The sequence below is a fragment of the Xyrauchen texanus genome, chromosome 6 (genome assembly GCF_025860055.1).
Source record: "Xyrauchen texanus isolate HMW12.3.18 chromosome 6, RBS_HiC_50CHRs, whole genome shotgun sequence".
Taxonomy (NCBI): domain Eukaryota; kingdom Metazoa; phylum Chordata; class Actinopteri; order Cypriniformes; family Catostomidae; genus Xyrauchen; species Xyrauchen texanus.
The window spans coordinates 44,081,477-44,225,198 of record NC_068281.1 but is presented as its reverse complement, the minus strand read 5'-3'; the positions used below and the strand labels follow the sequence as shown (position 1 = coordinate 44,225,198).

Genomic DNA, 143,722 nt, shown 5'->3' with positions numbered 1-143,722 from the left:
TCATTAGCGCAAGAGGTAAAGCATCAATTCAGTTGAGTTTAGTACTTTCACATATTTTGTTAAGTTTGGCCTTGAGGGTACCATTTACCCTTTCCACCATCCCTTGGGATTGTAGGTGATAAACACAGCCTAACCTATGTTTTATTCTTAGTTGCTGTAATACTTGCTTTACAGTTTTTTGAATAAATGCTGACCCATTATCTGAATTTATTTCTGATGGTATTCCAAATCTAGGGATTACTTCCCTTATTAGAAATGTAATAACTGTTCCTGCCCCCTCATCTGCTGATGGTATTGCTTCTACCATCTGCTAAATCTGTCTATTACCACAAGCATGTATCTTTTGCCTTGCACTCGCTTTATCATGTCCACATAATCCATTACTAGGTGCTTGAATTGTCCTTCTGGTATTGGTATGTGGCCTATTTGCATGGATGTTCCTTTCCTAACATTGTTTTTTGCACAAATTTCACATGTGGACAGAAATTCGTCTACCATTGCATGTAAGTATGGTGACCAATATCCTTGCTGCTTAATTTTTCTTACTACTTCCCCCCTTGCGCAATGGTCAAATCCATGCTTATCTGTAATAAGTATGTTTAATAGTGTAGTTGGTGCTACTATCTGTCCTTCATGTGAACGCCAAATATCTTGTGTGTCTTTCTTGGCTCCTCTTTGATGCCACATTGTCTGTTCATATGGACTTGCTTGTTGTTGAATTCTGATCATATCCTCTATTTGAGGTTGTGTTACTATTAAAATTGCTGGACCTAATACTGCCACCTTACATCCTGATGCTTTTTTAGCTTCTAAATCAGCTTTTTTGTTACCCTTAATGATATAATTGTTTCCTTTTTTATGAGCCTGACATTTGATAACAGCTAATCGCTTTGGTAACATCATAGCAGAAATGAACTGACCTATCTGTTGAGTGTGTTGGATGGGAGTTCCATCACTCTTTTTGAAACCTCTTTGTTTCCACACAGCCCCAAATAGATGACATACACCATGAGCATAAGCTGAATCAGTAAAAATATTTGCTATTTGTCCTTTTGCTAATTGGCATGCAATTGTTAGAGCTTTTAATTCTGCTAATTGAGCAGAACATGGCTGTACACAATGTTGAGATATTACTGGTATAAATTCATCCTTGTCTTTCTTTATGACTGAATAGCCTGTATGAGTTCCTATATAATCTCTGAAACTTGAACCATCAACAAAGTAAATTACTTCTGCTTCAGAGATCGGTGTTGACTCAAGATCTGGTCGCAACCTAGTGAAGGCCAATGAATTAGCCACACAATCATGTGGCTCACCTTCATAAGCCAGAGGAATCAATTCAGCTGGATTGATTGTATTACATAGTTTAATTGTAATATCTGGATACGTCAGTAGTGATGAGTATGCAAAAATACGGGCTTGCATTAAAAAAATGTTTCCTTGTTCTAGTAACTCTACAATTTTGTGGTGTGTGTAAATGATTACTGGGTACCCCATAGTCAACGTGGATGTCTTCTCATAAGCAAGCTGGGCAGTGGTGGCTCAGTGGTTGAGGCTCAGGGTTACTGACCAGAAGGTTGGGGGTTCAAGTCCCAGCACCACCAAGACGCCACTGTTGGGCCCTTGAGCAAGGCGCTTAACTCCAGGTTGCTCTGGGGGGATTGTCCCTGTAATAAGTGCACTGTAAGTTGCTTTGGATAAAAGCGTCTGCCAAATGCATAAATGTAAATGTAAGCAAAATATACTGCTGCAAGGCCTTGTTGGTAACATGGTGGGTAACCTACATTGTCCAACTTAGTGTTATAGTACGCTATGGGTTGTTTTTTCCTGCCACTACTTGTCTCTTGCATCAATACAGCTGATGCACAGCCATCAGTTCTGTTTACCACATACAGGTGAAATGGTATAGTGTAGTCGGGATTACACAGGGCTTTTTTTATAGATTCAAACAATATCATTGCATCTGAATTTTGCAATCCTGCTTGTTTCATGATCTCTGTTAGTGGAGCTGTTTTTACTGCATATCCCTCTATCCAATCAGAACTGAAGGCTGTCATTCCTAAGAAGGTCATCATCTGCCCTACTCTTTGCGGCAATGGTGTTTTACTTATGCCTTCTAAATGATATGGAGCTATAGCTTTTGTGCCATATGAGATCAGTCGTCCTAAGTATTCCACTTGTGGCTGGCAATACTGTAATTTTGTTTTGGATGCTTTATGTCCTCCTTGTGCTAACTTAGTAAGTACTTTAATATAATCCCTATGACACTGTTCCAATGATGTGGAGCAGATCATTAAATCATCTACATACTGCAGCATAACGCTGTCTATCATTAGTTCTTCTAAGTCAGCTTTGAGAACTTGATTAAATATATGTGGTGAGTGTTTAAATCCTTGTGGCATTCGTTTGTAAGTATACTGTTTTCCAGCATATGTGAATGCAAATAAGTATCTACTTTCCTTTGCCACCGGAACACTGAAAAATGCAGAACATAAATCAATCACGGTAAAGTACTTGGCATTAGGTGGGACATTTGTCAGCAGCGTGTGTGGGTTTGGAACATCAGCTGGCCAATCCTCTACTATATAATTTATTGCTCGTAATTCATGTACTAGTCGCCACTTAGATTTGTTTGCTTTGATTACAGGAAAAATTGGAGTATTACAATAACTGTTTGTTTCCACTAATACTCCTGCTTTTACTAGACCATCTATAGTGTCTTTTATGCCTGTTTCAGCCTCAGGCCGCAAAGGGTACTGTGATTTTCTTGGCAGACGTGCACCTGGCTTAAGTCGTGAATTTACTGAATTTACTGGTACTGAATTTACCAGTCCTACATCTGTGTCATGCTGAGACCATATCTCATTTGGTACTTGACACTCCAATTCTTTAAATAGTTCAGCATCAATAGTCTCTACCAATTTGTGTGTTGTCATCATTTGCGTTTTTATTTTTTCATTGATGACTACTTCCTGTGGAGTACCCATTAATGACGTCCCACACAGAATATTTATTTAATTTTTGTCAGTAGAATGGAAAATCAATGGATTGATTGTCGTTTCCCATTGGCACTGTTTAGCTTTTATCATCATTGGCCCCAAATCTTTTGCACTTGAATTTTTACCTAAATATAAGGATACATGTGGAGCGGAATCTACTATATTAAACCAATTTTTTACAAATTCATTCTCTGTTATATTCAAAGCTGCTCCCTGTTTACCTATTATGATGTATTGTGAGGTCATTTCGATTTTTTGATCTTTAGTTCCTTCCTGCCATTTCTTTTCTATTTCTGCATCTCTCTCAGTGAAATTCTGATTTTGGCACCTGTGCTTCTGGAATCTGTGCTTCAATGAATTTTCCCAATTCATTTATTATTTGTCTCACGTCATTTTCTATCTGTCCTATCCAGTACACATTTGCTTTTTTCAAATACAGCTCTGGAGTAGAAACCTATATATGAAATTGAGCTCATAGAAAACTACCAGCAATCGTCAGCGATGTGGGTTCGAATCCAGCTCTGGAGTGTAAACCTATATATGAAATTATCAGTTGGAGAAATCATCATGTGAATTTAATCTGGTGATGTTTCGTGCCTGACGGTACACAATTCAGAATTATCTTTTTATTGTTTGTGTTGCTATTAAAACGATTTGAAATGATCAATAATGACAAATAATGATACATGGAATGGTATAAATGGTGTAACAATTCTTCTGTTGTGTCATAAATATTGGAAAATGTTGTTTTTTATCAGTACCAGTCAATTGATGTATGATATCAATTGTGTAATTTGATATATCAATAATACTGGAGAATGCTATTTTTAATCTGTACTGTAATATGTGCTTTTATGTTTTAATATGTCTAAGAGCAAACATGTGATTCTTGATTTTATTGTAAAAGTTTATTAAAAATTATTTCTCAAATATTATTATTATTGGATAAAAACTGTAAGCATATTGCAAATGTAAGTAATCTTTTTAACAATAATTTGAGTGGTCAGAGAATGTGTTTTTGTCGGTCCCAAGCTGGCCTCTTTGACCCAAGTTCAAGCAACTGTGAGTTTGAAGGGCAAGGTGAGTAGTGCCTCCAAGAGAGAAAAAACATCTTCCTTTGAGCCGGAATAGAACAAGAAACCTAAGGATGGCCACTACATCACCTTCAGTCCTCCGCTCTACCAACTGAGCTATCGAAGGGATGGTTCTGTGGTGTGAGTGTTCCTAATTTGCAGAGCTTCTGTTCCAGGTGAACACAGAATTGAAATGCCATGATAGTCATGGAGTTAAAAATAGAGACCTAAAACGACCCAGCCAGGAGTCAAACCTGGAATCTTCTGATCCGTAGTCAGACACGTTTTCCATTGCACAACTGGCCCATTGCCCTTCTGTTCCAGGAAAAAGTTGCCAGAAGTTGTCACAACAGAGAGGGTCATGTGACCTGTGAGCATGATGGCAGCATAGTGTTGTGACTCCGCCAGCCCTACTCAATTTTCATTTATATACTTAAGCTTTTTCGCTAGTTGCTCGACATTTTGTTTTTTGTTTGAATATTGGGCATCGACAGCATGTCTTCTCACCAAGGAAAATCGTCCAGCAAGAAACCGCAGCATGATCAAACGCACGAGATGGATAAGATAGAGGACTCTCTCGCCGCCATGATTGCATCTGCTATGGAGAAACAGCAGCAGTTTATTGAAGCACAGTTTAAAACTTTGCAAGATAGACTAGATACGATTCAGTCGGAGCTTCTAATGGGGTGAGAGAACTGCGTGATCGATATTCCAGTCTGAACAGCCGGGTCGGTAAAGTGGAGAAAAATCATGACAAATCTGCCGTCAGATTGATGAGCTTTGAGGAAAAGATCGCTGATTTGGAAGACCGAAGCCGAAGGGATAATGTTCGTGTCATGAATCTCCCGGAAGGCGTGGAAGCCACAAACCTCACGGCATACGTCTCTGGAGCTTTACCTGTATGGTTCCCTTCGTTGGCCGATGCTAAACCGGAGATAATGAGAGTGCATCGCATCGGCCCGCCCAACAACTCTGGCAGGCCTCGCGCAGTCATGATGAAGATGCTACGCTACACGGATCGTGATTTAATTCTCCGAACTTCCAGAAAATCTCCAATCAAGGTGGATGGGAAAGATATCCGATTTGCTGCGGACTATAGCGCTTTCACTATTAACCAGTGGCGTTCCTTTTTGGAGGCTACTAATAAATCGCAGAAAATGGGCTTTCAAAACTTTTTGATGTACCCTGCACAGCTGAAGTTAACGCGAGCACATTTTCAAGTCTCCTTTGGAGGTTGAAGATTTTCTCAATGGTTTGGTTACACAGGAGAATGAGGAAGGATAAACTGACATTAATTATAAGTCCTAGAAGTTTTTCTCCCTTTCTTCATTGGTTCATTCTTGTATATTAATTGTATAACACAAACGAAATGTCACAATTTACATTTGAGTGTATGTAAGCTTCTCTGTTCATCTTGTTCATTGCCAAGTTTGGTTAGCAACATATTAATCATGAGTGGGGAGCAGTAACATTGTGTCTGCCGCCCTTCTCGGGGTCACGTTTTCCATAAGGTGGTGAATGGTTCACCCGATTGCTTTTTTTTTCTTTTGTTATATTTAATTTTTTTATTATTTTCCTTTGTTAGCGGATGCCTTGTTAGAGGTTTTTTGTGTGTGTGGGTAATTGGGTGTTCTCTTGGGTTGTGGCGACCAGGGTGGGTGGGTATTTCTCCCATTGTAGAGTGTATATTTTTTTGGTGCATTCTGTTTATTGTTTTATTCCCAGTTCATTGTTTTCCTGATCTTTTTATACTATTTTATTGCTAATTCATGGCTACAGAAATGCTGCATATAGTTAGCTGGAATACAAATGGGCTGAATGGTCCCATTAAACGTACAGCCTGTCTGGATTACTTACATAGGCAACAGGTTGATTTGGCATTTATCCAAGAATCACATTTAAGAAAATCGGATGTTCAAAGGTTTTCTAACAAGTTTTATTATGTAGCAGCCTCATCCTCAATAGATAGTAAATCAAGGGGTACTTTGGTCGTGTTAAAACGGAAGCTTTCGTTTAGCATTTTAGAAAGATATAGTTGTGTGGAAGGCAGAGTATCATACATTAAAACAGTTTTTGCGGGTAAGAATTTTGCATTTATTTCAATTTATGCCCCTTCTCATTTTGATCCAAATTTTCTTCCTACTCTCACTACAACTTTATTGCGCATACAAGATTGTTTTCTTATCATTGGTGCAGATATGAATGCGGTAGTTCATGTTTCTTTTGATCGTTCTTGCATGCAAAATTATCCAACACTATCTTTATTATCTACTGAATTACGTAAGTTTATGTCTGATCTTAGTCTAATTGATGTATATCGCATTTTTCATCCTACAAAGAGACAGTACACCTTCTACTCTGCCAGACATAAAAGTTATTCTAGGTTGGATTATATACTTATATCTCATGCTGCATACTCAGAATTACACAGTGTTGATATAAAGACTTGTCCTTTATCTGATCATAGTGTGGTCTCAGCTAAAATCTCTCTTGTGTCTGCACCTTCTAGAGCATCACGTTGGTGTTTTAATACCACACTGTTACAAAATAAAGATTTCTGCGCAATGCTCAAAAAAGAATTGAGTTGGTTTATAGAGATAAATGCTGGTTCGGTGGACGATCCCCGCTTTCTCTGGGATGCTATTAAGGGTTGCATTCGGTCTTCTTCCATTTCTTTTGCATCACAATTAAGTAAGTCTAGATTGAAGGAAATAAGCACTCTCGAGACAAAATTAAACAGGCTGGAGAATTGTCAGCAAATTTGTCACTCTGAAGATGTTCAGAAAGAAATAAAGGTGATGCGTACAGAACTTAATTCATTATTACGACATAGAGCTGAGTTTTTAATGCACAAAGTTAGAAGAACTTATTACTTCAATGGTTCTAAACCAAGTCACCTTTTAGCACTTAGATTAAGGAATGGTGAAAAGAATTAAAATATTATGGCAATTCAATCTCCTAATAGCTTGATAAGTGAACCTAAACCATAAATAGAGAGTTTAAAGATTTTTATTAGAATTTATATAGGCCGGATTTAGTTTTCAGTAAAACTTTATGCGACATATTTTTTCAAGATTTGACTCTTACATGTCTCTCCGAAGCAGAGGGTACATCTTTAAATGTTCCTATTTCATTAGACGAGTTAAGGGATGCTCTTGTACGTATGAAGAGGGGTAGGTCTCCGGGATGGGATGGAATCCCACCTGAACTATACCTTTCTATCTGGGATGAGCTGGGACAGCCTCTGTTGAATATGATTCATTATTCTATTTCGGTGGGTGTTTTTAATAATAGTACTAATATGGCAATTATTACTCTTCTACCTAAGCCTAATAAAGACTCGACCCAGTGCGGCAATTATACACCACTATCTCTGTTAAACAGTGATGTGAAACTGTTCGCCACAGTTTTAGCCTCCCGTTTAGATGCATTCATGACTAAATTGGTGCATAACGATCAGACTGGTTTCATTAAATCTCGTCTTGCGGCCGATAATGTTCGCCGGTTATTGCACATCATACACGTGACTAGTGGAATGGACATACCGTGTGACACTCTGTCTTTAGATGCTGAGAAAGCCTTTGAACGGCTTGAATGGCATTACGTTTGGTCAATATTGGAACATCTTGGTTTAGGCAGAGATTATATTAATATGGTAAAGGTATTATACGCCAATCCCTCTGCTGTGGTCATGACAGGGGGCAACACCTCTTCAAAATTTTCTATATTACGTGGGACTCGTCAGGGATGCCCTCTCTCACCACTCTTGTTTGCACTCTCTCTTGAGCCTCTTGCACAGAAAATTCGTCAACATTCTTTGGTTAGTCCTATCACATTTAGTAACACTTCTCATAGAATCTCGTTATATGCAGATGACATTCTCTTATATGTTAGTAATACTGCTGTGTCTATTCATCATATTTTGTCAGTATTTGACTCTTTTAGCCAATTCTCTGGGTATAAGATGAATTGGAACAAATCCTCATTAATGCACTTAAATACTTCATCCTCTAAGTCGGTTTTACCATCTTTTATACCGATAGTAGCCAGCTTTAGATATTTGGGTGTGGATATATTTCCGTCTCTACACACATTAGCTCTGAAAAATGTCCAGGGTATATATAATCGTGTAGCGATAGACTTGACTCGCTGGTCAACACTACCTTTTTCTTTACAAGCTCGGATTTCTGTCATCAAAATGGATATTTTACCTTGTGTTAATTTTTTCTCTGCTATGATACCTCTGTCTCCACCTTTAGATTTCTGGTCCAAATTGCAAAAATTGGTTTCCAAATTCATATGGAATGGCAAGTCCCCTCGTATAAAGTATTCAACATTAAATTGTTGCAAGGATGCTGGTGGACTTGCGCTTCCAGACTTTAGGCTTTATCATTGGGCTTTTACATTACAACCTCTCACTGTATGGTTAAAGCCTTGCTCTGCTGTATCTTGGCAACCAGTTGAATTTAATATGGTTTTACCTTATAGATTACAGGCTTTAATTTATTGTAATACTCCGTTGAAGAGCATAAAACAGCATTTTGGCCCAATAATAACATATCTCCTTTCTACCTGGCGGGCGGCTTCAAAGTATTCCAATGATGACTATAAATGGCATTCTCATTCTCCATTATTCCGTAATCATGGTCTTCTTTCAGATAATAAGCCTCTTGTTTTCTCAGACTGGAGTGATAGAGGGATTCATGTTTTGGCTGATGTTTGGGGGGGACAATGGTTTACGAATGTTTAATGATTTACGTGCTGAATATAATTTACCAGGCACTTCATTTTTCTTTTATCTGCGCCTAAGATCTGCCATGCATGCATATGGGGTTCCTTGGGGCTCTAGTATTCCCTGTCTGACTTTGCATACATTGCTTACTTCATGTGGAAATACAAGGGGTATAGTTTCATCCCTATACATGTTGTTTCTGGAGGCTTCTTACAAAAAGTTACCAGTTGTAGATGTTTGGAGCAGAGATATTTATGGGATTGGCTCAGATGAAAGTACTGACATATGTTGGGACTCAATATGGGCTAACCTCAAACATGTCTCTAAAAACCCTAATCATCAATTGATCCATTTCAAGATGATTCATAGGATGTATCGCACTCCCAGGAAGCGTCATTTAATGAAGCTTTCCACTTCTCCTGCATGTAACTTTTGCTCAAGTGGGTGTATAGGCACATACATGCACATGTTTTGGGACTGCCCTGAAGTCAAAGAATTTTGGAGACATGTCTCCACGACGTTGAAGGACATTTTGGAGTTTGAGGTACCATGCTGTCCGAGACTTTTGCTTCTAAGTGATGATTCCTCTTACACTCTCTCTTTAATGCAGAAAAAGTTGTTTTTCTGTGGACTTACTGCTGCTAAGAAAATGCTTGCCTTACGTTGGAAACCTCCACACTCTCTAGCGTGGACTCACTGGATGCATTCTTTCTTGGACATTGTGAACATGGAGCTCTCAGTGGCAAGGTTACATGGTGCCTCTCAGAGGACTATCTCAGCATGGCTAGATGCAATTTCAGAAATTAAGGAGCGGTTGTAAGATATATGTCTCATATTTCTACTTTTATATCTTTATTTATTGTATTTAGATTTTGATTTACACTCATCTAAGGCTATTTATTTATGCTTTGTATGTACTTCTGGGAGATGAGGATGGGGGTATGGTCGCCTTGGGGAAGTGGGAGGGTAATTTAAGGGGGGGGGGGGTGTTCAGAACTATGGTTATTTTATTTTTACTTTTGATCTTTGTATATTTACATTCTGTAACCTACTAAATATTTGATCACAAAGAAGAAGTTGTCACAACATTTGTAGCCAATCACTGTGCGAGATTCTTTAAAACTTCTTAACATTTACAACATTTGAACGATAAGAGTACATGGAATGTTGGAGGGCACATTGCCGCTTTTCACTGCTGGGGGCAGTCTGTGTCAATTCAGTTTCCAATCTGAGCTGAAAGTTTACAACATTTGACAATGACACACTCACACTCTTGGAAAGTGTCAATGACCCTCATGGAGAGTGTCAGAGGGCAATAGAGTTCACAACTTACTGTACAACAAGCAACAATTTATTTGCTGTCAGACTCAGCGAAGTAAAAGTTTGTTCATCAAGTTATTACACTACTACAAGAGGTAATTACGCATATTTTTTATCAGATAGTTGAACATCATCACCGCTATTTTTAAACACTATTAAAATGTATGTAGTTTTGTTTAAGTTTTTAATCTAGGACATCCAAAAAAAAGTCTTCCAATCCTAAAAAGACACACAAAGCCATGTTTGGGACGGATTGGATATCGCGTCTAAAATAATTTTCCAGCACAGTAGTTTGGCCAATGTGGAATATTTTTATCAAGTTAAGTATATATTAATGAAGTGTAATCATACGTAAATATAGCCATGTATATCTACTTTAAATATATAAATTGTTTCTGTTGGTCATATGTGTTTTTTGTGTATGTGAGTGGCTCAGCAAAAAGTCTGGGAATGGAATGTTGGAGGTACATGGACACTCACACATAAATGGCTTGCAGATGTTTCCTGTTTACTTCTGTTGAAGCTAAAGAAGATATATCATGAGGCCCCCTCTTAGTAAAGTGTTTTTACATAGTGTGAAAATTGCTCACAGGATGTAACTGAAGCCTTCTGGTTTAAAGATAAAGAAGATTGTTTGGGGCCCCAAAGATCTTTTTCTGCTGAAAACATGTTACAAACAGGATAAGGGTTATTTTAGCCACGGCTTGTGAGACCTATGTAAGCGGGTGCAAACTCAAGACATGTTAGTTGTTCTGGAGGCAACTCGGCTTTATGGTCTGACAATAAAGTCTATTCTTCTGAAATCAAAAACTAAGAATTTAAGAGTGATTCTTGATGGAACGAGAGAAACCACAACAAATGGCGACCCCAGCAGGACGGAACAGGGCAGAGTGACCACAGCAGCATGTTGACTGGCCAGGCAACACAATAAACGATGGCCACCGAAAAAGGTAAGCAATTTGCTTATTAATTTTGTGTTGCTTGCCAGTTTACCTGTGGTGGTAAGAACACTCTAAAAGCTCTTCCAAATTTAAATAAGGAAAATAAAATAAATAGAGAGTTTTGATTCCACAAGAAATAATTGCATGCAATAATCTGTTTTCTACTGTTAAGTGGGCCTTGATGGATAACAGTTAAAAAAAAAAAATAAATAAATATATATATATATATATATATATATATATATATATATATATATATATTTTTTTTTTATTTATTTATATATTATATATATATATATTCCACATAGGTTGCGTTATTGAAAAGTGTGTATAAATCCTGTAGGAATGGGTCACTCAAGAGGAGTGTATGTGTATAAATCCTGTAGGAACAGGTCACTCAAGAGGAGTGTATGTGTATAAATCCTGTAGGAACGGGTCACTCAAGAGGAGTGTATGTGTATAAATCCTGTAGGAACGGGTTACTCAAGAAGAGTGTATGTGTATAAATCCTGCAGGTGCAGGTCACTCAAGAGGAGTGGTAGAATAGTTGCATTCTAGAATTATTTTGTGTTATTGTGAGCTCTGTGTTTATAAAGGCATTTTGTGTGTATTAAGTGTGATATTTCTGTGGTTGTGAGTGTATTTGAGTCTATGTTTGAAAGTGTGTATGGAAGTGTATGACTGAGTACAAATATAAACCCAGTACAGGGATTGAGATGTCTGATGAATCCTTAAACAATATAAGGAACACAGAGTGGATGTTATATGAGCCCTAAAAAATAAAAGGGTAAACAGGATAAATGGAGTACATGTTGTCTAATAAATAAGATTTGTCTGTTATATGTTGAATGGATGTTGGGAATGAAAGCCTGTCTCGTGACACTTTGGAAAGGAATTTCCTTGGTTAACAGAAATCTTGGCTTTGTTGGTTATTTGACAAATTTTCAAAGTTGCAACATTTGTAATCCAGATAGAAAAACTCAGTCTTTAACACAAAACTAATGAAGAGAATATATACAAATTATAGCAAATAAAATTTATTTAGACCTATTTTCAATCTTCCATCAATAATTTTGAACCGAGAAGCAAAAGAGTAATACAGTGTAAATTAACCATAAAAACAATAAAATAATAAAAACTGTAAGACAACATGGCTGTAAAAATGTGCATGGAAGAGAAAAATTAACTGTTGGCTGGCAGAACAAGATTTAGTCATGGGTTGTTCTTTTCAGGCAACACAGGAAGCCTGGTGTAACTGAGAAAAAGTTGCTGTTGACTGGTCATAACTCCTAACTAGACTGAAGCAAAGACAAGTATTTAACTTCATACAAGAGAAGATATACAATTAAGTGATATAACTGTGCTTATAAGTTCATTTCATAGCAACAAGTAAGAATACTAAAATAATATAAAAAAACTTATAAAGTACTTATATTTCATTTGGGAAATCACATTATCTGGGGAAAAAACTTTGACTCCAGTGTTTTGCAATAAACTAAATTCAACTAAGTAATTGGATTTTAAACAAAGGTTGTATTAAAGATAAGTGTTGTCATAATACATAAGGTATAATTATGGCAGCCACTCCTGTGGACATATTAGGATTAAAATATCCATTGTGTAAAGAACTTATAGATAAACTCTCAAACAAATGGCAAAAAAGAACCAAAGACTTGATGACAAAATGGCCAAAGGAAGGGACATTTGATGTATCCTTGTGTGAGGAAATGGAAACATTGATAAAAAACTACAAAACAAAAAAATAAAAAGAGAGAAGAGTAAAAAAAATAAAAAGAGAGAAGCAAAAAGAGAAAGGGAGAAAGAAGTGCTAGCATTGTTCAAAACAGAAGGAGAAAATTATCTGAAAAATATAAGACAGGTTAGCCATATTGAAGGATGCCGAAAAAGAGATAAGTAAAAAAGGAGATGAGGTACTTGTCAAACCACCACCATATGTGCCCTCAGAAGGTCAGTTCTCAATGCTCAAGGGAACTGTAGAGGTTCTAGGAGAAATGCGGATGGAGGGACATGTGGAGATAGAAAAAGAAAGCCAAACAAGACTGGGAGTCAGACCGAAGGAAAAAAGAGAGTTCAGAAAAAGTGAGAAAAGCTTGCCATTAGATTGTTATGAACAAGCACGGGCCGCTTTAGAGAAGATCAAATTGAAATATGATAAAGATACTGTATGTGAAAAAGAACCATTGGGGCAAGTGAGAACAGAAGAAGAGGAGGTTGAAGCAGAAGTGCAAGTAATAGAAGCACAAATACATAAAAGAATGAAAGAAACAGAAAAAATAATATGAGACACAGATAAATTGGTGAGAAATAGAAGTAGACTATTAGATAGTGGGGATATAGAAAGTGAAGATGAGACATCATTTGATGAAGGAAGGTGGGTTCAGGGGAGAGAACGAGGAATGCTTAGACCGCTAGCACAGCAACTCCACATTTTAATTAAAGGTACACAGGGACATTATGTGCCTTGGGCTACACAGGACCTTGAGGGGCTGGTCACTCGACTCCCTAACATCCACGAGGGGGCTGGGAAATGGATTAGAGTGTTTGAAGAACAAACAATGGGCAAACTGTTATCTGTGGGGGACATTAAAGCACTCCTGGCAAAAATTGTAGGAGGAGCAGATATGGGGAAAATCCTTCAAGCTTCTGGTTTGGCGAGAGCTGTGGACTCTTATTACATGGATGGGACTGTTTTTGATGCATACCGTCCAGCAGTGTGTTAGGCAATGCGTGCTGAGTATCCAACCAGAGTGGACCCTAAAGCATTAAAAGGGGGACAGCTGGGGGAAACAGAAAACCCAATCACATATGTTCAGAAACAACTAAATAAATGGAAGCAAGAGACTGAAGGGAATCCAGAAGGAGACTCATTACTGGCTACATTGTTTAGAAATGCTGTGATAAATGCTATGCCAAAAGCTGTAAAGAGCAAGCTGGAAGACATGGTCGGCTTAACCTCCAAAACACACAAGGAATTTTGTGATCATGTGACTCATGCAGTAGAGCAATACAGAAAAAATGAACAAAAGTTAAAAACCCAAGAGAAAGAGCTGCAGAAGAAACTAACTCAGTTACAGCTTGAAGAACTGACACATAAGCATAAGAAAAAGATTCAAGCTACAGTAAAAAAAGAAGAATCAGAGCAAATGAAAATAATGGCTCCTGTAAATGCTCCAACACCAAACATGCAGATAAATCCACTTACAGCAACCCCTACAAGTACACACCAGGTCCCTGTGCCCATCATCAATGTTTATGCTCAACAACCAGATATGATGGGATGGAAAAGAAAACCATCAGAAGGGGAACAGAGAGAAAGAGGCAGACCTAAAAGATTTCCTCCAAGAGTGTGCTGGGGATGTGAACAGAGTGGACATAACAGAGATGAATGCCCCATAAATCCATGGCAAGCACTACCTGGGGTTGGAGGGGGGGAGAGGCAGCAGCCTTTTCGAGGTCCATCTCAAGGTCTAGTAAACCCTTGGGGAGATCCAAATCAAGGCTATTAGGGATGCCCAGAGAATCCTACTGGGGAGAGTCAGCTTCCAATTTTAACAACCAACGCTGATCAAGAACCTATGCTACAGGTTAAAATAGAGAGAAAAACCATACCCATGCTAGTAGAGACAGGAGCAGTTTACACATGTGTAAATTCAAATTATGCCTCACATCTCCCCTTGTCTGGAAAATTTGCAAAGACAATAGGATTCTCGGGACAAATGCAACTAATTCCAATGACTGCTCCAGTTTGTCTACAAACTAAAAACAAAACTGCAACCATACATATCCTGGTATCAAATCAGACACCAGTTAATTTGTTAGGAAGAGATGCATTGTGTAAATTGGAGCTTCAAATTTGGTGTTCTCCAGAGGGAGTGTATATAGACTTACAGGGAATAAAAACTCAAATGATGATTTCTGAACCAAGAGCAAATGTGTACTGGATAGGACAAATAGAAAATGACGTGACACAAATAATAAATAAATGGGGAAAATTTATTGAAGCACAGATTTCTGAAGCACAGTTGCCAAAATCAGATTTTCACTGTACAATGATATATGATCCTGAAAGAGATGCAGAAATAGAAAAGAAATGGCAGGAAGGAACTAAAAGACAAAAAAATCAAACTTACCTCACAATACATCATAATAGGTAAACAGGGAGCAGCGTTAAGTATAACTGAGAGTGGATTTGTAAAAAATTGGTTCAATGTAGTAGATTCGGCTCCACATGTATCCTTTTATGTAGGGGAAAATTGGGAAGCAAAAGATTTGGGGCCAATGATGAAAAAAGCTAAACAGAGCCAATGGGAAACAACATTAAATCCATTGATTTTCCATTCTGCTGACAAAAAATACATAACATTTTTGTGTGGGACTTCATTGATTGGTACTCCTCAGGAAGTAGTCATCAATAAAAAAATACAAATGCAAATGACACCAACAAACAAATTGATAGAGACCATTGATGCTGAACTACTTAAAGAAGTGGAGCGTCAGGTACCAAATGAGTTATGGTCTCAGCATGACACAGATGTAGGACTGGTAAATTCAGCCAGTCCAATAAGAATACAGCTTAAACCAGGTGCACGTCTGCCAAGAAAATCGCAGTACCCTTTGCGGCCTGAGGCTGAAACAGGCATAAAAGACACTATACAGGTGAAACTCGGAAAATTAGAATATCGTGCAAAAGTTCATTAATTTCAGTAATTCAACTTAAAAGGTGAAACTAATATATTATATAGACTCATTACAAGCAAAGTAAGATATTTCAAGCCTTTATTTTATATAATTTTGATGATTATGGCTTACAGCTTATGAAAACCCCAAATTCAGAATCTCAGAAAATTAGAATATTACATGAAATCAATAAAAAAAAAGGATTTTAAATACAGAAATCTCGGCCCTCTGAAAAGCATAATCATGCATATGTACTCAGTACTTGGTTTGGGCCCCTTTTGCATTAATTACTGCCTCAATGCGGCGTGGCATGGATGCTATCAGCCTGTGGCACTGCTGAGGTGTTATGGAAGACCAAGATGCTTCAATAGCGGCCTTCAGCTCTTCTGCATTGTTTGGTCTCATGCCTCTCATCTTTCTCTTAGCAATGCCCCATAGATTCTCTATGGGGTTCAGGTCAGGCGAGTTTGCTGGCCAATCAAGCACAGTAATACCATGGTCATTGAACCAGGTTTTGGTACTTTTGGCAGTGTGGGCAGGTGCCAAGTCCTGCTGGAAAATGAAGTCAGCATCTCCATAAAGCTTGTCTGCTGAAGGAAGCATGAAGTGCTCTAAAATGTCCCGGTAGACGGCTGCGTTGACTCTGGACTTAATAAAGCACAGTGGACCAACACCAGCCGATGACATGGCTCCCCAAACCAACACAGACTGTGGAAACTTCACACTGGACTTCAAGCATCTTGGATTGTGTGCCTCTCCATTCTTCCTCCAGACTCTGGGACCTTGGTTTCCAAATGAGATGCAAAATTTGCTCTCATCAGAAAAGAGGACTTTGGACCACTGAGCAACAGACCAGTTCTTTTTTTCTTTAGCCCAGGTAAGACGTTTGACATTTGAAGCCCATGTCCAGGACCCGTCTGTGTGTGGTGGCTCTTGATGCAGTAACTCCAGCCTCAGTCAACTCCTTGTGAAGCTCACCCACACATCTGAATGGCCTTTTCCTGACAATCCTCTCCAGGCTACGGTCATCCCTGCTGCTTGTGCACCTTTTTCTTCCACACTTTTCCCTTCCACTTAACTTTCTATTAATGTGCTTTGATACAGCACTTTGAGAACATCCAACTTCTTTTGAAATTACCTTTTGAGGCTTTCCCTCCTTGTGGAGGGTGTCAATGATGGTTTTCTGCACAACTGTCAGGTCAGCAGTCTTCCCCATGATTGTGAATTCAACTGAACCAGACTGAGAGACCATTTAAAGGCTCAGGAACCCTTTGCAGGTGTTTAGCTGATTAGAGTGTGACACTTTGAGCCTACAATACTGAACCTTTTCACAATATTCTAATTTTCTGAGATTCTGAATTTGGGGTTTTCATAAGCTGTAAGCCATAATCATCAAAATTATATCAAATAAAGGCTTGAAATATCTTACTTTGCTTGTAATGAGTCTATATAATATATTAGTTTCACCTTTTAAGTTGAATTACTGAAATTAATGAACTTTTGCACGATATTCTAATTTTTCGAGTTTCACCTGTAGATGGTCTAGTAAAAGCAGGAGTATTAGTGGAAACAAACAGTTACTGTAATACTCCAATTTTTCCAGTGATCAAAGCAAACAAATCTAAGTGGCGCCTGGTCCATGACTTACGCGCAATAAATGATATAGTAGAGGATTGGCCAGCTGATGTTCCAAACCCTCACACACTGCTGACGAATGTCCCTCCTGATGCCAAATACTTTACTGTGATTGATTTATGTTCTGCCTTTTTCAGTGTTCCGGTGGCAAGGGAAAGTAGGTACTTGTTTGCATTCACATATGCTGATAAACAGTATACCTACACCAAAATGCCACAAGGATTTAAACACTCACCACATATATTCAATCAAGTTCTCAAAGCTGATTTAGAAGACCTAATGATAGATAGTACTCTGCTGCAGTATGTAGATGATTTAATGATCTGCTCCACATCATTGGAACAGTGTCATAGAGATTATATTAAAGTACTTACTAGGTTAGCTCAAGGAGGACACAAGGCATCCAAAACAAAACTACAGTATTGCACCAGCCCTCTGTAATCCTGACTACACTATACTATTTCACCTGTATGTGGCAAACAGAACTGATGGCTATGCATCAGCTGTATTGATGCAAGAGACATGTAGTAGCAGGAAAAAACAACCTATAGCTTACTATAGCACCAAATTGGACAATGTAGCACAAGGTTACCCACCATGTTACCAACAAGGCCTTGCAGCAGTATATTACGCATATAAAAAAGCATCTACATTAACCATGGGATACCCAGTAACCATTCATACACATCACAAAATTGTGGAGCTAATAGAACAAGGAAAATTTGTTCTGACTCAAGCCCGCATTCTAGCATATTCATCACTATTTACATATCCAGATGTTACAATAAAGCGATGCAATACAGTCAGTCCAGCTGAATTGATTCCATTGGCTTATGAAGGTGAGCCACATGACTGTGTGGCTAATTCATTGGCATTTACTAGACTGCGACCAGATCTTGAATCTACACCAATCTGTGATGCAGAATCACTTACTTTGTGGATGGTTCTAGTTTTAGAGACTATATGGGAACTCATACAAGATATTCAGTAATAAAGAAAAACATGGATGAATTTGTACCTGTAATCTCCCAGCATTGTGTACAACCTGCTCAATTAGCAGAATTGAAAGCTCTCACAACTGCATGTCAATTAGCAAAGGGACAAACAGCAAATATTTTCACTGATTCCGCATATGCTCATGGTGTATGTCATCTGTTTGGAGCGGTATGGAAACAGAGAGGTTTCAAAAAGAGTGATGGAACTCCCATCCAACATACTGAACAAATAGGTCAATTAATTTCTGCTATGATGCTACCAAAACGATTGGCTGTTATCAAATGTCAAGCTCATAAAAAAGGAAATGACTTTGTCATTAAAGGTAACAACAAAGCAGATTTTGAAGCTAAGAAAGCATCAGGTTGTCAAGTAGCAATATTCGCTCCAGTAGTTTTGATAGAACCACAACCACAATTGGATGATGTTATTCGAATTCAACAACAAGCAGATCCATATGAACAGTCCATGTGGAACCAAAGAGGAGCTAAGAAAGACACAAAAAATATTTGGCGTTCACATGAAGGACAGATCGTCGCACAAACCACACTTTTAAATGTCCTTATTCCAGATTTGCATGGTTTTGACCATTGCGCCAGGGGAGAAGTGATAAGGAAAATTAAACAGCAAGGATATTGGTCTCCATACTTACATGCAATGGTAGACAAATTTCTGTCCACATGTGAAGTCTGTGCCAAAAACATTTACATTTATGCATTTGGCAGACGCTTTTATCCAAAGCGACTTACAGTGCACTTATTACAGGGACAATCCCCCTGGGGCAACCTAGGAGTTAAGTGCCTTGCTCAAAGGCCAAACAGTGGCATTTTGGTGGTACTGGGGCTTGAACCCCCAACCTTCTGGTCAGTAACCCTGAGCCTCAACCACCAAAAACAATGTTAGGAAAGGAACAGCAACACCAATAGGCCACATACCAATACCAGAAGGACCATTCAAGCACCTGGTGATGGATTATGTGGACATGATAAAGCGAGTACAAGGGAAAAGGTATATGCTTGTGGTAATAGACAGATTTAGAAGATGGGTAGAAGCAATACCATCAGCAGATGAGGGAGCAGGAACAGTAATACAATTTCTAACAAGAGAAGTAATCCCTAGATTTGGAATACCATCAGAAATAAGCTCAGATAATGGATCAGCATTCATTCAAAAAACTGTAAAACAAGTATTGCAACAATTGAGACTAAAACAGAGGCTAGGGTGTGTTTACCACCCACAATCTCAGGGGCTGGTTGAAAGGGTAAATGGTACCCTCAAGGCCAAACTTAACAAAATATGTGAAAGTACTAAACTTGACTGGATTGATGCTTTACCTCTTGCGTTAATGAGCTATCGCATGCAAACTAACAGAAGCACGCACTTAACACCGCATGAGATGCTTACGGGTCGACCCATGCCTGTGCCATATTATAGAGGTCCCTACAAAGGACCCCCTCTGGAGCAATTGCAAATGGAACTCAGATCTTATATGAAGAAACTAACTGCAATACATAAAGCTATCTATTTACAGGAAAACAGAAAAGAGCCTGAAGAAGAGACAGAGATATCTTGTCCAGTTGTTCCAGGTGACAAAGTCTATTTGAGAGTATTCAGAAGAAAGTGGAATGAGCCCAGGAGAGAGGGACCTTATAAAGTGGTGACAGCTACTCCAACAGCAGTCCAAGTGGAAGGAAGTACCACCTGGTACCATCTAAACCAATGTACAAGGGTACCCAGAGTAAGTAAGGAAGGAGAAGAAGAGAAACTTGAACCAGACGATACGAAAGAAAGTGTGGTGAGACCAGAGATGCAAAATGAAGAAGTACAGAATGTCAAAAGCCCCGAAAGAGATGCACAGGGAGTGGAGCAAAGCAGAGAATATCAAGAAGGTGGTAGGAATGAGTCCAATAGCATGTGTGATGATCATCACATACCTATTGCATCTGGCAATGCAAGCTCAAGCTATAGCCAACACCACTACTCAGGAAGTCAACCAGACTTCCCTACAATTGATTTTTCAGCCCTCAGTCAGACCCAGTAGCAACTCAGATAATAACTCAAACAGATCAAGAATCAAATAAAAAACAAAAGATATCAAAACAACGTAGAAACATTGAAAATAATCTCAATAGTAATAAAAAAATTAGGAAATTAGATAGGTTATGGGAAACAGCACGAAATAATGAATGGTATGAATGGGCAACTTTTACAGCAAAACAGATAGGTATGGAAAATTGCCTTTTGTGCTCCAAATCACCTTTAAATATGGTAACAGTAATTCCAAATCAACATGACTATCAAAAATGTGCCAACTTTATTAAAAACCTTTGTCTTTTAAAAAAGCATCTTAGACCATACTGCCCGGCTGAATGTTTGGCGTTTTAGGGAAATTCCATTCTTAAGGACCAATTCAATAAACCACATTGGGGAGATTGGTGTAGATATGGGGACATAAAAGAGAACATTAAAATAAAAAAAGGAAAGGTAGAAATCCCAAAATGGTATGACATAAATTATAGCCAAGAGTATGAGTGTTATAGTAAACCTGAAGGAATTCATGATTTGGGAGAATTTACGGGAAGATGTGCTACTACTTGGAACTTAGACAAAACAAATGCTTGGCACTCAGATGTACCTGTAAGAGCCCCAGTACTTCAAGCACAAGGATTGAGAAAGGGAATAAAAATATATCAAGACAAGTGTAAAAATCAAACCATAGCATTACCGTCAATAGAGTTATATGAAGATCAAACAATGGTGGTGGCAGATTTTTTTTGGGTCTGTGGAAAAGAACAACTTATGGCCTCCTTACCACTAGGATGGAAAGGGATATGTGTTAGAGTACGATTGATTCAGGAAATTACAATGGCACAGTGGGAAGCAGGACAATTCATAAAGGAAGATAGGAATAGAACGAAAAGAGCATATAAAACATACCCTAATGTGTTTTTAGACTCAATTGGTCAACCTAGAGGTATACCTAATGAATTTAAGGCTAGAGATGAAGTCAAAGCAGGGTTAGAATCAATATTCATTTGGATTACACAAAATAAAAACACAGAATGGATCAATTATATTTACTATAATCAACAGAGATTTTTTAATTACACTGATGATGCTTTATCTGCTTTAGGAGAACAAGTACATGAAACAAGTAGAATGACATGGCAAAACAGACAGGCTCTTAATTGGTTACTGGCAAACAAAGGGGGTGTGTGTGTTATGTTTGGAGATCAATGTTGTACTTTTATACCAAATAATACCGCTCCGGGAGGAACATTTAGTGAAGTCATGATTAAATTAAAAACCTTAAGAACAGAAATTAAATCAAATGCTGGAAGAGGTAATCAAATGTGGGATTGGTTTGATTTAAAGTTAGGAGCATGGGGAGCATGGTTTGTTAAATTGGGAATGTTTTTGGGAATTGCAATAGTGATAGGAGTGTTAGTATTCTGTTGTATGCTTCCTTTATTAAGGTCACTAGTCATCAAAGCCACGGTTAGACAAATGGAAATGCTAAGATATCAAGATAATGGGAAAGTGAATTTGGAGGGTAACAAAGTATATATTACCAGGATTGGCTTCATAAACTAAATGAGGATTCACAAACATTGGATGAGGATTCAAGTATCTCAAATGAGGATGAAGAAGATGAATAAAGATGAACCACACCCTGGGTGTAAGTGCTAGCCTAACCTCTCCCCAAAGGGTGACCCTCTACGATGCGCAAAGTATCTGGGTTGAAGATGTCTACACTCAAACAAGAACTCTTGATATTATAATGAATATTTGGTTTTATATTTGATATATTCTATATAACTGTGATATCCACATGCAAGGCTGAACCAATTGCACACTCATGCTTAAAACAATTTTGTATGTTTTATTTCTTGGATGAATATTGGGACAGAATCTTTTACTCTATTCTTAATCAAAGTTGAGTAGAGATGTTTGGTTCTGTGATCTCCAACGGAGTGCGGTGGCATAATCTGGTCATTGGTAGCAAAGCTGTGTGACTCAATTTAGTCATTAGATAGCACAACTAAGGCGACTGTATTGTGAAACTGCCCTCTGAGGAAAGAAAGTGGAAATGTGACTTCTAAGTCACAAAGGGGGGAATGTGGAATATTTTTATCAAGCTAAATATATATTAATGAAGTGTAATCATACGTAAATATAGCCATGTATATCTACTTTAAATATCTAAATTGTTTCTGTTGGTCATATGTGTTTTTCTGTATGTGAGTGGCTCAGCAAAAAGTCTGGGTATGGAATGTTGGAGGTACATGGACACTCACACATAAATGGCTTGCAGATGTTTCCTGTTTACTTCTGTTGAAGCTAAAGAAGATATATCATGAGGCCCCCTCTTAGTAAAGTGTTTTTACATAGTGTGAAAATTGCTCTCAGGATGTAACTGAAGCCTTCTGGTTTAAAGATAAAGAAGATTGGTTGGGGCCCCAAAGATCTTTTTCTGCTGAAAACATGTTACAAACAGGATAAGGGTTATTTTAGCAACGCCTTGTGAGACCTATGTAAGCGGGTGCAAACTCAAGACATGTTAGTTGTTCTGGAGGCAACTCGGCTTTATGGTCTGACAATAAAGTCTATTCTTCTGAAATCAAAAAGTAAGAATTTAAGAGTGATTCTTGAGGGAACGAGAGAAACCACAAAACCATCAATTAAGGTTAACAGGCCATCTCCTTGACAGCAGAAGTGGCATGAACATGAAGCTTCCTGTTCGACGAGATTTGCAAGGCATCCTTGGCTGCTCTGAAAGGCAGGCGTGTACCTTGCCCTCCCTGGTGGTCTTGTGGTTAGGAGTTGGTGCTCTCACTGTTACAGCCTGGGTTCGATTACTGGTCAGAGAATGTATTTTTGTCGGAGTTTGAAGGGCAAGGCGAGTAGTGCCTCCATGAGACAAAAAAATCAACTTCCTTCAAGCCGGAATTGAACCAGCGACCTAAGGATGGCCACTATATCACCTACAGTCCACCGCTCTACCAACTGAGCTATTGAAGGGATGTTTCTGTGGTGTGAGTGTTCCTAATTTGCAGAGCTACTGTTCCAGGTGAACACAGAATTGAAATGCCATGAGAGTCATGGAGTTAAAAAAAGAGAAATTATACGAACCAGCAAGGAGTCGAACCTGGAATCTTTTGATCCGTAGTCGGACGTGTTATCCATTGCGCCACTGGCCCTTTGCCTTTTGGTTCCAGAGGCCTGTTAACTAGCAGCTTCCTCAGCGGCAGCATTCAAATTGATGTGGTATGCTAGAAAAGTTCTAGTTTCCTAGTAATCATAAATAAGTAATTAAATAAAACACAAACAACACAGCGTGGAAAGAATGATAACTCCTTCCCTTTTCAGTGCTCAGGGTCTCAAGCAAAAGTGCAACCAGTGCATTTACTTGGAAAGTAGCAAATGTGACAGCACAATAGTGGTCACAAAGTTCCAGTAAGATCACAAAGGAAAAAGTCAATCACTGTGTGAATTTCTTTAAAACTTCTTAACATTTACAACATTTGAACGATCAGAGTACAGGGAATGTCGGAGGGCACATTGTCGCTTTTCACCGCTGGGGGCAGTCTGTGTCAATTCAGTTTCCAATCTGAACTGAAAGTTTACAACATTTGACGATGACACACTCACACTCTTGGAAAGTGTCAGTGACCCTCAGGGAGAGTGTCAGAGGGCAATAGAGTTCACAACTTACTGTACGACAAGCAACAGCTTATTTGCTGTCAGACTCAGCGAAGTAAAAGTTTGTTCATCAAGTTATTACACTACTACAAGATGTAATTACACATATTTTTATCAGATAGTTGAACATCATCACCGCTATTTTTAAACACTATTAAAATGTATGTAGTTTTCTGTAAGAGTTTAATCTAGGACATCCAAAAAAAGTCTTCCAATCCTAAAAAGACACACAAAGCCATGTTTGGGACGGATTGGATATCACGTCTAAAATAGTTTTCCAGCACAGGAGTTTGGCCATCAAGTGAGGTTAACAGGCCAACTCCTTGACAGCAGAAGTGGCATGAACATGAAGCTTCCTGTTCGACGAGATTTGCAAGGCGTCCTTGGTTTCTCTGAAAGGCAGGCATGTACCTTGCCCTCCCTGGTGGTCTTGTGGTTAGGAGTTGGTGCTCTCACTGTTACAGCCTGATTGATTGATTGCTTTATTATTATCCCCATAGGGACATTTTTGTTGCTTGTGTTTCAACATGCATACATATAAGACCAACAATATACATGTAACAAATATGCAGATTTATATATAAAATAAATAAAAACAAATTCTAATCTTCACTGAGACCCGCTCAGTGAACACCCACACTACCTATCATTTAATAATTTTACTGCCTGTGGCAAGAAGGAATTTTTCCCCCTGTTTTTAAAAATTGCTGGCATCCTGAATCTTCTACCTGAGGGTAATATCTCAAATTTATCAAACAGAGGATGTCTATTGTCTGATATAATTTGTCTTACTTTACTAAGGCATCTAGTTTTATAAATTTGTTCAAGACCTCTTAAAGGGATACCAATTAATTTACCCGCAGTAATCAAGACCTTTCTAAGCGAACTTTTTTGCTTCACTGTGACATTTCCAAACCAACAGGTGATGCAAAATGTAAAAACACTTTCAATAAAAGAATCATAAAATACTCTTAGGATTGAAACATTTACATTAAATGTCAGCATCTTCCTAAGGAAGTATAGCCTTTGCTGTCCTTTTTTGTGCACAGCTTCAGTCCATTTATACCACCTTAGTTTGTGATCAAAGACTACCCCAAGATATTTATACTCATTAACACTGTATTGGTACCCCTTTAATAGTGGTCACACTCACTGAAGACTCCTTCCTAAAATCAATACTCATCTCCTTTGTTTTTGAAATATTTTACTTAAGGTTTGACATGTCGCACCAAGTAATAAATTCATTTAAAACAGGTCCATGACTGTCCTCATCCCCCTGGAGGAGACTAACTAATGCAGTATCATCTGCAAATTTGATTAAATATCTCCTTGGATGGGTACTTATGCAGGTATTTGTGTACAATATAAACAGTAGTGGTGAGAGGACACAGCCTTGTGGGGATCCAACATTAGTAATTTGTTTCTCCGATAGTGATCCACCCATTCTCACTCGCTGAACTCTGTTCCTTAGAAAATCCCGCAACCACAGAATAAGTCCTCCATCCAGGTTAAACTCTATGGCTAATCTTTCAACCAACACAGTAGGCAGTATGGTATTAAACGCACGACGAAAAGTCAGCAAATAGGATTTTCACGTGATTTTTGGGAACTTCAAGATGCTGAGTAAACAATATGCAACAATGTTAATATTGCATCGTCCACTCCCTTGTTTGACTGATATGCAAATTGCAATGGTTCCAATAAATGTTGCGTTTTTAACACCACATACCTTTTAACAAGCCTTTCAAAGCTTTTAAACACCAAAGAGGTCAGTGCAATTGGCCGATAGTCACTAAGCTCTACTGGTTTATTGTTTTTAGGAAATGGTATAATAGTTGAAGTTTTCCATATAGTTGGTACTAAGCGTTGGTCTAAAGATCTTCGGAATAACAAAGTAAAAACTGTGGATAGTTGCTCAGCACATTTTTTTAACACTCGTCCACAGATGCTGTCAGGCCCCGGGCTCTTATGTGTATTGCAACTCTGAAACATTTTCTTTACATCAGCCTCTTTGATGGCAAAGTCATTAGTTGATGCCAAGAAAGTTTCTTCATCACTGTTAGTAACCTTACTATCCCCTCGAAAGGTGAAAAAAATGTATTTAACCCATTCGCTAGTTCCAGATCCCTGCTTTTCCCTTCAGTAATTGTCATGTTTGTATTATACTTTCCTTGACTTTTATGTGGTGCACTAATCATCGTCCTGATACCTTCCCATGCCTGTTTAGAAGTTCCCTGTGACATTTTAGCTTCAATTTTTGTTTATATAGGGCCTTATCAACCTTAATTTGTCTTTTAATTTCTCTTTGAATGTCCCTTTTCTCTAAAACATCATTATTATAATATGCTACCTTCTTCTTATTTAATAGTTGTTTAAGTTTCTTTGATACCCATGGCTTATTATTTGGAAACACTTTATACGTTTTCGTGCGTATAACTGACTCCACACAAAAATGTATTTAATCAGAGACCACATTTGTGTGAGTATCTAGATCAGGAGATTCAAATGTTTCCCACAGAGTACACTCAAAACATCCTGGGAGACACATAATACTCTCTTCATTCCAAATCTTTACTGTCTTTACCTGAGGTTTTTCTCTTTCAAGGAGTCTTTGATATTTGGGTCGAAGATTTACAATGCTATGATCAGATCTACCCAACGGCGGTAGCGTCGAGGCAGAAAAGGCATCTTTAACGTTGCCATAACACTTGTCCAGTATCTTATTTTTCCTGGTGCAACAGTTCACATACTGATAGTAAGTCCTCAAACAGTTTTTCAATGAACAGTTGTTAAAATCTCCTAAGATAAATTTTGGAGCATCAGGAGACAGCGTATCAAGTCTTTGTGAAAGTTGATATAACACATCAGAGACTTTAGCTGAATTTGCTAGCGGATGTATATAAACAACAGTAAAAAACAACTGTGGGAACTCACGAGGGAGATAGAATGGTCTAAGAGATACACTCAATAGTTCGATATCAGGAGTACAGAGATATTCTCTTAGCACCACTTGCCTGCACCAGTTGTCCGTAATAAGAAAACAAACTCCACCACCGCGTGACTTTGCCGTGATGTCCGAGTCTCGATCCGTTCGATACACCGTGAAGCCAGCTGGTTCAACCTCACTTGATGGAGTGCTCTCGTTCAGCCATGTTTCTGTGATTGCCAGCACACATGCATTTCTGTATTCATGCAGGTAGCGTAGATTTGCTGTTAATTCATCCGTTTTACCCCTCAGGGACTGGGCATTCATTAATAAAATCGTGGGCAAGGGTAGCAAATAGGATTTTCACGTGATTTTTGGGAACTTCAAGATGCGAGTAAACAATATGCAACAATGTTAATATTGCATCGTCCACTCCCTTGTTTGACTGATATGCAAATTGCAATGGTTCCAATAAATGTTGCGTTTTTAACACCACATACCTTTTAACAAGCCTTTCAAAGCTTTTAAACACCAAAGAGGTCAGTGCAATTGGCCGATAGTCACTAAGCTCTACTGGTTTATTGTTTTTAGGAAATGGTATAATAGTTGAAGTTTTCCATATAGTTGGTATTAAGCGTTGGCCTAAAGATCTTCGGAATAACAAAGTAAAAACTGTGGATAGTTGCTCAGCACATTTTTTTAACACTCGTCCACAGATGCTGTCAGGCCCCGGGCTCTTAGGTGTATTGCAACTCTGAAACATTTTCTTTACATCAGCCTCTTTGATGGCAAAGTCATTAGTTGATGCCAAGAAAGTTTCTTCATCACTGTTAGTAACCTTACTATCCCCCTCGAAACGTGAAAAAAAATTATTTAACCCATTCGCTAGTTCCAGATCCCTGCTTTTCCCCTCAGTAATTGTCATGTTTGTATTATACTTTCCTTGACTTTTATGTGGTGCACTAATCATCGTCCTGATACCTTCCCATGCCTGTTTAGAAGTTCCCTGTGACATTTTAGCTTCAATTTTTTGTTTATATAGGGCCTTATCAACCTTAATTTGTCTTTTAATTTCTCTTTGAATGTCCCTTTTCTCTAAAACATCATTATTATACAGGTGAAACTCGAAAAATTAGAATATCGTGCAAAAGTTCATTAATTTCAGTAATTCAACTTAAAAGGTGAAACTAATATATTATATAGACTCATTACAAGCAAAGTAAGATATTTCAAGCCTTTATTTGATATAATTTTGATGATTATGGCTTACAGCTTATGAAAACCCCAAATTCAGAATCTCAGAAAATTAGAATATTGTGAAAAGGTTCAGTATTGTAGGCTCAAAGTGTCACACTCTAATCAGCTAAACACCTGCAAAGGGTTCCTGAGCCTTTAAATGGTCTCTCAGTCTGGTTCAGTTGAATTCACAATCATGGGGAAGACTGCTGACCTGACAGTTGTGCAGAAAACCATCATTGACACCCTCCACAAGGAGGGAAAGCCTCAAAAGGTAATTTCAAAAGAAGTTGGATGTTCTCAAAGTGCTGTATCAAAGCACATTAATAGAAAGTTAAGTGGAAGGGAAAAGTGTGGAAGAAAAAGGTGCACAAGCAGCAGGGATGACCGTAGCCTGGAGAGGATTGTCAGGAAAAGGCCATTCAGATGTGTGGGTGAGCTTCACAAGGAGTTGACTGAGGCTGGAGTTACTGCATCAAGAGCCACCACACACAGACGGGTCCTGGACATGGGCTTCAAATGTCAAACGTCTTACCTGGGCTAAAGAAAAAAAGAACTGGTCTGTTGCTCAGTGGTCCAAAGTCCTCTTTTCTGATGAGAGCAAATTTTGCATCTCATTTGGAAACCAAGGTCCCAGAGTCTGGAGGAAGAATGGAGAGGCACACAATCCAAGATGCTTGAAGTCCAGTGTGAAGTTTCCACAGTCTGTGTTGGTTTGGGGAGCCATGTCATCGGCTGGTGTTGGTCCACTGTGCTTTATTAAGTCCAGAGTCAACGCAGCCGTCTACCGGGACATTTTAGAGCACTTCATGCTTCCTTCAGCAGACAAGCTTTATGGAGATGCTGACTTCATTTTCCAGCAGGACTTGGCACCTGCCCACACTGCCAAAAGTACCAAAACCTGGTTCAATGACCATGGTATTACTGTGCTTGATTGGCCAGCAAACTCGCCTGACCTGAACCCCATAGAGAATCTATGGGGCATTGCCAAGAGAAAGATGAGAGGCATGAGACCAAACAATGCAGAAGAGCTGAAGGCCGCTATTGAAGCATCTTGGTCTTCCATAACACCTCAGCAGTGCCACAGGCTGATAGCATCCATGCCACGCCGCATTGAGGCAGTAATTAATGCAAAAGGGGCCCAAACCAAGTACTGAGTACATATGCATGATTATGCTTTTCAGAGGGCCGAGATTTCTGTATTTAAAATCCTTTTTTTTTTATTGATTTCATGTAATATTCTAATTTTCTGAGATTCTGAATTTGGGGTTTTCATAAGCTGTAAGCCATAATCATCAAAATTATATAAAATAAAGGCTTGAAATATCTTACTTTGCTTGTAATGAGTCTATATAATATATTAGTTTCACCTTTTAAGTTGAATTACTGAAATTAATGAACTTTTGCACGATATTCTAATTTTCCGAGTTTCACCTGTAATATGCTACCTTCTTCTTATTTAATAGTTGTTTAAGTTTCTTTGATACCCATGGCTTATTATTTGGAAACACTTTATACGTTTTCGTGCGTATAACTGACTCCACACAAAAATGTATATAATCAGAGACCACATTTGTGTGAGTATCTAGATCAGGAGATTCAAATGTTTCCCACAGAGTACACTCAAAACATCCTGGGAGACACATAATACTCTCTTCATTCCAAATCTTTACTGTCTTTACCTGAGGTTTTTCTCTTTCAAGGAGTCTTTGATATTTGGGTCGAAGATTTACAATGCTATGATCAGATCTACCCAACGGCGGTAGCGTTGAGGCAGAAAAGGCATCTTTAACGTTGCCATAACACTTGTCCAGTATCTTATTTTTCCTGGTGCAACAGTTCACATACTGATAGTAAGTCCTCAAACAGTTTTTCAATGAACAGTTGTTAAAATCTCCTAAGATAAATTTTGGAGCATCAGGAGACAGCGTATCAAGTCTTTGTGAAAGTTGATATAACACATCAGAGACATCAGTAAAAAACAACTGTGGGAACTCACGAGGGAGATAGAATGGTCTAAGAGATACACTCAATAGTTCGATATCAGGAGTACAGAGATATTCTCTTAGCACCACTTGCCTGCACCAGTTGTCCGTAATAAGAAAACAAACTCCACCACCGCGTGACTTTGCCGTGATGTCCAAGTCTCGATCCGTTCGATACACCGTGAAGCCAGCTGGTTCAACCTCACTTGATTGAGTGCTCTCGTTCAGCCATGTTTCTGTGATTGCCAGCACACATGCATTTCTGTATTCATGCAGGTAGCGTAGATTTGCTGTTAATTCATCCGTTTTACTCCTCAGGGACTGGGCATTCATTAATAAAATCGTGGGCAAGGGTAGTTTATTTCCCAATCTTTTTAGTCTCTGGCGAATCCCACCTCTCTTCCCTCGTCTACGTTTCCTTTTAGTTTGAGTAATTTTGTCTTGTGAGGTTTGCAAATAACTTGGTATGCGATGGTAAGATGTGGTCTTCGCGTCCTTACTGCACTGGAGTAAGAATTCCCGGCTGTGCTGAACAAAACCGTCTACGGCGTTTTCGGCATTTAATGCATTGAATAAATTAATGCTTAAAATCCAGATGACCAGTCCTAAGATCCATCCATGAAACTGCATTGTTTACGAATTATTATACCCACGTCAGCAGTCGGTTTTTAGAAAGAAAATATAGAACCCGCTCAACAAACAAACAAACAACTCGACAACTTGCCAATAACTCGCACGTTAAAACACACTGCAGGTCGCCACAGAGCAGCGCCCCCATCTGGGTTCGATTACCGGTCAGAAAATGTAATTTTGTCGGAGTTTGAAGGGAAAGGCGAGTATTGCCTCCAAGAGATAAAAAAACATCTTCCTTCAAGCTGGAATTGAACAAGTGACCTAAGGATGGCTACTATATCACCTACAGTCCTCTGCTCTACCAACTGAGCTATCAAAGGGATGGTTCACCTGCAGTCCTCCACTCTACCAACAGAGCTATCGAAGGGATGGTTCTGTGGTCTGAGTTTTCCTAATTTGCAGAGCTACTGTTCCAGGTGAACACAGAATTGAAATGCCATGAGAGTCATGGAGTTAAAAAAAAGAGAACTGATACGAGCCAGCCAGGAGTCGAACCTGGAATCTTCTGATCCATAGTCAGACACGTTATCCATTGCGCCACCGGCCCGTTGCCCTTTGGTTCCAGAGCCCTGTTAACTAGCAGCTTCCTCAGCGGCAGCGTTCACATTGATGTGGTATGCTAGAAAAGTTCTAGTTTCCTAGTAATCGTAAATAAGTAATTAAATAAAACACAAACAACACAGCGTGGAAAGAATGCTAACTCCTTCCCTTTTCAGTGCTCAGGGTCTCAAGCAAAATTGCAACCAGTGCATTTACTTGGAAAGTAGCAAATGTGACAGCACAATAGTAGTCACAAAGTTCCAGTAAGATCACAAAGGAAAAAGTTGTCATAAGTTGTCACAACATTTGCAGCCAATCACTGTGCGAGATTCTTTAAAACTTCTTAACATTTACAACATTTGAACGATCATATTTCAGGGAATGTCGGAGGGCAGATTGTTGCTTTTCACCGCTGGGGGCAGTCTGTGTCAATTCAGTTTCCAATCTGAGCTGAAAGTTTACAACATTTGACGATGACACACTCACACTCTTGGAAAGTGTCAATGACCCTCAGGGAGAGTGTCAGAGGGCAATAGAGTTCACAACTTACTGTACAACAAGCAATAGTTTATTTGCTGTCAGACTCAGCGAGTAAAGGTTTGTTCATCAAGTTATTACACTACTACAAGATGTAATTACGCATATTTTTATCAGATAGTTGAACATCATCACCGCTATTTTTAAACACTATTAAAATGTATGTAGTTTTGTGTAAGAGTTTAATCTAGGACATCCAAAAAAAGTCTTCCAATCCTAAAAAGACACACAAAGCCATGTTTGGGACGGATTGGATATCGTGTCTAAAATAGTTTTCCAGCACAGGAGTTTGGCCATCAAGTGAGGTTAACAGGCCAACTCCTTGACGGCAGAAGTGGCATGAACATGAAGCTTCCTGTTCGACGAGATTTGCAAGGTGTCCTTGGCTTCTCTGAAAGGCAGGCATGTACCTTGTAGAGTATCCAGGTCAGGGTTGGGGAATGTACAATTAATTTCAATGATCGTAATCAATGATTAATCATACGGGTTGACCCGGATAACAATACATACAAAAACGCCCCAAAAAGGGCTTATATAGTCCAGGAGTCTGCTTCAAATATATACAGATAATTAAACACAACGAATTATAATCAATTAGGAATATACATTATATGCAGACAGGCTATATTAATTTAATTAAACCCTCAATGGAATTGACCCGTAGGCTACCGCAATCAGTCAGTTCGTCCCGCGAACCGCTTTGCTAAATATTTCTGATCAATTCCCTTGAAGGTTTATTCTTAGTTATAAGCTTACTCATCAAAGCACGTTAACTTACTTTGATAATATCAGCTCGTAGCTTAAAATCGCACATTAAAGAGGCTTTGTTTTATGACCAACAACCACAGACAATCAAGCGTATAATTGATTTTAATACAAGGTACTAGGATAAATCACTACTTGACAAACAGACACTTAACATATAACATAAAATAAACATAAAATACGCAAGTTAAACACAGTAAAAGCGATAAGGAAAATAGGTGGATTATTATAAGGATAGTCAACTTATTACAACAATTAACCCTTTAAGATCCAGCAAATGGAATTACACACTTTAACGCGTTTGGATTTCAGATGAAATAATACTTGCAAAATGGACCTTAGTGTGGCTGAGCAAGACTACGTGTATGTCGTGTCCTCGTGGCGTTCTTGAGACAGAGGATTTTGGTTCGGTGTTTCCAGAGTGTGGAGTTGAGACTCACTTGAAGAGAGAGTTGAAGGGTTGTTCCGAGAAGTTGCAATGTTCAGCAAAGAGAAGAGAGAGGGGTGCCGGGGGGAGTCCAAGGGGAAGGGAGGAGAGATGAAGTAAGTTGGGAGTTGGGAGCAGCCAAGAAGAAGGAAGAGATAAGAGAGCGAAGGGCCAGTGTGGATGCTATTTATAACCTTAGAAAACGTGTCCCACCTCTCATTGGCTTGACCAATAAGAAGGGTGGAAGTTCCAGGCGGGAATTTGGTTTATTGCTCTTTGTTCTAAGGGTGCTCCTTGGTGTGCACCCTGGAGGGGTGGTAGCCAATGAAGAAACTAGGAAATATTCTTGTAATACTAATATGTTGTTGTTATCGACATATCATGTACACAGTCATTTCGATCTTCAAAATACCAAGTTATAGAGACCAAACGTGCCACACATATGATGTCGGTTAACCATAGTATGCAAAGTCTGAAACATTAACCCATTAGAGTTTGCAAGAAAACATAGACCAAACAACATAAAGGGAAATCATGAGATGGAACATTAGATACATGTCAATACATTTATCACATGGATATATATATATATATAGAATATATAGGATTAAAAGGGTTCATTTCTCCTTCTCAGTAAGAATTAAGTGAGAATCAGCAATCTCTGCACATTCCTTTGGAGGTCATAAAAGTCTCCCTTATTTTGGGCATGAGATGGTCCCTTTGTCCCGTCAAGGCTCATTTGCATGACCGGGTCCAGCTTTGGCTTGAATAACTCAAAAGATGGTAAAACATAGCAGAATACAATTCTAAGGTAATCTTATATTTATATTCAGCTAGGACAAGTCGTAAGGTTTAATTTGATACCAAGAAATGTGTATTTATTACACTTAAAAGTGGATATACACTCTTAGGCTATTAAATATACGGCCTCAGAGTTTTACTACACAACTAAACAAATTTCCACTAGTTTTGATCTATCATCAGAAATACACAACGTACAGGGATTACACATATTTCCTTAAGAATAAACATTTCTAGGTTTTAACTGAAAGACACACACACACACACATTTTTACGTTCAAAGTCTCACATGGCTTTTCTCACATGGTAAAGCACGTGGTGTGAGGCGAGTCACATGGAAAAGGGGGGGCTTGTCAATAGCTGGAGTGTCTCTTTGTCAATAGCGCATTGTGCTGTGGAGACTAGTTGGCGCTATTTCACTGATTAGTGGAGTTTTAACAGTGGGTTTTTTGTTATTCAGAATGATTAGTCCATTGATTCCTCCAGACGCTACAACCTTGCCCTCCCTGGTGGACTTGTGGTTAGGAGTTGGTGCTCTCACTGTTACAGCACGGGTTCGATTACCGGTCAGAAAATGTAATTTTGTCGGAGTTTGAAGGATAAGGCGAGTATTGCCTCCAAGAGATAAAAAGCATCTTCCGCTCTACCAACTGAGATATAGAAGGGATGATTCTGTGGTGTGAGTGTTCCTAATTTGCAGAGCTACTGTTCCAGGTGAACACAGAATTGAAATGCCATGAGAGTCATGGAGTTAAAAAATGAGAACTTATACGAGTCAGCCAGGAGTCGAACCTGGAATCTTCTGATCCGTAGTCAGACGCGTTATCCATTGCGACACTGGCCCGTTGCCCTTGGGTTCCAGAGCCTGTTAACTAGCAGCTTCCTCAGCGGCAGCGTTCAAATTGATGTGGTATGCTAGAAATGTTCTAGTTTCCTAGTGATCATAAATAAGTAATTAAATAAAACACAAACAACACAGCGTGGAAAGAATGCTAACTCCTTCTCTTTTCAGTGCTCAGGGTCTCAAGCAAAAGTGCAACCAGTGCATTTACTTGGAAAGTAGCAAATGTGACAGCACAATAGTAGTCACAAAGTTCCAGTAAGATCACAAAGGAAAAAGTTGTCAGAAGTTGTCACAACATTTGCAGCCAATCACTGTGCGAGATTCTTTAAAACTTCTTAACATTTACAACATTTGAACGATCAGAGTACAGGGAATGTCGGAGGGCAGATTGCCGCTTTTCACTGCTGGGGGCAGTCTGTGTCAATTCAGTGTCCAATCTGAGCTGAAAGTTTACAACATTTGACAATGACACACTCACACTCTTGGAAAGTGTCAATGACCCTCAGGGAGAGTGTCAGAGGGCAATAGAGTTCACAACTTACTGTACGACAAGCAACAGTTTATTTGCTGTCAGACTCAGCGAAGTAAAAGTTTGTTCATCAAGTTATTACACTACTACAAGATGTAATTACGCATATTTTTATCAGATAGTTGAACATCACCACCGCTATTTTTAAACACTATTAAAATGTATGTAGTTTTGTGTAAGAGTTTAATCTAGGACATCCAAAAAAAGTCTTCCAATCCTAAAAAGACACACAAAGCCATGTTTGGGACGGATTGGATATCGCGTCTAAAATAGTTTTCCAGCACAGGAGTTTGGCCATCAAGTGAGGTTAACAGGCCAACTCCTTGACAGCAGAAGTGGCATGAAAATGAAGCTTCCTGTTCGACAAGATTTGCAAGGCGTCCTTGGCTGCTCTGAAAGGCAGGCATGTACCTTGCCCTCCCTGGTGGTCTTGTGGTTAGGAGTTGGTGCTCTCACTGTTACAGCCTGGGTTCGATTACCAGTCAGAAAATGTAATTTTGTCGGAGTTTGAAGGGCAAGGCGAGTATTGCCTCCAAGAGATAAAAAAACATCTTCCTTCGAGCCGGAATTGAACCAGCAACCTAAGGATGGCTACTATATCACCTACAGTCCTCCACTCTACCAACTGAGCTATAGAAGGGATGATTTTGTGGTGTGAGTGTTCCTAAATTGCAGAGCTACTATTCCAGGTGAACGCAGAATTGAAATGCCATGAGAGTCATGGAGTTAAAAAATGAGAACTTATACGAGCCAGCCAGGAGTCGAACCTGAAATCTTCTGATCCGTAGTCAGACACGTTATCCATTGCACCACTGGCCCGTTGCCCTTTGGTTTCAGAGCCTGTTAACTAGCAGCTTCCTCAACGGCAGCGTTCAAATTGATGTGGTATGCTAGAAAAGTTCTAGTTTCCTAGTGATCATAAATAAGTAATTAAATAAAACACAAACAACACAGCGTGGAAAGAATGCTAACTCCTCTTTTCAGTGCTCAGGGTCTCAAGCAAAAGTGCAACCAGTGCATTTACTTGGAAAGTAGCAAATGTGACAGCACAATAGTAGTCACAAAGTTCCAGTAAGATCACAAAGGAAAAAGTTGTCAGAAGTTGTCACAACATTTGCAGCCAATCACTGTGCGAGATTATTTAAAACTTCTTAACAATTACAACATCTGAACGATCGTATTTCAGGGAATGTCGGAGGGCAGATTGCCGCTTTTCACCGCTGGGGGCAGTCTGTGTCAATTCAGTGTCCAATCTGAGCTGAAAGTTTACAACATTTGCCGATGACACAATCACACTCTTGGAAAGTGTCAATGACCCTCAGGGAGAGTGTCAGAGGGCAATAGAGTTCACAACTTACTGTACGACAAGCAACAGTTTATTTGCTGTCAGACTCAGCGAAGTAAAAGTTTGTTCATCAAGTTATTACACTACTACAAGATGTAATTACGCATATTTTTATCAGATAGTTGAACATCATCACCGCTATTTTTAAACACTATTAAAATTTATGTAGTTTTGTGTAAGAGTTTAATCTAGGACATCCAAAAATAGTCTTCCAATCCTAAAAAGACACACAAAGCCATGTTTGGGACGGATTGGATATCGCGCCTAAAATATTTTTCCAGCACAGGAGTTTGGCCATCAAGTGAGGTTAACAGGCCAACTCCTTGACAGCAGAAGTGGCATGAAAATGAAGCTTCCTGTTCGACAAGATTTGCAAGGCGTCCTTGGCTGCTCTGAAAGGCAGGCATGTACCTTGCCCTCCCTGGTGGTCTTGTGGTTAGGAGTTGGTGCTCTCACTGTTACAGCCTGGGTTCGATTACCGGTCAGAAAATGTAATTTTGTCGGAGTTTGAAGGGCAAGGCGAGTATTGCCTCCAAGAGATAAAAAACATCTTCCTTCGAGCCGGAATTGAACCAGCGACCTAAGGATGGCTACTATATCACCTACAGTCCTCCGCTCTACCAACTGAGCTATCGAAGGGATGATTCTGTGGTGTGAGTGTTCCTAAATTGCAGAGCTACTGTTCCAGGTGAACACAGAATTGAAATGCCATGAGAGTCATGGAGTTAAAAAATGAGAACTTATACGAGCCAGCCAGGAGTCGAACCTGGAATCTTCTGATCCGTAGTCAGACACGTTATCCATTGCGCCACTGGCCCGTTGCCCTTTGGTTTCAGAGCCTGTTAACTAGCAGCTTCCTCAACGTGCGAGATTCTTTAAAACTTCTTAACATTTACAACATTTGAACGATCAGAGTACAGGGAATGTCGGAGGGCAGATTGCCGCTTTCACCGCTGGGGGCAGTCTGTGTCAATTCAGTGTCCAATCTGAGCTGAAAGTTTACAACATTTGACAATGACACAATCACACTCTTGGAAAGTGTCAATGACCCTCAGGGAGAGTGTCAGACGGCAATAGAGTTCACAACTTACTGTACGACAAGCAACAGTTTATTTGCTGTCAGACTCAGCGAAGTAAAAGTTTGTTCATCAAGTTATTACACTACTACAAGATGTAATTACGCATATTTTTATCAGATAGTTGAACATCATCACCGCTATTTTTAAACACTATTAAAATATTTTAATAAATTTATGTAGTTTTGTGTAAGAGTTTAATCTAGGACATCCAAAAAAAGTCTTCCAATCCTAAAAAGACACACAAAGCCATGTTTGGGACGGATTGGATATCGCGTCTAAAATAGTTTTCCAGCACAGGAGTTTGGCCATCAAGTGAGGTTAACAGGCCAACTCCTTGACAGCAGAAGTGGCATGAAAATGAAGCTTCCTGTTCGACAAGATTTGCAAGGCATCCTTGGCTGCTCTGAAAGGCAGGCATGTACCTTGCCCTGCCTGGTGGTCTTGTGGTTAGGAGTTGGTGCTCTCACTGTTACAGCCTGGGTTTGATTACCGGTCAGAAAATGTAATTTTGTCGGAGTTTGAAGGGCAAGGCGAGTATTGCCTCCAAGAGATAAAAAAACATCTTCCTTCCAGCCGGAATTGAACCAGTGACCTAAGGATGGCTACTATATCACCTACAGGCCTCCGCTCTACCAACTGAGCTATCGAAGGGATGGTTCTGTGGTGTGAGTGTTCCTAAATTGCAGAGCTACTGTTCCAGGTGAACACAGAATTGAAATGCCATGAGAGTCATGGAGTTAAAAGATGAGAACTTATATGAGCCAGCCAGGAGTCGAACCTGGAATCTTCTGATCCGTAGTCAGACACGTTATCCATTGCGCCACTGGCCCGTTGCCCTTTGGTTTCAGAGCCTGTTAACTAGCAGCTTCCTCAACGGCAGCGTTCAAATTGATGTGGTATGCTAGAAAAGTTCTAGTTTCCTAGTGATCATAAATAAGTAATTAAATAAAACACAAACAACACAGCGTGGAAAGAATGCTAACTCCTCTTTTCAGTGCTCAGGGTCTCAAGCAAAAGTGCAACCAGTGCATTTACTTGGAAAGTAGCAAATGTGACAGCACAATAGTAGTCACAAAGTTCCAGTAAGATCACAAAGGAAAAAGTTGTCAGAAGTTGTCACAACATTTGCAGCCAATCACTGTGCGAGATTATTTAAAACTTCTTAACAATTACAACATCTGAACGATCGTATTTCAGGGAATGTCGGAGGGCAGATTGCCGCTTTTCACCGCTGGGGGCAGTCTGTGTCAATTCAGTGTCCAATCTGAGCTGAAAGTTTACAACATTTGCCGATGACACAATCACACTCTTGAAAGTGTCAATGACCCTCAGGGAGAGTGTCAGAGGGCAATAGAGTTCACAACTTACTGTACGACAAGCAACAGTTTATTTGCTGTCAGACTCAGCGAAGTAAAAGTTTGTTCATCAAGTTATTACACTACTACAAGATGTAATTACGCATATTTTTATCAGATAGTTGAACATCATCACCGCTATTTTTAAACACTATTAAAATTTATGTAGTTTTGTGTAAGAGTTTAATCTAGGACATCCAAAAATAGTCTTCCAATCCTAAAAAGACACACAAAGCCATGTTTGGGACGGATTGGATATCGCGCCTAAAATATTTTTCCAGCACAGGAGTTTGGCCATCAAGTGAGGTTAACAGGCCAACTCCTTGACAGCAGAAGTGGCATGAAAATGAAGCTTCCTGTTCGACAAGATTTGCAAGGCGTCCTTGGCTGCTCTGAAAGGCAGGCATGTACCTTGCCCTCCCTGGTGGTCTTGTGGTTAGGAGTTGGTGCTCTCACTGTTACAGCCTGGGTTCGATTACCGGTCAGAAAATGTAATTTTGTCGGAGTTTGAAGGGCAAGGCGAGTATTGCCTCCAAGAGATAAAAAACATCTTCCTTCGAGCCGAATTGAACCAGCGACCTAAGGATGGCTACTATATCACCTACAGTCCTCCGCTCTACCAACTGAGCTATCAAAGGGATGATTCTGTGGTGTGAGTGTTCCTAAATTGCAGAGCTACTGTTCCAGGTGAACACAGAATTGAAATGCCATGAGAGTCATGGAGTTAAAAAATGAGAACTTATACGAGCCAGCCAGGAGTCGAACCTGGAATCTTCTGATCCGTAGTCAGACACGTTATCCATTGCGCCACTGGCCCGTTGCCCTTTGGTTTCAGAGCCTGTTAACTAGCAGCTTCCTCAACGTCGCGAGATTCTTTAAAACTTCTTAACATTTACAACATTTGAACGATCAGAGTACAGGGAATGTCGGAGGGCAGATTGCCGCTTTTCACCGCTGGGGGCAGTCTGTGTCAATTCAGTGTCCAATCTGAGCTGAAAGTTTACAACATTTGACAATGACACAATCACACTCTTGAAAGTGTCAATGACCCTCAGGGAGAGTGTCAGAGGGCAATAGAGTTCACAACTTACTGTACGACAAGCAACAGTTTATTTGCTGTCAGACTCAGCGAAGTAAAAGTTTGTTCATCAAGTTATTACACTACTACAAGATGTAATTACGCATATTTTTATCAGATAGTTGAACATCATCACCGCTATTTTTAAACACTATTAAAATTTATGTAGTTTTGTGTAAGAGTTTAATCTAGGACATCCAAAAAAAGTCTTCCAATCCTAAAAAGACACACAAAGCCATGTTTGGGACGGATTGGATATCGCGTCTAAAATAGTTTTCCAGCACAGGAGTTTGGCCATCAAGTGAGGTTAACAGGCCAACTCCTTGACAGCAGAAGTGGCATGAAAATGAAGCTTCCTGTTCGACAAGATTTGCAAGGCATCCTTGGCTGCTCTGAAAGGCAGGCATGTACCTTGCCCTGCCTGGTGGTCTTGTGGTTAGGAGTTGGTGCTCTCACTGTTACAGCCTGGGTTTGATTACCGGTCAGAAAATGTAATTTTGTCGGAGTTTGAAGGGCAAGGCGAGTATTGCCTCCAAGAGATAAAAAAACATCTTCCTTCGAGCCGGAATTGAACCAGTGACCTAAGGATGGCTACTATATCACCTACAGGCCTCCGCTCTACCAACTGAGCTATCGAAGGGATGGTTCTGTGGTGTGAGTGTTCCTAAATTGCAGAGCTACTGTTCCAGGTGAACACAGAATTGAAATGCCATGAGAGTCATGGAGTTAAAAAAAGAGAACTTATACGAGCCAGCCAGGAGTCGAACCTGGAATCTTCTGATCCGTAGTCAGACACGTTATCCATTGCGCCACTGGCCCGTTGCCCTTTGGTCTCAGAGCCTGTTAACTAGCAGCTTCCTCAACGGCAGCGTTCAAATTGATGTGGTATGCTAGAAAAGTTCTAGTTTCCTAGTGATCATAAATAAGTAATTAAATAAAACACAAACAACACAGCGTGGAAAGAATGCTAACTCCTCTTTTCAGTGCTCAGGGTCTCAAGCAAAAGTGCAACCAGTGCATTTACTTGGAAAGTAGCAAATGTGACAGCACAATAGTAGTCACAAAGTTCCAGTAAGATCACAAAGGAAAAAGTTGTCAGAAGTTGTCACAACATTTGCAGCCAATCACTGTGCGAGATTATTTAAAACTTCTTAACAATTACAACATCTGAACGATCAGTATTTCAGGGAATGTCGGAGGGCAGATTGCCGCTTTCACCGCTGGGGGCAGTCTGTGTCAATTCAGTGTCCAATCTGAGCTGAAAGTTTACAACATTTGACAATGACACAATCACACTCTTGGAAAGTGTCAATGACCCTCAGGGAGAGTGTCAGAGGGCAATAGAGTTCACAACTTACTGTACGACAAGCAACAGTTTATTTGCTGTCAGACTCAGCTAAGTAAAAGTTTGTTCATCAAGTTATTACACTACTACAAGATGTAATTACGCATATTTTTATCAGATAGTTGAACATCATCACCGCTATTTTTAAACACTATTAAAATGTATGTAGTTTTGTGTAAGAGTTTAATCTAGGACATCCAAAAAAAGTCTTCCAATCCTAAAAAGACACACAAAGCCATGTTTGGGACGGATTGGATATCGCGTCTAAAATAGTTTTCCAGCACAGGAGTTTGGCCATCAAGTGAGGTTAACAGGCCAACTCCTTGACAGCAGAAGTGGCAAGAACATGAAGCTTCCTGTTCGACAAGATTTGCAAGGCGTCCTTGGCTGCTCTGAAAGGCAGGCATGTACCTTGCCCTCCCTGGTGGTCTTGTGGTTAGGAGTTGGTGCTCTCACTGTTACAGCCTGGGTTCGATTACCGGTCAGAAAATGTAATTTTGTCGGAGTTTGAAGGGCAAGGCGAGTATTGCCTCCAAGAGATAAAAAAAACATCTTCCTTCGAGCTGGAATTGAACCAGCTACCTAAGGATGGCTACTATATCACCTACAGTCCTCCGCTCTACCAACTGAGCTATCGAAGGGATGATTCTGTGGTGTGAGTGTTCCTAAATTGCAGAGCTACTGTTCCAGGTGAACACAGAATTGAAATGCCATGAGAGTCATGGAGTTAAAAAATGAGAACTTATACGAGCCAGCCAGGAGTGGAACCTGGAATCTTCTGATCCGTAGTCAGACACGTTATCCATTGCGCCACTGGCCCGTTGCCCTTTGGTTTCAGAGCCTGTTAACTAGCAGCTTCCTCAACGGCAGCGTTCAAATTGATGTGGTATGCTAGAAAAGTTCTAGTTTCCTAGTGATCATAAATAAGTAATTAAATAAAACACAAACAACACAGCGTGGAAAGAATGCTAACTCCTCTTTTCAGTGCTCAGGGTCTCAAGCAAAAGTGCAACCAGTGCATTTACTTGGAAAGTAGCAAATGTGACAGCACAATAGTAGTCACAAAGTTCCAGTAAGATCACAAAGGAAAAAGTTGTCAGAAGTTGTCACAACATTTGCAGCCAATCACTGTGCGAGATTATTTAAAACTTCTTAACAATTACAACATCTGAACGATCGTATTTCAGGGAATGTCGGAGGGCAGATTGCCGCTTTCACCGCTGGGGGCAGTCTGTGTCAATTCAGTGTCCAATCTGAGCTGAAAGTTTACAACATTTGACAATGACACAATCACACTCTTGAAAGTGTCAATGACCCTCAGGGAGAGTGTCAGAGGGCAATAGAGTTCACAACTTACTGTACGACAAGCAACAGTTTATTTGCTGTCAGACTCAGCTAAGTAAAAGTTTGTTCATCAAGTTATTACACTACTACAAGATGTAATTACGCATATTTTTATCAGATAGTTGAACATCATCACCGCTATTTTTAAACACTATTAAAATTTATGTAGTTTTGTGTAAGAGTTTAATCTAGGACATCCAAAAATAGTCTTCCAATCCTAAAAAGACACACAAAGCCATGTTTGGGACGGATTGGATATAGCGTCTAAAATAGTTTTCCAGCACAGGAGTTTGGCCATCAAGTGAGGTTAACAGGCCAACTCCTTGACAGCAGAAGTGGCATGAAAATGAAGCTTCCTGTTCGACAAGATTTGCAAGGCGTCCTTGGCTGCTCTGAAAGGCAGGCATGTACCTTGCCCTGCCTGGTGGTCTTGTGGTTAGGAGTTGGTGCTCTCACTGTTACAGCCTGGGTTTGATTACCGGTCAGAAAATGTAATTTTGTCGGAGTTTGAAGGGCAAGGCGAGTATTGCCTCCAAGAGATAAAAAAACATCTTCCTTCGAGCCGGAATTGAACCAGTGACCTAAGGATGGCTACTATATCACCTACAGTCCTCCGCTCTACCAACTGAGCTATCGAAGGGATGGTTCTGTGGTGTGAGTGTTCCTAAATTGCAGAGCTACTGTTCCAGGTGAACACAGAATTGAAATGCCATGAGAGTCATGGAGTTAAAAAATGAGAACTTATATGAGCCAGCCAGGAGTCGAACCTGGAATCTTCTGATCCGTAGTCAGACACGTTATCCATTGCGCCACTGGCCCGTTGTCCTTTGGTTTCAGAGCCTGTTAACTAGCAGCTTCCTCAACGGCAGCGTTCAAATTGATGTGGTATGCTAGAAAAGTTCTAGTTTCCTAGTGATCATAAATAAGTAATTAAATAAAACACAAACAACACAGCGTGGAAAGAATGCTAACTCCTCTTTTCAGTGCTCAGGTTCTCAAGCAAAAGTGCAACCAGTGCATTTACTTGGAAAGTAGCAAATGTGACAGCACAATAGTAGTCACAAAGTTCCAGTAAGATCACAAAGGAAAAAGTTGTCAGAAGTTGTCACAACATTTGCAGCCAATCACTGTGCGAGATTATTTAAAACTTCTTAACAATTACAACATCTGAACGATCAGTATTTCAGGGAATGTCGGAGGGCAGATTGCCGCTCACCGCTGGGGGCAGTCTGTGTCAATTCAGTGTCCAATCTGAGCTGAAAGTTTACAACATTTGACAATGACACAATCACACTCTTGAAAGTGTCAATGACCCTCAGGGAGAGTGTCAGAGGGCAATAGAGTTCACAACTTACTGTACGACAAGCAACAGTTTATTTGCTGTCAGACTCAGCGAAGTAAAAGTTTGTTCATCAAGTTATTACACTACTACAAGATGTAATTACGCATATTTTTATCAGATAGTTGAACATCATCACCGCTATTTTTAAACACTATTAAAATTTATGTAGTTTTGTGTAAGAGTTTAATCTAGGACATCCAAAAATAGTCTTCCAATCCTAAAAAGACACACAAAGCCATGTTTGGGACGGATTGGATATCGCGCCTAAAATATTTTTCCAGCACAGGAGTTTGGCCATCAAGTGAGGTTAACAGGCCAACTCCTTGACAGCAGAAGTGGCATGAAAATGAAGCTTCCTGTTCGACAAGATTTGCAAGGCGTCCTTGGCTGCTCTGAAAGGCAGGCATGTACCTTGCCCTCCCTGGTGGTCTTGTGGTTAGGAGTTGGTGCTCTCACTGTTACAGCCTGGGTTTGATTACCGGTCAGAAAATGTAATTTTGTCGGAGTTTGAAGGGCAAGGCGAGTATTGCCTCCAAGAGATAAAAAACATCTTCCTTCGAGCCGAATTGAACCAGCGACCTAAGGATGGCTACTATATCACCTACAGTCCTCCGCTCTACCAACTGAGCTATCGAAGGGATGGTTCTGTGGTGTGAGTGTTCCTAAATTGCAGAGCTACTGTTCCAGGTGAACACAGAATTGAAATGCCATGAGAGTCATGGAGTTAAAAAATGAGAACTTATACGAGCCAGCCAGGAGTCGAACCTGGAATCTTCTGATCCGTAGTCAGACACGTTATCCATTGCGCCACTGGCCCGTTGCCCTTTGGTTTCAGAGCCTGTTAACTAGCAGCTTCCTCAACGGCAGCGTTCAAATTGATGTGGTATGCTAGAAAAGTTCTAGTTTCCTAGTGATCATAAATAAGTAATTAAATAAAACACAAACAACACAGCGTGGAAAGAATGCTAACTCCTCTTTTCAGTGCTCAGGGTCTCAAGCAAAAGTGCAACCAGTGCATTTACTTGGAAAGTAGCAAATGTGACAGCACAATAGTAGTCACAAAGTTCCAGTAAGATCACAAAGGAAAAAGTTGTCAGAAGTTGTCACAACATTTGCAGCCAATCACTGTGCGAGATTATTTAAAACTTCTTAACAATTACAACATCTGAACGATCAGTATTTCAGGGAATGTCGGAGGGCAGATTGCCGCTTTCACCGCTGGGGGCAGTCTGTGTCAATTCAGTGTCCAATCTGAGCTGAAAGTTTACAACATTTGACAATGACACAATCACACTCTTGGAAAGTGTCAATGACCCTCAGGGAGAGTGTCAGAGGGCAATAGAGTTCACAACTTACTGTACGACAAGCAACAGTTTATTTGCTGTCAGACTCAGCGAAGTAAAAGTTTGTTCATCAAGTTATTACACTACTACAAGATGTAATTACGCATATTTTTATCAGATAGTTGAACATCATCACCGCTATTTTTAAACACTATTAAAATTTATGTAGTTTTGTGTAAGAGTTTAATCTAGGACATCCAAAAATAGTCTTCCAATCCTAAAAAGACACACAAAGCCATGTTTGGGACGGATTGGATATCGCGCCTAAAATAGTTTTTCCAGCACAGGAGTTTGGCCATCAAGTGAGGTTAACAGGCCAACTCCTTGACAGCAGAAGTGGCATGAAAATGAAGCTTCCTGTTCGACAAGATTTGCAAGGCGTCCTTGGCTGCTCTGAAAGGCAGGCATGTACCTTGCCCTCCCTGGTGGTCTTGTGGTTAGGAGTTGGTGCTCTCACTGTTACAGCCTGGGTTTGATTACCGGTCAGAAAATGTAATTTTGTCGGAGTTTGAAGGGCAAGGCGAGTATTGCCTCCAAGAGATAAAAAACATCTTCCTTCGAGCCGGAATTGAACCAGCGACCTAAGGATGGCTACTATATCACCTACAGTCCTCCGCTCTACCAACTGAGCTATCGAAGGGATGGTTCTGTGGTGTGAGTGTTCCTAAATTGCAGAGCTACTGTTCCAGGTGAACACAGAATTGAAATGCCATGAGAGTCATGGAGTTAAAAAAGAGAACTTATACGAGCCAGCCAGGAGTCGAACCTGGAATCTTCTGATCCGTAGTCAGACACGTTATCCATTGCGCCACTGGCCCGTTGCCCTTTGGTTTCAGAGCCTGTTAACTAGCAGCTTCCTCAACGGCAGCGTTCAAATTGATGTGGTATGCTAGAAAAGTTCTAGTTTCCTAGTGATCATAAATAAGTAATTAAATAAAACACAAACAACACAGCGTGGAAAGAATGCTAACTCCTCTTTTCAGTGCTCAGGGTCTCAAGCAAAAGTGCAACCAGTGCATTTACTTGGAAAGTAGCAAATGTGACAGCACAATAGTAGTCACAAAGTTCCAGTAAGATCACAAAGGAAAAAGTTGTCAGAAGTTGTCACAACATTTGCAGCCAATCACTGTGCGAGATTATTTAAAACTTCTTAACAATTACAACATCTGAACGATCAGTATTTCAGGGAATGTCGGAGGGCAGATTGCCGCTTTCACCGCTGGGGGCAGTCTGTGTCAATTCAGTGTCCAATCTGAGCTGAAAGTTTACAACATTTGACAATGACACAATCACACTCTTGGAAAGTGTCAATGACCCTCAGGGAGAGTGTCAGAGGGCAATAGAGTTCACAACTTACTGTACGACAAGCAACAGTTTATTTGCTGTCAGACTCAGCGAAGTAAAAGTTTGTTCATCAAGTTATTACACTACTACAAGATGTAATTACGCATATTTTTATCAGATAGTTGAACATCATCACCGCTATTTTTAAACACTATTAAAATTTATGTAGTTTTGTGTAAGAGTTTAATCTAGGACATCCAAAAATAGTCTTCCAATCCTAAAAAGACACACAAAGCCATGTTTGGGACGGATTGGATATCGCGCCTAAAATATTTTTCCAGCACAGGAGTTTGGCCATCAAGTGAGGTTAACAGGCCAACTCCTTGACAGCAGAAGTGGCATGAAAATGAAGCTTCCTGTTCGACAAGATTTGCAAGGCGTCCTTGGCTGCTCTGAAAGGCAGGCATGTACCTTGCCCTCCCTGGTGGTCTTGTGGTTAGGAGTTGGTGCTCTCACTGTTACAGCCTGGGTTCGATTACCGGTCAGAAAATGTAATTTTGTCGGAGTTTGAAGGGCAAGGCGAGTATTGCCTCCAAGAGATAAAAAAACATCTTCCTTCGAGCCGGAATTGAACCAGCGACCTAAGGATGGCTACTATATCACCTACAGTCCTCCGCTCTACCAACTGAGCTATCGAAGGGATGATTCTGTGGTGTGAGTGTTCCTAAATTGCAGAGCTACTGTTCCAGGTGAACACAGAATTGAAATGCCATGAGAGTCATGGAGTTAAAAAATGAGAACTTATACGAGCCAGCCAGGAGTCGAACCTGGAATCTTCTGATCCGTAGTCAGACACGTTATCCATTGCGCCACTGGCCCGTTGCCCTTTGGTTTCAGAGCCTGTTAACTAGCAGCTTCCTCAACGGCAGCGTTCAAATTGATGTGGTATGCTAGAAAAGTTCTAGTTTCCTAGTGATCATAAATAAGTAATTAAATAAAACACAAACAACACAGCGTGGAAAGAATGCTAACTCCTCTTTTCAGTGCTCAGGGTCTCAAGCAAAAGTGCAACCAGTGCATTTACTTGGAAAGTAGCAAATGTGACAGCACAATAGTAGTCACAAAGTTCCAGTAAGATCACAAAGGAAAAAGTTGTCAGAAGTTGTCACAACATTTGCAGCCAATCACTGTGCGAGATTATTTAAAACTTCTTAACAATTACAACATCTGAACGATCAGTATTTCAGGGAATGTCGGAGGGCAGATTGCCGCTTTCACCGCTGGGGGCAGTCTGTGTCAATTCAGTGTCCAATCTGAGCTGAAAGTTTACAACATTTGACAATGACACAATCACACTCTTGGAAAGTGTCAATGACCCTCAGGGAGAGTGTCAGAGGGCAATAGAGTTCACAACTTACTGTACGACAAGCAACAGTTTATTTGCTGTCAGACTCAGCGAAGTAAAAGTTTGTTCATCAAGTTATTACACTACTACAAGATGTAATTACGCATATTTTTATCAGATAGTTGAACATCATCACCGCTATTTTTAAACACTATTAAAATTTATGTAGTTTTGTGTAAGAGTTTAATCTAGGACATCCAAAAATAGTCTTCCAATCCTAAAAAGACACACAAAGCCATGTTTGGGACGGATTGGATATCGCGCCTAAAATATTTTTCCAGCACAGGAGTTTGGCCATCAAGTGAGGTTAACAGGCCAACTCCTTGACAGCAGAAGTGGCATGAAAATGAAGCTTCCTGTTCGACAAGATTTGCAAGGCGTCCTTGGCTGCTCTGAAAGGCAGGCATGTACCTTGCCCTCCCTGGTGGTCTTGTGGTTAGGAGTTGGTGCTCTCACTGTTACAGCCTGGGTTCGATTACCGGTCAGAAAATGTAATTTTGTCGGAGTTTGAAGGGCAAGGCGAGTATTGCCTCCAAGAGATAAAAAACATCTTCCTTCGAGCCGGAATTGAACCAGCGACCTAAGGATGGCTACTATATCACCTACAGTCCTCCGCTCTACCAACTGAGCTATCGAAGGGATGATCTGTGGTGTGAGTGTTCCTAAATTGCAGAGCTACCATTCCAGGTGAACACAGAATTGAAATGCCATGAGAGTCATGGAGTTAAAAATGAGAACTTATACGAGCCAGCCAGGAGTCGAACCTGGAATCTTCTGATCCGTAGTCAGACACGTTATCCATTGCGCCACTGGCCCGTTGCCCTTTGGTTTCAGAGCCTGTTAACTAGCAGCTTCCTCAACGGCAGCGTTCAAATTGATGTGGTATGCTAGAAAAGTTCTAGTTTCCTAGTGATCATAAATAAGTAATTAAATAAAACACAAACAACACAGCGTGGAAAGAATGCTAACTCCTCTTTTCAGTGCTCAGGGTCTCAAGCAAAAGTGCAACCAGTGCATTTACTTGGAAAGTAGCAAATGTGACAGCACAATAGTAGTCACAAAGTTCCAGTAAGATCACAAAGGAAAAAGTTGTCAGAAGTTGTCACAACATTTGCAGCCAATCACTGTGCGAGATTATTTAAAACTTCTTAACAATTACAACATCTGAACGATCGTATTTCAGGGAATGTCGGAGGGCAGATTGCCGCTTTTCACCGCTGGGGGCAGTCTGTGTCAATTCAGTGTCCAATCTGAGCTGAAAGTTTACAACATTTGACAATGACACAATCACACTCTTGGAAAGTGTCAATGACCCTCAGGGAGAGTGTCAGAGGGCAATAGAGTTCACAACTTACTGTACGACAAGCAACAGTTTATTTGCTGTCAGACTCAGCGAAGTAAAAGTTTGTTCATCAAGTTATTACACTACTACAAGATGTAATTACGCATATTTTTATCAGATAGTTGAACATCATCACCGCTATTTTTAAACACTATTAAAATTTATGTAGTTTTGTGTAAGAGTTTAATCTAGGACATCCAAAAAAAGTCTTCCAATCCTAAAAAGACACACAAAGCCATGTTTGGGACGGATTGGATATCGCGTCTAAAATAGTTTTCCAGCACAGGAGTTTGGCCATCAAGTGAGGTTAACAGGCCAACTCCTTGACAGCAGAAGTGGCATGAAAATGAAGCTTCCTGTTCGACAAGATTTGCAAGGCGTCCTTGGCTGCTCTGAAAGGCAGGCATGTACCTTGCCCTCCCTGGTGGTCTTGTGGTTAGGAGTTGGTGCTCTCACTGTTACAGCCTGGGTTTGATTACCGGTCAGAAAATGTAATTTTGTCGGAGTTTGAAGGGCAAGGCGAGTATTGCCTCCAAGAGATAAAAAACGTCTTCCTTCGAGCCGAATTGAACCAGCGACCTAAGGATGGCTACTATATCACCTACAGTCCTCCGCTCTACCAACTGAGCTATCGAAGGGATGGTTCTGTGGTGTGAGTGTTCCTAAATTGCAGAGCTACTGTTCCAGGTGAACACAGAATTGAAATGCCATGAGAGTCATGGAGTTAAAAAGAGAACTTATACGAGCCAGCCAGGAGTCGAACCTGGAATCTTCTGATCCGTAGTCAGACACGTTATCCATTGCGCCACTGGCCCGTTGCCCTTTGGTTTCAGAGCCTGTTAACTAGCAGCTTCCTCAACGGCAGCGTTCAAATTGATGTGGTATGCTAGAAAAGTTCTAGTTTCCTAGTGATCATAAATAAGTAATTAAATAAAACACAAACAACACAGCGTGGAAAGAATGCTAACTCCTCTTTTCAGTGCTCAGGGTCTCAAGCAAAAGTGCAACCAGTGCATTTACTTGGAAAGTAGCAAATGTGACAGCACAATAGTAGTCACAAAGTTCCAGTAAGATCACAAAGGAAAAAGTTGTCAGAAGTTGTCACAACATTTGCAGCCAATCACTGTGCGAGATTATTTAAAACTTCTTAACAATTACAACATCTGAACGATCAGTATTTCAGGGAATGTCGGAGGGCAGATTGCCGCTTTCACCGCTGAGGGCAGTCTGTGTCAATTCAGTGTCCAATCTGAGCTGAAAGTTTACAACATTTGACAATGACACAATCACACTCTTGGAAAGTGTCAATGACCCTCAGGGAGAGTGTCAGAGGGCAATAGAGTTCACAACTTACTGTACGACAAGCAACAGTTTATTTGCTGTCAGACTCAGCGAAGTAAAAGTTTGTTCATCAAGTTATTACACTACTACAAGATGTAATTACGCATATTTTTATCAGATAGTTGAACATCATCACCGCTATTTTTAAACACTATTAAAATTTATGTAGTTTTGTGTAAGAGTTTAATCTAGGACATCCAAAAATAGTCTTCCAATCCTAAAAAGACACACAAAGCCATGTTTGGGACGGATTGGATATCGCGCCTAAAATATTTTTCCAGCACAGGAGTTTGGCCATCAAGTGAGGTTAACAGGCCAACTCCTTGACAGCAGAAGTGGCATGAAAATGAAGCTTCCTGTTCGACAAGATTTGCAAGGCGTCCTTGGCTGCTCTGAAAGGCAGGCATGTACCTTGCCCTCCCTGGTGGTCTTGTGGTTAGGAGTTGGTGCTCTCACTGTTACAGCCTGGGTTTGATTACCGGTCAGAAAATGTAATTTTGTCGGAGTTTGAAGGGCAAGGCGAGTATTGCCTCCAAGAGATAAAAAACATCTTCCTTCGAGCCGAATTGAACCAGCGACCTAAGGATGGCTACTATATCACCTACAGTCCTCCGCTCTACCAACTGAGCTATCGAAGGGATGGTTCTGTGGTGTGAGTGTTCCTAAATTGCAGAGCTACTGTTCCAGGTGAACACAGAATTGAAATGCCATGAGAGTCATGGAGTTAAAAAAGAGAACTTATACGAGCCAGCCAGGAGTCGAACCTGGAATCTTCTGATCCGTAGTCAGACACGTTATCCATTGCGCCACTGGCCCGTTGCCCTTTGGTTTCAGAGCCTGTTAACTAGCAGCTTCCTCAACGGCAGCGTTCAAATTGATGTGGTATGCTAGAAAAGTTCTAGTTTCCTAGTGATCATAAATAAGTAATTAAATAAAACACAAACAACACAGCGTGGAAAGAATGCTAACTCCTCTTTTCAGTGCTCAGGGTCTCAAGCAAAAGTGCAACCAGTGCATTTACTTGGAAAGTAGCAAATGTGACAGCACAATAGTAGTCACAAAGTTCCAGTAAGATCACAAAGGAAAAAGTTGTCAGAAGTTGTCACAACATTTGCAGCCAATCACTGTGCGAGATTATTTAAAACTTCTTAACAATTACAACATCTGAACGATCAGTATTTCAGGGAATGTCGGAGGGCAGATTGCCGCTTTCACCGCTGGGGGCAGTCTGTGTCAATTCAGTGTCCAATCTGAGCTGAAAGTTTACAACATTTGACAATGACACAATCACACTCTTGGAAAGTGTCAATGACCCTCAGGGAGAGTGTCAGAGGGCAATAGAGTTCACAACTTACTGTACGACAAGCAACAGTTTATTTGCTGTCAGACTCAGCTAAGTAAAAGTTTGTTCATCAAGTTATTACACTACTACAAGATGTAATTACGCATATTTTTATCAGATAGTTGAACATCATCACCGCTATTTTTAAACACTATTAAAATTTATGTAGTTTTGTGTAAGAGTTTAATCTAGGACATCCAAAAATAGTCTTCCAATCCTAAAAAGACACACAAAGCCATGTTTGGGACGGATTGGATATCGCGCCTAAAATAGTTTTTCCAGCACAGGAGTTTGGCCATCAAGTGAGGTTAACAGGCCAACTCCTTGACAGCAGAAGTGGCATGAAAATGAAGCTTCCTGTTCGACAAGATTTGCAAGGCGTCCTTGGCTGCTCTGAAAGGCAGGCATGTACCTTGCCCTCCCTGGTGGTCTTGTGGTTAGGAGTTGGTGCTCTCACTGTTACAGCCTGGGTTCGATTACCGGTCAGAAAATGTAATTTTGTCGGAGTTTGAAGGGCAAGGCGAGTATTGCCTCCAAGAGATAAAAAACATCTTCCTTCGAGCCGGAATTGAACCAGCGACCTAAGGATGGCTACTATATCACCTACAGTCCTCCGCTCTACCAACTGAGCTATCGAAGGGATGATTCTGTGGTGTGAGTGTTCCTAAATTGCAGAGCTACTGTTCCAGGTGAACACAGAATTGAAATGCCATGAGAGTCATGGAGTTAAAAAATGAGAACTTATACGAGCCAGCCAGGAGTCGAACCTGGAATCTTCTGACCCGTAGTCAGACACGTTATCCATTACGCCACTGGCCCGTTGCCCTTTGGTTTCAGAGCCTGTTAACTAGCAGCTTCCTCAACGTGCGAGATTCTTTAAAACTTCTTAACATTTACAACATTTGAACGATCAGAGTACAGGGAATGTCGGAGGGCAGATTGCCGCTTTTCACCGCTGGGGGCAGTCTGTGTCAATTCAGTGTCCAATCTGAGCTGAAAGTTTACAACATTTGACAATGACACAATCACACTCTTGGAAAGTGTCAATGACCCTCAGGGAGAGTGTCAGAGGGCAATAGAGTTCACAACTTACTGTACGACAAGCAACAGTTTATTTGCTGTCAGACTCAGCTGAAGTAAAAGTTTGTTCATCAAGTTATTACACTACTACAAGATGTAATTACGCATATTTTTATCAGATAGTTGAACATCATCACCGCTATTTTTAAACACTATTAAAATTTATGTAGTTTTGTGTAAGAGTTTAATCTAGGACATCCAAAAAAGTCTTCCAATCCTAAAAAGACACACAAAGCCATGTTTGGGACCGGATTGGATATCGCGTCTAAAATAGTTTTCCAGCACAGGAGTTTGGCCATCAAGTGAGGTTAACAGGCCAACTCCTTGACAGCAGAAGTGGCATGAAAATGAAGCTTCCTGTTCGACAAGATTTGCAAGGCGTCCTTGGCTGCTCTGAAAGGCAGGCATGTACCTTGCCCTCCCTGGTGGTCTTGTGGTTAGGAGTTGGTGCTCTCACTGTTACAGCCTGGGTTTGATTACCGGTCAGAAAATGTAATTTTGTCGGAGTTTGAAGGGCAAGGCGAGTATTGCCTCCAAGAGATAAAAAAACGTCTTCCTTCGAGCCGGAATTGAACCAGCGACCTAAGGATGGCTACTATATCACCTACAGTCCTCCGCTCTACCAACTGAGCTATCGAAGGGATGGTTCTGTGGTGTGAGTGTTCCTAAATTGCAGAGCTACTGTTCCAGGTGAACACAGAATTGAAATGCCATGAGAGTCATGGAGTTAAAAAAAGAGAACTTATACGAGCCAGCCAGGAGTCGAACCTGGAATCTTCTGATCCGTAGTCAGACACGTTATCCATTGCGCCACTGGCCCGTTGCCCTTTGGTTTCAGAGCCTGTTAACTAGCAGCTTCCTCAACGGCAGCGTTCAAATTGATGTGGTATGCTAGAAAAGTTCTAGTTTCCTAGTGATCATAAATAAGTAATTAAATAAAACACAAACAACACAGCGTGGAAAGAATGCTAACTCCTCTTTTCAGTGCTCAGGGTCTCAAGCAAAAGTGCAACCAGTGCATTTACTTGAAAGTAGCAAATGTGACAGCACAATAGTAGTCACAAAGTTCCAGTAAGATCACAAAGGAAAAAGTTGTCAGAAGTTGTCACAACATTTGCAGCCAATCACTGTGCGAGATTATTTAAAACTTCTTAACAATTACAACATCTGAACGATCGTATTTCAGGGAATGTCGGAGGGCAGATTGCCGCTTTCACCGCTGGGGGCAGTCTGTGTCAATTCAGTGTCCAATCTGAGCTGAAAGTTTACAACATTTGACAATGACACAATCACACTCTTGGAAAGTGTCAATGACCCTCAGGGAGAGTGTCAGAGGGCAATAGAGTTCACAACTTACTGTACGACAAGCAACAGTTTATTTGCTGTCAGACTCAGCGAAGTAAAAGTTTGTTCATCAAGTTATTACACTACTACAAGATGTAATTACGCATATTTTTATCAGATAGTTGAACATCATCACCGCTATTTTTAAACACTATTAAAATTTATGTAGTTTTGTGTAAGAGTTTAATCTAGGACATCCAAAAAAAGTCTTCCAATCCTAAAAAGACACACAAAGCCATGTTTGGGACGGATTGGATATCGCGTCTAAAATAGTTTTCCAGCACAGGAGTTTGGCCATCAAGTGAGGTTAACAGGCCAACTCCTTGACAGCAGAAGTGGCAAGAACATGAAGCTTCCTGTTCGACAAGATTTGCAAGGCGTCCTTGGCTGCTCTGAAAGGCAGGCATGTACCTTGCCCTCCCTGGTGGTCTTGTGGTTAGGAGTTGGTGCTCTCACTGTTACAGCCTGGGTTCGATTACCGGTCAGAAAATGTAATTTTGTCGGAGTTTGAAGGGCAAGGCGAGTATTGCCTCCAAGAGATAAAAAACGTCTTCCTTCGAGCCAGAATTGAACCAGCGACCTAAGGATGGCTACTACATCACCTACAGTCCTCCGCTCTACCAACTGAGCTATCGAAGGGATGATTCTGTGGTGTGAGTGTTCCTAAATTGCAGAGCTACTGTTCCAGGTGAACACAGAATTGCAATGCCATGAGAGTCATGGAGTTAAAAAAAGAGAACTTATATGAGCCAGCCAGGAGTCGAACCTGGAATCTTCTGATCCGTAGTCAGACACGTTATCCATTGCGCCACTGGCCCGTTGCCCTTTGGTTTCAGAGCCTGTTAACTAGCAGCTTCCTCAACGTGCGAGATTCTTTAAAACTTCTTAACATTTACAACATTTGAACGATCAGAGTACAGGGAATGTCGGAGGGCAGATTGCCGCTTTTCACCGCTGGGGGCAGTCTGTGTCAATTCAGTGTCCAATCTGAGCTGAAAGTTTACAACATTTGACAATGACACAATCACACTCTTGGAAAGTGTCAATGACCCTCAGGGAGAGTGTCAGAGGGCAATAGAGTTCACAACTTACTGTACGACAAGCAACAGTTTATTTGCTGTCAGACTCAGCGAAGTAAAAGTTTGTTCATCAAGTTATTACACTACTACAAGATGTAATTACGCATATTTTTATCAGATAGTTGAACATCATCACCGCTATTTTTAAACACTATTAAAATTTATGTAGTTTTGTGTAAGAGTTTAATCTAGGACATCCAAAAAAATTCTTCCAATCCTAAAAAGACACACAAAGCCATGTTTGGGACGGATTGGATATCGCGTCTAAAATAGTTTTCCAGCACAGGAGTTTGGCCATCAAGTGAGGTTAACAGGCCAACTCCTTGACAGCAGAAGTGGCATGAAAATGAAGCTTCCTGTTCGACAAGATTTGCAAGGCGTCCTTGGCTGCTCTGAAAGGCAGGCATGTACCTTGCCCTCCCTGGTGGTCTTGTGGTTAGGAGTTGGTGCTCTCACTGTTACAGCCTGGGTTCGATTACCGGTCAGAAAATGTAATTTTGTCGGAGTTTGAAGGGCAAGGCGAGTATTGCCTCCAAGAGATAAAAAACGTCTTCCTTCGAGCCAGAATTGAACCAGCGACCTAAGGATGGCTACTACATCACCTACAGTCCTCCGCTCTACCAACTGAGCTATCGAAGGGATGATTCTGTGGTGTGAGTGTTCCTAAATTGCAGAGCTACTGTTCCAGGTGAACACAGAATTGCAATGCCATGAGAGTCATGGAGTTAAAAAAAGAGAACTTATATGAGCCAGCCAGGAGTCGAACCTGGAATCTTCTGATCCGTAGTCAGACACGTTATCCATTGCGCCACTTGCCTGTTGCTCTTTGGTTTCAGAGCCTGTTAACTAGCACCTTCCTCAACGGCAGCGTTCAAATTGATGTGGTATGCTAGAAAAGTTCTAGTTTCCTAGTGATCATAAATAAGTAATTAAATAAAACTCAAACAACTCAGCGTGGAAAGAATGCTAACTCCTTCTCTTTTCAGTGCTCAGGGTCTCAAAAGTAGCAAATGTGACAGCACAATAGTAGTCACAAAGTTCCAGTAAGATCACAAAGGAAAAAGTTGTCACAACATTTGCAGCCAATCACTGTGCGAGATTCTTTAAAACTTCTTAACATTTACAACATTTGAACGATCATATTTCAAAGAATGTCAGAGGGCAGGTTGCCGCTTTTCACTGCTGGGGGCAGTCTGTGTCAATTCAGTGTCCAATCTGAGCTGAAAGTTTACAACATTTGACAATGACACAATCACACTCTTGGCAAGTGTCAATGACCCTCAGGGAGAGTGTCAGAGGGCAATAGAGTTCACAACTTACTGTACGACAAGCAACAGTTTATTTGCTGTCAGACTCAGCGAAGTAAAAGTTTGTTCATCAAGTTATTACACTACTACAAGATGTAATTACGCATATTTTTATCAGATAGTTGAACATCATCACCGCTATTTTTAAACACTATTAAAATGTATGTAGTTTTGTGTAAGAGTTTAATTTAGGACATCCAAAAAAAGTCTTCCAATCCTAAAAAGACACACAAAGCCATGTTTGGGACGGATATGAAGCTTCCTGTTCGATGAGATTTGCAAGGTGTCCTTGGCTTCTCTGAAAGGCAGGCATGTACCTATCTGGGACAGATTGGATATCGCGTCTAAATAAGTTTGGCCATCAAGTGAGGTTAACAGGCCAACTCCTTGACAGCAGAAGTGGCATGAACATGAAGCTATTGCAAGGCATCCTTGGCTGCTCTGAAGGGCAGGCATGTACCTTGCCCTCCCTGGTGATCTTGTGGTTAGGAGTTGGTGCTCTTTCTGTTACAGCCTGGGTTCGATTACCGGTCAGAGAATGTATTTTTGTCGGTCCAAAGCTGGCCTCTTTGACAAAAGTTCAAGCTACTGTGAGTTTGAAGAGCAAGGCAAGTAGTGCCTCCAAGAGATAAAAAACATGTTCTTTCGAGCCGGTATTTAACCATCTACCTAAGGGTGACCAATACATAGCCTACAGTCCTACGCTCTACCACCTGAGCTATCGAAGAGAGGGTCCTATGGTGTTAGTGTTCCTAATTTGTATAGCTACTGGTTCCAGGTGAACACTTAATTTAAATGCCATGAAAGTAAATAAAAGAGAACTAGCCAGCCAGGAGTCAAACCTAGAATCTTCTGGTCCTTAGTCAGACATGTTATCAATTGTGCCACTTGCCCATTGTCGCAGAGCTTGTCGTACAAAAACTGAACATTTGCCAGTAGTATACCTATGGGTAGGGGGGGTCGATTTGCGCGACATCTTACTCTGACGAGAATGCGGGCTCTTTTTCCCCTTTTCCTTCTGCGTTTCTGCGGCCGAGGAAGTTAAAGACTGGCGGTGAGGCGAGCCGCTCTCACCTCGAGCCAGAACGGAAATAAACGAGCGTGCTGGGGGGTGGGTGGTTCGTGGGGATTTACCCAGCAATACTGAGCTCGCTGCACTCCCCAAATCACCAGCCCCAATTTACATTTTATCCAAAGCAACTTCCAGTGGACCCTGCAACCTGGATCAACCTGGAGTTAAGGACACAATGGTGGTGGCTTTGGGGTTTGAACCAGCGACCTTCTGATTAAAAGTTACATGCTTCAGCCCACTACGCCACCACCACCACTTCACTAAGGACCCAATCCCATAGGAAGGAGGTGCGGGGGACGGCTGAAGTGGCTTTATCTCGGAGGAAAGAAAACCGAGACCGCAACGTTGCCCTGGTTATGTTCTCGCGCTGAGAACATGAATCATTCATATAATGCTGCCTGTGTGTGATCGCAGCCCAGACACGCGAGGCAGCTCTTATGACCCTCAGAAGCGGAGAGATATCTGCCGCATCCAGGAACTACACAAAGGCAGAAGGACATCTTTAAAAAGACATGTCTTTAAAAAGGCGTTCAACGGCAATGTGTATACTCTTTTTGAGAAAAGATACTCTTTAACTCTTTAAGGACACATTGTCAAAGCGCCCAGGGGCAAAGCTGCACTGCCGTGCAGAGAAGGAGAAATGATATGTGCCATAGATCCAACCGCAATGCTCTACAGAGGTGAGTGGAACAGTAGTGATCTCAGCTCGCTGATCGCACAACCGCTTGGCTCAGAAGAAGAAATCTGAATGTACAGAGGCATGATTCCCTCCCTTTATACCCGTATATCTGAGGAAGGGACATGCAAATTCTATCTGCCAGATTCTCATTGCCCTCTTCTCAAGTTCAGAGGTAACCGAGTCCTTTAAGAAAGTCTCCTAGTGTTGCTTCACTCGACACAACGTCAAAGTGAGCGACAGATAGGGAACATTATTATTATATCCCTATACACTACAGTAATATGTAGGCTAATAGTAATACAGTATATTTCTGCAATAATTGAGCATGCAGAATTGCATCTATTTTGAAGGAAGCCTAGTTATTTTATCAAGCCTTTTATTTTGAATGAAGTGTTGTTTCTGTGTGTTACCAGTAGAGGTGACAGTGGTGTTTTGAGCTCCTTCCATACATGGAGAAATGCTCTCATCTCTTACTCACTCCACACAACCCCGGTGCCATGGTGTTACTTTAGATTTGTTACACACTTGTTATGGCCAAATACATTTGGAATTAGGCAAATTTGCAACAGGTAAATGCGTAGCACTTTAAAATAACCTGGTCAGCGCACATTAGCGACGTGCAAGAACTGAACTCAGAGCACAACTGTTCTGTATAAAACATACATACAAACCACACATACAAGACTCCTAAACATCTGCAGTTCTGTATTTCAGCGCATGCTCGAAAGAGAAAAACTGATTGGATAGTAGTGAACTTCTTAAGAGAGCGTGATTGTGTAGGTAAGGTAAAAACGGACTAGGAAAGAGCTTGTGATTTGGTCTGTCATCCGTAGACACACCTATAATGAAAATGAACAACAATCTGCAACTTTACTTTTCTGACCCCTTCTGTTTCTTAGCTCACTAATATCACAGACAAATATGCTTGATTAACCGTGAGAGGTAGAAATCGTGATTAAAATAAGATTAATTGTGGAGCCCTAACATGCAATATGATTCAGTCAGTATAGTTCAAATTGACAACATCTGTTACAACAATCATTTTATGTGCAGTAGTGGATTTCGCATGGGTGACGTTCAGTCTACGAGAGGGTTAAAGGCCGATTGCGGAGGATGGTGCGAGAGAGAGAGATAATTTACGGGCGTGTCCGTCATGTGTGTTCGTCAAGTTTCGCCTGGGTTTCAGCGCCAGTGTAATGCAGTTCAATGGAAAGGAGGAGGCGAGAACCAGCTTGACAATATAAATAATAGTTTAATGAAGAAATAAATAAAAAGACACAAACACACACACATGATGGTCAGCTTCCCATAAACGATCTCTGTCTCTCGCATAACCATCCGCAATCGGCCTTTAACCCTCTCAGAGTCTTAATTTTCCTGATAAGGGGCCGGGTGTGTAACATCACGACCCAGCCCCGCCCTCCGCCCTGTCACAATATAGTACCATATTTTCCGGAAATACAGTTGCACCAGGTCAAAATTGCAAAATTTTGGAATAAAAAACACATATAAGTTGTGACGCTGTATAAGGTTGGGTTGGGTACTCCTGGAACTCCTAGGACCCGGGAGCAGCTGCCTGACTTCCATTCACCAGTTTAGATGTCAAAAGCGCTCTGAGAAGATTACTGTACCTCAAAATCTATACAGTGTCTCACAGTATTTTTGGACTTGTTTTAAATGGGAGAATATACTTTAAGTAATCATGTGTAACAGTTTCTCATATTCTTTTTATGTTTCATGAAAGAAATGCAACAAATAAGCCACATCTGTTTTTAACATATGTAACTCTATGCTGTAAACAAATAAACAGCTTTTAGCCTGTGAGTAAAACAATATACCTGTTGTATCCTATTCATTAATGTTAGCGACTGTGGACATTTCTGATATTTGCAACCATCTTTCCAAAGTATCAGGTTCAGACCAGACGAGCAGACCCGAAGGTCTGCTGTCTCTTATCACTGATGATTTCATCTGTTTTGGTGTGCGTGTGTTTGACCAGCTGACATCAGTTATGTATATATTATATAAGTTGTAGGACCTTGCAGATAGTGACATTTTTTTGAATTTATGCCCCGGAAAATACGGTTTGCCTGGCAGTGTCTGGCGTGTAATCAGCATTTTTCAACTTTAAACGAACAACTTCAGCATTAAGCCTCATCATAGCTGAGAGACACAACAGACTGATTGATTACAGAACTCAAGGTACACCACTTACCGGAGATTGCACATTGGATACATACTGTTTAAAATGGTGGAGGACATTGCGTTTTCTATAGGGAATGACTCTTGCGCACCGGCTTCCATGAAATAGAGGAATCCCCCCGCTTGGATGGCTATTTTTCCACTGTGAAAGCTGACCTTCCGAAAGCTGACAGCATCTCTGCTTGGTTGTGGCAAAAGGTGATTGCATACGCTCCGTCTCTCTCTCTCTCTCTCTCTCTCTCTCTCTCTCACTCACACACACACACACTGCCATCCATCCTTGTGTATCCAATAACTTGTTTGAAACAACTATTTCTGAAGTGACATTTTTGAATTACTAACTACGGCTTGGATGCATCATTTGTTTTGAACCAGCATCTGCAGAATCACAGCAGTGCTGATGTAGGGCTATATTGCACTCTTGCTCGTGTGATATTGCTTAAATATATGTATATATATATATATATATATATATATATATATATATATATATATATATATATATATATATATATATATATATATATATATATATATATATATATATATATATATATATATATATATAGATGTAAAATGTAAAGTTGTCATGAAACGGTTGTTGTGACGACTTCTGTATTGTGACATATTTCTTAGTGAAATAGCTTATCAAACAAGAACTTTTTTTTAGGGTGGGGACTTTTTTTATACATTGGTTGTTGATTGGATTGTGAAAAGTAGGCATTGCATTTAGTGGAGGCAGATGTGAAAGTGAGTTTGCAGTAGACACAAACACACACCTTTTCCATCATCCTACTTGCGCCAGAGCCGGTTATCCACAATCTGGATCAGACGCCTCATAGTTTCAAAACTGAAACTCTTTTAGTGGCTCACAGACTGAGTATTTCTAAACAAAAGAGAAGTCAAATAACAACAGTAAAACACTCTTTCGCCTGCCTTCAGTGTGGAAAGAGTTTTAAAGGTAAAGAAAAACTTACTAGGCAGATGAGAATTCACACTGGAGAAAAGCCTTTTACCTGCCATCAGTGTGGTAAGAGTTTCAGAGATGCTAGTAATCTAAAGAAACAACTGTCTGTGCACTCTCAATCAGTGCGGAAAAACATTTTCTAAAGCATCAATCTTAAGAACGCATTGGAAAATTCATCCAACTAGTAAGCCTTAACTTTGCTTAAATTTTGGAAAAAGGTTTTCATTTGTGCAGACTTTTAAAGACTTTAAAGACATTTGAAGAGTTTCATTACTTCAGGAAACCTGAAAAAACTTGAGAGAGTGCATACTGAAGAGGGACCGTACCACTGCACTTCATGTGTAAAGACTTTCAGCCACTCTGACTCATAGAAAAAATCATTGTCCAGGGTTGATTGGTATCAAATATAACACCTAAGTTCTTCGCTGTTGAAGATGATGTAACAGTACATCCATCTAGAGTCAAATTATAGTTTAGTGGCTTATTTTTAGAGTTTTTTGGTCCAATAATTAGAACCTCTGTTTTGTCAGAATTGAGTAGAAGGACATTTCTGGCCATCCAATCTTTTATTTCATTGATACACTCTGCTAATTTTGAGTATTGTGAAATCTCATCAGGTTTTGAAGAAATATAAAGTTGTGTATCGTCAGCATAGCAGTGGAAACTTATTCCACGATTGCTAATAATATCTCCCTGGGGAAGCATATACATGGAGAAAAGCAGAGGCCCTAAAACTGATCCCTGTGGCACTCCATATTTTACTTTTGTTTGGTTTGACAATTCCTCATTTACATAGACAAAGTAGTAGCGGTCTGCTAAATATGACCTAAACCATGCTAATGCAACTCCACAAATTCCAACATAATTCTCCAGCCTATTCAAGAGAATGTCGTGATCTATCGTGTCGAATGCAGCACTAAGATCTAAAAGCACTAGAAGAGAAATGCAGCCGCGATCAGATGATAAGAGCAAGTCATTTGTAACTCTGATAAGTGCAGTCTCTGTACTGTGATGAGGCCTAAATCATGATTGAAATTCTCATATATACTATTTCTCTGTAGAAATGAACATATTTTGGGAGGATACTACCTTTTCTAGTATTTTTGACATAAACGGGAGATTTGAAATCGGTCTATAATTAGCAAGTTCTCCAGGATCAAGTTGTGGCTTCTTAATAAGCGGTTTGATAATTGCCATTTTAAAGTTTCTTGGGACATGTCCTAAGCAGAGCGAGGAGTTAATGATATTAAGAAGAGGTTCTGATATTACAGGAGATACCTCTTTTAAGAGCTTAGTTGGTATAGGATCTAACAAACAAGTTGTGGCTTTTGATGTTTCGATAATTTTTGTTAGCTCTTCTTGACCTATGATAGTGAAGGATTGAAGTTGCACATGAGGAAAATTATTCGACACTGTTTTCTGAGGTGTAATGACAGATGATTGCATAATTCCAATTTTATTTCTGATTATTTCAATTTTATCTGTAAAGAAATTCATGAAGTCATTACTCTTGTGCTGTGACGTAATATCTGGTTCGGTTGAGGCTTTATTCCTAACCAATTTAGCCACAGTACTGAATAAACATATAGGATTGTTGTGGTTATTTTCTATGAGTTTACTAAAATATGCTGACCTGGCAGCTTTGAGTGCGTGTTTGTAGCTACAGACACTATCCTTCCATGCACCCTGAAATACTTCTAATTTTGTATTTTTCCACATGCGCTCCATTTTCCGAGCTGCTCTCTTGAGAGCATGAGTGTGATCATTGTACCATGGTGCAGGGCTTATTTCTTACATTTTCTTTAATCGAAGTGGGGCGACAACATCAAGGGTGCTAGAGAAGACTGCATTTACATTTTTTGTTATTTCATCAAGTTCGTCTGGGCTTTGGGGTTTATTGAGTATATGATATAGATCTGGAAGAGTATTAGTGAAGCTATCTTTAGTGGTCGAAAGAATAGCTCTACCTGAATGATAGCGTGGTGTAGATTGAGTAACATTAGCTGATTGCAGCATGCAAGAGACAAGGTAATGATCCGAGATGTCATCGCTCTGCTGCAGAATTTCTATATTATCAACATCAACTCCATATGAAAGAATTAAATCTAGCGTATGATTATGGCGATGAGTTGGTCCTGTTACATTTTGTCTGACTCCAAGAGAGTTGAGAATATCGATAAATGCTAATCCCAATGTATCATTTTCATTATCTATGTGAATGTTGAAGTCACCAACAATTAAGGCTCTATCTACAGTAACTACAAGATCTGATAAAAAAACTTGCAAATTCACTAAGGAAATCTGAATAAGGCCCGGGTGATCTATACACTGTAGCAAGGGTAAAGGACGACAGATTTTTTATTTATATTTATATTTGACGGTGTCACATTAAGCATTATTAGTTCAAAAGACTTACATTTATATCCTGTCCTCTGAGTAACACCAAAAACTTCACTGTAAATTGTAGCAACACCTCCTCCTCGACCCTTCAGACGAGGCTCATGTTTATAACAATAACCTGGGGGAGTAGATTCATTTAAACTAATATATTCATCCGGTTTAAGCCAGGTTTCAGTCAAACAGAGCGCATCCAATCTATGATCTGTAATCATTTCATTGACAATTAGTTACAACTTTGGTAGAAAGAGATCTAATGTTTAGTAGCCCTATTTTTATATGATGTGTATTTTTAATTTGTTTGTTTTGTTCAAGTTTGACCTTAATCAAATTTTTTCTAAATGATTTAGTGAGGGTATTGCGTTTCGTAGTTCGTGTAACAGACACAGTCTCTATGAGATATCTAGGTGATACGGTCTCTGTGTTGTAGTTTATGTGACCTGTGTGACGTCTCAAGGCAGCTAGCAGACGTTCGGATTAACCAGTTTGTCTACTTCCTGACCTGGGCCCCATTTTGTCAGTTAATATCATTATTAAGTCTATGAGCCAAATTACTAGAGAGGAGAGCGGCACCTTCCCTGGAGGGATGGAGTCTGTCTCCGTTTAGCAGGTCAGGTCTACCCCAAAAACTTTTCCAATTGTCTATAAATCCTATTTTATTCTGCAGACACCACTCAGACATCCAGCCATTCAGTGACACTAATCTACTATAAACCTCGTCACCACAACAAGCAGGGAGGGGACCAGAGCATATTACAGTGTCTGACATAGTTTTTGCAAATTTGCACACCTCTTTAACATTATCTTTAGTGATCTCTGACTGGCGAAGCCGGACATCGTTAGTGCTGACATGGATAACAATTTTAGAAAATCTACGTTTAGCATTAGCCAGCACTTGTAAATTTGATTTGATGTCAGACGCTCTGGCCCCCGAAATGCAATTAACAATAGTGGCTGGAGTCTCTATTTCCACGTTCCTTACAATAGAATCACCGATAACAAGGGCTCTTTCAATATGATTCTCAGTGGGTGTATCATTGAGTGGGGAGAATTGATTGGAAACCCTAACAGGAACGGGAGAGTGGTGTCTCTTTGCTGAACGAGTATGCCGCCGAGACGTCACTCAAATGCCCTGCTGCAGGGGCTCTATAGCCGGAACCAAAGTGTGTGTGTTGCTCTCTGTACTGCCCGCATCCGAAACAGTATCTACCGGCTTCTCTTTCTCACTGACCTCTACTAGCGTTCGGATGCGAGTCTCTAACTCATTAACCTTCTCCGTCAGCCTGACTAATTCCTTACATTTATCACAAGTGAATCCCTCACTGCTGATGGAGGAGGCTATTTTAAACATGTGACATGCAATGCAGGAACAAATAACATGAGCCGATGCCATGACTTACCGCAAATTGTTTGTTGTTCCTGAGCGTTGAGGGTTTTGAGATTGATTTGAATCCCTCACAAAATGGTTTGTTGTTGGTGGTGGTTGTTCTGATAAGCGGTGCTTTGAGATCGATGCAATAATCTGTGTACCGCAGAGGAGAAAAAACGGGTGCGTGCTGAAAAAATGCACGCAGTTTAATCGCAATAAAAATAGAATGCGGATGCAGGTGGAATATGCGCTCAGTTGAATCCCGATAAGAGAATAATACGGGAAGACCCGATGCGTGCTTAAAAATGGCAGATGTTTAAGGATTAAAGGCTACAAACACAGACTCTAGCTAGGTGTCAGCAGCAACCGGTAAAATACACGCTGATGAAACAGGAGAAAAAGCGGAAGAATCTGAAACGCGGTAAAATGACAAAGGATATAACTATGAACGATGACTATAACGTTGAACGTATGAAAATAAGCAGTGTTAAGCAGGCCACAAACAAACTCTCATGCAGCGTGCATGCGTGCTGTGCTGTCAGCAACAGGAAGTCCAATGACGTCAGCAACAGGAAGCAAACGTCTAGGTTATGTATGGAACCTCCGTTCCCTGATGGAGGGAACGAGACGTTGTGTCTTCCCGGCCACGTCACTGAGCCGAACCGCTGTAGTGGCCAGAACCATCAGAAAAATCCTGAATGAACTCTAGTATTTGCCTCGCCTTTGTACCTGTATGTCCGGGGGCGGGGTATGCAAATACTGACGGCCAACTTCTCATTGGCCTTTTTTCAATGGATCAGAGGTATATTCGGTGCTCAAGAGAGACCCCTAGTGTCGCTTCTCTGACACAACGTCTCGTTCCCTCCATCAGGGAAAGGAGGTTACATCCGTAACCTAGACGATATTAAACTAGGTGTGTAAGTAGTATATTCTATGGAAAGCAGATAAACTTTTTTTTTAAATAGATAAGTGGAGGACTTTCCACCATTAGATAAAAACTAGCGGGCCTAGGAAATAATGGTGGCGAGCGGAAAGAATGTAAAGTGTGGGCCCATTGGTCAGAGATTGTGGACTTGAGAGATTACTGGGTCCAAGAGAGATAATTAAAGGGTATATAACTGAGAACTTGGAACTGTGTATTCAGAACAGACAGCTGGCCTTCTCGAGTTTATTGGTTGCTCAATAAACTTCAACTTTGTCATTTGGAAAGATTTTCCACAACATGGTCGGCTCCAATTCGCTTATTTGCCCGTGCTTGTTGAGCAGGTTCTGGAGTATGCAATTCTTGGCACACTAAAGATCTATAAATCACATCTCTTCTCCGATAGATGTAATCCTTAGCAATGGTGGGTACTGTATTCCGAACCAGACCCCATCACATCCACGCAACTCCTAAGCTCTTTAATGGATGCTTGTTGATTTACACTGCCAGGATGTAGTCAGGATACATGCAAATTCTGCGAAGCTTGCAGTAATGTAGTAATGGTATTTAACTACAAAGGCCCTATGGTGGTTGATTGACCTCTGTTTGTTTGCGGTATTGTGTGCAGTAGGCCCGATCAAGGATAAGGGTTTTCTCAAGCATTAGCACCTCGCATAGCATGTCAGCAATAAACGGTCTGATGTTTGAACGATCTCTCAACCCTCATTTACTCCACTGGTATGAATGCTGTAATCTCTTGATCTCATTTCCAAGGGAAAGTTGCACCAACCAAATTACAACTTAGCCTAGTTGTGGCGTAAATAGGCACTGTCACATTTTACTCACTACTAAATTTTAATGTTGCACCATTAAACGTCGGTAGGACGTAATCCTACATATGAGCAAATATTTTAGGGAACCTTCCAACCAGGAGTAACAATTGGAATAAAAAAATTTGATTGATTTAATGATGTTAATGAGTTCATGTTCTGCATGACAGATTTCAATCCTTTAGACATATACACCTAACCCTAACCTAACCTAACCCTAACCCTAACCTAAACTAACCCTAACCTAACCTAACATAACCCTAACCCAACCTAACCCTAACCCTAACCCTGGTGGCCCATCAGACAAGACAGATGATTTATTTTATTTTTTTGAAAAAGGGACTGCGTTCAGGCTATGATGTTATTACAACTATTGGCTATTGAAAAGTGCATCTGATTGTTGAAAAGTCTTGCAAATAGTGAGAATGTTCTCTAATGCATGTTCTGTAATGTGTGTTGTGGTGCTGAAATGTTTTGCATTAATGCACTGAAATGTTATGTTCTTTTATACAGTATAGTTATTGAGGATTATATTTGGATTTTGGTGATAATATTTAGATTTGAACTAATACCTATAAGCTCTTTTATGAGGTGGGGTTGAAAATTATGTCTGTTCATTTGTGTGTTGCAACTGTAGACAATAAGTTTTAAGTATATTGCTTGTCAATTAAAAATGAATTTGTACATGTAAACTGCATGTTTACTAAAAATGGTATGATACAAAATAAATATATTAGTTTTTATAAATACTGTTAAATAAACATTTTAATATAGGTAAAATAAGATCTTTAAAAGCACATTGTATGAGAAAAAATGTTGGCCCTCGCCACCTTCAAAGTTGCCCATTTTGAGTTGAATTTGAGGTGGATTTCATCCTGGAACATGCAACACGAGCCCCTCAATCTCCATGAAGCACATGTTTCCTAATACGACAATGTCATGTCTCACGTTGCATTAGGCGAATGGTCAGTGGATGATGCTACCTCCCCTCCCCCAGCGAGGATGAGGTATGCACCACTTAAAGGGAGATGCTTCACGTCCTTGCAAGGGTGGTTGAAGCACTCAACCTTGAGTGGTCTCCCCCAGAGGAACCTGGGCAGTCTTGCCTTGATGAGTGGTTCTTGCAGTCCGGACGACGTCAACCAGCTGCATCCCACAGATCTGCCTGTTTTTCCCCAAAGTGCATGACAAACTATCTAAGTCCTGGCACGCACCCTTCTCATCGCGTACACGCAGTGATGCCGTTCTCACACGTGGAACACGGGGAAAAGAACGGCTTTGCCCAACTACTCCCTGTGGAGGAGGCGGTAGCAGCACAACTCTACCCTACGAATAACAGGGCATGGAAATCATGCTCCATACATCCTTCTAAGCCAGAAGTTCTCAACCTTTTGGAACTAAAGCCCCCACAAGCCTCCCATATCAAGTGACACTCCCATATTGGAGGAGACAAGGTATAATGATTATCTATTCTATATAAAATCTATTTATATATAACCTAATCTATTACATGTTCTTGATAGATTTTTTTAAACTCTTTTTAATGACTTTTCATTACTTGTGATTTTCTTTAAAAACTTTAGTAATTTATAAAACTATATAAAGGACAGGTATGGAAAATGATAAAAAAATGTTTCTGAACAATTTACTTTGAACAAGAGAACTCTAGGTTGTAATAACACATGTTACATTCCATTCATCTTGCATTCTAAAAACATCTGCATATGAATTATGCTAATTGGGACACAGGGCGTGTCTCGTTAGACATGACATTGTTAAATCAATCAGTGGGACACCTGCGCTTGCTTCTTTTTACATAAAAGCGCAATTTGTGGTTCAATGTTGGACAACACAAGCCTGATGTCATTCTCCACCTGCAGCTGATTTCGGTACTTTGTTTTCAAGGCAGTCAAAGTTGAAAATCTGGCCTCGCACAGATAAGTTAAGGCAAATGGAAGAAGTAATTTTACGGTGGTGAGAGACATCTGAGGATTTTCAGTCCTCACACTCAACCAAAATGAAGGCAGAGAGCAAGAGCTATAGAGGTGTCACAATCAGGTGTCGCTCTTTAATTCGACTAACTTCTCCCCCATGTTTACTGAAAGGTCTTTTCCTGGGCAACTAAAGGGATCTTTGACCCAAGCAGTGAACTGAAATCCTCACTAAAATAATGGCAGAATTGTTGTTTCAGTCCTTCAACATGTTGAGCTACTATGTTAATCAAAGGAGAGACATTTATCCCTGTCTCTTGCACTCAGGCAGCGAAGTTGGGAAACATGTCAACATTTTTATTAATCAGCCGATCGCACCAAAGATCCAATTTGACAATGAATGCACTGACTTTGTCTGAAAGAAGCAAGATGTTGGCATCTCTCACTTGCGTCAATGTGTTCAACAAATTCAACCTGTCAACAATGTCTACAAGGTATGACAACTGCGCTAACCACAGGGGGTCATCCAGGTACCACACAAGGTCAGACGTTGCATCAACAAGAAACGTCTTCAACTATGAAAGCAAATCATACAGGTGATGTAAAACCAACCTCTTGATAGCCAGCAAACCTCAGTGTGAAATAGGAGCTGCTCATGTTCGGCTTCCCCTTTCCAGACAAAGCAAGGAATAACAAGCGTGCATTTAATGGCAATGCTTTAATGAAATTGTCCATTTGCACTGCCTGCTTTAAAACTGACTCCAGAGAAATTCGCAATGAATCATAACAGTGGGTCCACTTGGCTAAAGGGGCTATATGCTGGACACGAGTGACAAGACCTGCATCCCATCTATACCCATCCAGAACTTCAAACAATGCCTCACCATTTTTGTGCGCTGGAAGAGACAGACAGAAAATAATGTCCTCCTAAATATTACCATTTTTAATATATCTGACATAGGTAAGCAACTGTGCTAGCCCTGCAACCTCACTTTTCTCATCAAGCTACAGGGCATAGTACTGGCTTTGCATGATGTTAGCTAGTGACTGCTCCTTAACGTCGCTTGTCTTGTCAGATATGCGGCGGCTAAAGGTGTCGTTAGAAATGGGGATACCACCAATCTGTTCTGCGAAATTCTCTCCAAACTTGACTTGACAGATTTCTTTGGCATCAGGTAAGATTAGCGCCTCGGTAATTGTGTAAGGTTTTCCTAATTTATGAACTCATTGCGAGACATATAAGGATGCTTCTAGACAGCTGTTAGACACTGATGTGTGTTTGCTGATGTTGCGTTTCTGCTATGCAAGGCAAGATAACTTTAATTTGAAAAAATCTAAGGGTTTGTCTTTGAGTGTTGGGTATATGGTTTCTAAATGGTGCTTCAACTTGCATAGCTTCATGCTATCATTTGCCAGCAGTTCTGCATTTATCCCAGCCACCGTAAAGCCAAACTGAAGATAGCTAATGTCATACTTTCATGTTTTATACTTCTTAGCGGTTGTTGCTGATGACAAATCATTGCCATAACTCCTTTTGGCACATGTGATAAACTTATCCATAAACTTCTTACCAATATGGAATCTGTTCGGCTGATCTTCTGAAACGTGTCTGCACTGACAGCTAGATAAAAGGCAGGCTAAGCTCCACCTCTCCCCATCAAAAAGAAAATGCAGATTTTTTTCAATTATGTACAGTCTACTTAAAATGCAATAAAATACACTGAGTATCCAAATGACGCCCTGTCTCTGTTTTTTTTTCTTGAAAACAATTTGCGTCCCCCTTCCGATTGGGTGTGCCCCAGTGTTGAGTGTCTCGGTTACGTCCATAACCTTGGTTCCCTGAGACGAAGGGAACGAGACATTGAGTAGTTACGCATATGAGAAAACCTTCATACTCAACCTATTTGAAACCTCTTTACTATAATACCATAACAAATGCAATGATTGTTCCTCATCTGAATTAAATGGAGGGTAGAAGGCCTGAAGGTGACCTTGGGTACATAGCCTTTCCTTGGTTTGACAGTGGCTCTTGAAAGACCAGGTCCAAACTCCAGACATTAATTGTTTACTGATACCCGTTTTACTGAGGCCAGAGTCAGCAGTAGTGTGGTCTTAATGGAGAGCATGTGCAAATCAACAGAGTCCAAAGGTTTGAATGGGGGCCCTGCGAGAGCATTTAGGACTAAAGGTAAGTCCCAAGGTGGGACTGTAGCTGGCCGAGGTGGGTTTAATCGTCTTGCTCCTTTACGGTACTTTATGATTATATCATGTTTTCCTATAGAGGTGCAGGTTTCATGTGCGTGATACGCAGATATTGTTGCCACATACACTTTGAGCATTGACTGGGTGAGTACTGAGTCTAATCGCTCTTGAAGAAATATTAGAATATCATGTATGGGGTAGTTTACTGGGACCTTGCTGTGTGAGAGACACCAATCAGTGAACACCTTCCATTTTAGTGCATAGAGGCTTCTTGTGGACAGTGCTCTGGCTTGTTAAATGGTGTTGATGACTGAAGGCGTCAGTCCTGGCGCAGGTAGTGTGCCCCGTTCAGGGGCCACACATGCAGGTTTCACAGCTGGGGCTGGGTATGCCAGATTGTGCCTTGCGCCTGAGAGAGGAGATCCCTCCTCAGTGGGATCTCCCATGGTGAGCTGTACAGCATCTCCATTATTTCTGGAAACCATGGCTGGTTGGGCCATTTCGGTGAAACTAATAGAACCATTTCCTTGTCCTCTCGGACTTTGCATATGACAGAGTGGATCAGGCTGTAAAGGGATTAATGGAAAGGAGACGGCGAGAACCGGCTTGACGATATAAATAATCACCAGTCTAGTAAAGTTTCCTGTTTCCGGTTGAAAGGGAACGCTGGCGCATTTAGCTGCTGCTCCTCTCTCCCGTTTTTCATTGTTTTTAAATGTATATCAATTGATTTTGAGTGGTTGTGTGATTTTGGAGTGTCTGAAGTACCCTCTCGTTACTTACCCTATTGGAATGCGGAATAAGGTTTTATCCTTCGGACTGCTATTTTTATCTTTGAGTGTTATCTGCGCGAATCAACCCTCCTGTCACCCTTTCCAGGACTTACACCAGTGGCGGCTTTTCAATAGAAAAAAGCCCCCATCAAAATTCCAGAAATATACATGAATACAAAAATTATATAAAAATGGAAATAAAAAAATAAAAAATTAAATAGTTTACTCGTACAATCTGCAGGCTGGTAGTAAGAGCTTCAGCATTTAATAAAAACTGGCTTTAATCGGTTAACTATTTTCTATGTTTTTCAATATGTTTCATGCGGTTTAATGGGCGAGGGACGCCGGACAAATGGATGTCTATCTGAGTCCTTAAATTTTCGGGCAGCATGTGACCTGAAGCTGGTCTCTAATTGGTTTCTTAAAGATTCTCCTCCGGGCGCAGGTCGCTGCGTCCCTGGCAAATCAGAATTGGATACATGTTATTTTATCCAATCTGATTGGTTCTCATTACCTGTCATTCAACTTAATGCTCTATGCTCTGCGAGTGCGCAGGCGACTCCGCCAAAACTTTGCTAGGATGATCACTTTCGCAGAGATAATGGCCGCAGCTAAACCAAACTCTGTCATTGATTTACAAAAAAAACCTTTCACAAGGCGTTCGCTAAAAAAAAAAAAACCATTGGTGAGCAAAGCAGTGGTTCTTGTCCAATACAGATGAGCCGGGCCCTTAGTTCAGTAGAGTACGAAAGAATCGCAGCAGAGGTGAGTTTGTTATAGAAATTAGTCAAATTACCAATTTACATTATTGTTGTGCTGCAGAGATGTCCTGCCCACATATCATATTCTACAGACTCAAGAAAACATTTTTGTTTGGTATAAATCCTTACAAAAATTATAATTTTAATATCATACAACAGCATCCCAAAAATAATAAATTAGCAACATAAAAATAAATGATTAAATGAAATATATAGCCACCAAAAACTACTGTCTTGTATGGGACAAAAACTCAAATGGCTCTATTTTTATTTTGAAAGTCATTGCAACTGTGACAACTAGTGGCCTACTCCAGGTTACTACCTTACATTTACATATATATATATATATATATATATATATATATATATATATTTGTTATGTATACCCTGTCTTGTTCCACTGTTGCCCTTTTGTTTACCATTTTGTCACTTTTGTACTCCTTAGTTTTCACTTTTGTCCCTTTTGTAGCTCCACAGTCTTGTTTTCCCTCGTGTTCACTGTTCATTGTTTTCACCTGCCCTTGTTAATTTGCCTTTGGTTTCTGTTAATCTCCTTGTTATCTTGTTTGAGTCCTGTTTGTTCATTGGCCCCTTTGTCCCACATTTATGTATTTAAACCCTGTCTGTTTGTTCAGTCTCTGTCAGTCGTTGTTTGTTAATGGAGGTATGTTGTTAGCCTGGTATGTGTTCCCTGCCTGAGTTCTCTGTTTGTGGTCATCGTGTTTAGTTTTCAGTTTTATGTTTTATTTCCCCATTGAGGGTTGTTCCTTTGTGTTTACTTGTTTGTTTATTTGATAAATTCTTAACTGCATTTGGATCCGCATCTCCTCGTCTGCCTCTCTGCTCAAGCGTTATATATATATATGATCTCTATAGGTCTGTGATCCTGGGACACATTTAGACCACTTTGTCTGTGCCACCTTGTTGCAAGGGGACAGGTTTGATGAGTACAAGGATACCTTTCCTGAAGATGAATTGAGCAGCACCATGAAAGCATACCCGATGCTCAGTGGAGGCAAGCTGAAGACAGAGCTCAGTCTCATCTACAGCAAGGAAGAATTCAAAGCCTGCTGTGGTGCTGTGGACCTATTCCAGCTGTTTATGGATAATAATCTCGTCTTTTCCTAAACTGTGACTCTCCTAAAAGTTCTCATTACCACACCCATGACCATGGCTGAAGCTGAGAGGTGCTTCTCAACCTTGAAAAGAATAAAAACTTTTCTCAGAAACACCATGACCCAGGAGAGGCTGAATGCACTGGCATTGCTCTCCATGGAAAAGAGACTTGTTACTGAGATGACTGACTTTAATTAGAGAGTCATTGAGAAATTTGCTGGCCAGAAAGAAAGGAGAGCAAAATATATGTTCAAGTAGTCAACATGCTTTTTGGTACTGCTTTGTATTTATTTTCGCCCACAAAAAAAGCCCCCCCCCCCCAATAATTATCACCAGCCACCACTGGCCCCTTTATCCAAGTGGACCCACTGTATGATTCATTGCAAATCTCTCCAATCAAAGCAAAAAAGAGTCTCTGGAGTCAGTTTTAAAGCAGGCAGTGCAAATGGTCAGTTTCATTAAAGCATGGCCATTAAATGCACGCTTGTTTTCCTTGCTTTTTCTGGGGATGGGAACCGAACATGAGCAGCTCCTATTTTACACTGAGGTTCCTGTACTCTGTTTTGCAGACTTCGGCCCTACTGGGTAGTGCACCCAACACTTTCTGATAGGGAAACATGCTTGTGCAAATTACATGAGAACTTGGGCTTTGTAGCTAAAAAGCTTTACAGCATGAAGTTTCTCAGCACCCCTGAACTGGAAACATTGATGTCAGAGATCTGTTGTGGTCAAACCAACAAAGCCTGCATGTATAATGATTGTGGGAACTGCAAAGACAAGGGCTTATCATTGCTCAGGGAGTATGAAGGATCCACCCAGGTTGAATACATGCAGTGGGTCACAGAGGACACAAAAGGTCAAACAAAGGACAACATTTAAACAACTTTCAAGAAGACAGTGAAAAAGAAGGTTGAGATCATGCTAGATGATCTCATTGAGCACTTCAACGGCATGCTCATGAAATTTAAACTCCATGCATTCAACATTAGACAACAGTACAGATACTGCAGGGAACTGAACAGGAACCTGACTGAGAACGAAAGTATTATGCATGTGGACTTCTCTGAGAATTACATATGTAATAGTAAATAGTGCACTTTGGTTCATCCCAGGAGCAAGTTACTTTGCACACTGAGTTTTATATGTAGGACCAGATGCTGAGCCAGTGTGCTACAGCACCATCTCGCCATCATGTCTAAAGAGGCCTCCAGCCATATGGGAACATCTAAGCCCCATTCTGTCCTATGTCAAGAACCTCTTCCCTTCTGTCACAGTGGTCCATTTCCTCAGCGATGGACCTTGTACTCTGTACCGCCAGAAGGGGAACTTCTACCTCTTCAACTCCCTCCTCTACACAAAGGGATTCCAAGCTGGAATGTGGAATTTCTTTGTGGCCAGCCATGGGAAAGGGGCGCCTGATGGGGTTGGAGGTGTTCTGAAGAGGAGTGCTGATCGGTTGGTGAGCCACGGCCGTGACATTCACAATGCAATGGATCTGTTTGAGGCCTTGTTGCACACAGGCACCACCCTTAAACTGTTATACATAAGTGAAGCATCCATTGACAAGGCAATGAAGGGCATGCCAGACAGCATCCCACAAGTCCCATCAATAATGAGAATACACCAGGTTGACACTACCTATCCTGGGCAGATGTTGTACCGGGATGTAAGCTGCATGTGCACTTATAGCACGTGCACAGAATCTTGTGCACGTGCTATAACACAAAGACATTCAGCTTCAACTCACCAAGCACACCAATATCAGAAGAGATTGAATGGGGTCCAGAAGTCATTCAAAAGTGGTGTATCATACAATATGATGGAGACCTCTATCCAGATATCATCGCCAGCATTGATGAGGTTCAGGTGAACCGATTCTGCTGGCGCACCAGAGAAGACATGATCTGGTATGTATTCGAGGATGTCATTTCTTTCATTCCACCTCCTCAGCCAGCAACACACCAAAAAGACATTTGGGTAAAGCTTTTGAAGTATAAGGATTAAAAAGTAATTATCTTGAAATGTATGTTTGTTCTGGCTATTACACCTGCATGCATGTAGTGCAAGCAGTAGTTTTCGTTTTTACTTCTGTCTGTGTGTGTGCCATTATTGTTATTGTATCTGGCCATGTTCTTGTTAAATGCATTTTTAAAGAATTGTTAATAGGTTATTGGATAAAAGTTGTTTTTATATTGAAATATCATTAAATAAATCTATTGAATAAAAAAGATGTTTGTTGTCTTTCAGTTGTCAGTCATATTCTAATGAATTAGGTCCCTATTATATGTCATTGGCTGAACTTTAATTTATTAGTCTAATATTACATTAACATTAAAATCATCATAAGATATTAAAATAGGAATGTTTACCAATATTAAAGAAAACAAACATACATTTTCCTGCAAGTCAGTCCTGTCACAACACCGTCAGCCCTGTCACGCCATGGTCAGTCCTATCACACAAAATATAATGATATAAAAATGTGTTATTTGAGACAATATTGATGAATTAATCTTTCTAACTGTGAAGATGTAGGTGGGGGTATGTATCCACAATTACGTGTTTGTAAAATTTCCTATGTAAAGTTATTTTTTTACAACTTTTCATCAACTACATTTGAACAAAAAGTTGCTTATATTTCTTATAGAAATTACAATACCATGTTAGATACAATCAGGGACATGTGATCAATAAGAAAATATTATTTGTGTAAAAAAAAAACATAATTAGGAAACCATTCTAACATATACAAATTTGTCTGTGACAGGGCCTGACAATTTAGGTGTGAAATGCGAATAACAATGTACTTAATTCATAAAAACTTGCTGAGATGGCATATGTGTTTCTCATAGTTTAACATGTCTTCCATATGACTCAATGTTCGAGTTCAAGAATCCAATCTTTTTCCCCCAAGATTTTTAGAAGTGGAATTGTACGTTTCTGTTAGAATGTCCCATTTAATACTTATAATTTGAAGATTTAAGATTTTAATTAAATTATAATATTTGTATATAATTTAGTGATATTGATTAATTTAATATAATATAAATTCATTTATATATATTTACATTATAAATTAAATTATATTACATCTAACTGTATTATGTTTAGGTGTAATTTTGTTGTTGTCCAGCAGGTGTCCGTCCATGGCAATCTACCATTCCTCCAGTCAGAGCGCCTGTAGATCTATAATGATTTTCAAGAGCTAAGTTAAAATGCTTTGGGAAACGCACCCAGAGCTGAACTGTAAACACAATACTAATTTGCGGACCAACAGATCTGAAATATTATTCTAAATGTCTTCATGTGTTCTTCAGAAGAAAAAAAAGTCACACATATGGAATAGCATGATTTTTATTTTTGGGTGAACTATACCTTTTAGCATTTTCCACGACAAGAGGTTCATATTTGTCATGCTAGTTTATTTATGAAAACAAATCACATACTGAATAACGAACACAAGAAAAGCGGTTCAGAATGTCCCCTCCGAGATGCTGTTGTATGACGTCACGCAAGCCAGGCGGCGTTGTGAGAGAATTGCAGAGTTCTGATAAACATTAACTTTTACTCAAATAAATGCACCAAAGTTTCTATATTATATGATGTTTAGCTCATGTTTGCAGAAACGTACAAAACTGTAAACGATCTACTCTACTGATACTCCTAAACCTGTTGTTTTGTTTATTTCTACATTATTCGAGCATCGGATTCATGTTTATAAATGTCACCAATATTCTCATCATCCTAAACGAAGACTTGTTTGAACAGGAATAACACCAGGTGTTTCAACTGAGATCTGCGGGATAAAACATTGTAAAGTTATGATTATTAAAGAAGAGATTGAGGACATGAGTTATCCAGAATCATGCAGTTCAAATGTCATGAAAAATGAAGCTGCTGAGGAACAAAGAGGTTGGTGTCCATTCTTCATAATTATTTTCTGTTCATGAACAATAGTGTTATAAAACTTCAAGTAGTTCACCACATTTGATGGCTGTAGTTATTTTTCAATTCGCAGGATCTGTTAAATCAAGGAAAATTACTTAAAAAATAAAACAAAATTAACATAAAAGAATTCATTAAATCTTGCTGTTTAGATGACATTAAAATAGATATATGTCACTTGTAGCTTTCTGCTATACAATTTGAGGTCAGTTTTATTGCAATAATTTTAAGATTTGTCCTTTGAAATGAAAGACTATTTTGTGTTTTAATTTTAGATCTGATGGACATGAAAGAGGAAAATCAAGAACTAAATGAAGTCGAAGAGAAACACCGTCCAGATCAGACACTTCATGATTTCATAACAGGTGAAGAATAATTTATTGGTTCACCTCTTGTGGGTGAAGTCTCCATTCTCTGTTCAGTAAATCCGCTCACATGTTTATTATGTCTGGGACATGCATTGCGAGTATTGAATAAGTGTGTGCTGCTCCATATAATCAGTTACTGTGCTAGAATGTGCAGTCGAGTCAAGCATGTACCCCCCGAAAATGTATATAATGCCAATTTTAGCCACAGGAAGGTAATTTTAATTTTATTTTTTCACTGGCGGCCAAAAGTTTGGAATAATGTACAGATTTTGCTCTTATGGAAAGAAATTGGTACTTTTATTCACCAAAGTGTCATTCAGCTGATCACAATGTATAACTACAGCCACATTTGATGGCTGTAGTTATTTTTCAATTCGCAGGATCTGTTAAATCAAGGAAAATTACTTAAAAAATAAAACAAAATTAACATAAAAGAATTCATTAAATCTTGCTGTGTAGATGACATTAAAATAGATATATAGTCACTTGTAGCTTTCTGCTATACAATTTGAGGTCAGTTTTATTGCAATAATTTTAAGATTTGTCCTTTGAAATGAAAGACTATTTTGTGTTTTAATTTTAGATCTGATGGACGTGAAAGAGGAAAATCAAGAACTAAATGAAGTCGAAGAGAAACACCATCCAGATCAGACACTTCATGATTTCATAACAGGTGAAGAATAATTTATTGGTTCACCTCTTGTGGGTGAAGTCTCCATTCTCTGTTCAGTAAATCCGCTCACATGTTTATTATGTCTGGGACATGCATTGCGAGTATTGAATAAGTGTGTGCTGCTCCATATAATCAGTTACTGTGCTAGAATGTGCAGTCGAGTCAAGCATGTTCCCCCCGAAAATGTATATAATGCCAATTTTAGCCACAGGAAGGTAATTTTTATTTTATTTTTTCACTGGCGGCCAAAAGTTTGGAATAATGTACAGATTTTGCTCTTATGGAAAGAAATTGGTACTTTTATTCACCAAAGTGTCATTCAGCTGATCACAATGTATAGTCATGACGTTAATAACAAGAAAAATTACTATTAAGATTTAAACAAATTTTTTTTAACTACTTCAAAGAGTTCTCATCAAAAAATCCTCTGCATGCAGCAATGACAGTTTTGCAGATCCTTGACATTCTAACTGTCAGTTTGTCCAGATTCTCAGGTGACATTTCACCCCACGCTTCCTGTAGCACTTGCCATAAATGTGACTGTCTTGTTGGGCACTTCTCACTCACCTTACAGTCTAGCTGATCCCACAAAAGCGCAATGGGGTTAAGATCCATAACACTCTTTTCCAATTATCTGTTGTCCAATGTCTGTGTTTCTTTGCCCACTCAAATATTTTCTTTTTCTAGAAAAATCTGTTTATTTTTGGCCATTTTTACCCAATAATGACCTTAAGACATGCCAGTCTATTGCATACTGTGCCGACCATGTCAAGACAATATTTGGCTAATTTTCCCATGTATTAAATTATTATTTTTAGGCTATTATTATTATCCAAGTAATATTACAAATCATTTGCTCATAGACGCACAGACACGCTATAAGAAACACAATTTATTATATTATTAAGAACAGATGACAGAAAAGCCATCTACGCATGTATGTTTGTATGGAGGCTTGCAGTCTCGTGGAAAATGCGCATTAAAATGTTATCACTCTTTCTTTGTTTGGTTTTGTTGCAAGAACAGTATTGTATATGAGAATGCTGCAAATAACCTCAGACATCTCAGCTCAGGAGGTGCTTTGAGTTCAGTTCGCTTTGTTTCCATGGAGAAGTTCATTGTGACCAAAACTCTGCAGCCTATACATCTGTGATTAAAACATAAAATAATACATAAACACGTTTCCTTTGAACCATAATTTATATTTCAGTGATTATTATCTTTATTATAATTATTATTTTTACATTTATAATTGTTTTTATGTCTTCATTTGTATAAGTAATTTTCCGCCTGAATGTTTAGACGGATACTTGCCTGACAGTAAATGGAAAGGAGGTTACATATATATATATATATATATATATATATATATATATATATATATATATATATATATGGGTCAAAGACGTGACGCTTGCTTTTTCTGTCCGACTGAACTTTTTACCAATTAATAAACATTAAAATGAATAAAATTATAACATGTATGTCTACCACCTCCCTTATACATATGCCCACTCTTATTTCTTTAAAAATAATTGGCTTATTGGCCATTTTCTGCCACCTGAAGTGTGAAAACATCATGTGGGGCTGACCGTCCGGCCTTGACTTCTGTTTGGACAACTGGTTTTAAATCAAACTAAAATAATTTAAATATAATCCTTACCCTATTTGGCATAATTTTAAACTTGTTTTCCATTGATTGACAAAGTTATGAAACATTTGTACACACATTTCAATCATAATAAACAAACAAATCTTGTCCGAAGATGTTCATTGTCTGAAATATCATCTGGGGCGTACCATCAAGAAAATACAATTAAGGGACTTTTATTTTGACAATCATCTCAAAGAGGATGTTGCATCAGCCAGCCTCATGGTGAGGGTCCCACAGAGACAACTAGCAGGTGAGTAGTCACTCTCATTTTTACAAACAAATCCTCTTTAAAACTGCTGCAGTGTATACGTCACATTTTGATATCATGTGGGGCGACCAACCTAAAACTGTAAATAATAAGTTTTATACGCAAATCTTTATTTTTAATGTAAATTTGTCAGTGATATGTGGTGAGAAGAAGCTAGCTTGGGTTCTATAGCTAAGCATTAGCCTGTTATACTTGATTAAACTTGAAAACATCATCTGGGGCGACCGAGCATCATCTGGGGCGACCGCCACTGATTGCTTAAATGATAGAAAACACATATCATGTATTTGTAGTTTCTGTATGCAGATGTTTTTATTCATTATATGCATTTAGTTGTTTTAAATAACTTTCTACATTTCACCACATATTTTTTCTAAATTTCAATAATTTCCATCCTACTTCAGAGAGGACTAAGCTTACTTCTTTTTGATTATTATGTTTTTATCAGAGAAATATGTGAATATTAAGCATTCATTCTACTTTTTCCAATTCCTTTTCTAACTCTGTGTATGTTTAAATATACTTTTTTTCTAGATGGCCCCACTAACAAGCAAAGAAAAGACTGCTCGCTACAGGCAGCGGATCAATGCAGATCCTGTAGCAAGAGCTGACTATCTTGCCAGGAAAAAAGAAAGGTAAAATCTATAGGTAGTTAACAGTACATAAAATGTAATGTTAGGCCACCAGAATCAGTGACAGTATACTAATGTCAATAGTTTATTATACAATAATTTGTTTCAGCTACCAGAGAAGAAAGCAAAAGGGCACAATCAAATACATTAAGTCAGATGAACTATCAGAGAGAGAGAGGAAGAAACAGAAAGCCAAGTGGAAGGCTGCATCAAAAGGTTACAGGGAGAGGAAGAAGATAGAAAAGGCGATGCTGGAAATGACACCACCATCCTTAGAAAACACCCCACCAGTTTTAGTTGGTATAGGGCTTTATGAGCAGCAGGAGAATCCAGAGCAAATTGTGGTGAATCCCCTACCTCTAGTGGAGGAATTTAATCCACCGATGTCCTCTACACCAGAGAGAGAAAGAGAGAAAACACCCGAGAAACGAGAAAGAAAGAGAAAGAGACTGCAGGCTCAGAATCGTAAACTAGGTGAGGAGAACCGAAAACTGGAAGAAAAACTAGCAGAGATGATAAAGGAAAATGCTGTTCAATGTTATGTCCAAGCGTTTAATGCATTAGTATTGAAAATATTAATATGATGTTTATGTGTCAAATGAAATAGTGAGGAAACTGTTAATGTTATGAAATGTGTCAAATGAAATGGATATGCTGATTCTTCATAAAATTTCATTAAATGTGTTTTACTATCAAAATCATTGAATAGTCTTAATTGCCTGCTGTTTTTCATCATGTGGGGCGACCACTTGTCATGTGGGGTAACCAACCATATTCAATTCTGTAGTAAATTCAAAAAATAATGTCTGTCCATTTTGGTTGAAATATAATTAATTGGTATAAATCAGTTTTATGGATTATATGAGTAAAAAAAATATGTAATTGCTTTATGAGGGTGACACTGCCATTATAGATAAAAATGTATTTAACATAATTTGCAATAAATGAAAGGACACATGAGTATATCTTTCTTAAACAGTTCAGTTAATTACTGATACTTCTTAAAATATAACTTATGTAAAGGAAATCTATTAATTTTAAGATAAATTACGGTCGCCCCAAATGACTTTTTTAAGGTCGTTGCCCTATTCATTTGAGTTTAAAAGCACTAAAATATCTTTGTTTGAAGTTTTCACACACATGCATGTGTAGACTACACTCCAAATGTTTAGAAAATAGCCAAATATATTATTATTTCAAGTATTTTAAAAATGGGCCTCTCAAAGGCCTTATACGTCATTGACCCATATATATAAATTCAAATTGCACTCCAAACAAAACTAAAAAGCAAATAAAATAATGAAGTGATAAAAATATATATATATATATATATATATATATATATATATATATATATATATATATATTAGGGCTGTCGATTTAACACATTAAATCAGTGGAATTAATTTGACTAAAAATAACGTGTTTAAGAAATTAACGCCATTAATCGCAATGCCCCCCGGAACCTAATATGGAAGATTCCTGGGAAACGCAAGCTTGTAGTTCCACCTGTTTACTCCAGAGGGCAGTAAGTGAAATTTCAGCTGTGTGGCAACGCACAGTTTATACAGTGAAGAAAACAACCATCCAGCAGCAGACACACAACACAAACATGCATTCAAAACACTTGGAGTGCAAATCCGAACTAAGGGATCTCAAGATATGTTTAAAGATTGAGTATTAAACTATATTTAACTTGACACAGTGACCTAAACATTGTATTTTTATGACGCAACACACCCGAGACGCTACACAAGCATGTCTGACGCAGGTGTATATTGATGTGTCCTTAAACAAGTCCTCATAATAAATCTCCAACTGATTGACAAATTGACTTGTGAAATGGATTGCTGTGAACTATATACCAATGATTGACTTATGATCAATAATATGGTAGTAAACAATACATTGTATTCTAAAACCGCTTTTTGTATTGTCTTATCAATGATTAACTGTTCTGCCACAAGAATGTAATGCATATTAATTATCTGAATATGTTTTTATTTTTATATATAAATATAAAAAAATACATAAAATTAAATATTTAAAGATAACTATGTATAATTATTTCATCATTATATATTGAATTATTGTTATATGAGGGGCTTTCTCAGCAAATATTTGTATATGGGATTAATCGCGATTAATCGGGACACCATGTAATTAATTCGATTAAAAATTTTAATAGATTGACAGCCCTAATATATATATATATATATATTTGGCCGCCATTGTTTGTAACGCTGTCAATCGATTAAAATTTATATATAAATAATTATTTTATCACTTCATTATTTTCTTTTCTTTTTCATTTAGTTTGGAGTGCAATTTGAATTCAGAAATATATTTGATTTAAGGTTTTCATTTTTGAAATAAATGAATTTCATTTTCATTGCAAAATCACTAAAGCAAGAATATTCACCGATCCCTCAGCCATGGGTTTGCCAACATAACTGGATATTGCGTATATATATATATATATATATATATATATATATATATATATATATATATATATAAATCATCATGAGGGAACAAAACTAATTTATTCATTAGAATTTTTAGTTTAAATAAATAGAAAATAAAGTTCAAAGTTTGAAATCAAGGTGTCTTGCTTTATTTTGTAGGCTTAACCCGAACATTGCTTAATGAAAATTAACTCATAGTAACACCTAGCATCCAACCAGTGGTAAAACCAGCGGTTCGAGTTTTTTTTTTTCTGCGGCCAACCGACCAATCAAAACTTGGTCGACCAAGACTCTTATCATCGACTAAAATTTGGTGGACTATCAGGGCACATCCTAATAATGTCCTGACTATAGAGATTGCTAAGACATGTGACCAACTGGGCGGCAACGTCATCAGAACGCAAAGAATTATGGGTATATTTGGCCCTTTTACATGGGCTGGCATCGCATAGCAGGCTAGTGGCATGAAAATAATAAAAAAAATTAGCGTGAAAAACAGAATATAATCCTACAAAATGCAGCGGGCTAAAGAAAACATTGTCGGACCATACTGCCTAAAACTACATCCTAATGCAAAGACGAGATATGACGAGAAAATAAAGGGAATCAAAGGACTGGATTCTTACGAGCATAGTGACTGTTCAGGGGAGGTCAACCTGAAAAGGCTGTGTTGTGGTGCTTTTGCAGACAGCCTGAATGTTTGCACAGACATGGTTGCTTGCGATAATCAGAACTGTCCTATACAGTGGTTCCATTTAGGTTGCGTGGGACAGCGCACCAGCCAGAGAAGAGTTATGGCAATGCGATGCTTGCACATGTCTGTGACTTATCACCCACAACCTACCTCATACATTTCCAGTTATCTTTTATATGGACTCTTTATAAATGTCTTCATCTAAATGTATTTACATGTTAAATATGTAAAGAAACTGAAATTAAGTTGGTTGTTACTACCATTTAAATTATGTAATTGTGTATTGCAATCCAAACTGATTTTGCACAATTCTTCCTTAATACAGATAAAGGAGGCAGAATTTCATTCAGTCTTTGTGTATTTTATTTACAGAGATGGCTAAAAATCATTACATGTGAGAAGTGACATTACAAAATCTTTTGAAAAAAAAAAAATATATATATTTACATATTAGATGTGAGCATGGTGTATAATTCTAACACGACGGCTTCACAACAATACTTGGACACATATTGGTCAAAGCACAGCACACAACCACAATTTTATCCAGCAAAGTCTTATCCTCCCCCTCACAAGGCACCACATATCCCAGGCCCAGTCAGGATCACACTCCAACATTTCATAGGCATGTTTGCCTGCAAACACAGTCACCAAATAAATTGCTATGTAGCCTAGATGTACAACATTTAAAACTGATTAACGTTACGCTTTAGTTCATTGGTAACTTAAGCTCATTTTCTAGCCATTTCATGCTAGTTAACAGTAAACATTGGCCTAACGTCAAATCTAATGGTCTGGTTAAATCAAACAAAACACGCTGGTTATTTGCCCACAACATAACATTTACAATTACTCTCTGTAATTTAACTTTGTGAAAATGCTTTGAACACACCATCATGTGTGGTGGAGTGTTATCGAAGGTAATCTTGGGCCTCCTTACTGCTGCTATCCATGCCATTCGTCGCACTTTTTGTCACCTCTGAAACGCGGCTTGTACTATTATTTTTCCACGCTGGAAAACGATAAAAGGATTTTCCGTTCTTAAGCTTTATGCCACTTCTGTCTTGAGAACGACTATTGCAGTTTATAACACAGCAGGTAGACGGCATCTTGAACACTGCGTTCTTCCCTCCATGCAATCAAGTCTGGAGCCTTCTGTTTGTGCCGCGGATTCCCAAAATGCTTTGCGTTCACCACTGGTAATACGTCACGATGACTTCACATTAGCAATCTCTATACTTTGTGATCAGTTGAATACCACTTTGGTGAATTATAGTACCAATTTCCTTCAGAAACAGCAAAATCTGTACATTATTCCAAACTTTTGGCTGCCAGTGTATGTAACGCATTAAACAGTCAACTATTAATCACAGAAATTCACACAATAAATTAGCTCTAATTTAATCAGCCCTAATAATTAATCACACTAAATTAATGTGTTTAAAACAACAGTCCTAATATATATAAATGTGTGTAATATGTGGCTGCAAAATTGTGTGGCCAGTTATTATGTAATTTGATAAATGTAGAATCTGTTTGTTACTTCATCTTTTACTTTGATTGACTGTATCTATGTTTCCATCCAAGTTGCAAATTTAATTTATGAAAAATAACCTTAATATTGCAAAATCAATGTGTGAATAAAGCAACGTTTCCATCCCATGTGTTAAAAAAAATAAATAAATCTGACATTGAATAATATGGGCAAACTTTAAATGATAGACAATGCAGTAAATAAGTCTGTAAATTGGTATTCATGTTTATAAATGTCACCAATATTCTCATCATCCTAAACGAAGACTTGTTTCAACAGGAACAGGAATAACACCAGGTGTTTCAACTGAGATCTGCGGGATAAAACATTGTAAAGTTATGATTATTAAAGAAGAGATTGAGGACATCAGTTATCCAGAATCATGCAGTTCAAATGTCATGAAAAATGAAGATACTGAGCAACAAAGAGGTTGGTGTCCATTCTTCATGGTTTATTATTGTCTGTTCTTGAACAATAATGTTATAAAACTTCAAGTATTTCTCCACATTTGATGGCTGTAATTATTTCTCAATTCGTAGGAGCTGTTAAATAATTTAATCAAAGAAAATTACTTAAAAAATGAAACAAAATGTACGTAAAAGAATTCATTAAATCTTGCTGTTTAGATGACATTAAAATAGATATTTGTCACCTGTAGCTTTCTGCTATATAATTTGAGGTCAGTTTTATTGCAAGATTTAAGATTTGTCCTTTGAAATGAAAGACTATTTTGTGTTTTCATTTTAGATCTGATGGACGTGAAAGAGGAAAATCAAGAACTAAATGAAGTCGAAGAGAAACACCATCCAGATCAGACACTTAATGATTTCATAACTGGTGAAGAATAATTTATTGGTTCACCTCTTGCGGGTGAAGTCTCCATTCTCTGTTCAGTAAATCCGCTCACATGTTTATTATGTCTGGGAATATGTCTGTGCTAGAATGTGCAGTCGAGTCAAGCATGTACCCCCTGAAAATTAATATAATGCTAATTTTAGCCACAGGAAGGTAATTGTTATTTTATTTTTTCACTGGCGGCCAAAAGTTTGGAATAATGTGCAGATTTTGCTGTTTTGGAAAGAAAATGGTACTTTTATTCACCAAAGTGTCATTCAGCTGATCACAATGTATAATCATGACATGTGCAGCAATGACAGCTTTGCAAATTCTTGGCATTCCAGCTGTCATTTTTTACAGATACTCCACACTTCCTGTAGCACTTGCCATAGATGTGGCTGTCTTGTTGGGAACTTCTTACGTACCTTACAGTCTAGCTGATCCCACAAAAGCTCAATGGGGTTAAGATCCATAACACTCTTTTCCAATTATCTGTTGTCCAATATCTGTGTTTCTTTGCCCACTCTAACCTTTTCTTTTTGTTTTTCTGTTTCAAAAGTGGCTTTTTCTTTGCAATTCTTCCCATAAGGCCTTCACCCCTGAGTCTTCTGTTTACTGTTGTACATGAAACTGGTGTTGAGCGGGTAGAATTCAATGAAGCTGTCAGCTGAGGACATGTGAGGTGTCTATTTCTAAAACTAGAGACTCTGATGTACTTATCCTCTTGTTCAGTTGTACAGCTGACCTTCCACATCTCTTTCTGTCCTTGTTAGAGCCAGTTGTTCTTTGTCTTTGAAGACTGTAGTGTACACCTTAGTATGAAATCTTCAGTCTTTTGGCAATTTCAAGCATTGAGCCTTTATTCCTCAAAACAATGATTAGCTGATGAGTTTCTAGTGAAAGCTGTTTCTTTTTTGCCATTATTTTTTTATTTTTTTTACCTGATATGGACCTTAAGACATGCCAGTCTATTGCATACTGTGGCAATTCAAAATCAAATGCAAAGGCAATTTTAAGCTTCATTTTACAAACCAAATAGTTTTCAGCAGTGTTTGACATAATGGCAAGTGGTTTTCTAGTACCAAATTTGCAATTTATTATGATTACTCAAAGATAAGGTGTTGGAGTGAATGCTGCTGGAAATGGGGCCTGGCTAGATTTTATAAAAAAATATTTTTTTTCAAATAGTGATGGTGCTGTTTTTTACATCAGTAATGTCCTGACTATACACTCACCTAAAGGATTATTAGGAACACCATACTAATACTGTGTTTGACCCCCTTTCGCCTTCAGAACTGCCTTAATTCTACGTGGCATTGATTCAACAAGGTGCTGAAAGCATTCTTTAGAAATGTTGGCCCATATTGATAGGATAGCATCTTGCAGTTGATGAAGATTTGTGGGATGCACATCCAGGGCACGAAGCTCCCGTTCCACCACATCCCAAAGATGCTCTATTGGGTTGAGATCTGGTGACTGTGGGGGCCATTTTAGTACAGTGAACTCATTGTCATGTTCAAGAAACCAATTTGAAATGATTCGAGCTTTGTGACATGGTGCATTATCCTGCTGGAAGTAGCCATCAGAGGATGGGTACATGGTGGCCATAAAGGGATGGACATGGTCAGAAACAATGCTCAGGTAGGCCGTGGCATTTAAACGATGCCCAATTGGCACTAAGGGGCATAAAGTGTGCCAAGAAAACATCCCCCACACCATTACACCACCACCACCAGCCTGCACAGTGGTAACAAGGCATGATGGATCCATGTTCTCATTCTGTTTACGCCAAATTCTGACTCTACCATCTGAATGTCTCAACAGAAATCGAGACTCATCAGACCAGGCAACATTTTTCCAGTCTTCAACTGTCCAATTTTGGTGAGCTCTTGCAAATTGTAGCCTCTTTTTCCTATTTGTAGTGGAGATGAGTGGTACCCGGTGGGGTCTTCTGCTGTTGTAGCCCATCCTCCTCAAGGTTGTGCGTGTTGTGGCTTCACAAATGCTTTGCTGTATACCTCGGTTGTAATGAGTGGTTATTTCAGGCAAAGTTGCTCTTCTATCAGCTTGAATCAGTCGGCCCATTCTCCTCTGACCTCTAGCATCAACAAGGCATTTTTGCCAACAGGACTGCCGCATACTGGATGTTTTTCCCTTTTCACACCATTCTTTGTAAACCTTAGAAATGGTTGAGCGTGAAAATCCCAGTAACTGAGCAGATTGTGAAATACTCAGACCGGCCCGTCTGGCACCAACAACCATGCCACGCTCAAAATTGCTTAAATCACCTTTCTTTCCCATTCTGACATTCAGTTTGGAGTTCAGGAGATTGTCTTGACCAGGACCACACCCCTAAATGCATTGAAGCAACTGCCATGTGATTGGTTGATTAGATAATTGCATTAATGAGAAATTGAACAGGTGTTCCTAATAATCCTTTAGGTGAGTGTACTTTGTGATCAGTTGAATGCCACTTTTCTGAATTAAAGTGCCAATTTCCTTCCGAAACGGCAAAATCTGTACATTATTCCAAACTTTTGGCTGCCAGTGTATGTAACGCATTAAACACTCAAATATTAATCGCAGAAATTCACACAATAAATTAGCTCTAATTTAATCAGCCCTAATAATTAATCACACTAAATTAATGTGTTAAAACAACAGTCCTAATATATATAAATGTGTGTAATATGTGGCTGCAAAATTGTGTGGCCAGTTATTATGTAATTTGATAAATGTAGAATCTGTTTGTTACTTCATCATTTACTTTGATTGGCTGTATCTATGTTTCCATCCAAGTTGCAAATTTAACTTATGGAAAAAAAACGTAATATCGCAAAATCAATGTGTGAATAAAGCAACGTTTCCATCCCATGTATTAAAAAAATTAATAAATCTGACATTAAATAATATGGGCAAACTTTAAAGGATAGACAATGCAGTAAATATGTCTGTAAATTGGGATTCATGTTTATAAATGTCACCAATATTCTCATCATCCTAAACAAATACTTGTTTCAACAGGAACAGGAATAACTCCAGGTGTTTCAACTGAGATCTGCAGGATAAAACATTGTAAAGTTATGATTATTAAAGAAGAGATTGATTACATGAGTTATCCAGAATCATGCAGTTCAAATGTCATGAAAAATGAAGATACTGAGGAACAAAGAGGTTTGTGTCCATTCTTCATTATTTATTATTGTCTGTTCATTAAGATTAAAGTTAAAAAAAGCTTCAAGTAGTTCACCACATTTGATGGCTGTAGTTATTTTTCAATTCCTAGGAGCTGTTAAATAATTTAATCAATCAAAGAAAATGACTAAAAATAAAACAAAATGCACATAAAAGGATTCATTAAATCTTGCTGTTTAGATCACATTCAAATAGATATTAGTCACTTGTAGCTTTCTGCTGTATAATTTGAGGTCAGTTTTATTGCAATAATTTTAAGATTTGTCCTTTGAAATGAAAGACTATTTTGTGTTTTAATTTTAGATCTGATGGACGTGAAAGAGGAAAATCAAGAACTAAATGAAGTCGAAGAGAAACACCATCCAGATCAGACACTTCATGATTTCATAACTGGTGAAGAATCATTTGTTGGTTCACCTCTTGCGGGTGAAGTCTCCATTCTTTGTACAGTAAATCCGCTCATATGTTTATTATGTCTGGGACATGCATCGCGAGTATTGAATAAGTGTGTGCTGCTCCATATAATCAGTTACTGTGCTAGAATGTGCAGTCGAGTCAAGCAATGAATAATGCCTGTTTTACACTGCTCGCCGAAGCAGTACGTGAGCCGAACTAAAGTAGTGCATCACAACAATTTTTATGTAAACAATGTGTGAAAATACATAGAAAATAATGTTATAAAATGGTTATCAAGAGTGAGCTATAAGTGTTGCAAATGTGATTGCATTTATTAATATAGTGAGAAATAAGTAATTATGCACAAACACTGAATAGCATTTTATCTTTGTTCAAACAACAGCCAGAACTTAAGTGTTGAGTACTTTCCTCACATAAAGGACGTGCTTCCAATATGTTAACTCACCATCTTCACCAGCAGCCAGGTACAACATCCCATGTTTTTTTTTCCTTTAGTAATTAATCCTAATAATGTCAAAAGTTGAGAGTAATAGAGCACTTAGACACCAGAACTCCTGCTGCTCTGCTGCTTCTGTCCTGTTAACATGAATGGCAAAATAAATATGTTGTCCTGTTTCGGTATGCAGTGTAAAACAGACTTATGCATGCACTGCTCCATACAATCGATTACTGTGTGAAGATGTGCTGTCAAATCCTGCATGTATGTCCTAAAAATGTAGAAATGCCAATTTTAGCCACAGGTGGAGAAAAAAAACAGATACTGAATTAATTGCATAATAATAATTAACAGCCCTAATAATTAATCACACTAAATTAATGCGTTAAATCAACAGTCCTAATATATATAAGTGTGGGTAATATGTGGCTGCAAAACTGTATAGCCTGTATTATGCAATTTGATAAATGTAGAATCTGTGTGTTCATAATTGACTTGGAAACTAACTAGCTATGGAAACATAGCTACAGAAAATCAAAGTAGCAAATGTAATGCTAAAACAAAACATAATATCATTGAAACAATGTGTGCATAAAACTTCATTTCAATCCCATGTGTTTAAATACCAAAATCGTCACTTCGAGAGAAATTGTAGTCACTATTATTAATATAATACTGGCGGTTTAGAGCACACAAACAAAACAGTGTAAAGAACTTTGTCTCATGTCTGAGAGCGACAGCATCTGCTCTTAGTTTATATTTAACTTATTTGCTCTACGAACTCTTTGACACTGTTATTTCAGGATGATCATTGCAACATTTCAGATATGATTCCACTCGCTTGTTAGTCCGTCTGAAATTACATTTTGTTATGTAACAAATTATTTAGTCACATTAACATTTACATTAACATTATTCACATTTAAAATTTGCATAGAAATACTGTATGTGGTTGGAAACCCAGCTTGTGTTGATTGGCTGGTGTGATGGCAGAGGATACAGAGAGTTGTTTTGCAGAAGGAGCGAGCGAGTGAGATGAGTAAAAAGCAGTGATGCACCGGTCCTCTGACTGGTGTCTTTATATTAAAGACAAACAGAATGCATTTCCTGAGATTGATCATGATTAACTGTTTTACACTATACAGTGGATATAAAAAGTCTACACACCCTTGTTAAAATGCCAGGTTCTTGTGTGAATGAGACAACGATAAATCAGGTCAGAACTTTTCCCACCTTTAATATGACCTATAATGTGAACAATTCAATTGAAAAACAAACTGAAATCTTTGAGAGGGAAAAATAAAAAAACTCACAATAACCTGGCTGCATAAGTGTGCACACCGTCTTATAACTGGGGATGTGGCTGTGTTCAGAATTAACCAATCACATTCAAACTCATGTTAAATAGAAGTCATTACACACCAGCCATCATTTAAAGTGACTCTGATTAATCACAAATAAAGTTCAGCTGTTCTAGTAGGATTTTCCTGACATTTTCTTCGTTGCATCTCAGAGCAAAAGCCATGGTCTGCAGAGAGCTTCCAAAGCTCAGAGGGATCTCATTGTTGAAAGATATCATTCAGGAGAAGGGTACAAAAGAATTTCCAAAGCATTAGATATACCATGGAACACAGTGAAGACTGTCATCATCAAGTGGAGAAAATATGGCACAACAGAGACATTACCAAGAACTGGACGTCCCTCCAAAATTGATGAAAAGACGAGAAGAAAACTGGTCAGGGAAGCTTCCAAGAGGCCTACAGCAACATTAAAGGAACTGCAGGAATTTCTAGCAAGTACTGCCTGTGTGCTACATGTGACAACAATTTCCTGTATTCTTCATATGAATGGGCTATGGGGTAGGGTGGCAAGACATAAGCCTTTTCTTACAAAGAAAAACATCCAAGCCCGGCTGAAGTTTGCAAAAACCAACATCAAGTCTCCCAAAAGCACGTGGGAAAATGTGTTATGGTCTGATGAAACCAAGGTTGAACTTTTTGGCCATAATTCCAAAAGGTATGTTTGGCGCAAAAACAACACTGCACATCACCCAAAGAACACCATACCCACAGTGAAGCATGGTGGTGGCAGGATCATGCTTTGGGGCTGTTTTTCTTCAGCTGGAACTTAGTAAGGGTGGAGGGAATTATGAACAGTTCCACATACCAGGCAATTTTGGCACAAAACTTTCAGGCATCCGTTCGAAAGCTGAAGATGAAGACAGATTTGGAGTGCTTTTGCAAAGAAGAGTGGGCAAATATTGCCACGCCAAGATGTGCCATGCTAATAGACTCAAAAAGACTGAGTGCTGTAATAAAATAAAAATGTGCTTCAACAAATTATTTGTTCAAGGGTGTGCACACTTATGCAACCAGGTTATTGTGAGTTTTTAACAAAGATTTCAGTTTGTTTTTCAATTGAATTATTCACATTATAGGTCACATTAAATGTGGAATAAGTTCTGAAATGATTTATCTTTGTCTCATTCTTTTACATCACAAGAACCTGGCATTTTAACAGGGGTGTGTAGACTTTTTATAACCACTGTATTTATTTAAAGTTGTAAATTTTCTTTACAGGATTAACAGAGCAAAACCAACACCAAGTACCCTCTGGAACATGTTTAAGTGCCCCAGAAAAGATGGAGTTAATTAAAGAGGAGTTGAAAGATGTGAGTGATGTGAGTGATGAGAGTGAAGACGTCAGTATTTCAGAACCATTCAGACTGAAGTATAAACATACTAAGAAAAAAAGAGGTTGGTGTTTATTCTTGATCTTTATTTTATGACTGCTGAGGAACATTAAGTTAACAAACTTTCAAGCAGTTCACCAGATTTGGTGGATATTATAAAATCATAGGAGCTGTAAAGTGGTGAAAAAGAACTGAAAAGCCATTGACCTACTTGAATCTGATCCAAACATTTTCCTCCGCAAATACAATACATCGCAAACACAGAATGTTATCCATGGTGGCTGTGTAACCAAACATTTAAATGAAGCAGAGCCAGTGTTTATTATTTATTGTAAATCTTTTTCATATTTCAGGGAACATACAATTCCAGGAAAAATCATTAATTAATCATTAATAATGCCTCTAATAATTTTTCATTTATCCATGTATAGTAGGGGTGCTCAATTGGTGGACTCCGGTCCGGATTCGGACTGAAAGACAATTAAATCCCGACAGAGATCTGAACTTTTGTGCTAGTTATCTGACACCTGGCTAAGTGATTATGTAAGCATACGTGTATTCACCTGCGGAGCGGGAATAAATGGCATTCAGTGCAAAGTTCAGCGCTACTCACTTTATTCCTGCTCCACACGCGTTGCCGCTATAAACACAAGGCGCCGCATAAGACTATAACGTTTTTTTCCATCTAAATTTAGCTTCATTAATCCGCATGTTATGAGCCTTTCATAATAAACTGATTTTTGTTCTAATTTTGTGAAAACTAAGCAGAGGTGCCATCATGGCAAGGAAAGCCTATGTATCCTTAAATTCATCAAACAGATATTTAATGCTTCACTGTTATGTAAATTGTTTCTTTGTTGTTAGTAGATTCTCACTTTAAGGAAAATATAAAAATGGCCCATTCAGGCTTTTACATTTTTATAAATTTTCTCTCAGGGGACACCCCTGAACCCACAGTATTTTCTCTGTCAAAAGGCCTCCTATGTCCCATATAGAGGTACAGATTCTGAATATTTCAACAAAACTGGACTGCTGTCATTCAGCTTCAAAACAAACTGTTAATCTTATCTTGTAATTTTCACATCCAAGTGCCCTCGACAGATGACGTCTTGATGAAATATTTGAATCTTTTGGTAGAAAAGATCTCTCAGACCCCACTAGCTGTCTCTGGGCCCCCAATGTCCTCATCAGGATTTTTATTTTCTTTTTTTTTACAAAGTACTATTGCTGTCAACATGGCAAGTTATAAAATAAAAAAAAAAAGATACATAATTTCCTAGCTATATTACTACTGACACCATGTAAGCTACATACTATCCGGACCTTTGATGGGAAGGAAATGTAGAGGCCGGTTCTCTTGGAACTTGAATTGAGTACCCCTGATGTATAGCATTTTAACTAAGCATTTGTGCCATGAATGCAGATTGTAAACATTACAAATTACGCATTATCTGCTGCTAATATTTCTTCAAGTCACTATCAAGTAGTTTAAACAGCTTCTTTTACTGATCTTACGTGCGGTCTGTTCATAGACAAGTCAGTTCTGAACCAAAGTCACACTGCATTTAAAAATGCAGCTATAGTTAAGAATATATATATATTAATTTTTATAAATAATTACAAATTTTTTTTTAAATATTTTTATTGTAGTTATTTACCAGCCATTGTTGTAACAATATACAGTATGTGAGCAAGCCATTGACACTCAAATCAGTTGCTTGGGGTGGAAAAACTGATGGTGGATAAATATCTATATTGATGGTATGAAAAAAAATGATATACTTAAAAAGTAAATTGTTGCAGTTTGTGGACCCTTTGTATGATTTTGAAAGTCTGCTTATGGTGTTTTCTCAATGTAAATAATTTTATTTTTATGTCACTCTGCATGTTATATTCTCATTGCATTAAAAAATAGCAGAGAGGTACTGCAATTAATTTGCACTAAGCTTGTAGTAAAATCCCATAAAAACACACGTTACATGCAATATTTAACTGCAGACAAACGCATTGCAGAACCACACTGCTATTTATTTTTAATTTTTTTGCATTTTTAGATAATTAAGTATTACAATAATTTAAGAAAAGACTCTTAGTCAAGTCATTTTTATTTGTATAGCGCCTTTCACAACAAACATCGTTTCAAAGCAGCTTTACAGAAGAGCCAGTGTTTTCCTTTATATTATTTTTAAGGACCAGTGCCCGGTTACATTAAGCACCTTAAGTTAAATTTTCCCTTAAGATCACCCTAAAGTTTCCTTGAAATTTAATGGTGTTGCAGAAAACAACCCTTAAGTTTTACTTAAGGGTCTTTATAGGTAACGTCATAATCCCCTACAATTTCCCTCAAGAATAAGTGTGTCATAAAGCCTCATAACTACCATTTTCCTAAGTAAACCTTAAGGGTAGTAAAACTTCACCTTAATTGTTGGCTAAGAGTTACCACAATGTTTGTTGAAGAGTACAGCATACCAATGAAAATATTTTACGATAGTGAGAGCTCTTTAGACCATTTTAGCGAGTGTAGGATTACTATGGGGAATTGCTAATATGACGAATGTCAATCTTATATCACATCTAACTCCTCAAATTTACTTCACTACTCGCTATCAAAAGTGTCTTCCTTAAATGAATTCTCACCGGCCATAAAAGCAGAATCCTCCATTAATTGCTCCGTATGATAAACTCAAGAAATTTTATAATTCACACAGAAAACAAATTTGACACAAAAAAAGTGTATAAATCTGTAAATTTTTAGGATTGCACCTGACAAAAAATGAAAATCTGCCCATGAAGTTTTTATGCAGGAATCTGCAATAATCACAAACGACTATAATAGGTGTACCCAGAACAGCGCTGAAAAAAGTAACAGGTACTACGTGCCAATGCCATTTTTGCGCTAAGAGGTCGGACAATAATTTACACATCAATAATGATTCTAAGAAAATATATTATTCACTAAAATGGGGAAAAAAAACTGTCAAAAGTTTAAATATTCTTTGTCTAAAATTGCTCAAATGTCCATATTAGAGATCAGTGATTGGGGCATGATGAATGTGTCCATGTTAACAGTAGAATCTTATTACGGTAAAACCTGGCTCGCTGTAGTAAAACCTTTATCGATTGAGATAGGTTTTGAACAGGGGTCTCCGGAGCACCAATCTGACATTCGTGGATGCTGCTCGCCACCCCAGGCGCTTTTTTGTGACACGGTGGGCAGTCCCTGGCACTGTGATGTCACTTCCTCCCCGACTTCCGGGGACCTCCCCCGACCTCACTCCCATCCCACAGGCAGCCTTACTTCCCCTTATCGACTATCTGTGGGACTGCCGGGGGCAGGGCTGGCTTAAAACAGCCAACCTTTATTATCTTATTGTTCTCACAGAGAGTAAAAGCCCAAATATAAACCTATTTATTCAGACCTTTTTTCATTTTTAAAAATTAAAGCAGTAAAAGTAAACAATTCTTTAAAAAACTTTTAGAAAGTAATTGTACACAGATATTATACAGTGATTTATACAGTGATTTACTTCAAATTAGCCTCTCACAGCCCTAGGCAATTTTGAAGGAATTGTACACAGTTATGGGGCAGCGATTTACTTCAAATTAGCTTCTCATGGCCGTAGGCTATTTTGAAGGAATTGTACTCTGTTATGACACATCGATTTACTTCAAATTAGCCTCTTCCAAGCCTCCTTTGGGAGTAGAGCACATTGCTTTTCAGTTCTGCATGGACAGTGTCTGCCATAACACCTCTCCGATTCTGTACTGTGTTAGTTTTTATCCCAAAAGCAAAAATAACTGGGGAGTCATGCCCGCTGTGCCTGCGGATGTACTCTCATCTGAGCCAGCATCTTCGTGTCATGCACAATGTAAAGAACAAGAAGGAAAGGCTGCTGCTGTTGGCACTGGAGTCAGGACGGATCAATGTCCGTGAAGGATGTTGCCCCATGCCAGGCTGTGGTAAAGACACAACCAGGTTAGACCGGCACCTCCGTACCCACAGGGAGCTCTCAAGGGTGGCTCAGAAAGAAGCAATGGTGCTCTGCAAGAGAAAGAAGATCCTCTCTGAACTGGCTTCACTCAGGGCATCTGATCCAGATGTGCCCATGGTGTCTACCCTTGATTTGGAGGAGGACAAACCTGTGTTGGAGGATCCTGAAGTACCTTTGGACACAGAGGAGGAGTGCAGCAACACCACCTGTAAGCTCCAAACCCAAAAGCTGACCTCACTGGTGGCAGACTTGAATCTCCAGGTGGACACACTAACAGAAGCGCTGCGAAATGTCACCCGCCGGTACCGGTTGCTTAAGAGGAGGTCATCTGCCCAGGCTTCGACCAGGATAGGCCAGGTAACACAAAGACTCCTCTCCTCTCTCGTGTCTGACGATAGCAAGGAAGTCTCTGCAAATGAGCAGCCCTCCACAAGCCAGCAGCTTTCCACCCAGCTCGGCCCAGAGCCAAAAAAAGACCCTCATTACCCTGAACACATGGCAGTACTGAGTGAGTGGAACACTTGTACTGTGTGACTTGAACATTTTGTCAAATACTTTGTGTCGCTGTACTGATTCTCTCTTTTCTTTCTGCATAGATGAGCTCCTTGAGGAATACAGGAGGCATCAGGAGGGTCCAGACCCTTCAAACAAAATGAAGGAGAACGTCAGTGGTAAAATCTACATGATAAAAAAATTCATTGCCTTCATGGCGCAAGGCAAGGAGAAACTTGACACCCTCATCTTCCTCAACAAGATGGCCAGGTTACGGGCGTAAGTTCTGTTCTTAAAGTGCCAATGTTAAAATGTGACATTTGTTTTACTATTGTGATAGAGTAACACGTTGTTTGTCTGTGTGCAGGTGGATCAGCTCCCTCCAGCAAGCCAAAATCAAGGACACAACCATCCAGCACTATATCTTAAACATAGCCAAGTTTGTGAGTTTTGTCAGAGACACCCCTCCTCCGAGCTGCCGCCTCTCAAAACAAGTCCTTGTCAGGATCCAGCAGGAGCTAAGGGGCCTGTTGAAATCCATGAAAAGGGGCATGGCATTGCATCAGGTGTCAATGAAGCAAGTAAAAGAGTCACGGGTGCTCAGCATAGAGACTCTTTTGAAGTGCCGGAGTCTGGCAAAGCAGGCCATCCCAAAAATCCTAAGTAAGTTGTTTTTCATTCTATTGAACTCGTCAGCCGCAAAGAAATTTGCTATTTCCATGGTGAGAGTATGCTCTGTTTTGTTGTATATAGCCCTCCTTGAGAGCGACCCCACCCCCAAGCTGCAATGGAAGTTTTATGGCCACTTTGTGGCTTTTCTTGCCTCCATCTATGGTCACCAGGGTGGAGTTTACCAGAATATGACCATCAAAAGGGTGGAGGGGGCGAGGAAATCCACCACCGAAAACGCCTACCTGATCAACGTGAGTGTTTTCCTACCTTCTATGCCTCAGTGGGCCATTCTTTGTTGATTTCTCTTCTGAGCAGCTTGTGGTTTTTTGTGTGTCAACAGATAATATCTCACAAAACCAATCAGATGTTCGGGCCTGCCCAAATTGCACTTTCAGAGGAGGAGTACGAATGGACACGGCACTTCCTGCGCATTAAGGACATGCTGCCGGGCGGGAAGGATGCAGAATTTTTCTTTTTTACATCCAGACCGAACCCGTGCAAAAGTTTGAACAACTTCCTTCAAGAAGCCTGGAAATCAATGGGCCTGCCCGGGTGTCCAACATTTACAGACCTCCAAAACTCCATCGACGACCACGTAAGTGTTTTCTCACGTGAGCGCATGTTTTGGTAGCATTCGGTGAATGTATTCTGTTATCAAATTGCCTTTGTTTTCTCTGTCTTTCTGGGCAAAGTACACGCACATCACTGACAACCGCATGAAAATCTCAAAGTTCATGTGCCATGGCGTCGGGACGGTGGATAAATTCTACCCCATACCTCTAAATGCCAAGCAAGACGTGAAGAACCGCAGGTCCTTCGAGGCCACATTGGAGGGTCCCGAATGGTCTCCTGAAAAAGAGCAGCATCAGCAGAAGCGGAAACGACAAGGCCAGATGGCAGATCACCCCTGCAAGCGCTCTATGCCAAAGGGCTCACCAGCCACCCCTGATCGGTCCATCACTTCGGGCAGCGGCACCCTCGAGGAGATTGTGGTGAAGTACCAGGAGACAGGGGTGTCCAGCATCAAGTCCAGCAAGGTAAATTGATCTCCTGTAACCAGATTGAGTTGATGCTATGTTGGCTTACACCTTGATTATTGATTCCTCACCATTTATTTTCTTCAACAGGATGCAGAAGAAGCATCGGGGCCCAGTGGGGAAGGCCAGGTGTCCGAGCCTAGCAGGGAAGATGAGGCCTCAGAGCCTAGCAGGAAAGGCAAGGCATCGGAGGCAAACGGGAAAGGCGAGGCGTCGGAGGCCAGCTGGGAAGGCCAGGTATCTGAGCACAGTTCACCCAGCCAGTAAAAGGTATCAAGTAAGAAGAGGACACCCTTTTGTTGTCCTTTCTCCAATCAAGTCTGCACTGAAGACGAGATTAAAGCCGAGCCAGATCTCCCCTATCAAGATGAAAGAGGGGGTGGTCTCTAAGGCCCACGCGATGATGGGTCTGAACCAGCACAAGCTGGTAGATGCCAAGGTGAAGCATGCTATTAAAAGGTGCCATGCCAGGAAATACATTTTGATTTTGTTTTAACTTTCTGTGACTTTGGCAGACTGAAAACTCAGGACATTGTCACCTATTGCATTGGACAATAGACCATTTGATTTGTAATTTTAAAAGTTCCACTTTTTGTTTTTCAACTTCTGTTTGCCATGTTTGCTGTTGTGTTACAGAGAAATAGTTTTTGTCTGGTCTCTTATTTCTGACAGTGTGTTATTATTTAAACTGTTCTGGTTTGTAATTGAGCTTTCTTATAAATGGGTTTTTGATTTTTTATATTGAAGCTTCTTGTCTGTCATTTCCCCCGATATAGTGGTATTGTTGGTTTTAAATGCAATTTTAAGATGTGCTGTAATGTGATACTCCAACATCCACATTGGTGCCCAAACAGAACCATTAAACGTTACATTAAGTTATATGTAAAAAAACCCAAAAAAGAACTCTTTATTTGCATAGAATTGCTTGTACACTGAGCTCCTATCTGGTGTCTACCCTATAAGTTGCAGGTGGTATGCTGTTATGGACATTTTGAATGAACTTATTGAATGGGCCCCGATTACGATGCACGTGGACAACTCATTTACATTACATAATACATAATTATATTGAATATTATTGATTAAAACCACATGTCCAGCACTCAGGGTAGGTATGGGCATTCATCAATAATTTGGTATTTGAATATTTAAGCTCATAAAAAAAAAATATTCTATTATTCGAATATTCTATTATTTAAATGAAGGTAATTAATGAGAGACGTTGTAAAATATTTTTTTTTTGTCATAAAAGTTGCGTCACCATTAAAAAAAGCTTCTAATTATATTCAAAACAAACTTGTATCAAGTCCTGTTTTTTATATATATATATACATATATTTAAACAAGCAATGCGTAAAAACAAAAAAGAATAGTATGAAAGCATTTAAGTTCACGCGAAGAAAAAGAAACCTCTAATGAAGTAGAATGACACCGTTAATGTACAGGACGAGTATAAACATATAAATGTTTATGTTGAGAAAAACAAGCATATTCACATGCTCAGTAGACTATACTCATTTATACACACAAGTTTAAATGATGGAATGTCCTTTACCTCAGCTAGCAAAGTATTTCTCAGATGCCATGTTTGTTGTTTACAGAAACATCACAGGAATTACATTGCTACAGGGATGCTGCTTACTGACGAGCTGCACATATAGTTTTTTATTTTATTTTATATTATCCAGTACATTTAAACAGGAATCCAGCTTTCTCACAGTAAGCCACATTCTCACAATAACCCGCTTTTTTGGTGTTCATCTGAACGTATTTTTACTATTATAATAATTATTGCATAACGAATATTCAGCTACTCGTGCACATCCCTAGAATCCGCAGGTCCTTAAAAAGTCTTAATAAATTACAAGAAGTCTTACATTTCGTTTGCTGAGGTCTTAAATTGTGGGGCGTGACTAGAGGAGACCCTTAAAACAGCAAAATCATCTCTCTCTCGTGCATCTGTCATTTAGCAGCTTGAGTTTAGTATGAGCATGTGCAGGGAAGGGCGTTTTTCCTGAACTTACATTGTTACACATGTACAAACCTTCATAAACCTGTTAATTCGAAATGCAAATGGCATTATTTTGCATCTCTTTAAGCGAGCGATGCGCTAACACTGTCGCTCCTGCTTATAATCAACAAAAGCATGCAAGGTTGGAGCTGTGTTTTGAAGCCTTTCAAATCGTTGTGCTTCCTTATTTTACACTACCTTTGACAATAATTGTGAAGCTAACGGAACTACTCAGCTGCAAAGTTACACCTGTTATATCTCTCATCTCCATCTCTCTTGATCTAGGGCTGCCAACGCAATTGACACTTTTCTCACGCAGCAATAATGTCACGGAGCAAAGAGGATACTGACAGCACACATACAGGCAAGACAGAGCAGCCTGCATAATGCAGCAAGTTAGTCAGGCCAATCGGGGAAGCAGCATCTCAGCGTCTCTCCCTTTCTCTTTCATATTTTAATCTGTTAACATTTTCAATACATCTTGTCATCTTTAAACAGCCAATTTTAAGGTAACTGAGGAGTTTTTATTTGAGATATTTCACTAAAAAATTAAAAAAGTCATCACTTACCTTCTTGCTTTTGTAAACCTGTATACTTTCTTATTTCAGTGGATATCAAAAGGAGATTTTAGGGAGTTTCAGTCACCATTCAATTACACTGAATGAAAAACAAAATGCAGTGACAGTGAATTGAGACTGAGACTAAATGTTTTGCTTAACATCTTTTTTGTTCCACGAAACTTCATTCAGACTTACGGTTGAGCAGTGATGACAGAAATGACATTTTTAAATTTTTTATTTCTGTTAAAACTGTTAAAGTATATGTTAAAGGTATCTGCCAAGAAACAAATATCTAAATGTTTTTCAGCACATGTTAGATATTTTTCACAGCAGCGCCATCTTTGATTTTGAATGACAATGACAACAATGCTGTGCGGGATAGACGTACAGTCTCTTCAGTGAGATGTACTGCAGTTTAATGTGTTTTTGGATCATTCTGTGTACAAAACATTGAAAAAATATCTTGTCAAGGACACTCAGTTGACAAAAAACTCCAGACAACATGAGTTGTGGAAAATCGGATTGGATATTGGAGCGTTTTACAGATTTACACCGGGCATGCCATTGAAGGAATGGTAAGTCTATCCATAACAGCCTCGTTTCCATTCCTATTAAAAATCAAACATGGCGCTACTATGAATGTCAGATGTACAAAAAAGTCAGCGCAGGTGCAGTGTGGTGGCAGAATGCCCACAGACTATTGTGTTAGATTTGACAGATTAGAGGATTAAACAAAAGTATGACACAAAACCATCATATATACAAACATATTCTTAGCAAAACAATTACAATAATGATATAAGTTAATAACAAACATGTAATCATGTTCGCTATAAATTTGTACTGCAAAGTTGTGAGTTGAAATTATCTCCACAGTCAGCTCTGTTGATGATCTTGAAGCCACAGAATTCAACTATAGCCCACGGAATCATTTTTCAACAACGAAATCCGATAAAAGTTTATTTTTTACGCATGGTTTTTGCCACCACTTCCGTGTTTGACATAAGCATTGACATTGCCAAAGCATTGGTCTAATGCGTCATGTCTTGCTAGAAAGCAAGTGACTAAAGAGTAGGGTTACAATATAGGCTACATACTTTAGGCTACATGCATTCTTAATGATTTCATTTAGAGTTTTAATGTTGTATTAACTTATTAACACATAAATGCACAATAAGATGAATAAAAAAAACATGTCCAAAGATATTCAAGTAGCCTCAGTGGTTTGGTATTTACCGGAAAATGAATTATCTTTTATTTGGCCTTAAAGTCTTACATTTCATTCCTTCGAACCTGCAGTTACCCTGTCTAAGTTAATATATTTTTTGTTCTTACAACTAGGGAAAATTGCACTAAAAATGACTGTCCAAACACTGCCAATTCGGAGCCCGCTAAATAAGCTGTAGTTGGGATCTTCCCAGTTACAACCCATTTAATGGGGCTAAAATAGATGATTGTTGGATATCATTTAATTAAAGACAAAGTTCAACAAATTTATGAAATATAATATTTAGATGACTCTATGATTCCCCCTGAACAAAATGCAACCTGCAAAACCTTAATTCAACTTCCCAAAAACAGCCTAATTTTATGAATGGGATAGAATGTAAATGGGATGTCCAGATATCTGCTTCTTGGTGATATAGGAAGCTGACATCTGCACTCCTGTGCTTGTCTAGGCATCCACTTTCTATGGTGTAAATTTCAGGCAGATTAAAGAAAGTTGAACATTTAACTGTAAAACAGTACAAGGAAACCAGCGTCAACTTAAAGGGTAAGTCTTTTTAATCTTTTCTTTAAAGGGTATGCAGAGTTAGTCATCATTTAGCTCAGGTGTGAGCGCCCTTACCGCTTTTCTCTCCCGGACGGGCGCTTGACCACGCCCCCGCTGCCACATACCCCCACCGCCCGACTCAGGCCGGGGCGTCATCCGACCTGCCTACCACTCCCCCATTTCTGGAGAGGAAGTCAGCGGCAGCCATCTGCACCCCGGTCTGTGGACCACCTTGAACTTAAAAGGCTGGAGGGCCAGATACCAACGGGTGATCTGGGCGTTCAGTATCTTTCATGCGGTGGAGCCACTGCAGTGGAGCGTGATCCGAGCAGAGGGTGAAGGCTCGCCCCAGCAGGTAGTATCGGAGGGTGAGGACCGCCCACTTGATGGCCAAACACTCCTTCTCTACGGTGCTGTACTTAGTCTCCCTCAAGGAGAGCTTCCGGCTAATGTACAGCACCGGGCGCCTCTCCCTCCACCAACTCGCGAGAGCACGGCGCCCAACCCTCTGTCTGAAGCGTCTGTCTGCAAAACAAAAGGGAGAGAGAAGTCAGGTGCATGCAAAAGCGGCCCCCACAAAGTGCAGCTTTAATCTCTGTAAACGCCTGTTGGCACTGCTCTGACCACTGGACCGGATCTGGAGCCCCTTTTTAGTAAGGTCAGTCAGCGGGCTGGTGACATCCGAATAATTAGGTACAAACCGTCTGTAATAGCCAGCCAGCCCCAGGAACTGCCTCACCCCCTTTTTGGTCTTGGGTCTAGGGCAAGTCGCAATCGCCGCGGTCTTGTCAATTTGGGGTCGCACCTGGCCATGACCCAAGTGGAACCCCAGATACCGTACCTCCACACGCCCAACCGCGACTTTTTCGGGTTTGCCGTGAGCCCCGCCCGCCGCAGCGATCTCAGGACGGCCCTCAGATGTTGCAAGTGCCGCTGCCAATCATTGCTATAATTGATGATATCATCTAGATAAGCAGCGGCGTAAGCAGTATGCGGTCTGAGGATCCTATCCATGAGGCGCTGAAACGTGGCTGGTGCCCCGAACAAACCGAAAGGAAGCGTCACGAATTGGTGTAATCCGAACGGCGTGGTGAAGGCCGTTTTTTCACGGGATATTGGTGTCAAGGGGATCTGCCAATAACCCTTCGTTAGATCCAAGGTCGAATAAAACCGAGCAGAACCTAACCGATCGAGCAGTTCATCAACACGGGGCATTGGGTACGTGTCAAATTTAGACACCGCATTGACTTTTCTATAATCCACACAGAAACGTACAGACCCGTCGCTCTTGGGAGCAAGGACGACCGGGCTGGACCAATCGCTGTGAGATTCTTCTATTACTCCCATGTCCAGCATCGCGTCCAATTCTTCCCGAACTATTTTCTTTTTATGTTCGGGCAAGCGATAAGGGCGGCAACGTACCACTACGCCCGGCTCGGTCTCGATGTGGTGTTGTATGATGTCTGTACGGCCCGGTAGAGGAGAGAACACGTCTGCAAACTCCTTTTGTAGTTCGGAAACCTCTGCGAGTTGGCGTGGTGAGAGGTGGTCTCCACAAGGAACCGGGGTGTTAGGATCGCAGGCTTTGTTTACCTCCGGTCCGAGCTCCGCCCTCTCCGGAACTACCGTTGCCAACGTCACAGAGGCCGCCTCTTCCCTCCACAATTTCAGGAGGTTTCATTTCGGTACGTTTAACTTCATAATCGAGGTCCCCTACTCGTCGTGTGACCTCAAAGGGTCCTGGGTTTCGGCACCAATGTAAAACAGTACAAGGAAACCAGCGTCAACTTAAAGGGTAAGTCTTTTTAATCTTTTCTTTAAAGGGTATGCAGAGACAGTCTTTTCTTCTTTCCCTCGTGCTCCGTCGCTCCTGCCCTTTTTATGCCGCTCTCCTCATGTTACTGCAATCAGACACAGGTGTTAGTCATCATTTAGCTCAGGTGTGAGCGCCCTTACCGCTTTTCTCTCCCGGACGGGCGCTTGACCACGCCCCCGCTGCCACATTAACCCAAAACATTCTCTAAGGGTGTAGTGAGTATTCAAAACAGGGAAAGGTGTGGTCAAGACAAGCACAAGAGTGTAGGTTTCAGCTTCCTGTGTCATAAAATAATCTGAAATCTAGACATACATTTAGGCCGTTTTTGGACAGTGGAATTTTAAGGTTTTGATAGATGAACATGCTGCAGGAGGTGTAGAGCTACCTAAATATGTTGTTTAAAAATTTTTTTGATTATGAAGCTAGAAAAAATGACTGTCCATAGACTGCCATTTCATTAAATAAGTTGCAGGTGGGATGCTGTTTGGATTTAGAGTTTTTGAGCAAAGGCAATCCCACCTACCACTTATTCAAAGGGCACCAGATAGGTTGTCCGTGGACAATTCATTTTCGTGACACATAACATGATTATATAGAATTATGTTAATATAACCACATGTACAGCACTCAGGACACCCCACAGAACAATTTGCAATAACTTACATGTCAAAAACACCTAAAACTTGCATAAAAGCATCTGTCCATGGACACCCTATCTGGGGCCTGTCAAATAAGTTGTAGGAGGGTATTTCCTGTATGACTCATCAAAATCACAGGAAGTGCCCACCTGTAACTAATTTGAAGGGACCGGAACTGGTTGTTCATGGACAATTGAATTACATGACATATTTAATATTAATATTCATATTAATTGATAAAACCACATGTGCAGCACTCAGGACACACCATTTAACATAAACTCAGCTAAAAAATAAATGTCCTCTCACTTTCAACTGCTTTTATTTTCAGCAAACTTAAAATGTGTAAATATTTGTATTAACATATCAAAATCAAAAGTAACAGTCAGTGTCTGGTGCATTAAGTACTGCTTTGCATCTCCTCCTCATGGACTGCACCAGATTTGCCAGTTCTTGCTGTGAGATGTTACACCACTCTTCCACCAAGGCACTTGCAAGTACCCGGACATTTCTGGGGGGAATGGCCCTAGCCTTCACCCTCCGTTCTAACATGTTCCAGACGTACTCAATGTGATTAAGATCCGGGCTCTTCCCATAAAACTGCTTTTTTTAGCCTCTTTTTGAGCTCCTTTATGTCATTTTTGTAGTCTGTCTATCGGTATAAAAAGAGGGAAAGTGCACAAGAGAAAAAAAGATGCTTAAAGAGCTGGAGAACTTAGGTAGTATCTTGGGTTGTCCTGGACGTGATATAACCCCACAAACTGTGCCTCTGTTTTTGGTTGCTCATGCAGGTATAGACGAGTGGAGAACTGTTTTTTTCTCTCTCTCATCATTTACTACCTATATGGTGAAACAGGTTTTACTTTTTTGGAAGCTAATGTACAATCATCATTTCTCACCCCATAAAAGCACAATTTAGAATAATAGATAAGGGTTAGAAACAAAATACTTTTTTTTTATAATTGGTATAAAAAAGGAATTATTTGGGTTAAGCATCTGATTAAAAATGAGGGTATCTTATATACTGTAGATATACCAAATTTATCAATATGTATAACTTTCCAGTTGAACCAATCCAGTACTTAGTATTGTATGCAATTCCAAGAGAAATTCTCCAAGAGAATTTTAAGGTATGACAATAGTCGTTTATTAGAATCAGTTTAAGATTTTACTTCCTGCATTAGGTTGCATGGCAAGGATGTTTTAAGTTATGGGTGAAATACATTTTTCAAACAAAAGAGACCTGGCTGGAGTCACGCAGCACACCCTGGATTCAAACTTGCAAACTCCAGGGGTGGTAGTTAGCGTCTTTACTCGCTGAGCTACTCAGCTCCCCCACAGTGATGCAAAGCTGATCCACAATAAACTCAACAAACTAAAATAATTTTCACGTAATTTACGTGCACTCCTTCCCCATCCCCTCCAACCACTGTATGACACCATTCACATTGCCCCTTTACAACTGCAGTGGTAAAAAATTGATCTGTTTCTCACCCACCAACTATCGTATTTTCTCTGAAGACATTGATTTAACCACTGGAGTCTTATGGATTACTTTTATATTTCCTTTGTGTGCTTTTTGGACCTTTTGAGTTCTGATCCCCATTCACTTGCATTGTAAGATATTCTTATAAAAATCTTAATTTGTGTTTAGCAGAAGAAAGAAAGTCATACACATCTAGGATGGCATGAAGGTGAGTAAATGATAAGATAATTTTTATTTTTGGCTTTGACTATCCCTTTAAGCGTTTTCCATATTTTGCGGTTCAGAATGTCCCCTCCGAGATGCTGTTGTATGACGTCATTCAAACATGGCGGGGCTATGAGAGTTTTGATAAACATTCACTTGCAGCATTGAGTGAAATAAATGTACCAAAGTTTCCATATTATATGACGTTTAACACACGTTTGTGCGCAAAACTGTAAACTATCTTCTCTCTTGATAACATAAACCTGCAGAAACTTCTGGCATTGTTGTTTTGTTTATACATTATTCGAGCATCGGATTCATGTTTATAAATGTCAACAGTATTCTCATCATCCTAAACGAAGACTTGTTTCAACAGGAATAACACCAGGTGTTTCAACTGAGATCTGCGGGATAAAACATTGTTAAGTTATGATTATTAAAGAAGAGATTGAGGACATGAGTTATCCAGAATCATGCAGTTCAAATGTCATGAAAAATGAAGCTGCTGAGGAACAAAGAGGTTTGTATCCATTCTTCATTATTATTTTCTGTTCATGAAGATTAAAGTTATACAAATTCAAGTAGTTCACCACATTTGATGGATGTAATTATTTTTCAATTCGTAGGATCTGTTAAATATTTTATTTAATCAAGGAAAATTACTTAAAAAATGAAACAAAATTCACATAACATTGAATTCATAAAATCTTGCTTTTTAGATCACATTCAAATAGATATATGTCACTTGTAGCTTTCTGCTATATAATTTGAAGTCAGTTCTATTGCAATAATTTTAAGATTTGTCCTTTGAAATGAAAGACTATTTTGTGTTTTCATTTTAGATCTGATGGACATGAAAGAGGAAAATCAAGAACTAAATGAAGTCGAAGAGAAACACCGTCCAGATCAGACACTTCATGATTTCATAACTGGTGAAGAATCATTTATTGGTTCACCTCTTGCGGGTGAAGTCTCCATTCTCTGTACAGTAAATCCTCTCACATGTTTATTATGTCTGGGACATGCATCGCGAGTATTGAATAAGCGTGTGCTGCTCCATACAATCAGTTACTGTGCTAGAATGTGCAGTCGAGTCAAGCATGTACCCCCTGAAAATGTATATAATGCCAATTTTAGCTGCGGCCAAAAGTTTGGAATAATGTACAGATTTTGCCCTTATGGAGAGCAGTCAACAAGTGTCATTCAACTGATCACAATGTATAGTCAGGACTTTAATAACATGAAAAATTACCAGATATCATTGAAACTGCTGAGGACATGTGAGGTGTCTATTTGTAAAACTAGAGACTCTGATGTACTTATCCTCTTGTTCAGTTGTACATCTGACCTTCCACATCTATTTCTGTCCTTGTTAGAGCCAGTTGTCCTTTGTCTTTGAAGACTGTAGTGTACACCTTAGTATGAAATCTTCAGTCTTTTGGCAATTTCAAGCATTGAGCCTTCATTTCTCAAAACAATGATTGACTGAGTTTCTAGAGAACGCTGTTTCTTTTTAACCTAATATTGACCTTAAGACATACCAGTCTATTGCATACAGTGGCAATTAAAAAACACAAAGACAATGATAAGCTTAATTTAATAAACCAAATAGTCATCAGCAGTGTTTGATATAATGGCAAGTGATTTTAATAATAATAATTCCTTACATTTATATAGCGCTTTTCTAGGCACTCAAAGCGCTTTACATAGCATATGGATGATGCGACGGCAGCCATAGTGCGCCAGAACGCCCACCAGCTATTGGTGGGGAGGAGAGAGTAGAGTGATGTAGCCATTTCAGGGAATGAGATTAATACAAGGCCATGATAGATAGATAGATAGATAGGGGCCAATGGGGGGAATTTGGCCAGGACACCAGGGTTACACCCCTACTCTTTACGAGAAGTCTCCTGGGATTTTTTTTAATGACCACAAAGAGTCAGGACCTCAGTTTAACATCTCATCCAAAGGAAGGTGCCTTTTTACAGTATAGTGTCCCCGTCACTATACTGGGGCATTAGGACCCACACAGACCGTAGGGTGAGCACCCCCTGCTGGCCTCCCTAATACCTCTTACAGCAGCAACCTTGGTTTCCCCCAGGAGGTCTCCCATCCAGGTACTGGCCATGCTCAAATCTGCTTAGCTTTAGTTGGCAACCAGGCAAGAGCTGTTTTCAGTTTATCATGATTACTCAAGGATAAGGTGTTGGAGTGATGACTGCTGGAAATGGGGTCTAGATTTGATCAAAAAATGCCTTTTTTTCAAATAGTGATGCTGCTATTTTTTACATCAGTAATGTCCTGACTATACTTTGTGATCAGTTGAATGCCACTTTTCTGAATTAAAGTACCAATTTCCTTCCAATACAGCAAAATCTGTACATTATACCAAACTATTGGCCGCCATTGTATGTAACGCATTAAACAGTCAACTATTAGTCACAGAAATTAACAAAATATATGGCTGCAAAATTGTGTGGCCAGTTATTATGCAATTTGATAAATGTAGAATCTTTGTGCTGTACCTAAGTTTCCATCCAAGTCACAGAATTAATTTATGGAAAAACCATAATATCATAAAAACAATGTGCGAATAAAGCAGCGTTTACATCCCATGTGTTCAAAAGAACAAAATCATCACTTTGTGACTTTTGTTATTAATAAAATACTTTCTCTTTAGAAATGCAGATAAAACACTGTAAAGAACTTTGACTAATGTGTTCTTGGAGCACTATGTGTGTGTGCTTTCCTCCATCCATATGTCTTTAACATGCGGCTCTATCAGATATTTTTCAAAAGTGTCAATAAACATGCTCTTTGGCACACATCAAGTTTGCATTCAACAGATTTGCTCTATGAACCCTTTGCAGGCTTTGGATTTTCTAGACACTGTTATTTCAGGATGAGCATTGCAACATTTTAGATGCGATTCAGTTCGCTTGTTAGTCCTGTTATGAACAAATTATTCTGTCACATGGCTTCTTTGATGTGCATCTTTTGAAAAAAATCATGAAATGTGTTTTCATCAAATAAAAAAGTGAGCATGTAAATAGTTTTATGCACATTTTGGAGATTTTATTTGCATCTTGGTGTTTTCATAGAGCAGTTTTTATGCAATATCACAAAATTTGCATAGAAATACTGTATGTGGTTAGAAACCCAGCTTGTGTTGATTGGCTTGTGTGATGGCAGGAGATACATAGAGAGTTGTTTTGCAGAAGAGAGCGAGTGAGATGAGTAAAAAGCACTGCTGCACCGGTCCTCTGACTGGTGTCTTTATATTATAAAGAAACGGAATGCATTACCTGAGATAAATCATGATTAACTGTTTTACACTATATTTATTTTAAGTTGTAAATTTACTTTTACAGGTTTAACAGAGCCAAACCAACACCAAGTACCCTCTGGAACCTGTTTAAGTGCCCCGGAAAAGATGGAGTTTATTAAAGAGGAGAGTGAAGACGTCAGTATTTCAGAACCATTCAGACTGAAAAAAGAAGATACTGAGGAACAAAGAGGTTGGTGTCCATTCTTGACTTTTCTTTAATGACTTTAAGGAAATGTTTCTTTAAGGAACATGAGGTTAACAAACTTTCAGGCAGTTCACCAGATTTGATGGTGTTTGTTATAAAATCATAGGAGCTTTAAAACAGTTAAACATAGAAAAAATAACAATGCAGGGAGAGTTAACCTGATTCTAGTGACCTTTGTATCGACCAATGAGCTTCTCACACCAGAGATTGCAGCTAGAGATAAATGTAGTTTGGTGCAGAAAGTGCAAATCAGTCCCAGAACAACAGCAAAGGACCTTGTGAAGATGCTGGAGGAAACAGGCAGTATCTATATCCACAGTAAAACATGTCCTGTATCCACTTAACCTGAAAGGCTGCACATCAAGGAAGGAGCTACTGCCCAAAAAAAGCCAGACTACTGTTTGCAAGTGCACAAGGGGACAAAGATCTTACTTTTTGGAGAAATATCCTCTGGTCTAATGAAACAAAAGTTCATTATCATAGAGACAATAAGTAATCCATCCTTTTGTGTCACAACACATGGGGTATCACTTCTCAACAATTATAATTTACTATAATTACTTTAGAACATTGCTCACATGAGCAAAAAGGTTACGGTTCACAATCTTTTTTCTGGAGAACATCGACACCTAAAATGTAAACAAAATATGATTTAACAATAGATGAAAATAAGTATGAAACACATTGATGTTAAAAGCTTAATGGAGAGGCTTATAGCCAAACAATGATCCCTGATCTTCTCAGCTCTCTTGTAGATGCAGTCTTATTTGTTTCCAGATCTTAGTGAAAATTGGTACTTTATCAGTTAATATAAATCTCAATTATTCCAGGTATAACAAGTAACAATTCTATAGCCCACATCTGAAAAGTAGGGACAGAATCCAATTTCCACATTTGCAAAAGGAGTCTTTTTGCAAGCAACATTCAAAACGATTTAGCCTGTCATTTATACCGTTACAAAAAACATAGTCTGCACCCAAAATTACAAGGGTCAGTCAGACTATGTTTTTATGTAACATTTTATTGATTTTCATTTACACTCTTTAGCCATAGCAAAAAATATCTTTGAAATATAAACATAATATATTATGTGTGTGTATATATATATATATATATATATATATATATATATATATATATATATATATATATATATATATATATTATGCTATCTATAAAACAATCAGTAAAATGGATTAATATGATACCTGCAAAAAATAATAGTTTTTAAAATATTAATAGCTTAAGATTGCTATGGAAAGGGGTGAATGCCACCCAAACCCATTCTTTCTTTCATGAACGTGAGATGAACATACATTTTTTTACTTGAAGTTATAATAATATAAGAAATATAAGCAGTACACAATAGTACGTCTTTTATAAAAAGAACAGATACGTCTTATTATTGTATAAATTTTTTTGCATTCAGTATTCCAAGTGCTCCCTTTTTAATTAATCAATAGTAGCCATTTTTATGCTTTTTATTTTTGCATTTTATTTCAAATAAAGTGGAAAGAAAGTTAAGGCATCACCACCTTTTTTATATTAAATGAGATGTAATTTAACTAATTTTGTTCAAGAATCAAGAATCTGAAGGAAATAATCTCTTTAATTGAATTAATAACATATATTAAGCAAATCCCATTTATGTTCACATTCCAGACTTTATTTATTTCGAATGTTACTTTCTCCATTTGGTATATTTCCAAAATCATTTCTCTCCATCTTTGAAATTGTGGGGGTTCTGGTTTATGCCAAATTTTTTGTATTCTGTTTTAAAGCTGCTATTCTGATTACCCATATATATTTTGTTCGGTTTTATTTCTTAAGGACAATGGCATTTTACCCAAAATAATTTTTCTTGTGCATTCAATATTAAATGAATCTGTCTAATCACTTCATTCCAATAAGTTGTCAATTTAGAGCACTTATATATAATTTCACTTTAATGAGCCTTTTTTTCGCCACAGTTTCTCAAACAATCCCCTTTTACCAGCTATTGTATTTACTCTGAGTAATAGGTGTTATGAAAAAATCTCAGTTTTATCTTCCAATCATATTCCCTCCAAACACTGGATTGAGTAGTATGGCATGTATTATATGATATTTCTTCCAGTCCTGCATCACTTATATAATTTATTAATGGATGCATTTCCTTTATTATTTCTTAACATTAGCTTCTCTTAATAAATATCTTCTTACATGTAAATAATTAAAAAAGAAATTGAATCTGGAAGCTCATCAATTTTGGCTTGGTTTGAAAACGTGTCCATTCCTCTATCAGTGGACAGTTGGTGATATCTTTTCAGACCTTTATCTGCCCAAAACTTAAATGTTTTATCTAATCTATTTGGCATGAAATCAGGATCTTTAGCAATTTCATGTAAGTTAACTTTATCTTTCTTAATTTCTATTTCAATTTCTATTTTTATAAAATAATTTATTGGGAATTGTAGTCATCCAAGCTTTTTTGACAGCTTAAGAATTTTAAGACTAATTCTAGGTTTCCTATTATCCCGTATATATTTACAAAGTAGTTTATTTCATTGTCTCAAAGCACTTTTCGATATACAAACTGGTAGATTTTGAAAAAGGAAAATAAACTTAGGGAGAATATTAATCTTTACAGTCTCTATTTGTTTTGTAATCAATAGCAGCCTATTTGTTAAAGATTTGAATGATATATACATTTTCAAATAAATACATTTCCTGTTGTGGGCCTATATGAATTCACTAACACATCGATATACCAGCTGTTATATATGTTTATATATATATAAATATATATATATATATATATATATATATATATATATATATATATATATATATATATATATATATATATATATATATATATATTAGGGCTGTCAATCGATTAAAATTTTAATCAAATTAATTACATGGTGTCCTGATTAATGAATCGCATATACAAATATTTGCTGAGAAAGCCCCTCATATAACAATATTTCAATATATAATGATGAAATAATTATACATAGTTATCTTTAAATATTTAAAAATTATATATATATATATATATATATATATATATATATATATATAACGCCTGTATCATTATTTTCTGAAAAGAACGTAAATTTGACTGAAAGATATTCACAAAATTTGACATCATTCGTTACTTTACTTTTACTTTTATGCATTTGGCAGACGATTTTATCCAAAGCGACTTACAGAGCACTTATTACAGGGACAATCCCCCCGGAGCAACCTGGAGTTAAGTGCCTTGCTCAAGGACACATTGGTGGTGGCTGTGGGGGTCGAACCAGTGACCTTCTGATTACCAGTTGTGTGCTTTAGAACACTACGCCACCACCACACCACATCATTCAACAACTTATCACATTTTCAGGCATAGTTGCCTTTACATAATTTTATTTAATGAGTAAGAGAGACTGGAGCATGATCCGATAACAGCCTGGTATGATACTGTGTTGGATCTACATATTGCAGAAATCTTGAATACATTTTGTGAACTGAAGAATAAAATGTAAAATCATGATCAGTGTGATGAAAAGCTCTCTAGCTATCTACCAGGCTTAATTTCTGCATACAGTTGTTCAATAAAGCAGTCGATTTGCTTGTTGTATTACGAAGATGAATTGTGTCCAATCTAGTATTTAACACACAATTATAATCACCTGCCATGATGACTTGTGAATGCATAAAGTCTGGTATGGTTTTGAAAACCTTCTGATAAAATGATGGGTCATGAAAATTAGGCCATACACATGAGATATAATGAGGCCGTACACAAAGCAAAGAGTTTATCTCCCAACATACAATCAAATATCTACCATTTCTATCAGTTTTCTTATGTATAAAAGGAACCGTCTTCTTAATAAGTATTGCTGCTACTCTAGATTTACTTGAGTAATTTGATTGGTAGACTTGAGACTTCCATGGAGCTTTTATGCCATACCTCGCTGTAGCTTTAACATGCATTTGTTGAAGAAAAACTATCTCTGCATTTAACTTCTTGTGATGTGCAGAAATCTTTCATCTTTTGACTGGAATGTTGAGACTATGCACATTCCAACTCAATAGTTTGTGTGTCATCACCACAACGTACCTTGTTACTCATTGTTGAATATAAAACTGAAACTGTACATTTAAACCTTCCACCTCGAACTGAAAATAATTAACCTTCATTGTGAATCTTCTGAATTTGAACACAGCCCCTTTGCGCACCTCCATCCATCTCCCAAATGCACCCCATGCTACCATTATGGATGTTTCCCCAAAACAAATGAACACTTGCATCTATCAACTCACCTTCGATGCCCTTTGGCATTCCACATATTAAAGTAGCCCTCCACTCATTTCACTAAAATATTACTGGAATAAAACCTTGCAAGTTTTTTTCTTCAAAGTTCAGATTTCTTCTTTGATGATCCCCGCAGACAAGCGCAGCAACTTTCACTAGTTTTCCACCATATTTTGTAGGTATGTTTCATCCAGCTAGGGTACATCGAAAACCCTTACGGTCACGATGAACTTTGAGGGAAAACGAAAACCGCATCTCACTTCGTGTTCCGAGCATTTATTTCATATGGCGTCAAACTTTTGTCTCTGCTTCAAAACATCTGGAGCAAAGTCCAGGAATATGCATATCGCTTTGCCTTCATATTGCAGGGGGTTTTGAGCTTGCCAGGCGCAGAATGCGTTCTTTTGTTTGATAATGGTGAACTCTGACAATGAAAGCTCAAGACCGGCCATCTCTCTGAGGTTGTAGTGATCAGTGTGCGATGTCAATTTGATTTGGACTGTCGAAATTCTCCTCACCCAACACCTAGGTCAGAAGTTTCATCACAAACTCTGTTGGTCTACCACGTTCTGCTCCTTTATGCCAAAACTACAAATGTTTTGTCGTTGTGATCTTGATTCTAAGTCACAGGTTTTTTTATCTCACATTCGTTCTCCAAATGCGCACTCCGTTTCTCCAGTGATTCGATGTGGATTTTGTGAGCTTTTGTTCCACTTCAGTCATGGCCACTCTAGTAGAAATATTAGTGAGTGAAACATTCAAATCTGATAGAGTAGATGAAATGACCTCAAATTTTTTTGTCGAAGGAGTTGCTCAATTTCGTTATGGCCTCCATTATGTACGTGTTCGCCGGTACCTCTGTACGTGTGTTAGCGTTTTTCATTTGTAATTTTCAAATGGCTGCAAGGAGTATTCGTATAACATATTCTAAACTTGCAGAGAGCCGTTGAAAGCACGTTCACTCCATTCGTTGTCCTTGGTTTTATGGTTTTTACACACCATATAAAGGTATGACTTTAGAATGTTCGTGGTTTAGTCTGAATCCGAAGTGCTTCATGTACTTTGTTACTGCGAAACTGGAATAAAGACTTCAACATCTTCATTTCAAGATCAAAGCCTGTTCCTGTGTGTGTTTTATTTTTCTTAGTCTCTAAAAGCATGAACTCAGTAACTAATGATCTAATAATTCCCTTTCTCATATGCTGCTATGTCAGGAATTTTTATCAGTTTTTTGCTAGGTATAATGTATTTAAGTTGATACATTTACATGCACATCTCCACCAATGAGATCCGATCACAAAATATTTTAGACCCCATTTAGACCTGTATATTACCTTGACCACATGTGATTGGATCACCAAAAATGCATCTTAATACTAGGTGTAAATGTGGTCAAAGATCACATAGAATGAATACGTAATTTGTGTTTGTACTATTTGTTTGCAGGTCACTTTTTATTTTCCTTTTTTCACAATTGTCCCTCTTGTATTGACTCATGACTGTGTTTTCCTTTTTAGAGCTGATGAAAGTGAAAGAGGAAAGTGAGGAGCTGAATGAAGAGCAAAAGCATAATTGTCAGAAACCTGGTGATTTCATAACTGGAGAAAAATCTTTTAGTAGCCCCAAGACTGAAAAGAAACACTCAGGAAAAAGAACTCAAAAAAGAAAAGCCACATGTCTTCTGTGTGGAAAGAGTTTAACACATAAAGGGAACCTTAGTAAGCACATGAGAATTCACACTGGAGAAAAGCCCTTCACATGCCATCAGTGTGGAAAGAGTTTTACACAAGCATGTAGTCTCAAAAATCATCTGTCTGTGCACTCTGAAGAAAAGTCTTATAGCTGTGGTCAGTGCGGCAAAATATTTTCTTCAGCATCAGTTTTAAGAATACACCGGAAAATTCATTCAATTGAGAGGCCGTACAAGTGTTCAGTATGTGGAAATAGTTATACACTGCTGCACAATTTAAAAGAGCACCAGAGAAAACACACCGGTGTGAAAGATCATGTGTGCTCTGAGTGTGGTAAAGCTTTTTACAGTGTTTATGACTTGAAACGTCACAAAAGAATTCACACTGGAGAAAAACCTTACAAGTGTTCACATTGTGGGAAGAGTTTCACTATTTCAGGAAACCTGAAAGCACATGAGCGAGTACATACTGGAGAAAAGCCGTACAACTGCACTTCATGTGGGAAGACTTTCATTTCGGTTGAACAACTGAAAGCACATGAGCGAGTGCATACTGGAGAGAAGCCATTCCACTGCACTTCATGTGGGAAGAGTTTCACCCAAGCAAGCTCTCTACTGACTCATAGAAAAAAGCATTGTCCAGGGTTGTCACAGTGAGCAAAGTTCTATTTTCAATGTAAATGAGATTAAATAAAAAATCAAGATCAATTTCTCTCAAAGGAAAAACTATTTAAGTGTGTTTTGCTACAAAACCTGTTTTGCTGATTGAGCTGTCATTGTGTGCAAAGGTCGATTTATACATATACGTCAAACCTACCCTGTATCCTGACATGCACATCTTAAAAAAATGGAACTATGCAGAGCACAACTACTATGATTGGTCCACTTTATTACTAGAGACTGTCCCCCAGCATGCAAAAAAAAAAAATGGTATATCTGAGGTAGAATTACATTTCTCCAAGATTATTTTAAAGGGGTCATGAAACTTTTTTCTATAGTTTTATTATCTTCCCTGTGATCCACTGATAATGTTAGTGAATTTTTTGTTCTTCACCAAAACAGTCATAATTTAGTAATATATGATCATTTTCCACTTTGTTTTTATGCGCTATGTCTAAATGCTCAGTTTTGGCCTGAGCTCCCCCTTTAAATGTCAACGTAAACGCCCAATGTTCTGATTGGCTAACATCGTGCAGCCCCTCAAATACAGCCATATTTGAAATTAAATCGGAAAAGAATGAACATCCGCACAATATTATTAAACTACATTTCAGGGTTTACACAATACAGATCCAACACATTGCATCTAAATGTATTAAACTGTTCATCTCTTCTATTTTGCACTAGCTCTACTGCCAACAACAACACAAATAAATGGTTTACAAGTTTGTGTCGAAGCAGCCAATGTAGACATTTTCAAGTCGGTTCATTGCATCGCGTCAATGGACATACCCAGTGTAGACAAATTTTCAGCACCATAAACTAACAAACAGCTATGACATTTGAATTTTACATGTTTACTTACATTTTTGATTGGGTCCAATAGTGTTTTTAACTGCCCCATTTTTCAATGACAATTCCTTTGCAAAGCATGAATAGTTTTATGACTGGATCACAAGTAATCCATGCTGAAATACACTGAAGACACATCAGAATCAGAATGAGCTTTATTGCTAAGTATGCTTACACATTCAAGGAATTTGTCTTGGAGACATTTAGCTTCCAGTGCACAAACAATACAACAACAAGACAATAGAAAATATAAGTATATAGAAATACGCAATAAGACTATATATACACTCACCTAAAGGATTATTAGGAACACCTGTTCAATTTCTCATTAATGCAATTATCTAATCAACCAATCACATGGCAGTTGCTTCAATGCATTTAGGGGTGTGGTCCTGGTCAAGACAATCTCCTGAACTCCAAACTGAATGTCAGAATGGGAAAGAAAGGTGATTTAAGCAATTTTGAGCGTGGCATGGTTGTTGGTGCCAGACAGGCCGGTCTGAGTATTTCACAATCTGCTCAGTTACTGGGATTTTCACGCACAACCATTTCTAGGGTTTACAAAGAATGGTGTGAAAAGGGAAAAACATCCAGTATGCGGCAGTCCTGTGGGAGAAAATGCCTTGTTGATGCTAGAGGTCAGAGGAGAATGGGCCGACTGATTCAAGCTGATAGAAGAGCAACTTTGCCTGAAATAACCACTCGTTACAACCGAGGTATGCAGCAAAGCATTTGTGAAGCCACAACATGCACAACCTTGAGGCGGATGGGCTACAACAGCAGAAGACCCCACCGGGTACCACTCATCTCCACTACAAATAGGAAAAAGAGGCTACAATTTGCAAGAGCTCACCAAAATTGGACAGTTGAAGACTGGAAAAATGTTGCCTGGTCTGATGAGTCTCGATTTCTGTTGAGACATTCAGATGGTAGAGTCAGAATTTGGTGTAAACAGAATGAGAACATTGATCCATCATGCCTTGTTACCATTGTGCAGGCTGGTGGTGGTGGTGTAATGGTGTGGGGGATGTTTTCTTGGCACACTTTATGCCCCTTAGTGCCAATTGGGCATCGTTTAAATGCCACGGCCTACCTGAGCATTGTTTCTGACCATGTCCATCCCTTTATGGCCACCATGTACCCATCCTCTGATGGCTACTTCCAGCAGGATAATGCACCATGTCACAAAGCTCGAATCATTTCAAATTGGTTTCTTGAACATGACAATGAGTTCACTGTACTAAAATGGCCCCCACAGTCACCAGATCTCAACCCAATAGAGCATCTTTGGGATGTGGTGGAACGGGAGCTTTGTGCCCTGGATGTGCATCCCACAAATCTCCATCAACTGCAAGAAGCTATCCTATCAATATGGGCCAACATTTCTAAAGAATGCTTTCAGCACCTTGTTGAATCAATGCCACGTAGAATTAAGGCAGTTCTGAAGGCGAAAGGGGGTCAAACACAGTATTAGTATGGTGTTCCTAATAATCCTTTAGGTGAGTGTATATATACAAATACAAATCTGTTATAAATGAATGTATGGCAGAAGAGGTAGGATATGTTGGATGAATATAAATAGACTAAACTGTGTATTGCATATGATTATTGCTCAATGGAGCAGTTTTAACTGTTCATGAGATGGATAGCCTGAGGGAAAAAACTGTCCCTGTGCCTGACGGTTCTGGTGCTTAGTGCTCTGAAGCGCCGTCCAGAAAGCAACAGTTCAAAATGGAAGTGGGCTGGGTGAGTGGGTTCTAGAGTGATTTTACCAGCCCTTTTCCCCTCTCTGGAAGTGTACAGTTCTATCGGGAAGACACGCAGGCATGAGTGAAGTTTGAGATGCCATTTATTTGATAGATGTAAAACGGGAGGTGATGTCTCTCTCTTTGGCGTAGGTCCCGTCCGGCAGTCCGAGGGAGTTGTACCCGGAACTGTCATGTCCTGCCGGAGATAGGAGGCAGGGGCGAGGAGCCTACCCCCAAAAAGAGAGAAAGTAGTATACTACCCCAAAAGAGATGATCCAGTTTGGTACGAACCAGGTCTTGTGTTGGGCGTTCATTCTGGAGGAGGTATTAAGAGATGCGAGCGTCGGAATTTGACATGAAATTTGCAATACCTCTGGCGTGGTTGTGTGAAGCCTTTGCGATGGGAAAGCAGTTTTTTTTATTATTTCTCTTGAGTTTGATTTCATCCCTGTGCATTTCCTCTTTGTCCTAGAGTGTGATTTCGGGCACTCCGTCGAGAGCACCTGGTTGAGCAGAATCTTTGCTTTAAGCCGGCATTGCCATGCAGTGTCTTTGTTGAAAGATAAACGACATTTGATATGAAAACCCTCCGGCGAGGGAAAAGTTGTTTGAGGCATCTTTGCCGAAGAGGACAACATGTGTAGAGCCATACGATAATGGCGACATTGCGTGCAGTCTCTTCGTTGAAAGACATTTGATATGAAAACCCTCCGGCGAGGGAAAAGTTGTTTGAGGTATCTTTGCCGAAGGGGACAACGTGTGTAGAGCCATACGATAGTGGCAACGTTGCTTGCAGTCCCTTCATTGAAAGACATTTGATATGAAAACCCTCCGGCGAGGGAAAAGTTTTTTGAGGTATCTTTGCCGAAGGGGACAACGTGTGTAGAGCCATACGATAATGGCAACGTTGCGTGCAGTCCCTTCATTGAAAGACATTTGGTATGAAAACCCTCAGGCAAGGGAAAAGTTGTTTGAGGTATCTTTGCCGAAGGGGACAACGTGTGTAGAGCCATACGATAATGGCAGCGTTGCGTGCAATCCCTTTGTTGAAAGAAAACATTTGATATGAAAACCCTCCGACGAGGGAAAGTTGTTTGAAGTGAACAGCATACATAACACCATACGATAATGGCGATGTTGTCGGTCCATACCTTGTTGAAGATATCTCGTTATGGTGCAAGCTTTCCGGCGAGGGCGGCTGGCTTGAGCAATACCTATGCGAAGGAGCTGTGCTTGAGATTATGGAAGCCCGGCGAGGGGGAGGGGGGGGACATAGTTATGTGCTGTCCTTGCGAACGGTGAGCTTGCTTGAATTGAATCATTATGTAGGCAAGGATGAGCTGGGGAAGAGCCACCAACCACCACCAGATATGCATGAGAACTTATGGCTGATGGGCAGTTGAGCTTGTTTGATGATTTGGGTCGAGTTGACTATTTCAGGTACGATCGGGGAGAGCAGCGGCTGAGCATCTTCGTTGTAGATTCCAGTATACCTCGAAGGATACCCGTAAAGCTGGTCTGTGGAACTCCTGCGAAGCGAGGGAGGGGGTCAGAGACTACGTTGAAAAACCCGGGAATGTGTCTGGCTGGGATGATGAAGTTACAGGAAATGCTCTGCCATGTCAGACGTCTCATAGGGGAGATGATGGTTTGAGGAGGGCCAGACTTTATTGATTGTAGTAACGACTGCGGAATTGTTGCATGACTACGATGCGTTTGAGTTTCTGGAGGGAACCCATATGATGCTGGCCGTGATGATGGGTGTGGAATAAGAAGGCCTATTTTAAACTTCTTTTGTAGATGTAGCTTGCTGTGTCATCGCGGAATGTGGCTGCAGTGGTTCTGGGAATGTATTTCCTATTTATGAACTCAAACATATATTAAACCCCATATATGGTAAAGAACCATTTCATTGGAGGGTAGAGGGGAAGGTTGTTTGCTGGACCGTATGATGAAGTGCTGTACGAATGGCGAGGAAGGATTTGAAGCTTGGGTCTCAGTGTCATTTCTTTCTTCCCTCCGCTGAGCCGCATCGAGACTGGGATTGTAGATCGAGAACATTTGTTAAATACATTCGATTATGAAATATCTAGCAATGGGATTACTTGCGAAGAGAGTGCCTGGAGCGTAGGAAGCTATATTGAATAAAGTAGAATTCTGGCCATTCCCCTGTGAACCATGGTCCTAGGCGGCAACCCCTGAATCCTATGGAGGGAGCCATGTCCGAGAATAGGGGCGTGTCATCCGGAGATTCTCGACAGCCATCATCGATTGGTGGGTAGGAGAGGCTGTCTATGGAATGAGCTAGTGTGACGAGGCGGAAAAACGGTGGAGTGGCCTTGAGGAATGATAAGCATGGCAAAATTGAGGTGGCCTGATAGGGCTGGAGATTGCATTAGGAGACCCAATCTGACCAGGGAACGACATGAAAATAGACCTGATCCTGTCAGGTTTCTTTAGGGGGGAAGCTTGCATGGTTAGAAAATGTGTGTGATGTCTAGAAATTCTAGAGACGTGGCTCGTTGTGGGTTCGCTTTTTTTTCTCTCTCTCTCTCTCTCTCTCTCTCTCCATCTCTCCTCCCTCTTATTCCTCGAGCTGGAGCAAATACGGTGAGAAGAATAATGTCTCAGCTTTATGAGAGTTTTGTTGTTGGCTGTAAAAGGAACATGAGGGTCTTCATGTACTCCCGGCATAGAGCCCTGAAGATGCAGTGGACAGTTTAGTTTTTGAAGGAGGTGTGCCCCAAAACATACAAAAATGTGTGCATGTTTGTGCAAATCATCTTGCACACGACTGCTTTGTGAATGTGTGTTGATATGAATCGGGATCTTCAAAAATGTGATTCTCGAGCATGGATCGGTTCCGGCTGTTCATGTCCCACCTTTACGACCTGGAGATGCAGTATCGCACTTAATATTTTGTGAATATTTGTAAATCTCCTTCCGAATGTGCTTGATGGCTGATTCGACGGCTGATGTGCCAAGTTACTATTGTCTCTGACATATTCCAGAGACCAGATACACGCACGCCTAAACATGTATGGCTGAATTCCGGCATTTACGCTATCGATCATATTGGTTATGATTTGTCGTTGCTGTAGTGGTCTGACCGCGATGAGTGAATGATTTGTGAAGACATGCCAACGAATTTCTGCTCTTTGATGATGCCTGAATGATAATAAAATGGAAGTATGCCATGAGATGGGAATTACTTGCTGTATGACCTGATCATAGCGAAATGCCTTACGCTGGTGATAGATAATCTGATGAATAGGGGAAGCGGTGCGGAGCCTTCCGCTAGGTGTCAGAGGCGCGCCTCAACAGTGGTGCTAGCGATGAGAACATGGAAGTACGTCTGGAGTAAGAAGATGCTGCTTTTTTTGGATTGCGTAAATGCGCCCTTGGAGGCGCTCTGGGAACCTCATCGAATGTTGTACCGAACAAAGTAAATTCTTTCACAAGGCTTGGTGAAGGCTATATTACCCCATTGATACGTATTTGTTTGCAGTCAGGAGTGACGTCACTCTGCTTACGTTTAATATATCTGCATTCTGATATATGCATGCATGGATATATTATGTTAACGGATTATACGTCTTTTCGAAGGTCTAAGTGTTCGACGTTGATATCCGATCTCTGTTGCATTATAGCAGTCCTCCAGAAACAGCAATTGGTTTATTTGTGCCAGAAGTGCGGATGACAACATGCAATATCAAAAATGGGACTTCATACCTTATTATGAAATCGCGATCGCCAAATGAATCCAGTTCAGCCTGCTTGGGTCAATTGTCCGTGACAGTTCATTCTATAACGTCCAGTAGCACTTTTGTACTTAATTATAAATCTTGATATGTTCTCCATTGTTTACATGAGATCTCGCCTGGAAGAATTACACTTCATCGTCGTTCTTCGACGGACTATGCAATCTGAGCAGCATTCCTGTTGTAAAACTGTATATTATCTTATATATGAAGTCTTCTAAACAGAATGAGCCCATCTCTAAGTCCAAATTTTTTTTTTGTTTGTTTGTTTTTGTTGAGATTGTAGTTTTTTGTTTTAAAATAACAACATATATTAATTCTGAAACTTGAGAAGTGAAGCCCAAGGTGTCTTCTTTCAAAAGATACTACAACTGTGTCCATACTCCAAGGGGGCCAGTAGATACAGCCATTTAAGTTGGGTATGTCATTTGCATGGTTTGTGCTCAAGAAGGGGGGGCGCATATCAACAGGTGAAACTGTGATGTCATGCTCCCTCGGAATGCTCACATCATGGGCTCGGTCTTCCTAGTGAGTAGGGCATAGGGATGATGAGTTGGATTGGAACGCACCAGTTACGTCATTTGGGCGAAGGCGACCGCAAAATGGGGTAATCTTACTGAATGAAGTAATGAGAGCCCGTGTGATAAGCGTTGACTGTACATGATGATATGCCTGAATAATTATCTTAATTCCCCGATGGGGAACGCTCGGGCATGCAGACTGTGAATGACAAGTGAATGAACCTTGACCGAGTTGCCCTCATGAGATTACGCGATTGCCTGCCATAGAGTGAATGCACTGTTTACATGAAATACTGGCTTTTGATATTGATGCGAATGCGTTAAGATGAACAGGCAGCGTTGCAACTTTGTGATGAACAGGTAGCATGGCAACGAAAGGTCTAGACCCATGACTAGATCTGAATGCATTTGATGGATATGAAAATGACTTGGCTTATTTCTGATGGAAGTCGGCTGCTGCCTGAGCCGATGATTTTGCAGGATTCGCGAGGTGCGCGCTCCTTCCGTGCCGGGTCGTGCAATGCGATTGAGAGAGATCTCCTGAGTGAATGAGATATGGGTGAAGATCCGGGTTTGCTGGTTGTTTACTCCCCATGGGTTTGATGTGGGCAGAAGTTGAGATGAAGTGACGACGCCGTTGGAAAGGGAACGCAGGCTTCCAGATATGTGCTGTGCACTGGTTATTATGTGGCCTGGAGAGGTTAAAACGCGTCTAGTTGCAGTGTTAGCACACCGAAACAGCAATGTGATAGACTGTGAGCGGACTTATAAAGCAATGGCTTACGTGCGATTGGCTAGGAGTTAATGATGTGATGATGTACACCTGCTGGTCTTCCCGCTAGAACTACGCTCCACTTCCATTTCTTGAAGGGATTGCAGGGGGCAACCAATAATCCTCTCATTAGTCCGAACTGTCCTTTTGTAGTCTTCTGATGTCCGATTTCGAATACACATTATGCACATTGACAGTCCAAAGCACAATGAATGCACAAATCCAGTTTCCAGTATCATCCTGTACTGAAGAGCACATCGCCAGAAATGCATCAAAAGGGTTAAAGACATCCATTTAGTGTGTTTAAATACACCAACAATTACAAATAGCACAGATGTGCGAAAGAACAGTAGCTGAGTGTTACCGAATGGTTTAAAACTGAGTTGTAATTTGTCACAGTGTCTATTAAAAGCATTGCCAGAGACATTACATCAGTCAAAACATCTGTGTAGTTCATGTTTATATACAAAAACTATAAAAATTTGGTGTTTAGGAACACTGTTTGCCCCTGCTCAAGTTCTCTCTCCGTGTTTACAAACTGAGCCCCAGGGCCAGTGGGTGGGCCATTGGTGCGATGATGTAAAGCAGGCCTTGATGTTGTTGCTGTAGAGGTGGTCAGGAATGAATGAGTACCCATAGTGACGTAGGGAGGTCGAGGAAGTAGAGAACGAGGTGTTTTGGCAGCTTGGTTTCAATAAATGCTTTTATTGCATTGAGGATTAAGTTTTGAGTTCTGACCTTTACATTAGGTTTTAATAGTAGAAAAACCTCTTAACATGACCCCTTTAAGCTATGCATCATATCACATTGCATTTGGACTTATTTTAATTTGGGAGCATATGCTGTTTTTGATATTCTGGTTGTATTTAATGAAGTTACAAGTGAAAACGCAACAAAAAGACAACTTTAATACACTTTTTGTTTTTATGATATATATTTTGTATGTGAGTAACACAATATTAGTTTTATTCTGCTCGAGAACTTTCCGATCTGTACAATGTTTTGACAGTATAATGTGAAGTAAATAATAATTTCATAAGTTCTGAAAACTGAGCATTTCTTATTTGTCAGCAGATTAAAAACCTGCTTTTAAGACTTATATTGGATATATGCAAAGTATAGCTTCTAAGCATTAAAACAACACCCATTTGGTGTTGGTCAAGTGAGTAGTTCTTCATTAATTTGATGGCTTTTTTCCAGCATGCAAAAATATGTATTTATTACAAGCAACTCAAGTCCAAGCATACAATATATCCCCTGATTTATTTTCTCTCTTGTAGAGTATGAACGGAAAATCATGAACTCATTAATTCTGAATGCAATGCACACATTGTTACTAAGGGTTCTAGAACCCCCACACCCTGTGACTCCCCATCTAAATTACGAGGTAGTGCCAGCAAGTCTGGGAGTTAGAATGCTTCTTGACGTTTTTACAACCCAAAGAGCCTCTCCAGAGACACTCGTGATATCGCCATCTACACACTGAAAATCTATACACTCATACCATTTAAAACCACGAAATGGCTTATTTTTAAGGAAATATGTTTTATTCCCATATGCTTAGGTATTTCTGCTGTTATATCAAACTAGTTAAGATTGTTTAGTTGTGTAGTTAAACTCTGAGGGCTTATATAAATAATCTTAAAAAATATATTCACTTTTAAGTGTACCAAATACAAGTTTCTTGGTATCAAATTAAACCTTACGACTCGCCCTAGCTGACTATATATATATATATATATATATAAGGTTACATTAAAATGTAATCTGCTATGTTTTACCATCTTTTGAGTGATTCAAACCACATCCAGGACCCTGTCATAAATTAGGCAAATGAGTAGCCTTGACAAGACAAAGGGAACCATCTCACGCCAAAACTGAGGAGCCTCATTGGGTCATTCTTCCCAAAGGAGGCGTGACCTTCCTACCTTAAAAGTCAGGATTTGGTGTGGAATCACTCTCTTTTACTCTCTTTTGTCCTCTTGCCCTCTCGTTCTTTTATCTCTCTTCAAGCTCTCTTGCTTTTTCTTCCCTTTTTGTGTTACTCTCGTCAGACATGTCGTTTATCTCAGTCTTTTTCTTGTCTTCGGACAAAGCTCAACACTCTACGTTTTTGGAGCAGTCCGATATCCTCCGGGTGAAAGGACTCTCTCTCAGTTTCAACCATTACTCCTAAGATGCTTTGCACTTCCCGCGAGCGATCCACGCTCCGGAAGCACCAACAGAAATCCTCCAGCTCACGGACGCAACGAGGACATTCACGCACACACGCAGCCTTGTTCAACGACACAAAGGTCCATTTTGCAAGTATTATTCCATCTAAATTCAAATGCGTTAGAGTGTGTAATTCCCTTGCTGGCTGTAAGAAATAGAAATGTTATTTCTACATCTCAGCTCTGTCCAAGAGAGACGCTGAGTTGCTGCATTCCTTTCTGTATGCATTATCAAACATCTGTTTCATATTAGCAAGCAGTTGTAAGCGCCCCCTCTTTCTCCTTCTCTCTCCCTTTCTTTCTCTGTGCATACACTGTGTTTGTGTAGATTGTAATAGTGTGTATGGCAGAGGTCCGAAGGCTCTCAAGGAATATAGGAGCCTTTGCCATATGGAATTGTTATCTGTATGAGGTAATGTCTGTTCTCATTGGTTAATACTATAACCCCCCTTTCCACTATTGCAGTATATCCTTGCATGTTATACTGTAGACGAGTGGGCTGCATATTTTTGTTCGCTCCCCAACGTTGGATGCTTTGTACTGATTCATTCGCGACTCAATAAAGGACGGAGAGAAAAGGCACTGCTATCGTTTAGAAGACTTTTATTTCTAACAATTGGGGGCTTCATCCGGGATTCTCCAAACGGTAAGAATCTAATTTTCAGGGTTGATTCTTACTGTTTGCTGAGAAATAATTTTAAAGTATATGATTATAATGTTATGATAGTGCCGTATTGCGTTATTGAAAGACTGTATGATACCTCGTGTTTTAATTAATGCGGGAAGGGCGATAAAGGACATGATCAAGTTTATTTATCGTTGAGGGGTGTACGGTCTCCTCATATTTTTGATAAATGCGGGAAGGTTTTCCTTGTGTTTCTAATGAGATGCGGGAAGAACACAAAAGAGACATGAGCTTCCTCTTTTGTAGTTACGAGTACCTCGTAAGTTTTTGATAAACTACGGGACGAACGTAAAGAAAACGTGATCAATTTTCTTCATTGTGTGATATCCTTACTTTTGTAAGAAGGATTGTTGCGAGATATTTCATAAAAAATCTCCGTCTTTTTTGGGGGGGGGGGGTTTGTGAGTGAATCAATGAGTGAATTTTTTTCCCCCCTCTTTCTCTATTCTTCTTCTTTCTTTGCTTCCTTGACTAAAATGCTTTACTAACAATTGACACTGCAGAATTTTTCGTCTTTGTTTTCTATTTGATTATTTGAATTGTGTTTATTCTGAATTAGAGAACAATATTTTTGTGTGGTTTCAAAAATTGGAAATAAAATAAGTCCACCTTTATTTAATGAATCTCCGAAAGATTTTATGGACAGAAATAATCAAGCCTTTTTTTACGGAACCTTATCTATCAAATTTAGCTGGCTGGTCAGATGACAAAACACAATTAGATAAATTTCCGCGTGAAGGTTCGTTTAAAGATACAGACATGTCTGCAGCGAAAGACATGATTTATGGAAATTGGGGTGATCCAGAATGGGACTTCGATTATTTGAAACAATCCTATAAAACTTGGGAAATGATGAAAAAGTACTGGGATCGCAGACCTGACATAGATAAAGCTGCTGGAATAAATAAAGATCGCAAATTCTCTCCCCCACAGGCTGATCTCAGTGAACAGCCTGAGGAGAGAGAAGAAAAAGGTTTCTCTCACACTGCTCTTTCCCCGAGTTATGAATATCTTCAGGCCCCTTTAGTTTGTGAGCCCGTGAAAAATAAACCGTATCCTGATTTGAAAGCTGCGACTGCATTTCCGTTCCTGGAAACTGCAGAAGGATTTAAGGTTCACCCGTTGCCTCTTGTTGATGTTATAACTATCACCACGAATAATTTTTTAACGATGTCGATTGATGATCTTGGCAAGCGTTTAAGTGAGCTTTCCTCTGCTGGAGCCTTTGCTTCCTCCAAAGGGAAAACTCTGATAATATTACAGGTTGATGTTGCGGCTCAGAGACGTCCGTTCCGTAACAAAACAAAGCCTGTTAAATGTTACTGTTGTGGTTGTTCAGGACATGTTGCAAAGTTTTGCAGACAAAGAACTGAGCAGCAGCTTAATAGAAACCAGATGCGTAAGCGCTTTAATGGCTATGAGCACGAATACCCTCCTTCGTTTTCTCCTTACCAGAGACAGAGTGTAACACATTCAGAGAGATATCCAACTGAATGGAATCGCGCATGACGGTGCGAGAGCAAAGAGTCTGAATTTTCATTACTTTCGATGCAATATCCAAATAAATCAAATGTTTTGCCATTCCTTGAATTAAATGTTGACCATAAACCATACATGTTTTTAATCGATAGCGGCGCTTCAGTGTCCTCGTTATCTTCCGATGTGTACTCAGGCTCCATCACGGGAAAGAAAATGAGTTCTGTAGGGATTAATAATGTTCCTGTGAAATGCGAGTTGACACCCGCCTTACCAATTACTTCTAAGGATGTACCGACATTGTTTAAAATGCATGCTTTTGCAATCATACCGAATTCTCCATTCTGCCTGTTAGGTAGAGATTTGATGCATAAACTTGGTATGAAATTGAATTTTTATTCTAACTCTTTGTCACTTCTGTTTCCTTCAGTTTTTTCCATTACAACCGACACAGGAAGTGCTCTTGTTGAAGATTCGTCTGCAACTGTGCTGCTACCGGAATATTTGGGAGTCAACCCTCAATTGTGGGCGGAACACGTAGGGATGACGTAGGGTTAATAGATATCCAGTCCTACAGGGAGAATTTGATAAATACTAGGCCTGTGTTTCAGAAACAATACCCACTTTCAAAGGAAAAAAGAGGAGGGAAATTAAACCTCTCATTGCTCGATTTTTGGAAAAAGGCATTCTGATTCGAACTCATTCATCTTATAATACACCAATCAATCCAATTAAGAAAGCTAATGGTACTTGGCATTTAATGCAAGACCTGAGAAAAATTAATGATTTGATAAAACCACTTGCTCCTATTGTACCAGAAGTTCAGGCTATAATTAATTTTATTCCTTCAGAACATAAATTCTATTCGGCTATTGATTTAAGCTCCGCATTTTTCAGTATTCCTGTTGATTATGAGACTCAGCCATTGTTTGCATTTTATTTTCAGAATTGTCAATACAGTTGGATGCGTCTCCCTCAAGGGTTCAGAGATTCTCCGGCTGTTTTAGCCGCTGTAGTGCACGATACACTGAAAGATGTCAAACTCCCTCCAGACACCTGCCTGCTCCAATATGCTGATGACATTCTGGTCACTGGTGCCTCTGAGGACATGTGTGCTGCTGCCTCAAAGATTGTTTGCAATGTTCTGGCTGAGGCTGGTTTCAAGGCATCTAGAGACAAACTTCAATGGGTGCAGAGAAAAGTCAATTACCTTGGACATGAACTGTCACAAGGCCAAGTTCGTCTGTCTGCGGACAGGATCAATGCCATCGCTACATTTAAGCATCCATCCACACGGAAGCAAATGCAAAGCTTCCTGGGACTGGTCAATTACTGCCGCCTGTGGGTGCCTAATTGCTCCATGTATGACAAAATCCTGCGAGAAGCTACGCTGGGTGACAAAGAAGATATTACATGGACAAGTGAGGTGAATCAAGCATTCAAACATTTGCAATCATCACTCTTAAGGCCGCCTGCCCTTGGCCTACCCTGTTACACACAAGACTTTCATCTATACGTGTACGAAAGTGGTGGCACAGCCGCAGCAATCCTGGCCCAAGAGCACGGGGGCACTTTCCGTCCAATAGCTTATTTATCTAAGACCCTTGATTCGGTGGCTAAGGGACTTCCGGCTTGTTTGCGTGCAGTGGCTGCCACAGCAATCATGATACAGGATGCTGAAAAAGTTGTTTTGTCACATCCTCTCATTGTACATGTTTCTCATCAGGTTGCTGACACAAGGTGAATTTGAGAGCGAGGATCACGACTGCCTGAACAGGATCCAAATTTCGACTGCTTGCAGGCCAGACGTTTCCACGTCTGTCCTGGAGGAGGGAATCCATTGGTATATTGATGGATCCTGCTTTAAGCCAAACGACAGTACATATTTGTGTGGTTATGCTATTGTTGAATTGCCTAATAAAGTAATTGAAGCGTATTCACTGCCACATAAATCAGCACAAGTCGCAGAACTGATTGCTTTAACAAGAGCTTGTCAATTGGCAAAAGGTCAGTGTATCAACATATATACTGACTCCAAATATGCGTATGGCGTAGTCCATGATTTTGCTAAATTGTGGGAGGAAAGAAATTTCAAAACCTCCGAAGGAAAACCAATTTCGCATCACAACATTGTGGCCGAGCTGATTAGTGCAGCACAGCAACCATTGAAGCTTGCTGTAATTAAAGTAGCTGGTCATAAAACAGGTGAATCTGACGAGGCCAAAACAAACAGATTTGCGGATGAAGTAGTGAAATGGGCAGCAAAAGAAGATGCAAAGACGGTAGTGAAGGTTCTTGCCAAAGAAATTATACCGCGTTTTGGTATTCCAACTGTTATAGTAAGCGACAATGGAACTCCATTTGCTTCTAAAGTAACACAATTATTAGCTAAAGAACTTAGTATTAATTGGCATTTTCATATCCCGTATCATCCTCAGTCTTCGTCAAACGTGGAATGTTTGAACAAAACGATAAAAGAACGTCTTAATAAAGCGTTTCTAGATACGGGTAGAAATTGGGTTGATTTATTGCCTGCCGTACTAACTGAAATGAGAATGTCTCCGTCAGCCACTACAAAAATGTCTCCCTTTGAAATTCTCATGGGTAGACCTTTCCCGACCCCTTGGGTCAGAGGTCGCGCTGGCAATCTTTCCACAGGTGACACGGAGGTGATCATTGTGGATTATGTGGATTCCCTAGTTAGAACGTTAAATGTGGGATAAATGGTGATGTCTCTCTCTCTCTCCCTCTGCCTGCAGAAAGCTCTACTCATTTGTTCCGAATCAGCAGGTTCTGTTGAAGTATCTGAAACCAACGAAGTTAGGTGAACCACAGTGGATCCACGCAAGCCGCGTGAAGCTTGCTCGAGAGGAAGACCTTACTAATTCAAGGTGAACGGTGAAAGCAATGGATGAGCTGAACACGCAGCGCCAGTGCCCAACCGGAATCTTTGAATTAGGAGGACCTGAGGAGGGACCTGGAACAGTCAACATGAAAACATTCCTACTGACATTCTGCATATGGCAGGTGTTCGTGCTTGCCTATGCCTGTTCAGTATCAACACAACAGCAAGGAGTCACAAGTGTAATTCCAATTCCTAGAAATAATGTATGATCGTTTATGTTTTATGGTAATGCTGATCCAAGATGGCGGCGCGGTAGCACGCAGCGGCCACTCCGGATCCACAATGGTGCTATTTTTGTTAAAAAAGCCCGACTTTTGCAACACATGGACATCGGAGCAACCAGTGTTCGTGTCTACCATCGCCAGACACTACTCAAATATAAGACTCATGCAAAAACCAAGCTGCATGATGACCTGCAGGAGGCGCTACGCGTACTCGGCTTGCTGCGGAGACCAGGCCTCCAGCCCTCGGCGTCGCCTGATGCCGATGGCCGGGGGAGAGGACGTCGTAAGCGGTGTCGCGGAAAGCGAAGCGGAAAGAGGGCGGGGTCCATGCTAGGCTAAAACAAACCCTAGCCGGCCGGCTCTCCCGTCTATCCTGCTCTCAAATGTTTGCTCCCTGGACAATAAACTGGACTATATCCGACTCCAGCAGGCTACGCAGTGTGAGTTTAGAGACTGCTGCGTCTTTGTTTTCACGGAGACGTGGCTCAGCGACAGAGTTCGGATGCCGCTATTCAGCTAGACGGGCTCGCCTCGTTTCGTGCCGACAGAAATACAGCTCTCTGCGGTAAGACTCGCGGTGGTGGCTTGTGTGTTTACATCAACACGGAATGGTGCAAGAACTCTATGCTAGTCTCTAGTTACTGTTCATCGCTGTTGGAGCTTGTGACTGTTAGATGCAGACCTTTTTATCTACCACGGAATTCACCACAGTTTGCATAACCGAGTTTACATTCCCCCAGCGCTAACGCTAAGGAAGCGCTCTGTGAACTGTATGGGGCTATGAGCGAACTGCAGAACGCTCACCCCGACGGACTGTTTATTGTCGCCGGAGATTTCAACCATGCAAATCTCAAGACAGTGCTCCCTAAATTCCATCAGTATGTGGACTTTGCAACGAGAGGGCTGAACGGCTTGATCTTGTTTACACAAACATCCCAGGCGTGCACGGGCGGAGCCCCGCCCCACCTCGGCTACTCAGACCACATCTCTGTTATGTTAATTCCAGCATACAGACCGGCTAGTCAGGCGCACAAAACCACTTCAGAAGCAGGTGAAAACCTGGCCAGCAGGAGCCATCTCTGCTCTTCAGGACTGTTTTGAGTGTACTGACTGGCACATGTTCAGGAGGCTGCAACATATGGCGATTCTACCAACTTGGAGGAATACACAGCATCAGTGACCAGCTACATCAGCAAGTGCATTGATGATGTCACTTTCTCCAAGACCATCACCACACGCTCCAACCAGAAGCCGTGGATGACTGCGGAGGTGCGCACGCTGCTGAGGTCCGAGACTTCGCCTTCAGAGCAGGCGATAAGGCAGCCCTAAGAACAGCTAGGGCCAAACTGTCACGGGCAATCAGAGAGGCAAAGCGCGCACACGCCCAGAGAATCCACAGTCACTTCCAGGACAGCGGTGACACGCGGCGCATGTGGCAGGGCATCCAGGCCATCACCAACTACAGGACAACATCAGTTGCCTGTGACAAAGATGCCTCCCTTCCAGATGCGCTGAACGACTTCTACGCTCGGTTTGAAGTGCAGAACGACGTGATGGCGAGGAAGTCCACCCTCCTCCCAACGACCAGGTGCTCTGTCTTACCACGGCAGATGTGAGGAAAACTCTACGTAGAGTCAACCCACGGAAGGCTGCTGGACCAGACAACATTCCTGGCAGAGTGCTCAGAGGATGTGCAGACCAGCTAGCAGATGTTCTTACCGACATCTTCAACATCTCTCTGAGCAGCGCCGTTGTTCCAACGTGCTTCAAGGCCACCACCATCATCCCCATGCCAAAGAAGTCTTCAGTGTCCTGCCTCAACGACTACCGTCCCATCGCGACTTACACCCATCATCATGAAGTGCTTCGAGAGGCTCGTCATGAGGCAGATTAAGACCCAGCTGCCCCCTCACTAGACCCACTGCAGTTTGCGTATCATTCAAACCGTTCAACGGACGATGCCATCACCACAACCCTCCATCTGGCCCTCACCCACCTAGACAATAAGGACTCATACGTTCGAATGCTGTTCATAGATTTCAGCTCAGCATTCAACACAATCATTCCCCAGCACCTGATTGGAAAGCTGAACCTGCTGGGCCTGGACACCTCCCTCTGCAACTGGATCCTGGACTTCCTGACTGGGAGACCTCGGTCAGTCCGGATCGGGAACAGCATCTCCACCACCACCACACTGAGCACTGGGGCCCCCAGGGCTGTGTGCTCAGTCCACTGCTGTTCACTCTGCTGACTCACGACTGTGCAGCAATGCACAGCTCGAATCACATCATCAAGTTCGCCGATGACACGACCGTGGTGGGTCTCATCAGCAAGAACAACGAGTCAGCATACAGAGAGGAGGTGCAGCGGCTGACGAACTGGTGTAGAGCCAACAACCTGTCCCTGAATGTCGACAAAACAAAAGAGATGGTTGTTGACTTTAGGAGAGCACAAGGTGAACACACTCCGCTGAACATCGACGGCTCCTCTGTGGAGATCGTCAAGAGCACCAAATTCCTTGGTGTTCACCTGGCGGAGAACCTCACCTGGTCCCTCAACACCAGCTCTATCACCAAGAAAGCCCAGCAGCGTCTCTACTTTCTTCGAAGGATGAGGAAAGCACATCTCCCAACCCCCATCCTCACTACATCCTATAGAGGGACTATTGAGAGCATCCTGAGCAGCTGCATCACTGCCTGGTTTGGGACTTGCACCGTTTCGGACCGCAAAGCCCTGCAGAGGATAGTGAGGACAGCTGAGAAGATCATTGGGGTCTCTCTTCCCTCCATCAAAGACATTTACAAAAAACACTGTATCCATAAAGCAACCAGCATTGTGGACGACCCCACACACCCCTCACACAAACTCTTTACCCTCCTCCCGTCTGGCAAGAGGTACCGAAGCATTCGGGCCCTCACGGCCAGACTGTGTAACAGCTTCTTCCCCAAGCCATCAGACTTCTCAATACTCAGAGACTGGTTTGACACACACGTGTCCTGAGTTGCACTTTAATAACTGTCACTTTATAACTGTCTGCTACCTCAATAACTGCTATGTGCATAGAACATTATCTCATAGTATGTTATGTTTACATTTTTAGAAACTGTCATCTTTTTGCACTACTGAGTACTGGTCGGCGCTGCACTGTCTATTGTCCTGTTCATTGTCAGTAATTTGTTGTACTGTCCTGTACTTTTTGCACATGTTTGCACGTGCACTTTATATAGGTATATATAGGTAGTTTATATAGGTATTTTATTTCGTTGTGTAGTCTCATGTGGTCCTATGTTGGTCCTTTGTTGTTTTTATGTAGCACCATGGTCCTGGAGGAACGTTGTCTCGTTTTGCTGTGTACTGTACTAACTGTATATGGTTGAAACGACAATAAAAACCACTTGACTTGTTAAAGGAAGATGTTTTTGTTATGAAGGTATGGGTAAACACCCAGAAACGAAGGTACATAGAATGTGATGCCTCAAGTGACCCTGAAGTATATTTAGACAGTGTTGAATAGCCAAGAGGTATTAAATGTTTGGATTAATTCTTGCCTAAAGATGGGGGAATATGTAAAATATTTGGTAACAAATGCTATACATACATCCTGGGTCACATTGATGATGATGGTGAATTCATGAAGGTATGAAAGGAAATGGATAAGTTGAATAAGGAATTAGCTGATAACATCAGGGAATATGGGGACATTTTTCAATGTGTGTGGGTGGTTCGCACCCTGGATGTCTTCCATTATATCGATTGCTATATGCATTCTACTTATGTTATTATTTGGCCCATGTGTGCTACAATTACTAATGCAAAAGAGTGACTGTTATGTTTGTACATATATACCAGAAAATGATGAAGATGGTCATATCATAGCTGAGGGTATAAATAATATGACAAAAATTGTTGATGAATTACAGAGAAGAGAAGTGGATGATAGGAGTGGGTTTGGAGATTGGATTACAAGTTAGCAAACAGAACTATCAAGTACTAATGACTTTGAAGAAAATGTTTGATTGAAATATGTTTCATGTATTATTCTGTAATAATGGACATGCTGAGAATAATGTAATGTGATAATTATGTTATAGTATAACTGTCATTATCAAAGGGGGCACTGTAAGAAATAGAAATGTTATTTCTACATCTCAGCTCTGTCCAAGAGAGATGCTGAGTTGCTGCATTCCTTTCTGTATGCATTATCAAACATCTGTTTCATATTAGCAAGCAGTTGTAAGCGCCCCCTCTTTCTCCTTCTCTCTCCCTTTCTTTCTCTGTGCATACATTGTGTTTGTGTAGATTGTAATAGTGTGTATGGCAGAGGTCCGAAGGCTCTCAAGGAATATAGGAGCCTTTTCCATATGGAATTGTTATCTGTATGAGGTAATGTCTGTTCTCATTGGTTAATACTATAACCCCCCTTTCCACTATTGCAGTATATCCTTGCATGTTATACTGTAGACGAGTGGGCTGCATATTTTTGTTCGCTCCCCAACGTTGGATGCTTTGTACTGATTCATTCACGACTCAATAAAGGACGGAGAGAAAAGGCACTGCTATCGTTTAGAAGACTTTTATTTCTAACACTGGCTCTTAAGGTTTAACTGTTGTAACAAGTTTGCTATCTCTAAAATCTCTTTATTTTCCTTCCTGTTTTACTTTGTTTGTTCTATGTTAAATGTTTGTTGTTAAATGTGTTCTATGTTTGTTTAAGTGTAGTGATATATCCTAGTTCCTTGTATTAAACCCAATTATACTCTTGATTGTCTGTGTTTGTTGGTCATAAGGCAAAGCCTGTTTAATGTGCGATCTAAAGCTACGAGCTGATATTATCAAAGTAAGTTAACGTGCTTTGATTAAGTAAGCTTATACTAAGAATAAACCTTCTGGAGAATTGATCAAGAAGTATTGAGCAAAGTGGTTTGCTGGACGAACTGATTGGTTGCGGTACGGGTTAATTAAATTAAGGTGTTCTGAAAATTAATACAGCCTGTCTGCATGATGTATATTCCTAATTAATTATAATTCGTTGTGTTTAATTATCTATATATATCTGAAGCAGACTTTTGGGCTATATAACCTCTGTTTTGGGGCAATTTAGAATGTATTGTTACGTGGTTCAAACCGTATGATTAATCATTGATTACAATCATTAATATTAATTGTACATTCCCCAAACCTGAACCAAGAAACCCTACACTCTACATGGCGAAAACATGTGTAACTCATAGCATGTTCCAATACTTTGATGAACTTGTTACTAATGCAACAATAATGTAATAAATACATTGGAAACCATGAATTACATTGCTTTTGTTTCTTTATTAAATGTTTATTTTTTTCAGACACAAAGGCATTGTCTCTCAATACACTAGCACTTTTGCTGTGAACAATAAATACAAACCTGTGCAGAGTTTACGGCATAGGTTTGATGTTAAAGAATAAACCGGTGTTCTGTCAAAGTCTGTTCCCCCTATGTTTCCCCTTTGTCGAAGTCGGTTCCCCCTATGTTTCCGCTTTATCGAAGTCTGTTCCCCCTATGTTTCCCCTTTGTCGAAGTCTGTTCCCCCTATGTTTCTGCTTTATCAAAGTCTGTTCCCCCAATGTTTCCCCTTTGTCGAAGTCGGTGCCCCCTATGTTTCCCCTTTGTCGAAGTCGGTTCCCCCTATGTTTCCCCTTTGTCGAAGTCGGTTCCCCCTATGTTTCCCCTTTATCGAAGTCTGTTCCCCCTATGTTACACGGGGAACACTAACCTAAGGGGAAACCTAGGGGGAACAGACTTCAACACAATACTGGCCTAGAAGGGGTAGAAGGATTTTTGTATTTTTCAACAAAAAAGGTCAAAGTATCAGTTTAGAAAACTAGTGTTGTTGATGCTATGAAAAGCAAAAAAAATAATAATTATTAATGCAGAAATGTTGGATGAATTTTCTTTATTAAAAAATAAAATATGTCAATATGTACAAGATGTAATATGCACATCAAATAAATGTCTGGGTGATGTATGTGTGTTATCAGGGAATGACTGTGGCTCTCAAAACTAAACTCAGCAAAAAGGAAACATCCTCTCACTTTCTACTGCTTTTATTATTAGCCAACCTAACATGTAAATCGTTGTATGAACATAAAAAGATTCAACAACTGAGTTATAAACTGATCAAGTTTTACAGATATGTGACTAATGTGAAATTGAATAATGTGTCCCTGAACAAAGTGGGGTCAAAATCAAAAGTAACAGTCAGTATCTGGTGTGGCCACCAGCTGCTTTAAGTACTGCAGTGCATCTCCTCCTCATGGACTGCACCAGATTTGACAGTTCTTGCTGTGAGGTGTTACACCACTCTTACACCAAGGCAGTTTCAAGTTCCTGGACATTTCTGGGGGGGATGGCCCTAGCCCTCACCCTCCGATCCAACAGGTCCCAGACCTGCTCAATGGGATTGCTCAATGGGCCTCTTCGCTGGCCATGGCAGAACATTGACATTCCTGTCTTACAGGACATCGCGCACAGAATGAGCAGCATGGCTGGTGGCATTGTCATGCTCGAGGGTCATGTCAGCATGAGCCTGCAGGAAGGGTACCACATGAGGGAGGATGATGTCTTCCCTGTTACACACAGAGTTTAGATTGCCTGCAATGACAAAAAGCTCAGTCCAATGATGCTGTGACACAACGTCCCAGACCATGACGGACACTCCACCTCCAAATTGATCCCACTCCAGAGTATAGGCCTCGGTGTAACGCTCATTCCTTCGACGATAGAGACCAAACCACAACTCGTCAGTGAAGAGCACTTTTTGCCAGTGCTGTCTGGTCCAGTGAAGGTGGGTTTGTGCCCATAGGCGACGTTGTTGCCGGTGATGACTGGTAAGGGCCTGCCTTACAACAGGCCTACAAGCCCTCAGTCCAGCCTCTCTCAGCCTATTGTGGTGTAACTCAGGCAGTTGTTGTTGTCATCCTGTACCTGTCCCGCAGGTGTGACATTTGGATGTACTGATCTTGTGCAGGTGTTGTTACATGTGGTCTGCCACAGCGAGGATGATCAGCTGTCCTTCCTGTATCCCTGTAGCAATGTCTTAGGTGTCTCACAGTACGGACATTGCAATTTATTGCCCTGGCCACATCTGCAGTCCTCATGCCTCTATCCAACATACCTAAGGCATGTTCAGCAGATGTGCAGGGACCCTGGGCATCTTTCTTTTGGTGTTTTTCAGAGTCAGTAGAAGGGCTCTTTAGTGTCCTATGTTTTCATAACTGTGACCTTAATTGCCGACCGTCTGTAACCTTAAGTCTTAACGACCGTTCCACAGGTGCATGTTCATTCATTGTTTATGGTTCATTGAACAAGCATGGAAAACATTGTTTAAACCCTTTAAAATAAAGGTCTGTAAAGTTATTTGGATTTTTACAAAATTATCTTTAAAATAGTGTCCTGAAAAAGGGCACTTGCTGAGTTTTCATTATTAAAGGAATATTACATACAAAAATAAAACATTATCTCTTAATTTAAAAAATATAATATAATGCCGTCTAAGACTTGTATGATTAAAATTATTTCGCATTCGATTACACTTCCTAGCACTTGAAGCTAAAACAATAGCTCTTTTTGAAATGGTAACTTGTTCCCTCATTCACTATTTTCTGTATAATGAATGGCAATTGTTATGATCTCCCCAAATGGGATCTTCCCCTTTAAAGAATTGCCGGCATCACTGGAATGCGTGACATCAAATATTACCTTCAGGTCCATGTAACACTCCAGCGCTCAGTCTGGTCAAACTCACAGAATAGGTTCCATTATGTGCACTGCAAGCCTCTTCTTGCTTTAAACTGAGCGTTGTTCATAACTGTGACTAATAGCTGTTCTTTTTTGGATTGATTCTCCAACTGATGGCATGGTTTCCCAAATGGATTTAACGCTGTTGTGCAGCTGATGTGACTTTTGACTGAGATAAACTGTGACTTAGGGATAGACGGGAAAGAGTAAGTGCAATCTTTTTGTGTTCATTTTTGGGGTATTGTGAAGCAATTTCTTGATATTTATTGTATGCTATGTTGATTTGTTCTGCATTTAGTGGTGGTGATTGAAACAGATTCCAGCATATGATTGAAAATTATTAAATGGGAGCTCACATAGTGGAAAAGTGTTATTCTGGACTGTGAGTTATACTCCATTATTTTTTTATTTATTTTGTTTGAATTATCTGAATCAGTTGAATGATGTTTTGACCTGAAATCCTTTGTAAATGATTGTGATGTGCAAATTGAAAAATTTATTATAAAATAGATTAAAAAAAAAATAGGATACTAAGGGACCATATGAAAAGTCATAAAATAAGTTGTGACATGAGTATGTGACATGTTTCCTTTGTGCAGTTTTGACTGACTGACTGACTGACTATGGCCAGGCTGGCACCCCACTATAATATTAAACAACCACACAAAAAATGGCACCCCAGATGGGACTAAATATATTTGTTTACATTTTTTCTTGCTGAAATTATACACAAAATGGCCACTTCTGGAAAAACTGAATTGGATGGATTATTTTTGTTGGAGGTTGATTCTGGAACACCTATGAATACTTGATCCATTACTCAAAAGCCAAGTTTACTGGCTAATGAGGTTGAATCCAGTGTTCTAATTGCTCAATCTTCACCTGAGAATGTTGATGACTTTGTTTGTGAATATATGTGATTTTCCAATGTTTGAGTCCACTTGTGAAAATGTTTCTATTTTGCTTTTTTCTATTTTATTCGTTTGTTTTTCATTACAAATTATATTATCAGCATAACATTTTGAGTGACAAATTTGTGCAAAACACAAATTTTCACAGAGCATCTTGTGAAAGTGTTTTAATAAAAGAAAACCTGTCCTTTTTTACAAAATGACACAGTTAACACAGTTAATTTCACAAATCTGATTACTGATCACACAATTGTGTGGGATCTTTTTTGTGATAACAATTTTTATTGATTCACATATTAAACAGAAAAAAAAACATATATACCCCTCAAAACCCCTAACCTCACCCTGGCCCCCAACAACATCCCAGTGGTCATACATGATTATAGACACACACACACACACACACACACACACAAATATATATATATATATATATATATATATATATATATATATATATATATATATATATATATAACACCAGATATCCACCCCATTTCCCCACAAGTGAGTCCAATTTCCTCCTAGTTTTGACCCTTCTTCAAAAGCCACAACCCTCCCCATCTCTGAGCAACACTCCTGAAATGAGGGCACTCCAGCCGACCTCCATCCCCTTAAAACTATTTTTTTGCCGATCATGACACTGGTTAAGACCCAACTCTTTATGTGTCTATTCTCTACATCGACGACCGCCCCATTGCCCAAAATATAGAGTCTTGGGAAAATGAAACCCAAGTGCCCAACACATTACACACAAACCTCTGAACCTTCAACCAAAATTCTTGGATATTAACACAGCTTAACATGATTAACATGCAGCTTACTCAAATGTAATCTGGGACATTTACCATTCCAAATGAAGGACTTCGCTATGCTACAAATTTGTTTGAAATAAGAGAGGGGGACATCTATAGGTAG

At 39.6% G+C, this 143,722-nt stretch overlaps 2 protein-coding genes and 27 non-coding genes across 43 annotated transcripts; 2 read left to right on the top strand and 27 right to left on the bottom strand.

The window, feature by feature from the left end:
- Positions 1-23,326: 23,326 nt before the first annotated feature.
- On the bottom strand, positions 23,327-23,413 carry trnay-gua (transfer RNA tyrosine (anticodon GUA)). Its single transcript is given in 2 exon segments — positions 23,327-23,362; positions 23,377-23,413. It is a non-coding gene; the product is annotated as a tRNA-Tyr (tRNA).
- Positions 23,414-31,348: 7,935 nt separating this feature from the next.
- Positions 31,349-31,421, bottom strand: trnah-aug (transfer RNA histidin (anticodon AUG)). The gene has a single exon. It is a non-coding gene; the product is annotated as a tRNA-His (tRNA).
- Positions 31,422-37,214: 5,793 nt separating this feature from the next.
- On the bottom strand, positions 37,215-37,301 carry trnay-gua (transfer RNA tyrosine (anticodon GUA)). Its single transcript is given in 2 exon segments — positions 37,215-37,250; positions 37,265-37,301. It is a non-coding gene; the product is annotated as a tRNA-Tyr (tRNA).
- A 106-nt stretch (positions 37,302-37,407) lies between these two features.
- On the bottom strand, positions 37,408-37,480 carry trnar-acg (transfer RNA arginine (anticodon ACG)). The gene has a single exon. It is a non-coding gene; the product is annotated as a tRNA-Arg (tRNA).
- Positions 37,481-38,498: 1,018 nt separating this feature from the next.
- Positions 38,499-38,571, bottom strand: trnar-acg (transfer RNA arginine (anticodon ACG)). Its single transcript has one exon. It is a non-coding gene; the product is annotated as a tRNA-Arg (tRNA).
- Positions 38,572-39,840: 1,269 nt separating this feature from the next.
- On the bottom strand, positions 39,841-39,913 carry trnar-acg (transfer RNA arginine (anticodon ACG)). The gene has a single exon. It is a non-coding gene; the product is annotated as a tRNA-Arg (tRNA).
- Positions 39,914-40,920: 1,007 nt separating this feature from the next.
- Positions 40,921-40,993, bottom strand: trnar-acg (transfer RNA arginine (anticodon ACG)). The gene has a single exon. It is a non-coding gene; the product is annotated as a tRNA-Arg (tRNA).
- Positions 40,994-42,073: 1,080 nt separating this feature from the next.
- trnay-gua (transfer RNA tyrosine (anticodon GUA)) lies at positions 42,074-42,160 on the bottom strand. Its single transcript is given in 2 exon segments — positions 42,074-42,109; positions 42,124-42,160. It is a non-coding gene; the product is annotated as a tRNA-Tyr (tRNA).
- A 106-nt stretch (positions 42,161-42,266) lies between these two features.
- Positions 42,267-42,339, bottom strand: trnar-acg (transfer RNA arginine (anticodon ACG)). Its single transcript has one exon. It is a non-coding gene; the product is annotated as a tRNA-Arg (tRNA).
- A 1,077-nt stretch (positions 42,340-43,416) lies between these two features.
- Positions 43,417-43,503, bottom strand: trnay-gua (transfer RNA tyrosine (anticodon GUA)). The gene is given in 2 exon segments: positions 43,417-43,452; positions 43,467-43,503. It is a non-coding gene; the product is annotated as a tRNA-Tyr (tRNA).
- Positions 43,504-43,609: 106 nt separating this feature from the next.
- On the bottom strand, positions 43,610-43,682 carry trnar-acg (transfer RNA arginine (anticodon ACG)). Its single transcript has one exon. It is a non-coding gene; the product is annotated as a tRNA-Arg (tRNA).
- Positions 43,683-44,949: 1,267 nt separating this feature from the next.
- trnar-acg (transfer RNA arginine (anticodon ACG)) lies at positions 44,950-45,022 on the bottom strand. Its single transcript has one exon. It is a non-coding gene; the product is annotated as a tRNA-Arg (tRNA).
- A 1,079-nt stretch (positions 45,023-46,101) lies between these two features.
- trnay-gua (transfer RNA tyrosine (anticodon GUA)) lies at positions 46,102-46,188 on the bottom strand. Its single transcript is given in 2 exon segments — positions 46,102-46,137; positions 46,152-46,188. It is a non-coding gene; the product is annotated as a tRNA-Tyr (tRNA).
- A 105-nt stretch (positions 46,189-46,293) lies between these two features.
- trnar-acg (transfer RNA arginine (anticodon ACG)) lies at positions 46,294-46,366 on the bottom strand. The gene has a single exon. It is a non-coding gene; the product is annotated as a tRNA-Arg (tRNA).
- A 1,079-nt stretch (positions 46,367-47,445) lies between these two features.
- trnay-gua (transfer RNA tyrosine (anticodon GUA)) lies at positions 47,446-47,532 on the bottom strand. Its single transcript is given in 2 exon segments — positions 47,446-47,481; positions 47,496-47,532. It is a non-coding gene; the product is annotated as a tRNA-Tyr (tRNA).
- A 106-nt stretch (positions 47,533-47,638) lies between these two features.
- Positions 47,639-47,711, bottom strand: trnar-acg (transfer RNA arginine (anticodon ACG)). Its single transcript has one exon. It is a non-coding gene; the product is annotated as a tRNA-Arg (tRNA).
- A 1,078-nt stretch (positions 47,712-48,789) lies between these two features.
- trnay-gua (transfer RNA tyrosine (anticodon GUA)) lies at positions 48,790-48,876 on the bottom strand. The gene is given in 2 exon segments: positions 48,790-48,825; positions 48,840-48,876. It is a non-coding gene; the product is annotated as a tRNA-Tyr (tRNA).
- Positions 48,877-48,980: 104 nt separating this feature from the next.
- Positions 48,981-49,053, bottom strand: trnar-acg (transfer RNA arginine (anticodon ACG)). The gene has a single exon. It is a non-coding gene; the product is annotated as a tRNA-Arg (tRNA).
- Positions 49,054-50,321: 1,268 nt separating this feature from the next.
- trnar-acg (transfer RNA arginine (anticodon ACG)) lies at positions 50,322-50,394 on the bottom strand. The gene has a single exon. It is a non-coding gene; the product is annotated as a tRNA-Arg (tRNA).
- A 1,269-nt stretch (positions 50,395-51,663) lies between these two features.
- Positions 51,664-51,736, bottom strand: trnar-acg (transfer RNA arginine (anticodon ACG)). Its single transcript has one exon. It is a non-coding gene; the product is annotated as a tRNA-Arg (tRNA).
- A 1,079-nt stretch (positions 51,737-52,815) lies between these two features.
- trnay-gua (transfer RNA tyrosine (anticodon GUA)) lies at positions 52,816-52,902 on the bottom strand. The gene is given in 2 exon segments: positions 52,816-52,851; positions 52,866-52,902. It is a non-coding gene; the product is annotated as a tRNA-Tyr (tRNA).
- Positions 52,903-53,008: 106 nt separating this feature from the next.
- Positions 53,009-53,081, bottom strand: trnar-acg (transfer RNA arginine (anticodon ACG)). The gene has a single exon. It is a non-coding gene; the product is annotated as a tRNA-Arg (tRNA).
- Positions 53,082-53,896: 815 nt separating this feature from the next.
- Positions 53,897-53,983, bottom strand: trnay-gua (transfer RNA tyrosine (anticodon GUA)). Its single transcript is given in 2 exon segments — positions 53,897-53,932; positions 53,947-53,983. It is a non-coding gene; the product is annotated as a tRNA-Tyr (tRNA).
- Positions 53,984-54,089: 106 nt separating this feature from the next.
- trnar-acg (transfer RNA arginine (anticodon ACG)) lies at positions 54,090-54,162 on the bottom strand. Its single transcript has one exon. It is a non-coding gene; the product is annotated as a tRNA-Arg (tRNA).
- Positions 54,163-55,238: 1,076 nt separating this feature from the next.
- Positions 55,239-55,325, bottom strand: trnay-gua (transfer RNA tyrosine (anticodon GUA)). The gene is given in 2 exon segments: positions 55,239-55,274; positions 55,289-55,325. It is a non-coding gene; the product is annotated as a tRNA-Tyr (tRNA).
- A 106-nt stretch (positions 55,326-55,431) lies between these two features.
- Positions 55,432-55,504, bottom strand: trnar-acg (transfer RNA arginine (anticodon ACG)). Its single transcript has one exon. It is a non-coding gene; the product is annotated as a tRNA-Arg (tRNA).
- Positions 55,505-56,317: 813 nt separating this feature from the next.
- trnay-gua (transfer RNA tyrosine (anticodon GUA)) lies at positions 56,318-56,404 on the bottom strand. The gene is given in 2 exon segments: positions 56,318-56,353; positions 56,368-56,404. It is a non-coding gene; the product is annotated as a tRNA-Tyr (tRNA).
- A 21,415-nt stretch (positions 56,405-77,819) lies between these two features.
- LOC127644880 (uncharacterized) lies at positions 77,820-101,419 on the top strand. Of its 13 annotated transcripts, XM_052128292.1 has the most exons (15): positions 77,820-78,205; positions 78,514-78,603; positions 79,190-79,279; positions 86,809-86,958; positions 87,277-87,366; positions 90,391-90,540; positions 90,865-90,954; positions 93,994-94,170; positions 97,881-98,606; positions 98,695-98,869; positions 98,958-99,253; positions 99,344-99,513; positions 99,603-99,857; positions 99,955-100,299; positions 100,390-101,419. In XM_052128292.1, exons 1-15 carry the CDS (start codon positions 78,115-78,117, stop codon positions 100,564-100,566), a joined length of 3,072 nt encoding a protein of 1,023 aa, XP_051984252.1. In that variant the 5' UTR covers positions 77,820-78,114; the 3' UTR covers positions 100,567-101,419. The 13 variants fall into 13 exon arrangements, with proteins under 13 accessions (XP_051984252.1, XP_051984253.1, XP_051984255.1 ...); XM_052128293.1 differs by lacking the exon at positions 78,514-78,603; XM_052128295.1 differs by lacking the exon at positions 86,809-86,958 and having other exon boundaries at positions 100,390-101,418.
- Positions 101,420-103,284: 1,865 nt separating this feature from the next.
- Positions 103,285-119,013, top strand: LOC127644905 (zinc finger protein 239-like). 3 transcript variants are annotated; one of them, XM_052128348.1, is made up of 6 exons: positions 103,285-103,445; positions 108,753-108,792; positions 109,165-109,308; positions 109,631-109,720; positions 112,160-112,306; positions 118,127-119,013. In XM_052128348.1, exons 3-6 carry the CDS (start codon positions 109,218-109,220, stop codon positions 118,954-118,956), a joined length of 1,158 nt encoding a protein of 385 aa, XP_051984308.1. In that variant the 5' UTR covers positions 103,285-103,445; positions 108,753-108,792; positions 109,165-109,217; the 3' UTR covers positions 118,957-119,013. The 3 variants fall into 3 exon arrangements, with proteins under 3 accessions (XP_051984308.1, XP_051984310.1, XP_051984307.1); XM_052128350.1 differs by lacking the exon at positions 108,753-108,792; XM_052128347.1 differs by lacking the exons at positions 103,285-103,445; positions 108,753-108,792 and having other exon boundaries at positions 108,824-109,308.
- The last annotated feature ends 24,709 nt before the right edge of the window (positions 119,014-143,722 follow it).

What these genes read in the sequence shown, in the direction of transcription:
- LOC127644880 (XM_052128292.1), top strand. Translation starts at nt 78,115, where the DNA reads ATGATTATTAAAGAAGAGATTGAGGACATGAGTTATCCAGAATCATGC. An exon ending in AAGATGGCCAGGTTACGGGC is followed by an intron (nt 98,870 to 98,957) that starts GTAAGTTCTGTT and finishes GTCTGTGTGCAG; the next exon opens with GTGGATCAGCTCCCTCCAGC. An exon ending in GGCCATCCCAAAAATCCTAA is followed by an intron (nt 99,254 to 99,343) that starts GTAAGTTGTTTT and finishes TGTTGTATATAG; the next exon opens with CCCTCCTTGAGAGCGACCCC.
- LOC127644905 (XM_052128350.1), top strand. Translation starts at nt 109,218, where the DNA reads ATGATTATTAAAGAAGAGATTGAGGACATGAGTTATCCAGAATCATGC. An exon ending in AGCTGCTGAGGAACAAAGAG is followed by an intron (nt 109,309 to 109,630) that starts GTTTGTATCCAT and finishes TTTTCATTTTAG; the next exon opens with ATCTGATGGACATGAAAGAG. An exon ending in AGATACTGAGGAACAAAGAG is followed by an intron (nt 112,307 to 118,126) that starts GTTGGTGTCCAT and finishes TTTCCTTTTTAG; the next exon opens with AGCTGATGAAAGTGAAAGAG.